Source organism: Enhydra lutris, unplaced genomic scaffold, assembly GCF_002288905.1.
Source record: "Enhydra lutris kenyoni isolate GAN:26980312 unplaced genomic scaffold, ASM228890v2 scaffoldscaffold2, whole genome shotgun sequence".
In the NCBI taxonomy this organism is placed as follows: Eukaryota; Metazoa; Chordata; class Mammalia; order Carnivora; family Mustelidae; genus Enhydra; species Enhydra lutris.
In genome coordinates, this window is record NW_019154086.1 from 56070594 (window position 1) to 56214772 (window position 144179).

The window sequence follows — 144179 nt, forward strand, 5'->3', positions numbered from 1 at the left end:
GGGACAGCTCAAAATATTCTCTACACCCTCCTCACATTCAGTACCCAGGATGAGATGCTCGGGCCTCAGGAATCGAGGCTCAGGAAACACTTACTAAAAGTTCTCAGAATGAGGAGTATAGATGGCCTGGATGGGAGTCACCTCTCTGTGCTCCCAGCATCCTCACAGTGGTAGGACTAGTGTGTGTGTGTGCAATCCTAGGGCAGAACTTCTCAACCTCTCCTCCTGAGATGCCCCAGGCATGAAGAAGAATAAATGCACACTTTCCAGAGCCCCATATGGCCAGCACTGAGCATAGCGTTTCTTTCAAGTGGCATGGTTTTTGTTTTTGTTTTTGTTTTACAAATCCATTCAAATTTTGTTACATATGTATATATAATTTAAATAAAGTTGAGATTCTAGAGGTGCTATGTTTATCTCGTGGCTTTGAGTCCTTCCTGGTGCACATCCATATCCCTGGGCATTCATGTTCCCTAATGTGAAAGTCTCAGGTCTGAGAGAAATGCACCATGAATCCAATTATACACAGTGAAGCTCTCTTGGTTTAGTCTCCAACCTGATTCAGCAAAGTACAAGACTACAGGTGGATTTGAGGCCAAAACTTGAAATAGTGCCCATTTTCCAAACCTTGGGCAAAATGGGGCGACACCTGGTTGCGAATCGGGGACATGGGCCCAATTTTTCTTGCCACGAGAGACTCAATTATCAACTTAAGAAGAGTAGAGGACCAAAGACTTCCCATCTAAGACTTAACTCTCTGCTCTTGATTTGATCAGGAAAAAACTTCACCCATAGAACTGACCCATAGAACTTTGACCCACTGAGATCCATTCTTGTTCTTAAAATTTCAGACCAAAGGAGGGCTCAGTGGGTTAAGCCTCTGCCTTTGGCTCAGGTCATGTTCCCAGGGTTCTGGGATCAAGGTCTGTATCAGGTTCTCTGCTCAGCGGGGAGCCTGCTTCCCCCTCCCCTCTCTCTGCCTGACTCTTTGCCTACTTGTGATCTCTCTCTGTCAAATAAATAAATAAAATCTTAAAAAAAAATTTTCAGACCATGGTTCCTCACTGGGCTAAGTGGGGTTCTTCTTTGTTTTTCAGGTTTACTGAGATATTACTAACACATAACACTGTATAAGTTTAAGGTGTATGATGTAATGATTTGTGAACGTGTATGTCTGGGGAAATGTGGATCACAATAATGTTAGTTAACACACTCTTCACCTCACATAGTTACATTTTTGGTGTTGCTGTGGTGAGAACATTTAAGATCTGTTCTTTCCACAATACAGTATACAATACACCATGCTATTTGCTAGGTCCCCAGAACTTATTTCTCTTACAACAAGAAGTTTGTGCCTTTTGACCAACATCTCCTCATTTCCCCTCACCACCACCCCTGGCCCCAGCTGTGGTGTTTGTGTTTACTTAGTCTTCACATTCCCAGGACCTGGCCTTTTCTCAGCACCCATGGATACAGACATGATTCTACCAATCTGAGAGAAACTTTGACACTGACCCAAAGGCAAGTTCAATCTAAGGCATCTGCCAAACCACCCAGATTTGGGTCCTTACCTGACTGACTTGCCACAATAAGATTTTGAAGAACACAGATGTCAAGGGGATGTATTCATTTATGAAACAGATTGAGTGAAAAAAAAAAAAAATCTCAGCTCACCATGGTGAGTGAGAGACTGTCACCTGTCTCAGCTAAACCCTCTGTTCCACGAGGCATTTTCCCCTCTCCTACGCACTCACTGGCCATCACCAATCATTCACTCACACAGTACTTGAGCGCTAACTTGTCCCAGGCCTCGCCCTCCTCTGAGGGTGCTGAGGTGTACAAAGCTACCTGACACCCTTGAGGACATTCCAGTCCAACAGAGGAGTCCTTGGCCCTCATTTCCTTAATGGCAAATTTTCACTGAAACATTACACTAAAGCAAAACCAGCAAACGAAAAAGTTTGGTCTCAGGAAAATAAGAGAGTATCTTCAAATTCACTGTTTATCGAATTAACACATACCGGTCAAGCTATTTATTGAAAATTTGGGGAGATGGACAAAGTATTCTAGGAGGGGAAGGAGAAGTGATTGCTGAGCCTTCTAGCCCCAGCACCTGATTGGGGAAGCTGACATGGGCTGTCGCCCTGAGTGCTGGATGGGGAGGCAGGGCCTGCTGTAAAGCATACACTATTTCCGTGACTTCCAGTAGGGTGTCGACAAAAACTGCTCCCCGAGAAGCTGTCTCTCTCTTGGGTGATGTCTGGAGGGACACAGCTTAGTCTCCTTTGACATGAAATGGTTTAATGGTGAGAGGAAAAGCTTACCCTGGAGTTCTAGGAAAATCAAAGGGCTCTATTCATTTCCTTAAGAAAGAAAAATTGATTGAAGTTTTGGTGGATCCCAGCCAGTACCCAAGGCAGGAGAAGACCTAGAAATGAAACAAAAACAGCCAGCTTGCATGATGAATCCTCATTTATTTTCTCCTGAACTTTCAGATTAAGTAAGTCCCCAGAGAACAAACAAAACTCCCTTGAACGAACAGATCTTTGCCTCTTTTTTTTTTAAGACTTTATTTATTTGACAGACAGAGATCATAAGTAGGCAGAGAAGCAGAGAGAGAGAGAGGAGGAAGCAGGCACCCTGCGGAGCAGAGAGCCCGATGTGGGCCTCCATCCCAGGACCCTGGGATCATGACCTGAGCCGAAGGCAGAGGCTTTAACCCACTGAGCCACCCAGGCACCCCAGATCTTTGCCTCTTGTCATACCATCTAAGGGTTGCAATGTTTGAAAAAATAGGCTCGTTTGAAAAAAAATAGGCTGGTTTAGAGTCAATTACGCATTACTTACTGGGATCTTACTTAAGCACTTAAAAAAAGTTCTATTTGGAAATAATTTCAAACATTAAAAACGATTGCAAAAATAAGAACAGAAAAAAACCCCACATACTCCTTTCACCTAGATTCATCTGTTGCTAATATCTCCACCATCTGTTTTTCTATGTATTCGTGTATGTGTATGTAATATACGTGTATTGCATATACACTCACACCCATTTGAGAGTAAGTTATATATATCATGGTCATTTACCCCTAAGTACTTCAACCTGTATTTCCCGAGAATAGGAATATTCTTTTACGTATAGCCGAGTTACCAATACTTTTATCTAGTCTTCTGCCCATACAGATCTGATTGGTCAGATTTTCTTTGTAGCTTTTCTTCCCCTGCAGTAAAAAGGATCCAGTCTGGAGTTAGATATTTGCCATTGTCACTTTTAACTTCCTTTAATCTGGAATATTTTTAGAGACTTTCTTTATCTTTAAGACATTTTTTATTTTGTATTTATTCAATGTCTCTTTGTGACTGGATTCAGTTTATTTGTTCTCTGCCTTAATACTGCATGGAGATATTGTGTCCTTCCTGGTAGGACACTGGCGGGGGGTGGGGGAGGGGGTATTCATCTATTCATCTATTCCTCACTGGTGGTGTTCATTTCGACCAATCATTTGGTCAAGTTGTTCTCCACTACATAATTACCGTGTCGTTTCCCTCCCTTGTCACCAAAAAGCATACTTCTGGCCGATCCTTAGAGACCATGAAAATATCCTAACTGTCATCAAAACTTCCTGCTTGATTTAGCTAGCATCTGTTGATGAATCTAGCCAGATCCCATCTTTACTACAATTCCTCCCCCACCTCTGCTTTCTCTTTTTCTCTGTCTCAACTTACCTATATTTTGAGCACCTATTTCTGGTAAGGACTCATAAATTCCTGCTTTTTTTTTTTTTAAGATTTATTTAATTTTGAGAGAGAGAGACAGAGACAGAGAGAGAAAGCATGAGCAGGAAAGGGGGAGGGGCAGAGGGAGAAGCAGACTATCTGCTCAGCAGGGAGCCCCCTGCGACACTGGATCCAGGACCTTGGGATTATCACCTGAGCCTAAGTCAGACCCTTAACCGACTTGAGCCACCCAGGTGCCCAAAATTCCTGCTTTCTTTCAATGGTTTCTAATTCATTAGTGTACTTAATTAGGTTGGTGCTCAAATTATCCCAGATTTAGCCAGTAGGAGTCCCTTCAAGCGGACTCTTGCATCCTCTGATAAACCCCAGCATTTTTGGAATAAGTTATTATTTTCTGACATAACAAAATATTTCGTCTCACACTACATCATATTTGCCCTTAATCAGAGATTTCTTTGAAAAATCCTGCTTCCTTTCCACAGGAAATTATCTTAATGAGCAAGATCTGACCACCAGCTGTGCTCTCTGCTACTGGATTATCTTTGCTCCTTGTTCCTTTCAAAAGACGTATCTGGGAAAGATAGGCATGTATGTATATAGACTTACAGTACAACACTCACATACTTAATCAAAATTAACATCACCAATAAGAGACAGTTGAACATCATATTATATAAATTATATATATTTGTAATTTTTCTTTATTTCTTACACTGGTAGCATATTCTATAGTCTTTGTACTTTGCTTTGCTTTTCCTTCTTAATACTATCTCCTGGAAATCACTCCATACCAGTCAATGGAGACTTTTTTCTTTCCTATTTTGACGGCTGTACAGTCTATTTCCTATTTTGACGGCTGTACTTACTGTAGTTTATTCGACCAATCTCCTATGTTTGGACATCTGGATAGTTCTCAATACTTGGCAATTACAAATTATGCTGCCAAGAATAACTTTGTGCATATAGTGTTGGAGGTAGAGCTTCAGGGTAAGTTCCTGAGGAAAAATTACTAGGTCAAAGGATAATGTAATATGCAGTTTTATTAGATATTGTCAAATTCCTCTTCATAGTGATTGTGTCATCTTGCATTCCTTTCAACAACATATGAGGGTACCTGTTTCCCCATGGCCTTGATAACAGAGCACATTGTCAAAGGTTTGAAATTCTTCACAAGTGGATGAGGAAGAAATGATGTCTTAGTGAAGTTTTTTTTTTTTTTTTTAAGATTTTTATTTATTTATTTGACAAACAGAGATCACAAGTGGGCAGAGAGGCAGGCAGAGAGAGAGAGAGTAGGAAGCAGGCTCCCTGCTGAGCAGAGAGCCCGATGCGGGGCTCGATCCCAGGACGCTGCGATCACGACCTGAGCCAAAGACAGAGGCTTTAACCCACTGAGCCACCCAGGCGCCCCGTCTTAGTGAAGTTTTAATGTGCATTTCTTTTAATATTATTGATTGAATTTTTTTCAAGTGTTTTAAGAGTTATTTTTTTATTTTTATTTTTATTTATTTATTTTTTAAAGATTTTTTATTTATTTATTTGACACAGAGAGAGAGATCACAAGTAGACAGAGAGGCAGGCAGAGAGAGAGAGAGAGAGAGAGGGAAGCAGGCTCCCCGCTGAGCAGAGAGCCCGATGCGGGACTCGATCCCAGGACCCTGAGATCACGACCTGAGCTGAAGGCAGCGGCTTAACCCACTGAGCCACCCAGGCGCCCTTTATTTTTATTTTTTATGAGATTTTGTTTATTTGCCAGAGAGAGAGAGAGTGCGTGCTCACAAGCCGGGGGAGCAGCAGATAGAGGGAGAAGCAGGCTCCCCACTGAGCAGGGAGCGTGAGGTGGGGCTGGATCCTAGGACCCTAGGATTATGACTTGAGCTGAAGGCAGACACTTAACTGACTGAGCCACCCAGGTCCCCCTCCATAGGTTTTGAAAGCTTATTTATCCTCTTTGTAAGTTTATCATTTGCCTTTGACTTTGCTTTCTTGCCATGCAAATTGCTTTTATTTTTAAGTAGTCAAATGTATCCATCTTTGCTTTCATTGTATCTGGACACACACACACTCACACACACACACACACACACACACACACATATATATATATATATAGAGAGAGAGAGAGAGAGATTTTATTTATTTGTCAGAGAGAGAGTGATTGTGCACAAACAGGGGGAGCAGCAGGCAGGGGAAGCTGCAGGCAGAGGGAGAAGCAGGCTCCCTGCTGAGCAAGGAGTCCAAAGCAGGACTTGATCCCAGAGCCCTGAGATCATGATCTGAACTCCTGAGGCGAAGGCAGGTGCTTAACCTACTGAGCCACCCAGGTGTCCCTGGACACATATATTTGTAAAGTTATATTTGTAGGAATAGTTACAGCATGTATGTATGATGACTATAGTGTATATTACAGCACATATATATATGTGTGTGTATGTACTATAGTATATGTATATATATATAACTAGTTATAATATCTGTATACTACACTAGTGTATGTATATGTGTTATATATAAATAGATACATATATGCATACACATATTATGTATAAACATGTAGTTAAGACAATATACCATTTTCTCAAGAGTTTTTATTAGGAATGGGCACTGGATTTTGCCAAAGACCTTTTAAGCATCTTCATCTTTTAAGATTAATCGTATGCTTTCCCTCCTAAGCCCTAATTATATGGCAAAATATTAAGAGATTTTCTGTTATTGAACCCTTCTTGTGTTCTGGGTATGCATAATTCTTAGGTAAGATTTTCAAGTCGGGTTACTATGTCTCAGTGCCTTTGTCTCTTTGACGGCTCCTTTCTGAAGGCTTCTGAAAATATTTCTTACATTCTGTCTCTGAAATGATACCCTTTTCTTTATTCATTCCTCTTCTTTATACATACTTTTATTTTCACATGTATTTATTTGTTTAAATGCTATCTCTCCCATTAAACTCTACACTCACGGAGGGTATGGAGGGTGTGGTTCTTAGATATTTTTTAGATCAGCTTTTTTTTTTTTAAGATTTTATTTATCTATTTGAGAAAGAGTGAGCAGGGGGCTGGGGAGCAGAGGGAGAAGCAGACTCCCCACTGAGCAGGTAGCCCAATGTGGGGCTCCATCCTAGGAGCCTGGGATCATGATCTGAGCTGAAGGCAGCAGCTTAACTGACTGAGTCACCCAGGCACCTCCATGTTCTCTTCTTTATGTTGTGATCTTGGGTATGTTACTCATATCCTTTAATTTCCCCAGTGTGCCACCATATAATCACAATCTCACAGAGCCTTTGAGCAGACATGAGGAATCTGAGTGAGCAGACAAGGCAAAGAATGTAATAGAAGTTAGAAGACTATAGAGATGCCGGTTGGGGAAAAAAATTGTATTCAATCATTTCAAAGGTGTTCTCTGTCCCTGATCTTGCCCAAGGTCATAATCTCCTGCTCTCTCTGGTCATGGCTTCCTGGCTGCAGAATGCCGCCTTGTAAGTAATCACAGAATCCAGGGAAGAAAGCCCCTTTGCAGAAGCTGGGAAATAAAATGCCCTTCTCTCACCATCTCATCTTGTGTTTCTTCTTGCAACATCAGCCCATTTCTCCAGTTAATGTCTTTTTCTCCCACGGGGGTAACTTTCACTCACCATTTCAGCTGTCTCTGCTGGACACTCAAGCTTTGGGCGGTCGACATAGCCATGACTGCTGTTATCAAAACTCAGGGAACAAAATTTCTGTATTTCTGCAGATTCAATCTTCAAGTGCAAGTCAAAGCCAACTCACCTAGAGGGCTGCCTTCAAGAACCTCTTGCTGGCTCTGAGTTTCTGAGACAATGCTCTTTCAGGATCTCTGGCCTTGGTCAGATTCTCTAAACTTCTTTTGGTGTCTGGTCTTGATTACTCTTTTTACTTTTTCTTAGTCTTTTTTTTTTCCCCACACTTTCTTGGCTATTCTACCCTCAGGGGTCAATTATTTCTACTTTTCTTTGTTTTCTGTCAACAATTTGGGCATTAAAAAAAAATCAATATTTACCTAAATGTACACAAAACATCTCTTGTCTATAGTAAAAAGAGACACCAAAGCAATGAAATATTATGATATAATGGAGATTGATCACACCATGGACTGGAAATCAGAGATGGGTTTCCATCATTCTGGCTCTATCCCTTCTGATTATGTGATGTTGGACAACTCACATTCACATAGTGTCTTAATTCCATTTTTGTAATAGGACCTCTAATGCCCATCCTGGCAAAATGTTAATGTTTTTAAAGACCTAATATGCAAAGTTAATTTGGTCAAGCCAACCATATGTTCTTCAGTTAAAATAAAACTTCTGCTGGATCCAAAAAAAAAAAAAAAAAAGCGACTATTCTTGACAAAGGCACATATGAAGCTAGTCTTATTTATTTCTCAAGAATTAATGAGGAATGGAGGGTAATTAAGGCAGGCAAATATTAGTTTATTTTTTCCATTCATTGGGCTGTATTAGTTATCTATTACTGTGTAACATGTTATACCTAAAGATAGTGGTGTTAAATAATGAGTATTTATTATCCCGCACAGTGTCTGTGGGTCCGGAAACCAGAAGAGGTTAGCTGAGTGGTTCTGGCTCTCATGAGGTCCCAGTCAAAAGATCAGCTGAGGTGCAGTTAACCAAAGGCTTGAGTGGGGACTGGAGGACATGCTTCCAAGATGACTCACTCATATGGCTGGCTAGTTGATACTTGTTAGCAATAGGATTTTGTTCCTTGACAAGAGTCCCTCTCCACAGGGCTGCTTGAGTGTCCTCACATCATGGCAACCAGCTTTTTCCAGAGAGACCGATCAAAGAGAGATCAATGCAGAAGCTACCATGTATCCTATGACCTAGCCTTGGAAGTCACACTCTGCTGACTTCTGCATATCTTATTGGTTATACTGGGCCAGCAACCGGTACTCGCAAGATTGTACAAGTACATGACCCTGGTTTTGAATATCTCCTTAAATATTATACCATAGTTGTCTTCTTTGCCTTATCCTAGTCTTGGCCAGCTATACAAGTTAGTTGCATTCGGTATCAGTGGGGACTATATAAGAGGCAAGAATCATGACGGACACATTAGAGGCTGGTCACCACCAAAAATAAGTACCTAACGAAGATTCTGATTAATGAGAAGGGACCTTGACTGGTCAGCAGTTCTCAACTTTGGCTGAACTCTCAAATCACCCGGAAGTGCTAACGCCTCAGCCTCACTCCACAGGGATTCTGATTTTATTGTTTTGGAGTGGGACAGCTCTGGTGTTTAAAAAAAACTCTCCAAGTTATTCTCACATGCGGTCAGGGATAAGTACACTGCAAATGAACTAAATGTTCCTTTTGAGACTAAAGTCCACACAGCATTTGCCTGTCATATCTGATAGCAACATCTGTTGCTCCTTCCGAGGGTAGGGTGTTTGGGTGGTTTAGAAGAACAAGGAGCATCAGTAATTTACTCACTCAGGAACTCTTGTTGAATACAGAACAGGTGTGGCTAACTAGGTTTCTTTTCCATTACCTATATGTTCTATCTGAACTATTTTATAAAAGAGTGGTAGGAACAGGATTAATTCAACAACGCTAGTATGATTTGAGCCTGCATTTATCTCAAGACAGATAAAAACATGCAGACTGGATGAACAGGAGAGTTCCCAGAAGAAAATGAGAATAATAGGATTTGCAGAAATTGGATTGGGGTTAGGGTGCCTGTTTACTCATGTAATAGTTTGACGTACCTATGCACGCACAAACACACGCACGCACACGTGTGCAAGTGCACACACACACACACACACACACACAGGTAAAGCTGAGGATGAGACCAGACCACTCTTAGTTCATATCATTTTAGAGGCCAATGAAGTGTTCCCTATATCTACGAGGCTACTTGGTTGCTGGCCAGGTTTCCTTTTGATCCCTCCTCAATCTATGGGGCAGGAGGCTGGGCAGAACATGGTGGGAGGAAGGGGGACGGGGACTGGCATCTTGTGCAAGGTATTACGATTTCCTCTAGTGAAAATAAACAAAATATTTTCCGTACGAGGACTACTTGCACTTATTTGGAACTCTTTCTAGAACTTTCACATTTTCTTCTTTTTGTAATTTTCCTAGGGAATGCAACAAACCTCAGGGATGATCATACTTTTGGCAAATAGTTCAGAATGTTGGCAGATGCCCAAATGGAAGAGGATCTGGCATGGACATATGCTTGAAACCACTGTCGTCACCTCAGTCAGTGAACTAAAATGAAAAATAAAAACACTGCAAGTACTTTTTTAATAACAGCAGCCTCATTTGCACTTCTTACATAAGCAAGAACATTCCTACAGATCGCATGGGGTATGAGCATGACTTCGCCTCATTCTTGCTCAGTTTCAGGCATGCAGATGAAAGGGGCTGAGTTGCTGGGAAAACAGGTCACTCACTTCTGACATCCACTGCAGCTGCAGTAAAGGCTCGGCTAGAGGACAATTATGTTAATAAAGCACAATATCCAGTTTCTCGCAGGATTCTAGCAGAGTTCTATGTGGCAAGTCTCAAGCGGCTCTTAGAGCGTCTCCATCTCATGACAAGGCAGATCATTTCCCGTGGACTCTTGAATGCAAGTGTACTTGATGGGAGGTGGAGGTGGCTTGAAAGGCGGGGGTCTTTCCATGCTAGGAACAAAACATTGCTCTTTCAACGCTAGGAATGTGAGGTGGTGATTCAAGGATATAGGAAAATAGGACACAGAGAAAGAGACATCCCCACCAGTTCCCTCAGAATTTTTCCTTCTGTTTATTAGCCACGTTAAAATAGCATTAATATTTATAGGTATTATATAGTTTGCGAAGCATTTTTATCATAACATTATTTAATTTGCATCTAGGGATTGGATATTATTGTCATCATTCTACTGAGGAGACTGAGAGGTCTTCAGCAACTTGGTAAAGAGAACCAGACAAGCGATTCTGGTCTTTTGACCAGAACCCATATTCTCCATGGAAACTGTCTCCTAATAGAAGAAGTGTTTCTCTTATGTGGATTAAAATACTCCTCCAGAGACAAAATCTTTAAATTCTGGGACTAACGACTGAAGGTTTTCAAATAATCCCTTTGCCAACCTTACCCCCACCTTCACCCACACAGTCACTGTGCACTGTGAGGATAGGGCTGAGATGGGAAGAAAGGCTCTACGGAATCCTTGTATTGGTTGATAGTGGGCGGTTAATGTCAGAATCCCTTACATTTGAATCAGTGAACATTCTTAAAGTCATCTTTATATCAAAAGTACTGTTGTATGTTAGCACAACTCTTTGTCTGAAATGCATTAGGCATACATCTGAATTTGGGATTTAGCTGTACAAATTCTCCAGCTCTCTTGATAATCAAGACACAGAAATTCATCTGTGGACAGATTTTTGTCCTTGACTCAAATCTGTAACCTCTTGCTGTGGTATAGAGATAGAGATGGACATGGACATGGAGAAGGACAGAGAGAGAGAGAGAGAGAGAGAGAGATTCTCATCTCTATATGACACAAATATTGGATTACAGAATAAAAAGAATCAATTCGAAATTTCAGATTCCCGCTTTCTTCTTTTAATAAAAATATCTAATGCCTATTATCTGTTTTTTCTGATGCTTTGATGCAGATAATATATTTCAACAGGTAGATAAAATTCTAAGAAATTTGCACTTCTGTTGTTTCAGGGAAATTAGGAAGTCCTCAAGGTCATATGGTAGCCAAAGTGTAGTCCTTGGACAAGAGTCCAGAATTTCTGACTACTGGTTTAGTGTTTTGTTTTTCACCAGGAAACTCTTGCCGCACATGGATATAGAGTCTTCAAGGACAGTTTAAGTAGAAGGTACCACACAGTGGTCATTGGCATTTTAGACAGTAGCAGTAGGAGTGGGAGAACATCTCTGTATGTTGTAGGGGTCTCCTCCAATCATGGTCTACTCTGGATCCAAAAGAGCCAAGTCAGAAAAGTGAGGCTTAATCTGACATGTCATTTCAGATGGCAGAGTGGAGGGAAAAGATTCTTGGAAGATATTTCAATAAGACAAAAGAGGGGTAACGCACTGTTTACTTTCTTTTGTCCTTGGGGAAAAAGAAAAAGGATGGTAAAAGCCCATTCTGCTGAAAGCAGCTGGGGTTTCTTAAAATTACGTTTCTCACTCAATTTCACACTTGAGCATCTGGGCCCAGCTGGGCCCAGGCAGCTCAGAGATGCATGAAAATGAAAAAGTAATGAAGATTAAAAGAAAAATCAGTTTTAGTGTTTGAGGTGAGGCAAGGCTCCATTCTCATTTCATGCCCACTGACTTGCTCCATCTGACGAGTGTCACTGACTGAGCAGGGAGAAGGGGACACCAAGGCAGAAGTTGCACAACTCATCCCAGCTAGGTGGTGCTGGGCAAGCTGGGGAGCTTCTCTGAGCTTCTCTGAGACTCTTTTCCTCAATTCTATATGAGAATGCCATATACGAGTGATATTTAAAGTGCTGAGTGAGGGACACCTGGGTGACTCAGTTGATTAAGCGTCTGCCTTCAGCTCAGGTCATGATCCCAGGGTCCTACGATTGCGGGAGGGATTGAGTCCCGCATCGGTCTCCCTGCTCAGCGGGGAGCCTGCTTCTCCCTCTCCCTCTGCCTGCCACTCTGCCTACTTGTGCTCTCTCTCTCTCTGTCAAATAAAGAAATAAAATCTTAAAAAACAAAAACAAAAACAGAGCTGAGCGAATATGTTGTGCTGAAAAACTATCTCTGTTCCTGCAAATTCAGGATTATACTCACATTTCCTTCTGGTATTGGCACCACCTTCTCACTCCGAGACCAAACAGCGCTACGCAAAAAGAGAGCAAAGCTGCTACAATCACTGGCCAGGACATTCCATCTTTAGGTTTATTGACCACAATACCTGCAAAGGACATAACGAGAGATGAACTTTCATGCCAAACTTTGGCAATTTCAAAGCAGCATGACTTGAACCCTCTCTCCTACCTGTTTTCTCCAATGGCCCTCACTGACCACAATCATGCTCTGGGATCATATCTATGCCTTGTTCTCACTTCTGTTTTTGCACATCTGCAGTTACTATTTATGTGAATGTCTTTCTTGTTATAATGTTCCAGAATGAATCTTTTTTTTTTCTTTCTTTTTCCCAAGGCCTTGGACAATTCCTGGCACATGATGGGCAATGAATTTGTAAAAATGAAAAATAAGAGGGATAAGCTCTAAATCTGTATTCCAAATTTACTCCAGTAAAGGAAACTTTATATGTGAAATAATGGCCTAGCTTTGGCTTTGCTTATTCTTTAAGGAGTCATTATATGGTTTATGGAATATTAATGTATTAGGAGGAGGAAAAAAGCATTATAACGTCATAACATTCTGATGCCCCGAAAATCCCAAACTGAGAAGGCCTGGTTAGTACGCATCGAGTTGTAGTGCTCAAAAGATCATCATCCAAGACTTTTCATTTGGATGTCACGCAGGAAACAGTGTCCAGAATAGAGATTTTCTAATCCTTTCTACCACCTCCCTTCTTTTCCTTTCTCTCTCCTTCTATGCATTTTGGCAATAGAAAGGAGAGAAGTGACAAAAGGGGTAAAACTAAAATCAGTTATTTTGCTCTTTCTATGGTCTGCAAAGGGAGGAAGTCCAAAGTAAAGGTCTGGCGGGAATTATATTGGTGGGTGATAAGCAGACTGGTTTTTCTTACCCCTGATTATATCCGCACTCAATTCATTCATTGCATTGCTAGCATTTATACACCAAGTCAGACTGTGTGAATCAAAGACTTTCCAGTATTGTTGATTTAGACCAGAGGTAGTGTAAATATCATATTCTGGATTGTTTTACCTTTTTTCTAACATGAAGGAAGAATTAAGAAAATTAACTCTCTTAGGAAGTAAGATTGATTCTACTACAGAGAATAAAAGGGAATGTTTATAATTACACAGTTACTTAATATTTTCCTTTTTGAAGAGCATTTTACAATCATGTTAAAAATTCAAATAGTACAGAAATATAAAGCTATAATGAAAAAGGAAGTGTCTTTATGACTTCAGATGCCAGTTATCCATATTAGAGGCAGTAACTTTTAATAGTTAACTATGTATCCCACTAGAAATTTTATACACATATATAAACATATACATGTATAATGAATATATATCTCTTTTTCTTAGAAATGAGGGCAATACATATTGTCCTGTCCCTTGTGTCTTTCTTTAAAAAAATGCTCTTGAAAAAAAATAAATAAAAAATTTCAAAAAAACACTCTTGGAATAATTTCCATGAAAGTGCATAAAGGTAAATCTTTACCTTCTTTGATTAAATGAGTGGCTAGTTCCCCAAAATATAGATGTATCATGGTTTATTTACTCAGTCTCTTGATGTTCAAGGGTTAAACTGTTTCCAGGCTTTTGTTATTTCTAACAACACCCCAGTGAAATTCCTTATACAGTATGGATAGATCTTTAGCTCTTCAGATTATGTAGATCATTTGGGCAAAAAGTCGATTTTGTATTAGAATGATTTGGATTCATTTTCTTTTATTGTTTCAACTAGACTGTGAACTGTTTGTGGGTGGAGAATAGGTTTTTAATTTCTCTAACTGCCTCATATTTATTATAGTGCTTTTTATAAAGCAAAGTCTCAAAACACATAGGCCAAAAGAGATGGATTCAAAATATTAGTTACCAAATCTTCTCTATGTTTAACATAGTTTGGACTGCAGCAATATGATGTTGTCATGTTTATGACACACATCCAGAGACCTGGGTTCTTCCTGATGTTCACCCAACCTCAGCCTAGTCTAAGCAGATGCTTAGGTTACTCTGGAAGCCCATGTAGTCCTGCAATACATAACCATATGCTATGTTGTATGTGCAGGTGACTAGTTCACACTACTTCACAGTAGCAGTAGAACTGTGAAAGACTAGAGTATCGTGATCATAAAAGAAACAATCATACAGATGATTAACAAGAATACACAAAGTTCTGTTTTAGTCAAGTCAAAATTTACTAGGCTCTACATTGGTAACATGGTGGGACATAACATTTTACCCCTAAAGTTTCAGAGAAATAAAAGAACAAAAGGTTTTAAACCAATGCTTAAAATTTTTCTCCCTACCACACACAGAAAATGAGACCACTGACTTCAGGAATGTCTCAGTGGAGAAGCAGAGCTCCATCTTGCCCCATCTCTGAACTAGGCAGTTTTTTAAGGCACCAATATCTGAAACGCATGGGTAGGACTTCAGTTTGTTCTACTGGGATGTTGTATGCAGGATGCTCCAATGATCTGAGGACTGGATGACCTCTGATACAGAATAAGCTGAGAATTCAAGTGGAGTGTTCACCAGTCAAGAGAATACCCTCTGAAGTGAGTTGACAATGCCTCTGCACTTACAATCAAGATCTGGGTTGGGAAGATCTTGATATCTTATATATAAAACAAGAAATTATATTCAGTATTGATAAGATTTTATTAGTTTAATTACAGAAATACTCTTTGTTCCAACAATCTTTCTTTTTTTTAAAGATTTTATTTATTTATTTGACAGACAGAGATCACAAGAGATCAGGCAGAGAGGCAGGCAGAGAGAGGGAGGGGGGAAGCAGGCTCCCCGCTGAGCAGAGACCCCCCCAATGTGGGGCTCGATCCCAGGATGCTGGGATCATGACCTGAGCCAAAGCAGAGGCTTTAACCCACTGAGCCACCCAGGAGCCCCCCCAAAATCTTTCTTGTCTCAGATATATTTTCATAGGATAAAATGTTTCTCACTTTTTGCCTGGCCAATTTTTATTCATTTTTCAGATTTTAATTTAAATATATCCTTAGAGGATATATTTATCCTTTCCTGTTGCCAGTTAAAATTACGTATTTCTGTTATGTTCTGACAATACCTTATATTATGTCACAGTATATCTGTCACAAATTTATTTAATTATATGATTTTTTACTTAATGTATATCATCTTCAATAGATTATAATCTTCCGAAGGTCAGTGTTTTCAAGGTCTCTCTGTATACAAGACAAGAAAGATCTACTTCTTTCACAGAGTATACCCAACAACTGGTACAGTGTCTGGCAAATGGTAGGTACCCAACAAATATTTGTTGAGTGAGTAAAACACAAAATTGAGAAAAGAGTAAATGACTCACCAGTGATATGGATGTGAATATTTTTAGTAGATCCATTGGTAGTTGTGGGAACTTCTGAAAATGTCCTGATTGTGCTGGTGAAGACACCACCTAGGGATATACAGGGAATATGTGAACTGATCCTAACAGCCATCTCAACCCAATCAAGTGGTGTAAGATGATGATTGGATCTCACTAGTGAAGGAAGAGCTCAATTTTAATGGCCTAAATGCTCCTAAGTACTATGTATAAAGTTTACTAAGGACCAATTTATATCAAGACTTGGACCTTAGAAACTAACAACTACCAAAAAAGTGAAACTCTCTATAGGTTTAAAGAGGAAAAGAGAAGCTGTACAGCATACATATTTGCTAAAGAATCTCCATGAGAAATTTACATGATTATAGGAAAATGTCTTATGTTGGACCCATAGAAAAATGGGACCTTTCTGTATTCTCCCAATGAAATATCATTTCTCCCACTGTAATGTGTTTGATAAAGTCAATAAAACTCTCTTTGCAACATTCTAGTAGACAATTCCATGTTGACAAATCATCTCAATTTCTAATGGAAAATTAAAATTTAAAATGCAATTTTAATGGATTTAATTAACCAAGAAATGCTATTTTGTAGATTTCATTTTGAAATAAAATAGAGAAAAAAAATCTAAGACTTGGTCTCTGACTAGCTTCTTTGAGTGACTGTGGCAGGGAGAAGTTTTGGTTCTATTCATTGTCATTTTCATCATCAAGTTGCACTTTTTATACCTGTCTGAGATTGGTTTCTTACCAGTTCTTGTTTTTCCACCTCTGCCAACACCTTCCCGACCCTAAATCTAATCACCCCCCGTCACTCACCATGATTTGTTGAATTTGCCCCTGAGGGGGATGAACTATATGTTTCACTGGGCATCCATGAAGCTGTTAAAGGAAGAAGATATTAGAAGAATCAACCTGATGTGCTATGAAGTGTGTAAACCTGGAGATTCACAGACCTGTACCCCTGGGGCTAATAACACATTATATGTTAATAAAAAATTAAAGAAAGAAGAGTCAATCTGTATAAGACTAGTTATTTTATAGCCTCTTCTTGACCTTTAATTGCATCTAATAATTTATAATAAAATAATAAAATGAAAAAAGATTAATGAATATATAAAGAAAAATCACTGAATTATTCTGCAGCACACATTAGAATGTCACAAAATAAAGTGGGAGTTGAGGGAAAACTTGTGATTCTGATGTCTCAAATAGGGAAGGTTTTGATTATAGCTACTTAGAAGCAGGAAGAAGGAACAGAAACATAATACTAGGAGAGGTTTTCCCAGCTACAGAGAATGCGTCGTAACTATTCTTGTGTCCATCCAATACATGGGAGAGAATGAAAGCCCAGGTGTGTTATGGTGGCCTTTAGTCAAGCAAAGGTGCCAAAGGGACTTTGAAGACCTTGGTAGGATATGCATGAGGGAACAAAATAGTGTGTACTTGTGGATAAGTTGATATTCTTGTTTGGCTATGTCAAGTGAACTGTGTCAACAGTGAATTTTCAGACCCTTCTGGTCACAGGCCTCACTAGCTGCTGTGCTGAGTCATCTTGATGGATTCAGAAGCAAACCTTTCCCTTGAGTGGCTGGTAGCAAACTCAGGCAGTACCTATAGCTTTTGGAGTAGATCTATCAACTCATTTTGTCTAGTTCCCCCTCTCTGGCAAGACAGTTCCACTTCTTGGCAGGCTCTGCATTTCTGTATTTGATAACAGGCTTATAATGTAGTATAAAGTAAAATAGATATAGTTACACGCAGTTGCAATCAGTAGAAAAACATTATGCTCCTCTGTTTAAAACATTAGCATGTATGATTTTCCAAGTTAAGTGCTTTCTCGTGAGTCAAGACCAGAACAAATAAGCAAAACCAAACCAAACCAAAACAAACATTAAAAAAAAAAAAACCCAAAAAACCAAAAAACCCTTAGTCTTTTCTTTCCTTGGTTTTTCCCCTAAATGTCAATGGCAGTTGCAGCTACAGACAAAGGTATGTTATCAGGCCCTTCAGGATTGGTATAACTCAATGCTTTCCAGGGCGTGCTCACAGTACAGTTTGTCATAGCTAATTGACTTAGGGTCACCCCAGAGGTAAGGGGAGTTTTACACACAGCAATTTTGATTTGACTAGGTCAGGGAGATGTTCTTATTTTCAGTATAATTATCTGACCCTGAACATGTGATCTTGACCACTTTTTGTTGGTGCTGTTCTAGATAGAATACCAAGGTCAAGAGATGATGGACTAATGTTTTTTCAAAAGCCAATTTTTAAAGGCTAAGCCTTAATGGTGGGGATTTGAATAACAAAGAACAACAACTAATTAAAAAGAAATTGGGACCAGGCCTGGATTTAGATAAAATTACAAAGAAGGCAATTTGTTCTGGATAACCTTATAAGATACTTTGTCCAACATGGTGCCTCTACCTTTATTTTTTTATATTTTCAAAGTCTGTTTGCAAGAAGGGATGTGATAAATTAATTTATGCTAAGATATAAGTAGTTGAACAAATGCTATCCCTTTGCGGGAATTGGGTATTCAATTTTTTTCCATTTCATATTTATCTCATCAGCAGGTAAATACAGAAAATTATTTTTAAAATTTTATTTTTAGATCGTCTCTACACCCAACACAGGGCTCGATCTTCCAAACCCAAGACCAAGAGTTACATGTTTTACCAACTGAGCCAGGCAGGCGCCCAGATACGAAATGATCAGTTACATGTGGGTACCAACAGTTTTTTCACCCAATATAGAATGCCAATCTTTTCTTCTCAATATTAATTTTCCCAGGCAAAATAACCAAGCATAGCACAATTTCAGGAGATGGCATACCATCAGCACGATCCACCCAAATTACAAAAATGGCAGTACCTAAAATTTTGTAAATTAGTTGGCCATTTTTAAAATTTTCCTTTTTAGACTTCTACTCCTCAGAAACTGTGTGATAAAATTAAGCTACAGAATCCACTTTGGAAAAGCAGGGAGTTATTTTTCTAGTTTTGGTTTTAAGATTTGTCTTTATTCTGTTAAAAAAAATATAGTGGGGAGTGTATTGAGAGAGTTGAAGAAAAAGGAGATTCCGGTTGATGGATTCAACATGTCTGAAAATATTTCGGTATTATAAAGAAAAAAAAACTTCAAGAGCAAGAATGTATTATACGTAAGAGTCTTTCAACAAGACAAAGAGATGGGCCATTCTTATATCAATTGCTCCCACAGGAAAGAGGTCTTCCTGAAGAATACTTACTTATAGAATCCTCAGTAAGAAAGACTTTACTACTTCTAAAGATTCTTCTTTCATTAACATAATATTTTTCTAAAAGCCTATCCACTTTATCCAAAGATATCCAATTTTCAGAATGTGCTCCATATTGGCTACTTGATCTGCCATTCTTAAGTCTCCTTGAGAGTCTCTCAGCAGAATTATGTTTTTATGTCTTTTAATTGATTGAAGTATTCTGCGTTCTTCATACCACCATTCTGTTTGTTAAATACATGAGTTAATTCTTTAAATCTTTTGAGACTCCATTTTCATCAAAATCCTTGAATAAACACTACTTTGACATTTGGATGATAAACACCAGCTTGATGGATAACCTCGTTGAATACATCACCATTATCAGCTGAAAATATTAACATCAGGACGCTGTGTTGCTAGAGTTTCTCAAATAAATTTTTATATCCTTCCTGGAGCATAACATTGGATTTTTCTATAATTTATTTAAATTTAGCATTGGGTGAAGCTTATTCAACAAGAAAACTATGTGCTTTAGCACATCTTTCCACCACAAAGGGATATTTTCATCCCATGGTAAAAACAGAATCAATTTTGACAACATAGTGTTTTTCCTTAGTTGGAAAAACTTGACCATCTTTTGTAAACAGTTTACAGTGGTCAGTAACTATTATGATATGTTGGGCATCTTTTCATTTTGTAGGAAAATCTACTTAGTGTCATACCAAAATCCATGGTTATCTGAAGTTTGAAAGCTCCTTTTCTGATAAAACCACAGATAATTTTTGTTATTCTTATAGAGTAAGCTGAACTTCTCTGGAATTTGGGCATCATTTCTACATGTACATTTACGGAGACTTGTCTCAGTTACCCAATCTTCCTTAAGACATTCTGAGTTCTTCTGTCTCTGATTTTGTCCTGGAATAATGGCATGGGTGGCAAGCAGGACTTGGATACAGGAATCTCAGGGATCTTGGCTTTCTGCACCATCCTCCTCTTCAGGGTGAATATGTACTGGGCCAGCACCACCCCTTACACCAAGAACACGCCGGCATCAGCTACCCTGTTTGTTTTTGCCATGACCACCTCATCTATAGATGGGACCCTCATGCTCTTCCTGACCATGAAAAAAAGATGACACTCATGATCTTTGGATATGCAGGTCTTGTGTGCTAGCTGTGGAGAGACCCAGGAAGCCCCCAGAATTTGGTATTTTAACAGAAAATGGAACTTAAAATCAGAGAAAGAAATCTTGAATTTGTGGTTCACCTAATCAGGAACTAGGTAACAGAATTGGAGAATAGTGTTTTAGAGAAGAGGAACATAGAATGAGAAGTGATCTGAGATACATAAGATTTTAGAATTTGAGAGGAAGAGTGGTGAGTTTAGAGATTCAGCATCTTAGCCAACAGGGAGCAGCAGGACTACTGGAAGAGGAGCAGGGCCCAACATTGCCGTAGGTTCTGGCATTGCTATGTCCCTGTAATTGACTCTCAACCCCTCAACTCCAGCCTCTCCATCCCTTCTCCCTATGGAAAGTAGAATGGGTTGCTATGAAATTATTAGGCAGAGCTACCAAGAGCCTGAGAAGATCCAACCAGGACCAAGGACAGGGTAAAAAATACAATTGCAAAATTTATGAAGAAGGGTACATAAATTTTGAAGAATAGGAATGTATGGTCAAAGAATAAAATAGAGACCCTATGTGAGGTTTTTAAGAGGTACTATGAGGTCCCAGGTGTGTGTGTGTGTGTGTGTGTGTGTATGCACGCACACGTGCACGCGCACAGTGCACACGTGCATGGGCACACGTGGTGAGGTAATGATAAGCTTGTTGATTTTGGTAATGGGGCAAATTGGAGGCATAGGGGCCTATGGAGAATCATTTCATTTTTCTGCTCCTCTAACTTAGCCAGACTGACTGATTTCAATGTGGCTTTAGGCTCCAGTGGACCGGATGGATGGCAGGGAAAAACAAAGAGAAAAGTAAATAAGCTTCCCTTTTCTGCTCCATGGCTTGATCACCTGAATGTCAGGATGAGAACATCCAGGATGTTATTAGCCTTATACACTTGAGGTATTTAGATGGTCAGAGTTGATAACCCCATTTCATAGGTGGTTAAAGTAAAATATACATTTCTGTTCCAGGCAGTTGGAAACTTGGAAGCTGAACTAGGATTAGATGCTAATATTCTAAATTTGATAAAATGACAAGAAAAGAATATATTAAAATGCATACTTATAAATTTAATAGAAATGCAATGCACCCAGAATCTTCTAGTGACATCCAAATATATGTGAGCTACACAAAATGCATGTAAAAGCAAATATCCCATTAGAATGTGCTCACAAATAGGAAGAGCTTTAGAAACACTGCTAGTGGGTTTATTTCACCAGAAATCCATCCATTATCATTCTTTTTCTGTCTGTGAACATTTCATAAATCTCTTGAAATGAACATACTGGAAGGAAAAAAAAATCCCATTACCAATGCCTGTCATGAATCTTGCCAAATGCATCACCTAATATTGGATGTCACATTATAGTCCAATCCAACGAGTAGAAACATGTTTCAAAAATAGTTTGGGAGTGAGCAATCAATATTAACTTGTTGAATCCAAATGTGTTTTTGTGAATGATTATAAATAGAGCAACTCACTGCAGGGAATTTTTTCTTTAAGCTTATGGATAAAAAATGGCAACTAGTAAACAAGATATTCTTATTTGCATAAGTAAGAATGTGAGTTTTCATGGTGAGGAAAATTTTGTTTGTTGGGTTTTAGAGTCTCTTCCTAGATTTCACAATTTCTAAATCTATTTCGTGGTAGGAATGATAGAGAGATGTCTGAGGATAAATGAAGTTTTCAAGTGGGGAGGACAGAAGATGTGAGGAATTGCATAGTTCATTTCATTATGAAATCTACTAAAAAGACCAAGAAAATACTTGTGTAAATTATAAAGCACTTTCATGCAAGACCTTTCAGTTTTCCAGTTTCTAGGGCAGAAAATATTTTGGGTAGCCTCTTTGCTTCATAATGACATGATGCGTGGGATAAACAGGATTTCTTTTTTTATTCTGGGCACACATATTATTGTAATAACAATTTAAATAAAGCAAACAAACGGTTCAAAAATTTTATTTAAGCAGATCATTTCTTTTCACTGTGTATGTTTGTGTGTGTTTTCTTCCTTGTCCCTGTCCATATGTACACATATTCTTTCAATTATTCAAGAAATATTTGCTGAGCACCTACTGTATGCCTGCCACTGCTACAGGCATTATGATATTATAGTGAATGAGACAGGAAAAGGTTTAGGGTTCCTTTTCTTATGTATCTTAGATTTCAGTATAATGTCAACAAAAAAAAAATCAAATAAATAAAATAAAGGAAATCATTAGACACCAAGTATTATGCTGAGAATGAAAATATGGGATTATATATAATCATAGCATAAATTTAAATTTCAGTTCCACTTTATCCTATAATATTGTTCAATAATCTTTTATTTTTAAAAGATTTTATTTATGCATTTATTTAGAGAGAGAGAGGTGGGAGAAGCAGAGGGAAAGGGACAAGCAGACTCCACACTGATCACAGAGCCTAACACAGGGCTGGATCTCACAGCCCTGAGATCATGACCTGAGCCAAAATCAAGAGTGAGTCAGTGCTTAACTGACTGAGCCACCTAGGTGCCCCTCCAATAATCTTTTATCACCATTGCTACATAATTTCCCTTCATAACCAACAAGTATTGATTCATTTATCTACTCAGCAATATTTGTGGAGCACCAACTATATGCCAGACATTACCACAGGCACTGGGGATACAGGTAAGCAACAACAAAAAAGATAAGGAACTTAACTTGTGTTATACCATTGAGAATAAAGAATGGTAAACCAGTGTAGGTAAAGGAGAGTTTCAGCAGAGTTCATTACAAACTTAATTTTATGTTAACACCATATAGGATAAATGTTAGTGTATTAAGTATGGACTTTCATCCCCCATCTATATAATATTTTTATTTTCAATTTATATCTGATGGGTGAAAATTTTCTAGCCAGTAACCTTGTCTATACAATAAGACGTACTGGCTAGCTTAGTACATTATGGCTATTGTTTGGATTGACTTCATAATATTGCATTGAATTACTATCTCATCCTATTTTACATTCTCTTGTTATTGGATATATTTTTCTTTAACACCCTCTCACCCCCACTCTTACACACAGACTACTGGATTACTGTAAGTAACATTATGTCTTCTGACATTTTAACTTCTAACACATGGCTCATCCCTTGTATGCCCATTCCAAAGCAAATGCTCTTCTGAATGTGTCTATTATTCCATCATTTATATAGTTTTCTAGTTTCTATCACATATTATGCCTAAGCCATATGGTGTTTGGTTGTACTTGCTTTAATATTTGTTTAAAAATATCATTCCAGGGGTCCCTGTGTGGCTCAGTCAGTTAAGCATCTGGCTCTCAAAGGAGCCCCATGTTGGGGTCCTCTCTCAGTGGAGTCTGCTTGAGATTCTCTCTCCTTCTCCCTCTGGTCCTCCCCCCAAACCTTGTGCTCTCTCTAAATAAATAAATAAAATCTTTAAATATATATATATATATATATATATATATATATATATATATATATAATTTCATATATTGTCACATGGCATTTACTTTTCTGACTCAAGACAATCTTATTAAGATCCATTCATACTGTTGTATATGGCTGTCATTCATTCATTTCTCTTTGCTCTATAATATTATATGACTATGCAATAATTTATTTACCTATTCTCTTGGCTATGATGATTTAGATTATTTAGAGTTTTTACTATTATGAATAGTGTTTTCCCCTGACATTTGTGTGCATATCTCCTGGTTACATATATTATTAGTATATATAGAGCAGTGGAGTATAAATCTAAGAATGGAATTGTTGGGTTGTAGGGTATGAAATTGTTTGGCATTAAAACACCATGTCAAGGGGCGCCTGGGTGGCTCAGTGGGTTAAGCCTCTGCCTTCGGCTCAGGTAGATCTCAGGGTCCTGGGATCGAGCCCCACATGATGCTCTCTCCTCAGCAGGGAGCCTGCTTCCCCCCTCTCTCTCTGCCTGCCTCTCTGCCTACTTGTGATTTCTCTCTGTCAAATAAATAGATAAAATAAAATTTAAAAAACCACACACACAACAACACCATGTCAAAATGGTGGAAAGTGATGGTACTAAATTGTACTTTCACCAGCAACATATAAAACATTATATTGATCTATATCCTATCTAACACTTGACAATTCCAGACTTGTTAATTTTTGCTGATTGATTATATGTGAAACGGTTATCTGATTCTCATCTTCATTTGCATTTCCTGATTGCCAGAAAGACTAAGCATCTCCTTGGATGTTATTACATCTTTTGTGATGTTCTTCTCTGCTCATTTTCTAATGTTTTTATATTTTTAAAAATTGATTTTAGCCACTCTTTATATACCCTTGATATAAAGTTTTGATTCTCTGTCAATTATATATTTGATCATTTTTCAATTACATCTGTTGCAAATATCTTCTACACTATATAGCTTGCCTTTTCTTTTTAACTTCTGCTAAGGTGTCTTTTGATAGAATTTTCTTAACTTCATGGTATTCTACTGTTTCCACCATTTTTATGGTTAGTGCTTTATTTCTCTTCTTTAAACCCTTCCTCACCTCACAGCCAGAAAGAAATTCACCTTTATTTTATTACATACTTTAATGTTTTGCTTTTGACAAAAAGATCTCATACTCTATGAAGCCTATTTTTACGTAATGTGCATGGCAGGCATACATTTTAATACTTTTTTTCTTGTAAATAATCAAGTTTTGCAGATCTATTTGCTGACTGCCTCTTCTTTTCACAGGAATCTGCCATGCCACCTCTGGCATCTCTAGGTTATGCTTATTTGTGGCTCTCTGGGTGTGCTCTCTCTTCTGATACTCCCCTTTTCATCTCTTATATTTGGGCACTGAATTCACAGGTGTCTTTTATATTATTAGCATATTTGTTAAAAGAAATATGTTAAATTAAATTTCAGAGGGTCATACACAAATGGTCAAAGTGTGTCATGAATTAAGGATTATGATTAATCCAGATCTGTGAACTTGAGGTTCATAAAAGAGATAAAATAAATAACTAATGCTACAAAGAGCAATATGATACATGTTCCTCTTTGCTATTTGATTTACTTCCTAAGGACACATTCCCGGAAGTAAGATGACTGAGCCAGCAGGTATAAAAGACTTTCAGAGGTTTTAAATGTACAACTGAAATGCTTTCCTAAAAGAGACACATGGATTTACTCTTCGTGGCTAAGGGCCTAGCAGCTAAGCCCAGAGTTCTGCACTAGCAGCGTCTGGGATCTTAGCGGCAGCCACATCCCTTGCCACTTCCCTACCATGCAGATCTCCGTCTTGTACCACTAAGAGGCAGTAGACTTTCCCTTCAGATGCTGTGGATACCTGCTAATGCGGTATCAGCACACGCAGCTGCAGGGTGGCCGGATTAAATGGCCACCCCAGCTCGGTGCCTCACACGGGGCTCCCTCTTCTCACTTCTTTCAGTGACGTGTGTATTCTGGCTAGCTCACTCTTTCCTCAGTTAGCCCTTCCATCCCCATGAGTTATATCTTTACTCAGATGTCACCTTCCTCAGGAAGGCCTTGCAAAACCCCCTATTGAAAATGGCAACCCACTCTCCCACCAGATCTTCAATGCCTCCCTTCACTGCTTGCTTTATTCCCTATCACTCATCACCATTTGCCTGTCTCTCTTCCCCCAGAATTTGGAACTGTTTTTGGATCTGTTTTTGTTCACAAATGTATCCCCAGCAACTACAACAATGCTTCAAACACAGTAGACATTTTGTAAGTATTTGTTAATATGATTATGAGCAGAGCACGTCGTAGTTGTTCATTACACATGTTGGATGAATTAATGAGGCCCAGAAGACCCCGAGGGACTCATGGTTACACTTACAGTTTTTGGTATCTTGCCCGCTAGGGGTCCAGGAGTAGTTGAAGCCTTGAGTAGTCACACTGGAATTGCTGGCTGAAAGACAAAATTCTCGGAATCCAGCCTTTTTATACAGCTCTAATTTAACTTTACTTTGATGTGCTGAATTTTTAATCTTTGTGACTTTGGGGAAATCTGAAGTTGAAAATATGCTTTCCTACACAGGAACACAGCTGGCATATTAAGCGAAAGCTCTGTAGTTTATGTTTAATGCCAACTTGTCACTGCTTTTCTTTCTTTTTCTGTTCTTGTCGCCAATTCAGATCACTGGGAGTACTGTCAAGACTACTTTCATGTTATCTTAAAATTCCATGAGAAATGAAAAGTATAGTATAATATTTCACCAACCCATATTTTAAAGATTATACTGATTGTCATGTCAATGTATAGCCACCATTTAGATTACAATTTGCCACAGAGCAACACAAAACCAAAATACCAACATCAAATGAAAAATATAGCCTTTTGCCAAAACCTCAGTGTTGTCAGAGCTGTAGTAAAGCTTGTGTTTTGTTTCTTTTCAGTCACTATACTCACTTTGAGGGGTGGTATTTGGAGTTGAGGTATCCACTTCTCCAACGGCTATGGAAGATATAGCTGGATATCCTATTTTGAAAAGAAAATTCCCAAATGAAACACCAAACATGGTGTTTACATTCCCATGTTTAATATGCTGCTGTAACTAACAAGGGTGGCATGTAGAGCATAGAACATTAGAGAAGGAAAGAACGTTGGTGAATACATAGTCTAATGGCTTCATTTTATGAAACTGATTCCAAAAGGCATATGCTTGTGGCACCATAGCCAATATTCAATATCATTTATATGATATTAACTCAGCTCTCCTAATTCCAAGTATATCACATTCACACTTTCAAAATATGTTGTGTTAGTGTCTACTCTGTGCAGGACTCCAGTCTACACACAACAATGAAGACAAGGTCCTCACTCTCATTGAACTTACCTTGCAGTGAGTTTTCACAATTGTACATAACATTTTCATATGTGCAATATGGTTACTTATCTACTGCAGTTCTTAGCTTTCAAAAGCATCTCCATCTTTCTAGTCCATCATTTTCCATTCTTCTCCTCTCTCCCTCTTCCTCCCAAAATGAAGGACTAATTCATATTCCTTTGAAAATATCCCTAGGGTTGAAGCAAGGCAGATTGAAAAAGAAAAATACCCAATACACTCCATTGAAAACATGGTCATATCTCTTGGAAAACAAATATATTTAAGGTCACTTCCATAAATACTCAATTCAAGAAGATAACAGGAGTAGATAGAAAGGGAAACTAAAGGCAAGGAAAATAGAAAAAGTATGTTGATCCCTGTCAAAATCTGGGGGTGGGGATAGTACACAAAATCCATTTCTTGATGTCCTGTACTCTTTTTTTTTTTTAAAGATTTTTATTTATTTATTTATTTGACAGAGAGAGAGAGAGAGAGAGCACAAGTAGGCAGAGAGGCAGGCAGAGAGAGAGGGGGAAGCAGGCTCCCTGCGGAGCAGAGAGCCCAATGTGGGGCTCAATCCCAGGACCCTGAGATCATGACCTGAGCCAAAGGCAGAGGCTTAACCCCCTGAGCCATCCAGGTGCCCCATGTCCTGTACTCTTAACAGATATGGGTCCCACATTTAGTCGGAACTTTCTGGTAACGATGTTAAAAAATGTTAAGCCATTAATGGCTATCATAGGATAAAACCAGCCAATTTTCAAGAGACACACAGCCTTCTTTTTATTGTGATTAACAACAAATTTCTCCTCAGTCTTTTTTAAAAAATATTTTAAAAATATTTTATTTATTTATTTATTTATTTGAGAGAGAGAGAGAGAGAGAGCACAAGAACAAGCAGTAGAGAGGGGCAGAGGGAGAGGGAAAAGCAGGCTTCCCACTGAGCAGGAAGCCCAAGGCAGGGCTCAATCCCAGGACCCTGGGATCATAACCTGAGCTGAAGGAAGACACTTACTGACTAAGCCACCTAGACACCCCTTCTCTCGTCTTTTGAAGAAGAATACTGTATACTGTATCTGATATTCTTAATAATATCCTTATAGTATGATAGTATGCTCACTCCCTGTATGCTTGAGTTAGTAATGAATGGGATCCCACCTTCCCAGGTATCTCAGTTCTGGAAAATGACATGCTTAAATTAAAAAAAAAAAAAAAGGATAATCAAATCTCTGAAAAAAATATATGTAGGATATATAAATAAATTGGCATGATGGTTTATGCCAATCATCTATAAGTGACTTACAGAAATGATCAACAATAATCATTTTGCAATGCAGGCTGCTAATGGGCATCAAAGACACACTTTACCTGAGCTCCCAGAATACAGTCAGACATGGGGAGATGCATTAGAGGCTGCCTCAGATGGTGCTGTATGAGGAACTAAAATGGGCAACCAGCATCAGGATGGCAGATAAAATGTTTTAAATACTGAATATGCACAGCTTCATTTATCCAACAAATACTTATTGAGGCTCAGTGTATTTGAGAATTGGGGATGAAGGAAAGAGAGAAATATTGCTCTTAGCCCCACAATTTAGTGAGAATATAGGTCAGCATGTCAGACTATCAGCTTGTCACCAAACCCAGTCTTCTCTCTGGTACAGATGAACTACATCTCTTAGCCTGGTTAGTGGTTGGGTAGGTGTGGTTGATTAGGTGTGGCCGTGTATGAAGTCTAAGCCAATGGAACATGAGTGGGAGTAATGGTTGTCATTTCAAGACCTGATGTATAAAACCTTCCATGTAAGATCCTCCATGACCTTCCCTCATATGCTATCTGATACTATGAAGCAGGGGGACTTATAAATCACAACCTAAAGGTGACAGACCTGCTAGAAGCCTGGGTTCTTGAATGACCGTGTGGAACAGAACACCGTCACTGGATCACAGAGTGAATCTGAATTTTATTTCTCTTATTGAGATGGCTTTATCTTTGTCCTTATCTGCAGCAATTCCTTCACTAACCTATTTTATTTATTTTTCAAGTTTTATTTAAATTCTAGTTCATTAACATATAGTATAATATTGGTTTCAGGAGTAGAATTTATAGTGATTCATAACTTACATATAACATCCAGTGCTCAACACCAGTGCCCTTCTTAATGCCCATCACCCATTTGGCCCATCCCCCCATCCACATCCCTCCAGCAACCCTCAGTTTGTTATCTATAGTTACGAGTCTCTTATGGTTTATTTTCCTCCTCTCTCTTTTTTCCCCTTTCCATATGTTCATCTGTTTTGTTTCTTAAATTCCACATATGAGTACAAACGTATGGTCTTTCTCTGACTGACTTATTTTGATTAGCATAATACACTCTAGTTCCATTCACATCATTGCAAAATCTACTCTAACCATTGCTATTTAACATAGTATTGGAAGACTTACCCTCACCAATCAGACAACAAAAAGAAATAAAAGGCATCCAAATTGGCAAGAAAGAAGTCAAACTTCCACTATGTGCAGAAATGATACTCTATGTAAAAAACCCAAAAGACTCCACCAAAAAATTGCTAGAACTAATACACGAATTTGGCAATGCTGCAGGATATAAAATCAACCATACAGAAATATGTTGCATTTCTCTATGCCAGTAACGAAGAAGCAGTAACCTATTTTAAAATTTTTGTATTATTATTTTTTTAAAGTTACTTCATATCCTTTTATTTTAGTTTATTTTTTTGTTGTCATTGTTTTATTTTTATTTTTTAAATTCATTTTATTTTTTCAGGGTTCCAAGATTCATTGTTTATGCACAGACAAGTGGGTTAAGAAGATACGGTCCATATATACAATGGAGTATTAAGCGTCCATCAGAAAGGATGAATATCCAACTTTTGTATCAAATGGATGGGACTGGAGGAGATTATGCTGAGTGAAATAAGTCAAGCAGAGAGAGTCAATTATCATATGGTTTCACTTACTTGTGGAGCATAAGGAATAACATGGAGGACATTGGGAGAAGGAGAGGAGAAGTGAGTTGGGAGAAGTCAGAGGGGGAGACAAACCTCATATCCTTTTAAAAATAAGGCAAGACAAAAAATGTACAGAGGGATAGAATGACTAGTCATAAGTAATCTTTGGATATTAAGAGATATTGAGAGATATGTGTTTCTCCTAATTAATACAGTAAGAAGAGGTGAGAGAGCTAGGGAGAAGAGAGAGGAAAGAGAAGAAAGACTCTGTCCAGGTTTTAAGAGATTCTCAGAAGGATGAAAAGAATGATCCCTTTACCCTGGAACTCAATTCCTCATGTAGGAGGGAGTGAAGCTTTCACTGTTGGTCAACAGTCTCTTAGCTTAGCTCCCATGAAGGAGCTTCTTTCCTTCCTTCTTTCCTCCCTCCCTCCCTCTCACCCTGAGAACTGACCTCCATAGAATTCACTGAGTGATTTAGTAGGTGAAAGCAGAAAGGAATGGTTTTAAAGTAATGATGTGATAACAATGGTGAGAATAATGATAAAGAACTAAGAGGTAATTATCAAGAGAACTTTGTATTTATTTGTAGGCAGTATTACTGTTACCTAGAAATCTCAGTCTAATAAGCAACTGCCAGTCACCTATTAAAATATCTCTTACTTGACAAGCAATGGACATCATCCCCAGCCAATCCAATGACCCATACTGACCAATAGCTCCATGTGATTTAATTCTATCAGGAATCAGTGGAACCCTGATGAAGTATGATAACTTTTTTTTTATAGATTTTATTTATTTATTTGACAGAGATCACAAGTAGGCAGAGAAGCAGGCAGAGAGAGAGAGGAGGGGAAGCAGGCTCCCCGCTGAGCAGAGAGCTCTATGCGGGCCTTGATCCCAGGACCCTGAGATCATGACCAGAGCTGAAGGTAGAGGCTTAACCCACTGAGCCACCCAGGCGCCCCCGAAGTATGATAACTTGACAGAGAATTTCATTTGTATTAATAAGACTGATTAAATTTCTTTTCTGGAGAATCAGAAACTAAGGTGACATAAATCCTTGCTTACTGAAACTTTATTGCAGGGAAAGGAAAATTCATTCATTCATGAACATGCTGTTCTTGGACCACATGGGAGAAGGAACAGTGAATGTCCCAGCCTCACACGTTGCCTTGATCTTTGTGTTACTGTGCCTCTTGCTTGTCATAGGTATCAGTGCTGCTCTATGCTTCCTCTCACAGGCCTGTTGAGTATATTGAGGGCTGACTGTGTGCCAATAAGTTTGGAAACAAAAGGATCAATGACACCCCATCAATATCCCCAGGGAACCTAAGCTCATTTCAGTCTTCTCGTTCTGCTGAATTTTGTTTGGGTCGTGGCCTGAGGGTCTGTACCATGTTCCACAGGTTATTGAAAAAAATGATCCCTTTACTATGAAACCTTGTTCCTTACATGCAAGTAGCACTAAAGTCATTTAGAAAACTCTCTACTTCTTCAGGTGAATTAAATCCCACCCACTCCTCTTGGCTCTACACTATGCTTCAAGGTTAAAGTTCCTTGGCATTACATGACCTGACCTCTAACAATCTCCACATTGTTATCTCTTGCTTCTACCTTCTTATGTTCTTTCATTTATTGACCCAGCATTTGGGAGCCTCTATCTTCCAGGCATTGCATTTGGCACTAGGGGCACAATGATCAACTCCCTTGGAATTGGAATTCATAGAGGAGACAGACATCAACCAGAGAATTACAGAAAGCAATCCATGTATGAGAACACGTGAAAGAAGGTATTATGAAAGAAGGCCTTATTCAGAGTTCCAGGAAGGCTCCCCTGTGGAATGGGATGGAAGAGTGGGGGCAGGAGAGGGGAGGTGGGAGCCTCCGGGCAGAGGACACAGGGCAAAGACCCACTGGGTGGTCTCATACACTGTTAGTAACAGCAATGTGTGGTACCTATGTGTCTATTCAGGACTGGGCCTTTGTAAGCCCTCAACGAGGGTTTGTTCTGTGTGTTGAACTGAGTATGAGACTGTAAGGCATTACTTGTCACAGTGCACACATGTTGCCCCAGCAGCAGACAGTGATCAAACTGTGACATATCAGTAGCAGGAACACTGCTTCTTTCTCAGGGGTGTTTTGTGTGCATGTGTGTGTGTTTTTCAAGATTTCATTTATTTGTCAGAGAGACAGAGAGGGAGATGCAGGCTTCCTGCTAAGCAAGAAGCCTGATGTGGAACTCGATTCCAGGACCCTGGGATCATGACCTGAGCCAAAGGCAGATGCTTAACAGACTGAGAGTCTGTTAAGTGTCCCTGTTGTTTTGTTTTGAAAAGTGTCTTCCTAATGCAAGCTGGTGCAACACTCTGGAAAACACTATGGAGGTTCCTCAAAAAGTTGAAAATAGAACTACCTTAGGACCCAGCAATTGCACTACTGGGTATCACAAATGTCGTTATCTGAAGGGGCACGTGCACCCGAATGTTTATAGCAGCAATGTCCACAATAGCTAAACTATGGAAAGAACCTAGATGTCCATCAACAGATGAATGGATAAAGAAGATGTGGTGTATATATAGACAATGGAATACTATGCAGCCATCAAAAGAAATGAAATCCTGCCATTTGTGACTACGTGGATGGAACTAGAGGGTATTATACTTAGCGAAATAAGTCAATCAGAGAAAGACAATTATCATATGATCTCCCTGATCTGAGGAAGTTGAGAGGCAACGTGGGGTTTTGGGGGTAGGAAAAGAATAAATGAAACAAGATGGGATCAGGAGGGAGAAAAACCGTAAGAGACTCCTAATCTCACAACACAAACTGAGGGTTGCCGGGGTGGGGGTAGGGGGGTGGGGGGGTGGGGTTATGGACATTGGGGAGGGTATGTGCTATGGTGAGTGCTGTGAAGTGTGTAAACCTGGCGATTCACAGACCTGTACCCCTGGGGCTAATAATACATTATATGCTAATAAAAAATTTAAAAAAAAAAGTGTCTTCCTAGAGTCTGACCTGGAGATCTGTAACTATAAAAGGACATAATTGGCTCTCTTTTGACATCAAATAGAGCATTTTAAAAGAATTATATTTACACTCCTCTTAGCCAAGTCTTTGAGATTCATACTGATCATCTATTTCAGCATATGAATAAGACAGCTTATTTTTTGTGTTTTCTGTTTCAAGGTTATATTTACATTTACAATACAGCCAAGCCTCCTCAGCACTCAATAGTTAGTTCTGTATCATGACATGCTGTGTAGGCGACTAATATGCCAAACCCAGTGACAAAGAATTGCTTGCTTTGTCTGCTGGTTGTTTATTTGTTCTTCAGTTTGAATGCTTATTGTTATTAAACCTTGCAAACATCCAGAGATACATAATAATGACCCATGTTTCCAGGAAAGAGAAGGGGGTTAGAAGAAAACACTACTTGTACAAAATGTCTTGCTTATATTAATTTGAAAACTGCCATGAGGTTAGATGAGAAGTTTCAAAACTTTCCTAGCCTATTTCTATTTCAACTTAAAAATCTTTTTCCACTAAAATTAAAAATTATCCCTTTATATTATCACTAGAAATTCAATTAAATCAGAAGACAGCTCTGTTCAGTTCTGAGTTAAATGGAAGAGACAGAAACATGTTCTCTAAGAGCTAATTCTGGTTGGCTTCTCATGACATTATGAAATAGAATGGAATCTCTTCACCTGGACTCCTGCCATGTTCCTAGGGACTGTCCTTCTCATCGTCAGAGAAGGGAGACAGAGGGCAATGCTGGAGGTCTCATGGTGGGGCTGGGAAGGTTAATCTGGGAGAAATATTGATATAGTTTTCAAATCAACTTAAATTTTAAAGATCATTTCATATGGACATACTCTGTACCAAATAAAAGAGACAGGTGAGTAGTTGGGAGGTGAGATAAGTAAAAGATAAAGGAGAAAATGGTCATTTAAAAAAAAAAGAAATATTAATTTGGTCATTGGTTCCACCTTTAAGGAATTAAAAAATACAAGTAAAGGTCTTGACTTATTTGGAGATTAGTTTTGTTTGCTGGACTCTTTTGATCATGGCATGCTTTCTCAGACTGTCCTGCATGGGTCTAAGCTTTATACTTGTTCTTTATGCATTTTCATATTTGATACTCATAATCAATGAGTATCTGTTAATCAATTCCTCCTTAACCCCCAGAATATTTTACTAAGCTGTCAATACTTACTGACAAAATACTTACAGAAAAAAATTTTTTTTAAAGATTTTATTTATTATTTGACAGAGAAAGACAACAGCAAGAGAGGGAACACAAGCAGGGGGAGTGGGAGAGGGAGAAGCAGGCTTTCCACTGAGCAGGCAGCTTGATTCGGGGCTCGATCCCGGGACCCTGGGATCATGACCTGAGCAGAAGGCAGACACTTAACGACTGAGCCACCCAGGGGCCCCTACAGAAAAATATTCTTAACCCCCAGAATATTTACTGAGTTATCAATCTTAGGGACAACCATGTGTTATCACTATTCCACGTGATAGAGATACATCCACAGACAAATCAGACAAAACCAAAATGTCCTAATGGGATTCCCTTTCTTGTGGGGAGAAGCCAAACTAGTGCATTATACAGGATGTTAACAAATGCTGTGGGGAAAAATAAAACAAGAAAAAGAGGAAAAATAAAACTTCCTATCGGAAGGGAAACAGAGGACATTACAGCTATAAAACAGTCCCATGGAGAAGATGACATCTGAACAAAGATTCAGAGATGAGAGTGTGAACCATGTGGATTTGGGTGGAAAGAATTTTCCAGGCAGAGGGAAGAAGGAAAAAGGCCCTGAGGTGGAGGCACCTCATGCTGTGGGAACAGAGAGGAGGCCAATTAGCATAAAGCAAAGTGAGTGAAAAAAGAGAGTAATGGAAATATAAGAAACTGGATACAACACGTGAACTTTCAGGCTAACTTTGTAGCTATTTGCCCTTCCTCACTTCTGTTCTTCCTCCACTCAAATGACCATGAACCTGGTGGGTTTTATTTACATCAGTAGTCATTGAAAGTAGAAGTAGACACATAATTCTAGGGCTAGATTATTTGTTTTTATTAAAACACACACATGCGCAACTTATACAGACTGGTTACTTAATCAACCACTCTGTTTTCTACCATAGGTTCCTACCATCTTCCAAAGGGATTTAAGGGGACAAATAGTACAGTGTAACATTTTGACACTTAGGTGTTTTCCATGCCTAATCCCTTCTGTTGCTCATAGTAATTCATTGAGGAAGGAACTACCCATATTAATGTCCTTTCTTTTCTTCTTTCTCTTGTTTTCCCCCATTTTCTTCAAGCATCCTCATCTCTGGCCAATTATTCACCAGTCCATCTCACTATTGCCAAGAACTACAGCTTTCTGTGGATGATCTCAAACGGTAAGCCATCATCTCATCATGGCTATTTATTTTCACAAAATTATTTTATTTAGTAAGTTATTTTAACTTTTTATCATTTTATATTTTTTCATTGTGATAAGTGATGATAAACCCCCTCATCTATTTCACCCATCCCCATCCCCGCCCCTCCCCTCTGGTAATCATCAGTTTGCTCTCTATAGTTAAGAGTCTGTTTCTTGGTCTGCCTCTCTCTCTCTGTTGTTTCCTTTGCTTATGTGTTTTGTTTCTTAAATTCCACACATGAGTGAGATCATGTGGTATTTGTCTTTCTCTGACAGACTTGTTTCACTCAGCATTACACACTCTAGCTCTACCCATGTTGTTGCAGATGGCAAGATTTCATCCTTTCTTATGGCTGAAAGATATTCATCACATCTTCTTTATCCATTCCTCTCTTGATGGACACTTGGGCTGTTTTCATATTTTGGCTATTGTAAATAATGTTGCAATAAACATAGGGATGCATGTATCTCTCTGCATTAGTGTTTTTGTATTTTTTGGCAAATACCTCATAGTGCCATTCCTGGATTGTAGGGTAGTTTGTTTGTTTGTTTTTTAATTTTAGGGAGAATTTCCATAGAGTTTTCCACAATGGCTGTACCAATTTGCATTCTCACCAACAATGTTTCTTGTGTTTTTTATTTTAGCTATTCCAACAAGTGTGAGGTGATATCTCATTGTAGTTCTGATTTAAATTTCCCTCATGATGAGTGGCAATGTTGAGCATCTTTTTATGTGTCTGTTGGCCCTCTATGTCTTCTTGGAGAAATCTCTGTTCATGTCTTCTGCCCATTTTAATTGGATTATTTGTTGTTGGGTTTTTTTTTTGTTTTTTTTTTTTGTATTGAGTTGTATCAGTTCTTTATAGATTTTGGATATTAACCCTTTATCAGATATATCATTTGCAAAACTCTTCTCCCATTCAGTAGGTTGCCTTTTAGTTTTGTTGACTCTTTTCTTGGCTGTGCAGAAGATTTTTATTTTGATGTAGCATCAGTAGTTTATCTTTGCTTTTATGTCCCTTTGTCTCAGGATTTTAGTTCTTAAATAAAAAGTGTCTATATTTTAGGTGTGCAACATGAATCAATATAGACATATATAGTCAAATGATTAGTGCAGTCAGCTAATTAACATATCCCTCCTCACATAGTTAACATTGTTTTTTCGTACAATGAGAGCACCTAAAATCTACTCTTAGAAAATATCCAATATTCAATATAGTATAATATATATTTTAATATATATAATATATATTCAATATAGTATAATATAGTATTATAGTCATCATGCTGTACATTAGATCTTCAGACTTATCAATCTTACATAACTCCATCTTTGTATCCTTTGAACAATATATCTCTGATTTCCCACTTCTCCACCCCAGTAACTAGTGTTCTACTCTTTGCTTTCATGTATTTCACTCTTTTAAATTCTACTTATAAATGAGATGCAGGTTTCCTTTTCTGTGGCTTATTTCACTTAGTATAATGATGTGCAGGTTCATCCATGTTGTTGCAAATGGCAAAATCTGTTTTTTTTTAAGACTGAATTACACACACACACATACACACACACACACACACACACACACACACACACACACACACACACTTTCTTTACCCATTCTTCTGTCAATAGAAGATTAGGTTGTTTCCCTACCTCGTAGATGTAACTGATTTTTCTTCGTGTATATAACCAGAATAGAGATTATTGGATCATACGGTATTCTTTTTTTACCTTTTTGATGAACCTCAAAAACCATTTTACATAATGGTTTTCATAAGGTTTTCCATAATGGCTGCACAAGTTCATATTCCTACCAAGAGTGACAAGAGTTCTCTTTTCTCCATATCCTCACTAACACTTTTTATCTTTTATTTTTTTTGTAAAAGCCATCCTACAAGGTGGGAGGTGATATCTCATTGTTGTTATGATATGCATTTCCCTAATGATTAGTGCTTTTGAGGTTCTTTTCATGTATTTGATGGCTATTTTTTTTTTTTTTTTTGGTTTCTTTTTGTAAAATTTCTTTTTTTGTTTTTTTTCTTTTTTTTGTTGGTTTTTTTTTTTTTTTTTTTTGGTCTCTTTTGGAAAAATGTCTATTTGGGTCCTTTGCCCATTTTTAATGAGTTGTTTCTTGTTTTGCTATTGAGTTGAATGAGTACCTTATATATTTTGGATATTAGCCCCTTATCAGATATACAACTTAAAAATATTTTCTCCCAATGTATAGGTTGCCTTTACATTTTGTTGTTTCTTTCCTTTGCTATACAGAAGTTTTTTGGTTTGATATAGTACACTTGTTTGTTTTTGCTTTTGTTGTCCAAGCTTTGGTGTCATATCTAAAAACAGTGCAAAGGCCAATGTCAAGGAGCTTCTCCCCTATGTGTTCTTCTAGGGGTTTTATACTTTCAGGTCTTGTGTTTAAGTTTTTACCCTATTTTGAGGAGATTTTTGTGTATGCTGTAAGATAATTTCATTCTTCTGCAAATTGATATCTAGTTTTCTAACACCATTTATCGAAGAGTCTATCCTTTTCCATGTGTATTCTTGGGACCCTTGTAAAAACTAGTTGGCCATACATGTTTGAGTTTGTTTCTGGGCTCTCTATTCTGTTCTGTTGATCTATGTGTCTGAATGTATGCCAGTACCATACTGTTTTGATTACTACAGCTTTGTAGTATAGTGAGAAATCAGGAAGTGTGATGCCTCCAACTCTGTTCTCTCTCAAGATTGCTTTGGCTATATGGTATCTTTTGTGACGATACATTTTAGGATTGTTTTTCTATTTTTGTGAAAAATGCCATTGGAATTTTGATAGGGACTATACTAAATCTGCATATCATTTTGAGCAGCATGGAAAATTTAACAATATGAATTTTTCCAATCCATGAGCATCAGATGTCTATTTGTGTCTCCTTCAAATTCTTTCATCAATGTTTTTGGTTTTCAGTGTATGGGTCTTTTACCTCCTCACTTAAATTTATTCTTAAGTATTTTAGTCCTTTTGATGCTATTATAAATGAGACTGTTTTCTTGATTTCCTTTTTGGATAGATCACTGTTATTCTCATTGAATTTCTTTTAAAAGCTGAATTTTAATGGATAATACAGAACAGAATTTTCAAATGGAGCTCTTTGTACTTTTATTTTAGATGAGGTTCCAAAGGCTAAGAATGATATTACAGGGCAAGTCATCCTCACTTCTAAAGCAGAATTCTAGACCACCTATGAAGGGCATGTGGGGTGGGTTCCATTAACTCTGGCCCATCATCACTCACTTCAAGACTATGTAAGGGGCAAGAACCCCAAGTGAGGATTTTTTAAAAGAGAGTTATCAGGGTGCTTTGAGTCAGGTCCCCTCTCATAGAGGGACTTGCCTTAGCCCAAGTGAAGTGTGGTTTCAAGAGAACCACTCAGAGTTATTGGCTTATGTGTCCTGGCATTTGGGATGAAGAGAACTAGTGCCTGACTTAAGCTATGTTGGGAACCTATGCTTGACTAGAAGAGTTGAATGGCCATATTGGAGAAGAAAAGCACTTCCCCCCAAATAGGAGGCCAAGGTGCATGTTTTCACATGCAAAACAGGGTGCCATGAAAAGACATCTCACCCAGGAAGAATATCTATAGGAACAAAAAACTACTAAGAGGACAGAACTCTGGAAGCTTATAAGCTGTAGGGGGATAATAGACAGAAGATTGGAGGAGAGGCATGGCCTGCATCAAGGGGACAATAGCTACAGGCCAGTCACAGACTTCTGAGAAATCTGCCAGAGTGCCTCATGAGGTCAAGATGGCACATTTTTTATTCACCCCATCTAGAGGGCACTTAGGTCAGATTACAGTCAGCCTGATAAGGAAGGTCTTTTCTTACCTACCTCTCTCCTCTCTTCCACATGATATGACCCCAAAAGAGAGGTCCAAACCAATAAGCAGGGGTGCAGGAGAGGATTGAGCCAGGAAATAACAGACATTTCTTCCACCCCAACCCCCACAGACATGAAGCACACAACCTTCCATCCCCAGCTTCTGCAGCTGAGGTACACCCACGTGTGGTTGGTAGGAGAGGGGGGGAAAGTTCTGGATCAAATTAATTTTTTGCAAGTTTTGACATTACATTTGACAAGCCTTTTTAATTATTGACACAAGTCCATTCTTGAATCTGAAAGGGACCAGACAACATTTATTATATGAACATCACCAGGAAAAGCCTATAGAGGCTAAGGAGAAATTACTCAAGAGAGCTCATCTGGAGTTAATAATGGGGAAAAGAAAATTCTTTTTTTTTTTTTTTTTTTTTTGCTAATGTACTCAGTTCAGCTCATTTATTCAACTAAACATAAAGGTAAAAGTTATTTGTATGTTCAGGTTGCTGCTGTCAGAGTGATCTGGTTTGTCAAGCTCAATTGTTCAAGACTTTGCCTTATTTCCATGTAAAACTGAACCTGGAATTTAATTTATTTCTTCAAATAGTAATATTTTTACTTGACCTTCCACCTATTGACATACTGTCTACCCACATAGCCACCCAGCTTCCTTGACAAATGTGTAAATTGTACTCCATCGATTCACGTGCAGCTCAAAGAACCTCTAAACCCATAATGACATTAGCTGGAGCGCCGCACTTAAAAGAATATAGGCCGTCAACTACATCTAAACACATCTGCGCCGGTTCACCAATCCCTGATGTCAGGATTAGAGGGATATTGACCTTCAGACCAGCATAAAGGAAATATATGGTGTGAAATCTTGATCTCTGCCCAAGACTGTTTGCCCAGGGGAGGCAGATTATTTGAGGAACATGTGCTCACTGAATGGCTAAGGCAATGTGTATTGCCGGATTACTGGTCTGGAAAGGATTTTCAGGACCACCCCCACACCCCCGGGGGGAAAGGACAGTAAGCAGGACAGAGTTCATTACATGTTGTGTGGTGTGTTTACAGACACTCAGTACTTTATGAAATGAATGCAAGAATAGGCCGGCCAATAGCTTTTTTTCTACAGCTACCTTGTTCCAAAGAGTGAAGACTGGATAAGCAATACTCGATACTTCTGCTCCCTCCTGTGATTTACATTTAACAATCTTGTCCAATGGGATATCTTCCAGTGTAATCCCCCAGCCATTCTGACATGATTTCTCATAAATCAGTTTTGTTGCTTCCCCTAGGCAGCTGCTTCCTTTAGTCTGTACCCATCAGTGTCTGATCCCCACCTACTGAGCACTAAGTGTCCTTACTTGTAGAGCTAGCCAATGGTTAGGGTCAGACTGGACCTGATATTTTATCTGAAGTGTTCAGGAGTAGAAAGAATCTAGACTGTGGAGATTAGCTAAAGCTTCAGAGAAGGCTAAATATCAAAATCAACACCATCAGGTCCAAGGGTTCATATGCAGACAAAAATCTGAGGCAGAGCCCAAAGGCCTGTGGCCTGGTAGACAGTAAAACGGGAAAGTAGGCAAGTTGGTCGTGCTAGAAATGTGAGCTCTGTGTAACTGGGGTCCTGCTTGTCTTGTTCGTTGTCGTATCCCAGCACCTCTTAAGTTCCTGGCACCTTTTAGGCACTCAATGTGTATTTGTTGAATGAATAAATGTCTTGGATGATTGCCACCATCGGGGCTGGCATTTTTGAGGCCTGTTCTTTTAGTCACACGCCCTGAAGCTAGTTCAAAGCCAGAGTTCGAAGGCATAGGGCCCTACTCAGAGCACCGGGAGCGCCTGAGTTAAGTACTGCCTCACCTGAGACTGGTCAGGTGTCTCCGATTGTTCCACCCCATCAGGTTGCCTTGTCTCCCCATTTAGCTTGTCAGTGTCATGTCTTTTCCTAGGACAGTGCTGCAGATGCAGCTGGGACTCAGAAAACACCCATCCGTTCAGGCTGAATTGTGCTGGGCTCCCTGGGTAACTCCTGCAGTTTGTTACGAGGCTCTCCTTCTCTAGTCAAAGAACATTGTTTGCATTATCTTACATTCATTAAAAAAATATCCTTAAGCTGAGGAAGAAAAAAAAATACAAACTGGATGTTTGCAGCAAGACATGTAGCTTAATAATTAGGACTGAATTATACAGTGCATTCCATAGTAGAATTTGGAATGAAACCACAGCCTTTTGAAGCTGGTCTCCATGACATGTTCCATCGTGTTTCCTTTCTTAAAAGAACACAAAGGGTGAATCCTTTTAGCTTCTGAGACATAAGGCAGCCAGTCATCATGTGATTTCACAATGACCCTCCAGATTACCAAGACAAAATTTGGATTTTTCAGTTGTAATTCAGTGTTTCTTCTAAGAAAATAAGTTTTGTTTAGCCTAAAAGAGCCACTGATTTAACATTTTTTGACATTTTAGACTGAAAATTGTTCCAAACATAATTTGTTACTCTTTTGACAGAGGTCCAGATTTTATAAAGTGAGAAACAGCTATTCTCATACCTGAGCCTTGATCCTAAAATGGTTTCTCAATCTCAGCACCACTGACATTTTGGACCAGATAATTCTTTGCTGTGGAGGCCGTCCTATCCTGTGCTATATAACATGTGGCATTCTTGGCTTTGGCAGGTGGCACCCTCCCCGCCAATTGTGGCAAACAAAAATGTCCCCAGACACTGCCAAATGTCCCTGGGAGAGGGGGTGGCCAAGTTTCCCTGCTGAGAACCACTGATCTACAAAAGTCCTGTGGTTCAGTGTGGTAGGATCTTATTTTAAGGAGCTCTTGTGACTCTCCAGAAATTTCCCAACCATATCACTTTAGCATGAGAATAGATCAGATTTTCTTCCTGCTTTTTAATGAGTATGTTCATTTGACTGTTTTCTCTTTCCCTGTCTAATACTAGAGCTATTTTATATTGCAGCCTCCTTAAGGTAACAAATGTTCTTTTTCTTTCCTTGAATTTCTTCACAGAAATAAGAATGGTATTTGGTCTGATGGATGCATTTAATGTATATCAACTAACCCTGTGGAAAACTCAGTATGAGAAACTCATTTCTGCTTTCAGCTGGTAGAAGGTTAGTATCATAAGGGGCATAATTGTTTTCTTTTTTGGTCGCTGTCGGATTCTCAGTACCTGGAAGAATATCTGGTATGTAGTCATGGCTTAATAAATATTTGGTAAATTAATTATGTCACTTCTTTTCTAAAAAATATTTACAGGGCTCCCAGTCCCATTTTCTAAGGGATAACACTGAGAATTCTTGGGCTGGGGCTTAACACTTTCTTTATTCTGCATTTTCTAATCTTCTTCTCTGCTTCTCTGCTACATAATCCCATCCTCTGACCCAAACTTATCTCCTAATATTTTCTCAAATTCCCACAAACATTCTTGCCAATGCACAAATTACTCACTTTGTTCTCTTTGCTTAGAATTTTTTTCAAGCTCTCAACTGAGTCAAGTAAATGCAACACATACTTAAAAGGTCAGTCATCTTATTTCCTCTCTTTGGTAACATTTCCTGGCTCCAAGAACCCACAGGGACATCTTCTTATTCAAAGTATAAAATTTGCTGGTCTGTACCTCTCCCTGAGTATTTTAATTCTATAAGATGCAGCACCTTTCACTATATTATTTTTGAATTATCATTTTTGTGGGCAGATATAATCTCTTTCCAAGTACACTGCAACCATTTTGAAGGCAGAAATAAATTATCATCTCTTGTTAAAGACATCATAAAGTATATTAAATGACGCTTATATAGTGAAGGAGCAGTATTCTCCTTAATTCTTTTATTCAACTAGTACTTTTTTTCCCTCATTTTTAAAATTTAATTTCTTTTCAGTGTAACAGAATTCATTGTTTATGCACGACACCCAGTGCTCCATTCAACTAGTGCTTTTGTGCATCTGCTCCATGCTGGGTATATGTCCCCTGTCCTCACAAAGTGTTCAGGCCAATTGGAGAAACCCTGGTATCGAATGTGGCAAGAACTAGATTTGAGTCCAAAGACTCTGGTGTGAATACTAACTTTGCCACTTACTAGTGGTGTGGTCGTCTCAGTGACTTCATCTCAATGACTTCATCTGGAAAATGGGGATGATAATGCTTGCTCTGTCTACCTCCCATAATAAAGATCAAGCTGTATTGCATTTTATGTGCAAATATTTTCTAAATGACAGGATATGGTGGTTTTAATTCATCCACAGTTTCTTTAATACTCTTCCCTTCAAGAAGTGGAACCTAATTCTCCTCTTGAGTCTGAGCTGGACTTAGTGACTCGCTTCTAATAAAGCAAAATGATGCGTGCAATAAAACGGCAGTGCAACTTCTGTCTTGGTTACTCTGTTTCTTGAATTCCTTGGTCTGAGCAAAGGCAGCTGTTCCAATGTAAGAAGCTTTCTGGAGAGGCCCATATGGTGAGGGACAAAGGCCTCCTGACAACATGCTCAAACTTGGAAGCAGAACTCTCAGCCCCAGTCAAGCCTTCAGATAACTGAAGCCACAACCAACCCCATTTGACTCTAACCTCATGAAAAGACCTGAAACATACCATCCAGCTCAGCTGTTCCTGGCTTTCTGACCCCAAAATCATGTAAGACAATATATGTTTTAAAAGTTGCTAATGTCGGAGATAATTGATTAGGGAGAGCTGGGTAACTGGATAATATGTAGAGTACTAAAGAAATTTAAGGTATTGTTTTTGACTATGCAAATATTTGTTGAATGAAGGATAACATAATCTACTGAGGTTTATTGCTGAATGATGAGTTAGGAATGGAAGAAAAAGCAGCTTCCAATAAAAATTGCAAAACATTAAGAACTAGGAGAAATCAGATGAATGTAAAATTTCTGCTGGGTGATCTGCAGACATTTCCCACCCGGCCACATACTTCATTTTCTAAGAGGTATCAACCTGTGACAGTGACTGCAGGCTATGTGCCAAAGGGTACAGGCTGAAAGAATTGTTCGTTTCTCCTGACTGCTTTTGTTTTATTTCATTTCCCATTCTCATTTTGAGCTAAAATTGATAGTTTTAATTAAATAAGAAACGAGAACTGTACTTCTCCTTTGTACAGGATACATATATATACTAAAGAAAGTAACCATGGTTCTTTGTTAAACACAAAGGCTATAGGCGTGGGAATTTATGATTTGTTTGCATCCGTGCGACCTTCTGAAAGTCACTGCTCTCCCTTTGCCAGAGTAACACTGACCCAGCCTGGCCCCCATTATTAATAATGCCATTGGGAGACTGAATTCACAGTCCTCACCAGTCAACTTTGTCAAAATTAATATGAACTAGAACAAATTTAAATTTAAAACTATCTAGCTACATCTGGTCCACAGGATGCCCATTTATAACCAATTTCTTAAACACCCCACTGAGAACACAATTGTGGAGAAGACTGTCAATTTATTAACCTATTTAATAATAAATACAGAATTTAAATTTCTCACTGCATATTTATTGACCCTAATTTTGCCAGGGTTTCAAGTGAAGGGCTTTGGAAGCTATGTTAACTCTTTAAAGCTGTAAGAATAGTACTTAATATATTTGCCTAAAATCTTATAGGTGATAAAAGACTGTGAACCATACAAATTTTCTGAAAATGTTTTCTTTATCAATCTGTTTGGTTAAAAGATTGATAGCTCATGGAAAATAAAACAGGGTAGTCACTCGTTGAAGATGATATGCTACTATATATAAAAAATCCTAAAGACACTACCAAAAAACCACTAGAAGTAATAAATGAATTCAATAAAGTTGCAGGATACTGAATTAATACCCAGAAATCAGAAGCTTTTCTATATACTAATAAGGAAGTCTCAAAAAGAGGGATTAAGAAACAATTCTGTTTATAATTGCACCAGAAATAAAAAACAAAAACAGAAAAACCTTAAGAATAAACTTAACCTAAGAGGTGAAAGACCTGTATTCTGAAAACTATAAAATACTGATGGAACAAACTGAAGATGACACAAATAAATGGAAAGCATCCTACGCTCACTGATCAGAAGAATTAATAGTGTTAAAATATCCATACTACTCAATTCAGTTTATAGATTCAGTACAATACCTATCAAAATACCAACATAATTTTTCACAGAATTAAAAGAAATAATACTAAAATTTGCATGCAACCACAAAAGACCCCAAAATAGCCAAAAACAATCTTAAGAACAAAGCTGGAAGTATCACAATTCCAGATTTTAAGATATACTACAAAGCTATAGTATTCAAAACAGTATGATACTGACACAAAAACAGACACACAGGGATGCTTGGGTGGCTCAGTGTGTTAAGCCTCTGCCTTCAGCTCAGGTCCTGATCCCAGGGTCCTGAGATCTAGCCCCACATGGGGCTCTCTGCTCAGCAGGGAACCTGCTTCTCCCTCTTTCTCTGCCTGACTCTCTGCCTACTTGTGATCTCTCTCTGTCAAACAAATAAATAAAATCTTAAAAAAAAAAAACACCAACACACAGATTGTGGAACAAAATAGAAAGCTCAGAAATAAATCCATGCTTATATGGTCAATTAATCTATGACAAAGAAGGCAAGAATATACAATGGGAAAAAAAACCTCTTCAACAAATAGTGCTGGGAAAACTGGAGAGCTACATGTGAAAGAGTGAACGTGAACTATTTTCAAACACCATACACAAAAATAAACTCAAAATGAATTGAAGACCTAAATGTGAGACCTAAAACCATAAAAATCCTAGAAGACTACATGAAAATAAAAAGCTTTTGCACAACAAAGGAAACTATCAATAAAACAAAAAGTCAACCTACCAAAAGGGAGAAGATATCTGCAGAAGATATATATGCAAATGATATATCCAATAAGAGGCTAATAGCCAAAATATTTAAAGAACTTATAAAATTCAACACCCCAAAAATAAAAATCCAATAAAAAAATCAGCAGAAGACATGAACAGACATTTCTCCAAAGAAGGCATCCAGGTGGCTAAGAGATGTATGGAAAGATGCTCAACACCTTACACTCAACAGAATAGCTAAAATCAAAAAACACAAGAAGCAGTAAATGTTGGCAAGGATGTGGAGCAAAAGGAACCCTCATGTACTGTTGGTGGGAACGCAACTGGTACAGCCGCCTTGGAAAACAGTATGGAGGTTCCTCAGAAATTTAAAAAGAGAACCACCCTATGATCCAATAATTGTGCTACTGGGTATTTACCAAAAAACCCCACAAAAAACACTAATTCAAAGGGATACATGTTGGCAGTGTTATTTATAATAGTCAAACTATGGAAGCAGCCAAATTTCCATTTATCCAGATGAATGGATAAAGAAGATGTGATATCTATTACTATATCTATATCTATATCTATACAATGGAATGTTATTCAGTCATAACAAAGAATGAAATCTTGCCATTTGCAACAACATGGACACAGCTAAAGAGTACAATGCTGAGCACAATAAGTCAGAGAAAGACAAATACTATATGATCTCACTCATGTGGAATTTAAGAGACAAAACAAATAAGCAGAGAGAAAAAGAGAGAGAGAGAAACTAAGAAACAGACCTTTAATTATAGAGAAAAACTAATGTTACCAGAGGGGCGGGGGTGGGGGTATGGGTGAAATAGGTGATGAGGGTTAAGGAGTGCACTTGTCATGATGAGATGATGAGCACCAGATTATGTATGGAATTGTTGAATGACTGTATTGTACACCTAAAATTAATATAACATTATATGTTAACTAACTGGAACTAAAATAAAACATAAAAAATAAAATAAAGAACTTATACAATTCAATACCAAAAAACTAAACAATCCAATTTAAAAAAATGGGCAGAGAACCTGCAAATATGAAAATTTCATATTTTTTTCTACAGAAGACATACAGGAAAATGCAAATCAAAACCACACTGAGGGGTGCCTGGGTGGCTCAGTGGGTCATGATCTCAGGGTCCTGGGATCGAGCCCCACATTGGGCTCTCTGCTCAGCAGGGATCCTGCTTCCCTCTTTTTCTCTTCCTGCCTCTCTGCCTCCTTGTGATCTCTCTTTGTCAAATAAATAAATAAAGTCTTAAAAAAAAACACACACAGTGAGATATCACCTTATCCCTGTCAGAATGGCAAAATCAAAAAGACAAGAAATAACAAATGCCAGAGAAGATATGGAGAAAAAAGAACCTTTGTGAGAATACAGCTACTATGGAAAAATAGGATGAAGAAAAAAATAAAAAGTGAAGTACCATATAATGAATTCATGAAAACATGAATTTGAAAAGATATATGATAGGCACCCGTATGTTTATTACAACATTATTTACAATAGCCAAGATATGGAAGCCACCCAAGAGTCTACTCAATAGAGGAGTGGATAAGAAAGATGGACTATTATGTATCCTTAAAAAAGGACGAGTTTGTGCTATTTGCGACAACATGGATAGAGCTTGCGGCTATTATGCTACATGAAATGAGTCAGACAGGGAAAGATAAATACCATATGATTTCACTTATATGTGGACTCTAAAAATAAACACAAATAAATAAACAACCAGGACAAATCAGACCTATAAATACAGAGAACAAACTTATGGTTGCCAAAGGTGGAGGGGGTGGGAATGGGCAGAACTGGTGAAGGTGAGTAGGAGATACAGGGTTCTAGTTATAGAAGAAGTAGGTCATGGGATGAAGGGCACAGCATAGGGAATATAGTCAGTGTTGTATTTTAACAGTGTTGTATGGTGACAAACAAGTGGCTACCATTGTGCTGAGCACATCATAACAGGAGCTGAATCACTATGTTGTACACCTGAAACTAATATACATTGTGTGTCAACTACACTCAAATAAAAAAAAAAAAAAGAATTAAAAAAAAAAAGAAAGTAAGACTGAAAACATTCTTACTTGTAGGAGACATGCTGTTGACTGGAGAAGGTTGGGTGCCAACGGTTGATGTGACAACATCAAGCAGAGGGCCTACGGAAGGGTTCACTGAGCCTGAAAGGATGAAATGAATAATGATGATGAACAAAATATTGTAATAGAAAGATGATGTGTTGACCTAATTTTCCCCACAACTTTATCCATTTATCTCAGAAATTGTTACTGAAGGTCTGTTACATTAAGGCTGTGGGACATGGTGGTGGAGGACACCAGACCCTAGGTAACAGGCAGGGAGCCAGGCATTGTGTTGAGTGTAGGGCACCACAGGGTTGCAAAGAAAGGGCACTGGCTGAGATTGGGAAGTCAGGAGAAGCTTCCTGGAGAAAATAACATTTAACCAAGCACTGGTAGAACAACTATAGCAGCTAATATTTCAAAGTATTTGCAAAGTAATCATACAATCTACAAATCTGCAAGACTGTAAAATTTTATTGGCAAGAGTAGAAACAATGATGTAACTATCCAACCGGAAGTAACATCAATGAGCCTAAGATTAATGGTATTATTACTGCCATTACTAAAATGCCTGTTTTTGTCAGAAAAATTTTATTTGGTTATAACTTTTCTCTGTGTGTGTGGGGGGGCAGGTAGGGATGAAAGGGAGGCTAGAATATATTGTTTTATCATATAATACATTTATATCGGTTCCTTAAAGCTCCCACTATTCAACTGTAAAATAGTCCTACTAGCAGTATAAAACAATCTACAAATGCCAGAAGGATCTATTGACTTTAGGAAGGTCAAGGTTAAATATGGTTAAATGATTTTGAGGCAAGGGAATTTTGCAACTTTCTAGATATAATGACATTGGGTAGCGTGTCACACATCTGATGAGCTGTGTCAATAACTTGGACATTTAATTATAAATTATACTATTGGTTCTGTTCTATAATTTATTTTAAGAGAAAAGAATATATTCTATAAATTGTGTCACCTGATAGCACATAGTACATTAGAAGGGATCTGTGTTTTGTAATCAAGATGTATCTGTGTTTTATTTTCAGTGTTGGTAGTGTTGTTGCTGTTGGCTGTAGGTGATGCTTACAGCTGGCTCTGACTTGTTATCATATAAATGATCCCTTGCTATTAAGCTCTGAGGAGGTAGGTATGGGATGGGTACAAAGTTACCTGAGAGCATACAAATAGGCTAGTGGAATCTTCTTCCACCCATCCCATCTGAAACATATTTGAACACTTCAGCATGACATTCAAATCTGATCATTATTTTCCTCCCCCCATTCCATTCCCCACTTCATTTCCCGATGCTGCCTATCATCTTTTACATCTCAAATCATCCGCTCAATCCAAAGGGTGATATTTCAACCTGATCTCCATGGATTCTTGCTTTGTGTGCATGCTGTTTCCTTATACTTTCCCATTGCAAACAGCCTGGTATGCACCATCTGAAACTTGAAGAATCCCAGGGATCTTTGTGATGTGCTCAGAGTCCTAATATTTAACTTAGCAGGGACCTTAGTACTCTACATCATCAGTATACCCCTCAAGAGAAGTGACTGTGTTGCTCCTCATGGTATTTCTGGTTCCCGGCAAATGCAAGTGGATGAATGAATGCATATGGATTCCTTCTAAACGTTGAAAGAGAGAAGACCAACTTTAAGTGCCTATCTGAAGGCTGGTGCATAATAAGCGTATCTGCCAAAGCGGTGACCTTAATAAGCATGGGCCTGGAAAAAGAATGCCTTGGTATTTTGCTCTGTAGACTGACTGGAACAGAGGGTGGCAAACTATGGCCCACAAATCAAATTCCACCCATCACCTGTGTTTGTAAATAAAGTTTCATGGAAACATAGCCATGTCCATTTGTTTATGTAATGTCTATGGCTGTTTTTGTACTACAATGGCAGAGCTGAGTAACTGCGATAGAGACCCTATGGTCCACAAAGCATAAAATATTTACTATCAGGCAGATAAAAACAGAACATGTTTGCTGATTTCTGGAAAAGAAGATGTTGATAGGTTATGCTTAATCCTAGATTTCTGCAAAGGGAAACATTTATTTTTCATTTACTGACTATTTCTATTTTAAGATATTATTCTGCCATATTTAACACCACATGGCTTTGTAATCGGAGGGGTTCTCAGCACACATATCCTTACAGTGTATTAGGAAGTTGCCACTGCAAGATTTGTATTTAAAGATGAACTCTTTGCCCTGTAACAAAAATGATGCATGGCTTTCAACATGAAACCTGCAGCCAGAAAAAAAAAACAACAACAACAAAAAAAACAGTCCTTCTGGTTTCAGATTGTCTTGTAAAGTAGAAACTCTGCCTTGGTCAAAACAAAACTCAGAGGGTGTAGAAAGAAGTGGCTAAAACCTAACAGGAAATAAAAAAACGAAACAAAAAACAACAAAACTATTTCCCAAAAGTCAAAAGCAGAATTTAGCAGAAGCATGTCAGTCAGTTTTCAGACCATCACATTTGGCATCCGGTTCTAAGGGATTAAGCTGCTGGCCTAAAGCAACTTCATCTGCTCCTGAGTGTGTCTCCTCTGCAGCAGGCCTGGCAGGATGCTCAAGATCACCCTCATGGGTAGCAGTGGCCAGGTGTCTGTCTGTCCCACAGGGCAGCTGGTCAGTTCTAGGGCTTCCTCAGAGCTTGGATCAGCCCTTAGCTGGTCCACCTAGAAATGAACCAAACTTCAGATCTTGCTAGATCCTTGCTTGTCAAAATGTAGTCCATGGCTTCTCTTAGGAGCGTGTTTAGAAACGTAGAATCTCAGGCCCTCCCCCTCCAGCTCAACTTAGTGAATCAGAATCTTCTTTTTAACAAGATTCTTGGGTGATTTCTGTGTATATTAAAGTCCTTAACTGATACCCTTAGGATCCCTAGGATCAGACAGGGTATGAGAAAAATCATGAAATAGGAAGGATTTGGCATATTCTGCCTCAATATTCAGTTGTTCTCTTGCCCCACTATTGAGATATCCCTTTCTGATCCTTTCTCCATATTCCAAAATACACATGCACCCTCAAACACACATGACTCATCAACCCCTAACTCTCTCTCTATCCCAAATGGAAAGCCATTTAATGATGAATAACAGCTGATGACAGCGAGGACATTACCCACCCCAGGGGGTATTTGCACTCAACTTTTGTTTTAAAATTAAAAAAAAAAAATCACCTCCACCTCAAAACAAAACAAAATAAGACAAGGCAACTCTGTATATGCCAAAAAAGTTGACCCAACAGTGCTACAACTTTAGACACTCTGGTAAGCCAGGATAGCAGTGAAGCAAGCTACCTTGGCCCCTCCTGTTAACCTAGTAGTCTTTGAACTTCAGCAAATGCCCTTAGGCCACGTGATCGATTAACTTTCCTTTGAATAGCTATAGATCTTGCATTCATTCTTTCCTAGAAAGAACAGAGCACTCCTACACCTCCTGAAACAGGAAGCAGACCCCCTTGCACAACCCTCCAGCACTGAGATAAGGTCTCTAGCTGGGACCACCAAGTCTGCATATCATCAAGAAATGTTACAGAGCACTACATTCCCTTACCAACTAACTGCCCTGAACCCCTTTAAAAACTCCCGGGCTAGGGAGAAAGCCTTTGGACAAGAGTCCACCTTCTCCTCAGGTGGCCAGTCTCTTGAATAAAGCTCATATTCCTTTCTAGTCAAAACTCCTTTTTTTTTTTTTTTTTTTTTTTAAGATTTTATGTATTTGTTAGAGCCCACAGGCCAGGGGAGTGGCATGCAGAGAAGGCAGAGGGAGAAGCAGGCTCCCTGCTGAGCAAGGAGCCTGATGCTGGACTCCATAGAGCACCCGGGGATTGATTATGACTTGAGCCAAAGGCAACCGCTTAATGGACTGAGCCACCCAGACAACCCCAAACTCTCTTTTGAGTATTGTCCTATTGAGCAAGGGGCAGCCAAACTGGGGTTTGGTAACAGCAGGGTAGGATATTTTGGAAAGAATCTTAAAAAAAAAAAAATGTATTTATTGTTGAGTCACAGGAATCTGCAAGCCCTGGTATTCCATGTCTGCTTGATGAGCCACTGATCACCTGACCCTGACCCCTCCCCTTTTCCGAGTTTACTAGAATAAGAATCACTGAGCATTTGAACTTCCTGGGAGACCGTGAGGTAGGTGGGGAAGGGACTGTCTCTGGGGACTGTTAGCTTGCAGGCTTCCAACTCTTCTTTGGGAACAAAGGGCAGCAAAAGCTCCTCTTCCCTTACTAAATCTCCTTTTTGCTCTGTAATATTCTCAGAATTTCTCCACTTTAGATTTTTGTCCTGTATTTTCATATCAGTATCTGACAACAGTAATGGCTTGATAAAGCAATAACTCTTGCACAAGGCATCAGAAGTTTTCCCAGTGTTCATAAAGCACCCAGCAGTACTACCATGAGCAAAAGTACGTTTGGAAGAAAGTGTTTCAGAACTTACAACAAGTAAGGGAGTGTGATCCAGTGATGATACTGCTTTACAGAGTCTCCACTACATCTTCTAAATCATTCCCAAAGATCCATGCTAGAATGTGACTAGAATGTAAGCTATAATTTTGGGAAACTGCACTCTTCAAGATTTATTGGCTTTAATATTTGATCATAAGGGCTAAAAATTCATTTGACAATTTAAAAATAACCATTTGCTCAGAACCTAAAATTATACTAGATCAAGGGCTGTCCTGTAAAACTGGAATTGTGGTATGTTTTGGGTATCAGGATCAGTGCCCTTCCTTATTATCCTAAAATTAGTCATTATTTTCTGATCTTAGGACTTAGCATACTTCAAGAAAATGCGACGACAAGCCACAGATTGGGAGGAAAATATTTGCAAAAGATTCAACTGGTAAAGGACTATTATTCGAAAAATACAAAGAACTCTTGAGACTCAACAGTAAGATAACAACCTACCTGATTTTAAAATGGGCCAAAGACTTTAATAGACACCTCAGTAAAGAAGATAAATGGATGGCAAATAAACATATGAAAAGATGATTCGCATAATATGTCATCAGAGAAATGCAAATTCAAACAACAATGAGATATCATTGCACAGCTATTAGAATGGCCCAAATCCATAACACTGACGGTATGAAATGCTGGTGAGGATGTGGAGCAACAGGAACTCTCATTCGCTGCTGGCAGGAATGCAAGATAGTACTGTCACCTTGGAAGAGAGTGAAGTGTTTTCTTACAAACCTAAACATACTCTTACCTGCAGTCCAGCAATCTTACTCCTTTGTATTCACTCAAAGGAGCTGAAAACTCGTGCCCACACAAAAACCTCCACATGGATCTTCACAGCAGCTTTATTCATAATTGCCCAAACTTGGAAGCAACCAAAATGTTTTTCAGTAGGTGAACAGATATATAAACTGCGCCATGTATAAAATTGAATAGTATTCAGTACTATTAAAAATCAGGCTGCCAAGCCATAAGACAACACTGAAGAACCCTAAATGCACATTATGAAATGAAAGAAGCCAATCTGAGAACGCTACATATGGTATGATTCCAACTATATGACATTTGGAAAAGGCAAAATTGTAAAGACTAAAAAAAAAAAAATTAAAAAAAATCAGTGGTTGCCAGGGATTGGAGTTGGGGGTAAAGGATGGATAGGAGGAGCAAAAAGGATTTTTAGGGCAGAGAAAATTAAAGGCTGTTTGAAACCACCAGCAGGTACATGTCGTAATACATTTGTCCAAACCCATAGAATATACAATACCAAGTGTGAATCCCAAAGTAAATTATGGACTTTGGGTGATTATGATGTGTCAGTGCAGGTTCATCAGTTGTAACAAACGAACCATTGTGTTGAGTCAAGCTGATAGCGAGGGAGAATGTACATGTGTGGGGGAGGGTATATAGGAAATCTCTGCACCTTCCTCTTTTGCTGTCAACCCAAAACTTCTCTAAGAAAATAAAATAAAATAAAACCTTTAAACCAAGAAAAACTCAGTTTTAATGTCAGGAAAGATTGGAATTTTCAACATGGTTCTGTGATGGGATTTAGGAATTTAATGTTGTTTGGGTGTTAGCTCATGTTCTTAGAGTCTGCCAAAGTTACTGGCAAATCTACGTGAGAACCAGTTACCTTTACCCTATTCTAAGACTGTAGCCCTTAACTGTGTCCAGCCTTCTAGAAAGGACGTGCATTTATCTCTGAAGGAACTAGACAAAACTGAGTATGGATGTTCCAGTGTAAATCCATGACCACTTCTGAATGATTAACTCAGAGTTCATAGGGAGACATGTGTGCAGCATTATAAGCACGATGCCACTGTCCCAGATTCAGAACGGCACCTGCCCCTCAATGGTGGATTTGCATTGAGCCATGTACCCTTCCCATCCAAGGCTCCCAGGAACCAACTGCCTGCATTTATGAAAGGGCTGGGTAGGACCCAAGACACAGACAGTGGCCTTGAAGCGAAGGGAAACTTTTCCTTATAAGCTATCCTGGATTTTACTAGTATGTTACAGACTACAGTATCTCTGAAAATAGGAAAGTGGTAAAAGATGTTAATGGTCTTGCAGGGTTGTGATAATGGCTAACAAATCTGCTTAAGTTTTACTTTACTGTTATCTGTGCATGTTTGATAGTTGTCGTTACAAACTTCTATTTTTTATAGGCAATCTGTTGTCGCTGTATTTGTTGAGACATTTGTTCACATCTTTTAGGTAGAAAAATCTCCATTATTTGGTGAGGTATAGAGTAGTGAATATTCTGGTTAAGCAAATGTTGTGATAAGTAGAATGATCCTGCATATCAATTTTCAAGTCATAAAAATCTTCAGTGTGTCAGATTCTATGCTTCAACCTAGGGGCATGAAAATCATTAGGATAGAGTCCTTATCCTCAAGCTATTTATATCTCATACATGGCTTAAGTATTAAAATTATAAATCCTATATATAATTTAATACTTAAGTATTAAAATTGTAAGTTCTATATATATAATTGAAGGTTTTTAGTGACTCAGAAGGGATTGTAGGATTTTAAGAATCTCTCTTGATCATCAATATATTAGTGTTAATTTTCATTATATGGCATGTTAGCAAAAAGCTATTATTAAAGAAAGTTGAAAAAAATTTGCCATATTCACCAGAAATTCTCAGAAACAGGAATCAGCTACTTTTTATTTGAAGAAATTCTTTTAAGCACAGTCCCATTGTTTTGTCAAAAAAGTTTTGATAGTATGAAATTTAATAATTTTGAGTGGTGTAAAGAGTTTTCCAAGATTAAACTACCATGGAAATAATGAGTGTTCTATTTATTCTAATTAGAAGGGTTCTGAGTTTATGGCAGTCTTGATCACCCCTGGTTGACCTTATTAAATAGACAACTCACCCAAGGAAAAAGTGATCTTTTCAGATGAGATATTCCACACTTCATTTCCGGGGACTGGAGACAGAGCCATACACCAGATGGTCAGGTTGTTTGATTCGGCTGGTTTATTACCATACACCCTTGTCAAAACAGACTTCAGCTCCAAAAATCCACCTTTGTCTTTTCTCTCTTCATTAGTAATGTATATTCCTACAAGACAGATCCGGGACAAGATCAGTCACCAGTGTTTTCTGTATGAGCCATAAAACGATGTCGAGGCATGGCTGGGGATGGCCCAGTTTACAGTAACAGTCTAAAATGGTCAAGTCACAGCTTCTGCACATTGAGGGTTTATTCCAGCAGGTCTAAACTGTTAACCTAAACTGTTTTGCTCAAGCTCCTGCATGGTATTGATCCATGGTCAAGGCACAAAATGTATCGATTAATAGTGTTGCTTTATTTGTGACCATGGGTCTGAGGGGGTTGGGGGCCAGCTGTCCTAGCTCACCAGCATTGTTTATTGGAAACAGTGAGATTGATCATTTGCACGTGACCTGGGCTAGAACCTGGGAAGGCTTTATTGTCGAGTCTGGTTACATAGCAGGAATATGTCTAAGTAAAATACAAAACAACCTCAGCCAAGATTCATTTTGGGTTCCCATTTCTGAGGTATTCTCTGCCATATTGGTCATTCCCCCCCCCCTTTAAAAAGAACTCCATGCCTGATTTCACTGGCCCCCTTGCTGTAAATCTAGACACGTGATATGTACCCTTACTTTAATGGTGTTTTTATATTGTATCTTTTTTCCTGAAATAAGCTATAGATTTATAACCATTGTCATTTTGGGTCTTGTGAGTCTCCTTTAGAAAAAGAAACTATTTAACTGCCACTGTTAGTCCAGCCTCCAAATAGCACACATGGCAGCAGGAAATTAATGTAAAACCATCTGTCACTGTAGGCCAGAACTTTCTGGACTCTCCATAGCTTTTTTACATGATGGGCTCTAAATGCTAGTTTTGAAGTTGTTGCTTGCCAAAATAATAACTAAACGCAGTTTTACCACACTGCCTGGCCTCATGGTTAGGAGGGTAACCCAGCATATCAAGCCAGGGCTTACTTAACAGGAGAACATATGTTTAATGACCTTTAAGAGGTATTTTCAGGATTGCATCCATTGTTATTAAGGGTGAATTATTTTCAAGTGAGTAACAAACCCAGTAAGAGTCTAAAAATGAATCAAGTGGATTGATACAATCGTTCATCAACATGAACTTTTTATTTTATCAGTTAAAAGTAATAATGTAGCAAGAGCTATGGGACTCAGTTACTGTTGAAAACATATTGAGCTTGGAGCAAAAGAATGACTCAAGAGAAAGGGGAAGGGCTGTTGTCCCAGGCAGGGAATGGCTGGGATCGTTCTGCCTGTTTACTACCTCTGAAAAATAAGGCTTTGTACGTTCTCACCTGAGCTTGCCTCTATGTGTGTTCCAGCTCCAAGACTTTTTAATCCTCCTGGAGGAGTTCCTTGTCATAAAGCCCAGTCCTTTATGTATACTTCCTCTAGTCTTCCACACCCCACCCCACTCAGAGCCTTACAAGAGAAAGTAGAAAGTATTTGTTTATTGATTTAAAGCAGTGGTGCTAAGTTATCTGATAAATGAAATTATTAATAAATGTATGTTGAATTAAACTTTTTTTGCCCTCCTATAAGACATCTGCTTTTACTAACAGTTAAATAAAACATGAGCATTTATATGTGAGTTAAAGAAATCAGGTGTGGGGCTCCTGGGTGGCTCAGCTGGTCACTTGATTTTGGCTCAGGTCATGATCTCAGGGTCCTGGCATCGAGCGAGGAATCTGCTTCTCCTCTTCCTTCCCCTCTGCCCTCCCCCTGCTCGTGCACACTCTCTCTAAGAAATCTTAGGAAAAAAAAAAAAAAAGAAAAAGAAGAAGTCAAGTGTATTTTTTAATTTTGGGAAATGTGACCCACTCCGGTCCTCTTAGAGGCACTAGATACGGTATCAGAAAATAGCACCTGGTAGGCAAGATGATGTTTGTTTTGGAATGAGAGTCGTTTTTAAATGCCAAGATCAACCTGGTCAATGGTAATTTCTATTCTTCTTTGTTTTCTTTCTTTTTTTTGCCAAACCCATTTCCACTGACTGATTTCCTTACCTTCTTTTTCACCTTGAGGAAAGTCTCCTCCTATAAACCATGTGAGATTTGCTGTGGGAAATACATTCCTCAGGGAGCAGGTAAATGTTCTCTGGGGGTAAAGGCAGAACATAGAAAGGGTTATTTGCAAATTCAGAAGAAACTGGTACCCCTTACAACCCCACCAACTCTTACATGCCGCAAATTGGCAGGAAAGGATTTTCTCCACTTTCGACAAAGCTGTGTTTACCTTTCAGAGGTTATGTGAAAATGTGAGCTACAAATTGGCTGTCTCCTATAGAGATATCATGAATTCAGAGCTGGAATCATAGGTTAACTTATGAAGAATCTAGGACTAGACTAATGTTGCAAGTCTGGATTCTGGGTTCTGGAGAAGGCAGATCACAACTGCATACAGGAAGAATAAAATAATACTAGATGGAAGCCAAAGACTAGAAAAATGGAGAAGCTCTAACAGGCAGAAGCCAGAAAAGAATATTCTGTTACACTAAAAGCTAAAAGATATCCATATTTTGGTTGTTTCCACTCCCAAAATAATGTAAAGTACTACTTATAGTCATAACCACAGACACCGTTATTATAAACATCTCACTTTTGACTTGTAGAGAATTTATGTAATTGGTTTTTCATTTTATCATCTTAACAATCCTAGAGGGCAGGTAGGACATGCCTTATCATTGCCATTTGACAGATGGGGAAAGCAAGGCCCCGAATCACAGAATAGTGAAAGGGAGTGGAATGTAGTCAATGGCACAATTGGGAACTCTGCCACTCCAGTCCCAGTCCAAGATATTTCCTGGTAAGACACATTGTACTGAAAAAGCTTATGTTACAAAACCAGAAAGCTTAGAGGTAGGGTCAGTTATGTTTTACTTCCAACACTGTATTTGCTCTTTGTGAGATGATAGTTTATTTCAACAGCCTGGTGAAAATATCCAATAAGACTTTATAGGACCCTCATTATTTTATTGGAGACACTGCAAAATTATAATCCCATTTATAGTTTTTTGTTTTCTCATCAAGAGATATATGTATTTCACACACAGCCAGCCCTGGTTCTTGTTCTCAAATAATTTCCACAATGGATGGATTCACTAGTTAACTAGTAAAGAACAATGAACTATACGTAATACTTGGGGTGCCAATTTCCCCACAGACTAATAATACCCAGAGAGTCTGGTCCTGAGCAGAGTTGAGACACCAAATTTAAGGATACTAGAGTAGCATTTTCTGGTGAGGTCCTACCGAGGTACAGTTTAGCACCCTCCCCATACATCCCTACAAAAAGCCCAAGGAAATCACCAGACTTTCAGAGGGGACTGTCTGTGAAATGCAGAATGGCACATAGAGAACACGGCAGCTGCCAGTGTTTCCACTCATTCTGCACTTGACAATGGGGACATGTGCGTGGATCAGCCACACAGACCCATGACATAATGTCACTTTTTGTCCTGGAAAATCAAATGTAAAACCAGGTCCCCTAAAATATAATTTATTTAATAAAGAAAAGAGGGTTCAATTTCTTTAATTCAGTAAAATGCCAAAGATTGATGTTCATCTTCAGATGGTCCAGGAAGGGATGTAAGAGTTACAGGAAATGAATTTTTTTTTTTTTTAAAGTGGTAAAGGTTTTTATTAACGGCAATACTTTAAACCACTCTCATGACTCATTTTCTCCATGCTCGGTTAACCCACCATAAAATGATGATACGGTAATATCAGGAACAAGTACGGGTTCCATTATTTTATAAAGACAACAGGCTTACTGAAGAAATCTCTTGTCAACATAATAAAAGTATTAAAAAACTTTAACTCTTGTGGATTCTCTGAATTCAGATTTTATGGAGTGAGTCACATTTCAAATACTCTCTTACCACCTCCAAACTGTGTTCCAAGATTTTTGTTTCAGAATGTGGTTCTTGTCCTGAACTCCTCCTTCCCAGTCTCTCTAAATTCGAAAAGCCACAGACTTAACCAGCTCAAACTGAAGTCAAACCTCTTATGAAACATCAAGTTTAGAGGGTTTTGCTGAGCAAGCAGAATTACCGTTGTTTGGGAACTTCCAAATGAGTCAGAAGAAAAACATGTTAAATTAAAAAAATATATATGAAGTAAATATGGACAAGAGTTTGTGTGTATACACCCATGAGTGTACACACACAATTTCCTCATTGAGAAATCACAATCACTCACTCACTTAACGTGCGGCTGTTGCATTCAGGAGACAAGCCAAAAAATTGGTTTCTCTAACACATTATTCTAAGTATACACAGAATATCTACGCAATTGCACAAAGAATGATGTAGTAAGTGGCAGAAAATATTTGGGCAGCTCTGTAGGACAGCAGAGAAGGGTGAACTCTGGGAATCGGAGAACAGAGTTGTATTTTGCAGACAGGAAGAGAGGGGCCTGGACTCCACAGGTGGGCTGTTGCGGAAACTAGTGGGGAATTCACAAAGATGGAGAGATGGAAAGGGTTCCTGTGAGTTGGGGCATTTTCCTGGCAGCAGAGGGAAGCCGGCGGGAGATTGGAGCATGAGACTGAAGAGTCAGGAAAAGTGAATTCACATCTGGCTGTAAGAATGATCATTTCCTTTTTTTCTGTAGATGAAATACTGAAATGCTGACCATTTGTAAATTAGCTCAGATTCAGTTTGCCTAAATTTGGGCAGAAACTTTTCAGAAGGGCTTTCTGCAGAATCATTAAAAAAATAATTTTTTAGTTTAGAAAGAAGAATCTTTTTTTTTTTTTTTTTTAAAGTTCTCCTATTTGTTTACCAACTCTTCATTTCTCTTTGGAGTCTTTTCTCCCCTCAACCTTCTTTCTTCACTTGAAATTCATCTTTCAGTCTCTGTTTTCTAGTCTGCCATTTCCATCTTTTCTATAACTCAAGAATTTTCCTTCTACAGACACCTTCTTCAAAATGTTCCTGTCTCCTCTTGGTAGGTTCTCCCTCCTAAATATACATATACATAAATATAGCATTTATGTGACTATTATGTGACTATTCTTTTATTTCCCTCCAACTGAGAATACAAGCCAATAGCAATTCAACCTTGCCAATTCCAGTTACATAATATAATAAAAAGCAACCTCAAATCTGTCTCTCAACTTCTCAGATTTCTTTAAACTTGGGAGGTTTCCTTTCACTTAATCTTCCCTTTTCTGCAAGTTCTTTTCCACTGACTGTATTTACAGTTGTAAATACATAGTTTCCAAACCCAACGTTGAGACTCATGGTCTAACAACTGGACAAAATATTTGAAAGCACAGATGTCGTTGAGGCCTGTGGTTTCTCTGCTGAAATCTCATCCTTTTCCCCCCTTCAGTATTTTCCTTTGCTTAAGAGGCCAGATGATCGAGTTATCTGGAAACAGAGCTAAGACTTGTAGGTGCTTGACTTACTGTTTTATTACCAGCCTTGTTCCAGGAACCTCTTTTTTGGGGTGGGGGGACAGAGACAAAGTTTGCCTCAGTGTGTGGGCAGGCTTGGACACACCCACCTGGAAAGAAGGCTTCTCTGGATGTGGGAGGGAACAGGAACTGCAGGTGCCCTCCCCCTGGAGGCAGGAGTCAGCTAATAGCTACCCACAGCATGCAGGAGTGCTCACCCCACACCAGAGCCCTCAGAGACATGTTCAGAGCCTTGCTTGACTGTAAGTACCCACTTGTAGGGTTGGGGAGGTGGGAGTGTTTCCTGACTCTTTGGGGTTGCAAAGCTTGACAAAGAAGGCTCTCCATTACTTAAGAAATGACCCCCAAAAGGAGAGAGATGTCAGGCTATTTTTTACAATGTAATTTAATTATCCATCTATTTATTTCGGTGGGGGTGAATCAGGCAAACATCTGGAGCAAGCTGCCATCGGGAAGGTCTTCTCAGCTATTGGCTTTGCAGGTGATGGTGCCAGGGAAGGCGCAGTGTAAGCTACTTGCTGAAGACCGTCGGGCGACAGGTGTGTGGAGATGTGATCCACCTCCTTCTCCTCTGTCCATGCCAGCTTGTCCTGCTGAAAACAGCTAAGCCTGCTGTTTGGAATTCTTAGAATCTCATTCCCGAGGGACCTACCTCTCTAGGGGCAAACTGACATCACACTGGGAACTTTCTTACCCAGTGTTTGGACTGCCTGTTGCACCAGTTCTCAGGATGTGTGAGTGTCTCCCACATCAGCATCTCTCTGGGTGTGCTTCTCCCTCCTCTGAGGAAGGCCAGTGACGCCCCAGCCCTGGACGTCGTGAGCAGCCTGAGGGTTCAGAGCCTCCAAAACCCATTTATAGGCATCCACGAGCACAGAAACAGTGGAAGCGGCCAGGAGGGAATCAAGAGAAAACCCGACATTGCCAATGTTCAGAAACGTGTGGGATGGTGCTTGATCTGTAGAGGACCCTGAATTCACTGAAGAACTTTGTGATTTCTGGGCTTTGCCTTTCTGGTCTAGACAAGGAGGGATCAATACGCATCTGGGGCCTGGAGATAATGTACATGGGAGCCTCAGAGGGCTTTTCATGTGGCTCTGAATCACCCTGACTCTCCTGTGAAGTGGAAAGGAGGAAACACCACACCACTCAGGTGTGGTCAGCCTTTGACCACTGTTGTGAATGCCCAAAAGTTACCACAGTCCCTTCCCAATTACTCATTTTGCTTTAGCTGTGGTTGAGCTAAGACTTCTGGCTCAAGGAAAGCTGCAGAAGAGGAGATAGGATGAGGCGGGAAGAGGAGGAAGAGGAGGGAACCAGGATGAAAGCAAAAGGACACCTAGAGATGAAGGAGGAAGAGGCAGTGAGTGAGAAGGGAGAACTGGTTGGCCCTTTCATGAGAGCCATGCCCACCCCTCTGCCGCACAACAAGGGGACCCGGTTTTCAGAGGTATGGGAGTACTTCCACCTGGCCCCTGTTCGTGCCGGCCACCACCCCAACCAATACGCCACCTGCCGCCTGTGCGGCAGGCAGGTGAGCCGTGGCCCCGGGGTTAACGTGGGCACCACAGCCTTGTGGAAACATCTGAAGAGCATGCATAGAGAGGAGCTGGAGAGGACTGGCCATGGTCAGGTGGGGCAGCGCAAGGACCCGAGGCCCCAGGGGCCCCAGCTCCCCATAGGGATCGAGGGCGACTGGGCCCGGCTCCTGGAGCAGGTGGGGGCCCTGGCGTTGTGGGCCAGCCAAAGGGAAAAGGAGGTGCTTAGGAGGGAGAGGGCCGTGGAATGGCGGGAGAGGGCAGTGGAAAGGCGAGAGCGAGCCCTGGAGGAGGTAGAGAAGGCCATCCTGGAGATGAAGTGGAAGGTAAGGGCCGAGAAGGAAGCCTGTCAGAGGGAGCAGGAGCAGCCTGCCTTGGCTCATCCCTTCCATTTTGTGTAATCAGCCTGGGAGGTATCTGTTCGGAAAACACAGACTTGAGGCTCACAGCAAAGAGCCACGTTAGTGTAAATAGATAGTATTTTGTTTTTAAGAGACAGAGTGCACAGTAGGTTAATCTCAGCAGGGGTGAGCTGACCAAACACTTATGTACAGGGTTCCTAAAGCTGTCCTGATCAAAACTTCAAAATGCATTAACTGGAGATAAATGCTGTTTTGCCATCATGGGTCTGTGAGTTTGGGTAGGGAATGAACCACCCTGCTGTGTTGCTGAGTGAAAATAATGGGATTTATGCTTTGTACTCGGTTTTGGTGGAGCTGAGGGTTTGGACAGGTGGGGCTGGACAGGTGGCTGGAATGTCCCTATGTAACCAGCTCACTCTAAGAGACCCCACCAGGAGCCGAGCTCAGGGTTCCTGGGGCCCAGGCCTTTGCACACATCCCGGTGGTCAGCTGAGAACTGGGGACGGAGCTTGTTCTGTGTGGCCCAGCTGTGGATGGACATAGAAGTCTGCTCCTGAGATCTCGGACCCCATCTGGTGCAGGTCTTTCTCCCACTGGTGCTGTGTTGTACTACCTGCTCATATTAAAGCTGTGTCACCAGCACAACCTGTCTGAATCCTGTAAGTCTTTCCAACAACCTAACACATACGTCATTCATGTGTGATCGGCACAGAGAGAACTGAACTTTTCAGCTCACTCAGATGAAACAGTAAGAACAGAAGATATAGAAACTTATTCATAAATATTTTAAAATATAATCCAATTTCATATTGTCTGTTGAAGAGGGGTTTCATGAGGAAGAGATGAGAGAAACTCAGAAAGGAAAAGGGAAAGGTGGAGAGATGGGGTGAGGAAGGAGAAATAAGGAACAGAGGCAGCAAACCAGAAAAGAAAGAAAAAGGGATAGAGAAGACGTGTGAACACAGAAGAGAGACGGATCCCGTCTCTTTTTCACCTTGAGAAGATGAGAGACTTGGGAGACTGAGGGACAGAGAACATTTTCCTAGGTTCTGAGGTCAATTTTTAACACTTAGGTTGCATTTGTTTTGTCCCCACAGACCCCTCATTCACTTGAGCTATAGGTTTGAGATTTTATCCCTGTCTTTGAGATGCTGGCTGCATGCCAACTGTTCCCTGATTTTTTGAAAAAAATGTTCATTTTTAAATACTCAGAGATGCTTTGAAAAAATGGAAGCTAATAGTCTATAGGGAGAGAACAATTCCCTGGGCTGTTGAGAATACGCCGAATATGTTGTTCACTCAGGAATAGAATAAAGCCAACAGGCAAGGAGTGTGGCCTTTGTGCTGGAGCTGACTTTTATTTTGAATGATTCCTCTAGAACCTTTTTTTTTTTTTTTTTTAAACTGGGTTGGGGGTGGGTGAGGGGTGGTGGGAGCTGGGAGACAACAGCTAATAAACACAGTCTTTCATTGTCTCATAAATAAGCCCAAGCCCTTTACGGGCAGGCAACAACCTTCTAGAAAGCAGACTAGATCCTGGTATAATGATGGCTTCTTGCCTGGCTCTGTCCTTACCTGTGTGTGGCTCCCTCTTAGTGCTTGTTCTTAGACTGTCTGCAGTTCTAACAGCCACATCTGTCTTCTCTGCGAGCTGTTTGTAGAACAAGCACAAGTCCAAACACAAGCTTGTGAAAAACCCAGACTGTACTGCAGACTTTTAATCTCCCTTTTTTCTAGAAACCAACCTGATATTAGAGATTTCACTTCCCATATGGATTCCCAAAGGAGTATGGTGCCATTTTAGGGCCCTCTCCAGCCAGGGTGCGAGCTCAGGGACTCACCACTGCAAATGATGAGGGCCGCTGGGAGTCCTGTGGCTGGACACTGGAAATCAGAGCCTTATTGTGTCATAAGACAGAGAAAGAAAGAAAGAAAGAAAGAAAGAAAGAAAGAAAGAAAGAAAGAGAAAAGAAGGAAGGAAGGAGAAAGGGAGGAAGGAAGAAAGGGAGGGAGGGAGAAAGGGAGGGAGGGAGAAGGAGAGGGAGAAGGGAGAGAGGGATGAGGAGAGGGAGAGCAGAGGGAGAGAGGGAGGGAAAGGAAGGAAGGAAGGAAGGATGGGAAGTTGGAAGGATGGATGGATGGAAGGAGAAGAAAAGCTCTAACACCTAATCTTAAACCCATACACACGTATACACACGTACACTTGAAATGGAGTTTAAGAAGGACAAAGAACCCACAAAGTTTCAGGCTTTGCAAAATCACAATTAAATAAAGGGCAGCAGTGAAAATCTTCAAAGAGCCACCAGAGTCATACTGCTGAATGGTAATATGTGTTTTTAGAGTCTGGCATCTACTTCACATGTCTCCTATGATTTTAGCTTCTCTTCATTTTCAGGCATTTTTTTTTTTTTTTAACGATTTACTTATTTATTTTTGAGAGAGCATGCACAAGCGTGGGGGAGGGGCAGAGGGAGAGGGAGAGAAGCAGAGCTGAGCTTGGAGCCTGACACAGGCTCCCATAACCCTTAGATCATGACCTGAGTGGAAATCAAGTCTGATGCTTAATCTACTGAGCTACCCAGGTGCCCCATTTTCAGGCATTTTAACCCCAACTACCTTTGTTTCCTGTTTCATGTTAGGTAGCTCTTCTTATATATATTTTTTTCACCTAACTTTTGTCAAACATAATAAAGGTAGAGAATAACAAGGACAAGATCCACAGAGATGATGGCATTAAAGCAGAAAGCACAGGAATGAAATAGAGACACATGTGGCTCGTGGAAAGTCCGAACTATTGCATAAACTCTGGAGTTTTCATGCATCTCTCTTGTGCCTTCGTTTGCTGCATCATCAGAGTACGGTATACAGGGCCGGGGCTGTGAGCTGATGGCTCTCTAGGCCAGCATCTTTTATTGGAATACAAAGTCTGGTACAGGAAGGGGCCCTGTGGTTTCAGTAAAGACTCCCTTTCCAGGTCAGCTGCAGGGCCGAGGCTGTGTGCCACGCTGGGGCCCTGGTTAAGCCTTGCCATGGAACTCACAAGAATATGACAACCACAGGTGTGACACTCTGCTTGGACAAACCTGGCATGTCAAAGCCTGAGAAGCATCATTGTTAGGATAATCTGGGGGCTTTTCTATTTTGCAGGAAAAACGAATTAACCATAAACATAACTCATAACTGACCAAATCCCTATTACTTTAACACCAAGGGCTGCTGGTGTAGTGAATACATAGCACATAGTAGGCATCTCTTAGGAACATGTTGGATTAATTTCTCAGGAATGAAGAGGGGGTTGGAAATTACCATGAACCAACCCTATGGTTGCCAGATGGTAGATACTTTGCATATGTTCTCTCACTTAATCTTTATATCACTCTTAATGGGTTGGAATCATTGTTCCTGCTCACTGATGAGGAAGCTAAGGAATCAAGGTTCCAGGGGCCAGAGTTAACAAATGATGGAGAATTCAGACCCAGGCCTGTCGGATTCCACAGTCTATGTTCTGTTTTTTTCATTATCCCACACTGCCTCCTAAAATCAATCACATGGGAGATTTATGAACATATATTCAGATGAAGGGATGGGTGAAAGAGAATAGGTGAATGATAAATAATGGGAGGAGGGAAATGCTCCCGAGACATCTATCATGGGCGAGGTACTCCATTGCTGTGCATACATTTAATTCACCCAAGAACCCTGTGAAATATTAATCTTAATCCCAGTTTTAGATGACTTAGCTGAGACTTGTGGAGGTTAACTATTGGATGAAGATATGTAGCCAGGAAGTGGTCAGATTAGGATTCGACATAAGTTCTCTGTGCCCCTGAACCACAGGCTCCTCTCCTTACATTGCCCTGCCTGGAATCAGGGATGCCAAATGCTCATCCTGGCTCTGCCTTTTATCAGCAACTTAGTCAGTTGTGTAGACTCTCCGGGCCCCAATTTCTCATCAGTAAGATGACTCATGCTCTACCTTTTTCAGAGGCTCACTGAAAGCATGACTCGATAAAAGCATGTGAAAGCACTTTGAAGAGTTAAGAAGCTATTAAAAATACAATAGGGACTCTAAGAATATTAGGATAAATAATTACTAATGTTTGGCAGAAGCCTAAAAGATCCACAGACATGCTCTGTCCTGTCTCTGGTTATAAAGAGTCGGTGAGAGATTACTCACTAATTCCCCAGGAAGGAAGGTTCTGAGTTGTCTAGTCAGAACCCAGGTAAGCATGGGTACAGAAGAGGAAATCTGATAACATGTAAGAGAAAGTCTTTTTTCTCTTTAACCAAAATTCTTGGGTCCAATCTTATGGTTCCATATCTGGATTGAGTCCTTAGTACCTGTAAACATTGGCATAAAGGGCCTTCAAGAAACCCTTATAAGAAACAAAAATACCTATCAAACATTGTGCCATGAGTTTGTTTTAGTCAAACTATTGAAATGAAATCCACTAATAAAGTTGGGATTAATTGTGGAAGAAAAAAATTTTAATCTTTTTTACATACTCAGGATTATAACACCAATTATCTAAGAGACTAACACATAAAATCAACAGCAGACACAAGTATATTCTCATCTAAAACCATCCCACAGAGTCTGAGCTATGATTCGTATGCAGTTGTCAAATTAAATGACTGATATTCAGCAGGACCAGAAATCATAAGTTATTTAGTGTTCGAAGGACTAGAAGAAACTAGAATATGAGTGTAATTTTCTCTCATCCCATGTAGCAAGAAATGTTTGAGAATTTGTGGGAATATTTATTTTACAACTTGGGATTTTGAAAAGCTTGAATTAAGTCGAAGTGTCCCAAGACAGCTGATAGTAATAACAATATAGCAACAATCATAATGTTCACTGATGCTTAGTACCTGCCATATTTATACTAAGAGCCTTCCACACATTATTTCATTTAATTCTTAAAAACAACAAGATGCAGATACCCTTCTTATCCTCTTCATAGAGATAGAAAAACTGACTAAAAAGATTGAAGTTTTTTGTCCAAGGTCACAGCCAGCAAGAAGAGCTGGCAAGTGAGCCCAGAACCCAGTGACTTGAGGCTAGGAATTACCTACAAGCAACTGAAGTCAGATGGCCCTACCCGACTTCCCTTTTCCACCCACCCTTTTTCCTACTGCCTGAGGAATAGCCAGGATTCTGAAGGAGTTACAGAAGGGCATCTTTCCTCTTGTTACTTCCAAATAAAAACTACAGGAAAGATGCTATAGGAAATGGATTAGAACAAATTAAATGCAGCTGAGCAAAGGTCTCATTCTTATACCAGGATTCACACTGCTTTCTGTCCTACATTTCTTTCACTATCTTCTCCAGTTTTTATTAAGGAGAAATTTAAACTATTGAGACAATTTTTCCAGAAAATTTAAGGATTAATAAGGATTACAGATCACATGTTCTAAGAGCCCGAAGTCAGAAAGTAAGATTCCCATTTGGTTTCTAGGTTCAACTCAGTTTCCCTTCTTCCTCACCAGAAATTAATTGGCTGAGAGCCAAGGATTAAGGTGCTTTGAGAAAACATTCTGGACAATGATGCGACAAAACACACCTTGTTATATTATACTACAGATTTTCAAAATCTTCAATGTGACTCACCTCTCTCAAGACATCTGTAGAGTTATTTTCCACAATCATGGGAATTTCTGGCTTCGCTTAAAGGCAAACAAAACACAGTTAATGGCACTGACTGTCATCTGACCTGGCCATGAGTGTGTGTGTGTGTGTGTGTGTGTGTGTGTGTGTGTGCGCGTGTGTATGCGTGCACATGTGCACGTGCATGGGTGTGTAAGATTCATCATCAGATATTTATTAAACACCCACCACATGCCCAGCAATATGCTAGATGCCTAGGAAACAAAGGTGGACAGATCAACTCTACTGTCCTTAAGAAATTTACATTTTCAGGGAAAATATAGATCTTAGAAAGCACCAGAGAATATCTCAGTGATTCTGATGTGCTGCTAGATCGTAAGTGCCTAGAAGCCAGGCTGTTTCATTCATGTGTCCATCTCTAGCACTTAACAGTGCCCAGCACAAAACAGGCACTGGGTACATTATGTTGAACTGAAGTGACTTTAAGACAGTTCTTGATGGCAGACAGTAAGCCTGTCACAGGTGCTGTCAGTGTCTGGTACAGCCATGTGGCACTTTCTTCTACGTGTTGAAGGCCTTTCATTGGGCATACCTCATGAGTCCCTCCTAAGGATTTATGGGAGCACACTTAGTCCACAAGTAGGGCAAACTGTAAGTCTAGAGAGTTAATGGTGATAACAGATGGGGAGTGGGCGAATAATACTCCAACTTCCTTGACTTTATTTGGGAGAGAACTCTGATGTGTGTTCTTCCAGAGTTCCCCTGTGGGAGTGAGTTCTAAGCCCACACTGGTAACCGGCGTGGTCATGTACATTTCATTATCTTCCTTCCGTTCCTTGGCTTTTCCACTCGTCTCCTGATGTTTCCGTCCATAAATTCCCTCAATATGTAAATCTCAAATAAATTAATTTAACTCAAATCCTGTCTCCGTGGTTTTTTTCAGCGGAACCCAAACCAAAATACACCCTACAACACTAACGGGATGAGGGGGATTCTGACTTCATATTAGCAACAAATACCATCGAAATGAAGGACCTGAAAGGAAGAATAGGTACTGAAAGCTGCAAGGGTGCTAGAGAGACATTTCTTTTGAGGCTCAGGACAATTGGGTTTAGGGGTCAGGTGTTAGGAGGGGGCAAACCTGTGATGGCAGGTTCCCTGCTAAGGAAAGTAAAGTCAGAGGAGATTAGTGAGAGAGGGGCAAGAAGTAGCAAGGATGCTGGGGAAGCTTCTGGTCCCTGGATTGTTAGAGAATGGAGGCATTATTAAGGAAGAAGAAATAAGTTGGATTTAGGGCATCCAAGCTGGAGTGGGTCTGTGCTACACGTGGGTATTTATGTCAAGGTTTTCAAGTTTTAATTTTTGGCTTGTTCTATTTGAGGAATCACTGAGGGATGCTGAATGGGTTCTGAATAAGACATGTATTTTCCTTCCATGCCAGGGCCACTGTAATATGCACTTGGTGGCACACACACACTGTCTAAGGACTGGATGAGACCAGCCAAGCATAGCCTGGATAGCCCATTCGCTAAAGGGGGAAAGCCAGGAAGCAGGGAAGAGCTCATGAACGAGCAGGCAGAACCTCTTATTTTTAAGCATCTACTGAAAGGAGATCAAAGACGAAACTGAGAGAGAGCTGTAGACACCAACAGGGCCAGAAGAGCGAGACGTGAAACAGTGAAAAGCATTCGAGAAGAAGATGGAAGTATCTGTCGCAGAGAGATACGGGGTGCAGTTTAAGTGTTGACAAGGCAGTTAGATCACGTTGAGGAGCAAAAACCCTTGGTCCAATGGGACATAGTTCGTCTAACTTAGAATCGACATTTCTTTTCACATCCTGGATATCTGCCTTCATCGATTTGCCGAAAGTCAGGCCAGATGAGTCCATTTCATGTTGGGTCGAAGACAGTCACACCCCAGTAAGTGAGTGGAGGGTAAAACTGATGAGAGATGAACAGTCTCTCCCACCACTTCACAGAGCACTGTTCAGGCTCCATAAGCAACCTGATCATCAGGGGTGATTGATTATCTCTTAGCCCATCCCCCAAGGAGAGACAGAAGGAGAGGGAGGGAAGGAGGGTGAGCCAGAGAGCAATATAGGAAGGGCTATAAGCATAAGACTTCAAACTACAGAAATCTTGGCTGCAGCTGCTTCTGTCTTTATACACCACAGGGTCTGCATTTCCCTCAACATCCTGAACTCTCTGATCTTTAAAAATAATGCAGTAAGATTCTAAGTAAAAACAAAGATGATTCACTCTTCCAGTCATTCAGAGAACTGAAGGAAAATCTAGTAGCTCATGCCCTTAGATTCTGTGAAGTTATCTTCTTTGTTTACCTCATTTGCAAAAATAATTAATTGCTCTTCCACATCACTGCTTTTCTCTTTGCCTTCATTTAAAAATGATTTTTTAAAAAAACACAGTTCTTGGAGACAACAACAACAACAAAGGGGTTTGTATTTATTAATATTGCCATGTATCACTGAGCAAAGTAGGATTTTCACATTTCCCCCAAATTTCCTCCCTGCAGAGTCTGTGCAGTTTGAGTGAGGCCACGGTGGATATCTCAGCTCCGCTCCACACTTCTGTGAATGCAGGGACAGAGGGCCATCCCCACAGGCTCCTTTGCTGAGGCCCTGGCCCTGCGGGGGGTGGAGGAACTGCAGTTTCTTTGGAGCTGTGTTTATCATTTTCCTTTTCTCGTACTGGTCCTATTTCACCTTCCTCCCACAAGCAACCAAGACAATTAGACAACTAAGTAATCAGACTTTGGTAGTTATAATTAAAGAGATTTCTAGTATTCACAGGAAACATTAAAGTTGTAAATAAGGAGTGGTCACCAGGAAATTGGTCAATCTAGGGCCAATCACTCTCTGTGTGATTTTATTCTATCAACTCAATCATTGTTCTTTAACTTCTCTCCTTATCCCACCCTTAACGTGAATGACAGTCTCAAGGGCAACAGTTACCCTGGGGAGCTGCTCTCCAGTTAACAGGGCACTTTCTTTCCAGAGTGGAGCAAGGCAGGAGAAATGGACAGGAAGATGGCAGGGAGCCCAGAGAACAAAATCTCTTACCAAAAACCTTGACTGTGGTGGAACGCCTCAAGATTTTGCCAGATCTGACCACAACATGGCAGGAGAACTTCCGGTCATCATCATGGATTTGGACTGGAGAGAGGTAGAGTTTATAGTCTGTGCCTAGCTTGACTCTGTCTTTAAACAATGTGGAATTGCTGATGGAGTGTCCTTGGGTGATGAGTGTTTCCCAAGTTCCATTATTCTCCTGCTGAAAGAAACAGTCACTAGTTACTGAACACTCAATCATGTCAGCTCTGGGCTAGATGTTCCATATGCATGAATTCATTTATATCTGTAAAAACAGAGATGATGAATGAAGAAGTGAAATTAAGAGATATTTATCATCGCTTGGGGCACCTGGGTGGCTCAGTGGGTTAAAGCCTCTGCCTTCAGCTCAGGTCATGATCCCAGGGTCCTGGGATGGAGCCCTGCATCGGGACTCTCTGCTCAGCAGGGAGCCTGCTTCCCCCTCTTTCTCTCTGCCTGCCTCTCTGGGTACTTCTGATCTCTGTCAAATAAATAAATAAAATCTTAAAAAAAAGAGAGAGAGATTTAGTATATTACTAGAGAAAAGATCTTTACACTTGTCAGTTCACAACTACAGTCACCCTCTCCTAAAGTGAGTAGAAACTTGATGATGTTCTGACTAGAACTTTCTTTTCACAATTTTCCATAAGCTGCGATTTGGAGGGCACAGCACTGGGGGCTAATGAAAGACCGTAGTTCTTATTTTAAGTTCAAGAATCTTAATGCTAAGATGTCCTGTACTATTTTGTTTTAAATCTTCACTTAAACTGGATTATAGTTGTCCTCCCTTCTATCTTCCCTTTAGAAAAGGGCTCCTTTAGCTTCCCTTGGGGCCAGGACTAGGATGAGGTGAAGAGACTCCCAGGGCATAACATTTAAGGAGGTATTCAGTCTCAGGATCCTGTAAGTACAGGGTGGGCGTCTGAGAGTAAGTGCTCCTTAAATTTTGTGCCCTAGGTGCCTCCTAGTCTTGGTCCTTGCCCTTCTGTCTTTATTTCTGTTACCTTCAAGGAGGACACATAAAGGGTAGACTATAAATGTTAATCTGAGTTCCACAAATCAGAATTTATTTGAAGTATTTGGTTCTTCTATTCCATATCCTTTCCTGGGTCTGTGAAGAAATGCTCCTATTATTCTTGCCATACCCAGAATTTCCATGGACAAGATCCCTGGGATATCACCATGCTGGTCAGTGTCAGTATATGTGCTAAGGGCCAGTGAGGAGGGGACTCTTGAGGGGCACAAGGGTAGAGGAGGGGTTATGCCCTCATTCTTCTTTAGTATAACTTAATATTCTCAATTGAGTTGCTTTGAAAACATTCTGATGCCCAAAGTCTGTCCTCTGGAGATTCGACCTCAGTTGTTCTGGGATGAGACTCAGGCTGGGGCATTTTTTTTTAAAAGGTCCTCAAAGGATCCGGGTTTGAGAACCACTGGTCTAACTCTAAACAACAGATGAATCATGACATGCAGAGATCAGTGGGAAATGAAGGGAACTAAGATGAAAAAGGTTGAACAGCAAGTAGTACATTTGATGGGGAAGGACACACACACACACACACACACACACACACACTCAAATGAAAAGAAAGATCTGTCGCTTGGAATCTCTGGCTTAAATCTGATAAAAGGCCGGATGATTCAGAGTAGTAGAAATGGAAGCTAAGTGAGTAAGAGAATTCAAGTATGAGTGAGGAGCAGAAATGGTGGAAATATGAAGGCAGACTTCTTAAATAGTTCATACAGGTATTTCCAGAGTATATTTCATAGAACGTCTTCTGTAAGACACCATTCTTTAGGGTCATATGGCTAGGACTGGTATCAGCTTTACATACCCATACGTAGTTAGTGCCCCTTGCAAAGAATGATACCCTGCTCAAGATATTCCTCCTGAAACAATGTACATACCTTTGTCCCCCCAAAAAGAGGGACCCAGGTGTCAATGCTGCTATCTTCCTCATGAAGATGTGCACAGAAAATTAAAGGCAGAGAGCTTGTATCCTGGAGACAGGGCCTCTGAAAGGAGTCCTGAGTATTGGGTGGTGTCAGAAGACCGTGGAAGGCCCTTCAGTCCATGGCTGCTGATCTGGAGGCCAATCATTAAGGAAGCAGGCTCCCCCTGCAGGTCTCCACAACCCGCTCACTGACACAGCTCTTGCTTCATGCACAGGTTCTGTTTTTGTGAGGATCTTAAGAGTTCAAAAGGCTTCTTGGTCACTGAGTAAATGACTCCCCACGTGGAACATTTCCACCTGCTACTTTGAGTGGGAAGAAAGGCAGTCAGAAGCTGAGCTTGCAGACTAGGAAGACAAAAGCTGCCTTTCCTTTCTTGTGTAGCTCCGTGTGGCTGGCTGGCATAGTTTAATTGATGTAGGAGTTAAATAGGGGGCTGAGGCAAGAACCTGCGTGTGAATGGCCGCCTTCACAGAGCAAAGGGGAGAAGAGGTGGGGAGAAAACGAGCTCAGGCGAACAATGAAACGTCTGGAGCTGGAGAGGGGAAAATAATACTAATATTATGTTACCACCACTACTAAAATTTTATATTCTTACTAATCATAGTTTAATTTTATTTAGCACCTACTATGTTTTAGACACTCTGAAAAGTCCTTTTAAGTCTCATTTATTCCTTATGACAATCTGGAATAAACTAAAACTAAGTAATTTGTGCAAAGGTCAAACAGCGCAAGGTATTTGAGTCACAGCATCGAAAAGCAGAGACGCCCAGGTCCAGGGACAATTAAGCCTCAGAGACAACATGTACTAATAAAAACCAAACCATCACAAAATAATAAAAGGAATTTTTTTTTTTTGAGTATCCAGAATGAGAAATTTAAAAGAAATTCCAGGAACCCGAAGGCCTTTATACAAATTGCTGATTGCAGAGGTGTGGGCAATTTGTTGATTGAAGGAGCTCTTTTATGATATACTGATCCACTTTGGTGATAGGGGTCAGCCTCAACTCTACCTGATAATAATGATCTTAGGTAACCTGGTCTGCTGGAAACAGACCGGTAATTGGTCTCGTACCGAGTCTTTACTCTTCCCTGTTTGTGTTTTTTTCTTGTTCTTCAAAGAAAAAAAAATGACAACTTTTTAAAATGTTAATAAATATTCCTAAAACTTAATGGGATTCTCAAATTGGAGGACCCATATGATTTAATGAGGAATGCAGCCTGAACTGGCTAATATATATGGTACACGTGTGTTGGTCCCGACACTCAGTAGATACCCAAGTAAGACAAACTCGCTGTCCTCCAGCCTCACTGATGATCGTCTCTATTTCATGAGAATTCACCATCTGCAAGGCTAAACTGAAGAATCACAGAGAGTCATAAAATGGATCCTTTAAATATGAACTTTAAATATGTGCTGAGTACAGGTACTATGCTAAGTTATTTAGTCTGTGTTACCTTCTTTATACATCACAATACCACCATCAGGTCCATACTATAATCATCCCCTTTTACACAGGAGGGATCTAAAACTTTGTTAGGCAACATGTACTAAGTCATACTGAATTCTGAGACAAAAGGAAAAATGTACACCTCTATATACTCTTCGTAAAATATTCTCCCGTGTTTTGACCAGGTGGAAAAAATTAATAAAAAATCTACAATTAGGAAATTTTTATGACTGTGTAAAGTTGTGCCCATGGGGGACACGATACCATGAAGTCCCAGAAACCACAGGCTAATTGGAAAATACTTCGTGAATAGCATAACTGGGTCTCAAAGCAGACAAAAACAACAGCTTACTTTTGTTTAAAATTTTGATATTTTGTTCATCATGCATTTTCCCTAAATTTTGGTTTTAAAAAAGTTCATTAAAATATGTATCTTAATTACTATTTTGGGGGCAGTCCCTTAAATTTTGTACCTAAGGAGAGGATCTTGCTCACCTCACCCTAATCCTAGTTCCGAGGTCACACAGTAAACAGAGGAACCAGAATTTGAAAACAACAATTTCCTTCCCAAAACTCATGCCATTAATGATTTTGCTATACTCAGCCTCATAAAAGTAGTAGAACAAACAGTCCTTGCTTTTCCTGCTTCTAGTCTATTTGAGGAGAAGAATAAATTCACAAAAAATCCCTCAAAATCAGGACCCATAGAAGAGAAATAAATGTATAATTTAATTTTGGGCAGGATTTGGATAAAATATTTGGCATGATGAGGGTTGGGCAGGGTCATAATGAATCATGAAAAGCTCTTCTTATATGTTGCTCAATGACCTTAATGACAAACCTTAAAATAATTTGTGAAGGCTTTCCTGTTTTTGCTCTAGAACCAGAATTTCCAATACAGAAAAGAGACCTTGGTACTATCTGATTTAGTGATGTTATCTCATCTCCAGGCTGGCCTGAGCACCATGTCAGACCTGGCTGTGTTGACCACAGCCCATGTCAGGTGTTGAGTGTATAGAGCACATTCAATAAATTCTGTTAATTGTATCAGCTATTACTTCTTTATCTCCAAACTGCTTCCTATCTTCACATTTCTCCTATTTATTTTCCATCCAGTCAGTGCTGTCAAGGAGGGCTGCTTACAAAACTCCCCAAGTCTCCTTTGTAGAGCACCAGAACAGTATTTTTCCAATTATCACAATGGGTTGTTAGTCCTTTGTGGGTTGGCTACTACTCTATTTCTGATTGCAGTGAGGACAATTAGGGTCAGCTGCCATCAGGTAGAAGGTGAGTCTTGCTTTCTGAATAGCTAGGCTTCCCAAAGGCATGGGAAGCCAACATTGATTATAATTCCCGTTTACTTTTTCTTTAAATATAAAAGATTACAAATATTGAAGAAGAGTATATAGAAAAGATTTATTTATAGACAGAAATGTAAGGAAATACAAGCATATAGGTTTTAGTTATGTGCCCTTATCACAAATATTGCACTGTCTGAGTCTGATATAGACTTCTTTTCATGATTTTAAGGAAAAAAATCGTGGGTTTCTCTTTATCCACCAACTTTGGAATCAAACATTTCTTTGATATCTCTCTCTTCATCTCCATTTCCAACTTGTACTCACAGTCCCAGGGTCTTGGTGTAGTACATGTCTGATGTTTGCTGGCCAGCTGTTCTTTAATTATCCAGCTCAAACATAAGCTAAGAAGCTTTTCCAGGTCCATTTATGCAGAACCAAACGATTTTCCCTTTCGGCTGCCATTTCTTATGTTTTTATTAAAGCTGTATTTCATGGCAGGAAATATATGCGATGTAGTTTTGTATCCCCACAGGACCTAACACTCAAAACAGAGTCATGTATGTTTGTTGGACTGAACTTAAATTTATGCTGTAGGAAATCAGGGTGATACCCTGGAATGAAAACAGAATATCAGACGGTATTTAGAAGCTCCCAGGATAAGTCTGCAGAATTTCCCGGATGACTCTATACTTGTGCGCCAGAACATAAACTGGGAGAAGTATTGTTTGTCCTTTACCCACCAACTGCATACCATCTAAACACAAACATCCTATGACTTCTTAATTCATTATCCCATCATGTACATAAACCCTCAGTGTCCACTGAAGGATTAACCTTTCGTGTTTATTTAATTACCTCTCACACTAGATCAATGTAGGATACACTATTTGCATCTGATGACTTTTACTTCAATGTAGTTGCCATCCTGGAATGTAACTTCCCCAATGCAAAGAAACCACCCCATGAACACATTTAACACAGCCTTTGCATGGGGTCAGGTACAAATACTTTTTTATAACTGAGGGATCTCAAAGACCATCTTTCCCATGAGTGTCATAACAGAATTAATTAGAACTTAAAAAATCCCACATACAAGAAGACATGCCTTTTGTTTTTCAATGACCTAGATTAAAATAATTTTAGCTTATAAAATTGTTTCCAGGGATGCCCGGGTGGCTCAGTTGATTAGGCGTCTGCCTTTGGCTCAGGTCAGGATCCCAGGGTCCTGGGATTGAGTCCTGCATCTGGCTCCCTGCTCAGTGGGAAGCCTGCTTCTCCTTCTCTCACTGCCCCTGCTTGTGTTCCTGCTCTCGCTATTTCTCTCAATGTCAAATAAACACACAAAATCTTAAAAAAAAAATTGCTTCCAGGTTTTAGTGCGGCATTGAAGGGGAGGGGGGCACTTTGCAGCTTTTGAGCTCAGTCCAGCAGGCTCCTGCCCTCCTCAGCTCATCTTCACCACCTCCGCTCTTTAACCTTTTTCTAAAAGCCACATTGTGTCACGTTTTTAAAAAACAACTGGCTTGATCAAAAGAAATGAAATCTTGCCATTTGCGACGACGTGGATGGAACTAGAGGGTATCATGCTTAGCAAAATAAGTCAATCGGAGAAAGACAACTATCATATGATCTCCCTGATATGAGGGAGAGGAGATGCAACATGGGGGGTTAAGGGGGTAGGAGAAGAATAAATGAAACAAGATGGGATTGGGAGGGAGAGAAACCATAAGTGACTCTTAATCTCACAAAACAAACTGAGGGTTAATGGGGGGAGGGGGTTGGGGGGGTGGGATTATGGACATTGGGGAGGGTATGTGCTATGATGAGTGCTGTGAAGTGTGTAAACCTGGCGATTCACAGACCTGTACCCCTGGGGATAAAAATATATTATATGTTTATAAAAAATAAAATTAAAAAAAAAACAACTGGCTTGTTATGATTACTACTACCAGTTTAACAAGAGATAAAAGAACGAAAATATGGACTGAGGGGTATTTGTGTCCAGCTGCGGTGGATTCCCTAATACGAGCACATCAGCGGATTTCCTCTCAGACCTGCAGAATCCCACAGCTGCCAACCGTGCGGAGCACAGATGTAAATCGGAGGAGCAAATAGATTTTGACATTTAAAAGGGAATGTGCAGTAGGAATTTCCTCGGCACATTTGCCAATACGATGTTCCCTTTGAAGAGAAGTTTCTTTCAAAAAGATTCCTCAAGTCATCTGTATCATGGTACATCCTTCAAAGTGACAGCGTGGCTGGAGGTTCTTGAAGTTTAGGATTGCCTCACTGTGTGACCTTAGGTGCACTCTTTCCATCCCTTATTTATCTTACATGCCCTGGCAAGATCCACAGGTAATGTCTGCATAGCCTTCTTCGTTTCTTTGAAGACAACCACTGCATAGAAGACGCCTTATCAGTTATCTAGTCGTTGATACCTAATGAGATGCTCATTAACCAGTTAAACAGGCAGCATGAATTTAGTGACCACCATTTAATATGAGGCCAATGAATAGGACTGTGGGGGAGAGGGACAAAGAGAAACAGATCCATTCAATTATTTATTGAGTCTCTGTTGAGCGCCTATGTTCTAGGTACTAAACGAGAGGCTAGGGATTTTTGAAATGAGTGGCATAGTTTTTTGCCCTGGAGAAGCTCATAGTCACACAAAAGACACAGGCTGGCTGAAGTATCGACCTGTGCTTGGAAAAACAGATAACCCAGCCTTTAGATAAGGTAAGAACATTATAGATCAATTTACTAGCCACTATCAATCCCTACAGTCAAGCTTTATTAAACTGTATTATTGTTACTATTAAACTTGATGATTCCCCTTGATAGTGAAATTGTGGTATTAGAGGGGAAATGTTTGCCCTGGGGTGGAAGCTATGAATAACGCAAGCAAGGTGCAGTGACCTTCCATTGCTGTCATGTCTAGGACAGCCAGTTCCTGCCCTCTTGAGATCATGTCCTCTTTTCAACTTTTTTCTGAGAGCCACTTTGTATCATGTTTGTTAAGAACAACTGACTTATACTAATGATAGATGTAATGATAGGAAGATCTACGTTTTGGAAACCAAACCGTACAAAGGGGAGAGAAGGTGTTTTTTGACAGAAGACAAAAAGACACTGTAGATTTTAGGACAGTCTGAGAAAGTTATTTTAGAACATTTTTTTTTCTTTTCATCCTACTGACTATCCAAAAAAAATATATCTAGACACTGAAAACTCATCAGTAGGTTGTGTTCTGAGGCCTCCTTGCAAGTCCATTATTTTGGATTTGGCACATTGTCAGACAGATCTTTGTATATGAAGGGTCTAGTTTCTAAGCCGGTCCACAAAAATTTAGGTAACTCATAATATGAGTGATCATTTATGTGGATACAACATTTTGCAAGTGTATCAGCCACTGTATTCATGGAGATCTAGGAGTTCGGCAAGAATTTTTAAATCTTGTGTTTTCATTTTGATGACAATCTAAAAATAATCAAAATCATGTTCTGGATCATCTAAATCAACACCCCATTATGTGATTCTCAAAACAGCGCTTATGGTTATCTTTGTGTTAGTCTTGTGTCATCAACCAATTTAACAATATTAGAGGTTTACTATAGATTTAGATTAAAGCTAGCTGCCATTTGGTTGGATTGCCTTGGGAAGTTTTTCATAGAAATCTAGGTTTCTGGCTTCTTTTTCTTTTTTTTCCTTCCTTTTCTTCCTTCTCTTCCCCTTCCCTCCTTCCCTTCCTCCCTTCCCTCTTTTCCCTCCCTCCCTCCCTCTCTTCCTCCCTCCCTTCCCATGTCAGAAAACATGGCAGCTATGGGCCTGCCCCAACCTGTGGTGATAATACAACTGAGCTGGCTGCTTCTCATACAGTCCTGCTTCTCTTGTGTATGTTTCCTCCTGTATCTTGTAAGCATTAGAGTTTGTGTGTCCCCATCTAAAGGAATGTTGCGTATTCCCTAGGATGTAGCAGCAAGCATTCTAGGAAAAGGGGTCTCTCCCTCTGCATATGTTGTTTATAAGACAATTATTTGTATGTAGGGGTTTCTGCTGCATGTGGCTCCTCTCCAGGACACCATCACACTCTTTTCTCTCTGTAACCAGGGTTTGGTATATGGCTTGATATAGAAACTAACCTTTAGGAACTAAGTTTTAAATTACTGTATTCATAGACCCAGAGGCTTGCTGAGTTGGAAGGAATCTTAGTACTCACCCTTCCTTCCCCTGCCAGTCCCCAACCTTCTACCTGTGTGCTTCCTTCCCTATTATTACTTGTTATTCGTTTCTATCTCATTAATATTTAAAGATCATTGTAGTTATTCACTGAAAAGGGCAACACTTACCACCAACCATGCAAAGGTGAACTCAGACGAAATTTCTGAGGAGGTGTTTTGAAAGCATGGTATTTCCAGAGTCTGATTTATCTGTACTTCTATTATATGGCTGCTTCTCAATTCATCCTGTGTGACTATAACAAAATATAGGTGAAAGAGACATGAATATGTGATCGGTCTATAAAATGCTTTTTGTGAAAGAAACAAGAACAGTTTTAGTGGAGAGCTTCATCTGCTCTCAGGAGACACCTAGGACAAGGCAAAACCCCACTATACTCCTCATTGTATAAATGGCAAAAAGGAACCACTGAGAATCAGAGAGCTGCTTATCACTGAAAAATTACAAGGAAACTCCCCTAAAAGAGTCCAACTCACAATCTGGTATGATCCTCTGCTTTGACCCCAAAACGGTGCTTTAGGCTTCAGATCATATCTTTTTGATCAGTTGGAATATAAAACTTTATAGCCTGGCCTCTAATTGTCTTATGAAAAATCCTAATAGGTTTAAAGTTTTTTTAAGAGACATTTTAGGTTCATAGCAAAATTGAATGGAAAGTACGAGAGTTCCCATACCTCCCTTGTCTCCCTTGCATGCACAAGCCACCCCTCCCCCCTTAACATTCCTAATCACAGTGGTGATTGTATCGTTAAAATTGATAAAGCTACATTGACACATCATTGTCATCCCAAGCCCATAGCTTGTTTACATTAGAGTTCCTTCTTGGCCCTGAACATTCCATGGGTGTTGAGGGCTGTATAATGACCTGTATTTACCATTGCAGTGTCACACAGAATAGTGTCGCTGCCCTAAAAGTCTTGTGTGCTCCACCTATTCATCCCTCCCTCCTGCCAGACTCTGCTGTTCGCTGATCTTTTTACTGCCTTATTGCCCCTCTGAGCTGTCTTTTTAGAACTTACAAATATTCCTCCAAAGAGGGAATGATATGGAAAGATACATAAGGAAACTCTGAAGAAGGCACTGATGCTAATGGATTATTTATTTATTTATTTATTCTTCATTTTAAAGGTCATATGAGACAAATATCAGTTTCCCAGGCTCTCCTTGCAAAGTCATACACACACACATACGCATTTGTGACTAAACTACAATAACATCAAAGAATAGTTTACAAATGAACTCTATCATCTTAATATTCTGAAAATCTGATTTTCTTTTTTCCATGTCTATACAACTCTTGTTTGTATGCATATGTTTTCTCATGCTTTGCAGTCTTTTTAACCAACAAATGTTACCCGTATTTTTGCTCGATTTTTTTTGCTGTCATATATATACATCATCATTTGGTTTGTCATTTCCAATTACTGAATCATACGTTCTTTCAGTTTGGGTTTTTAGTTTATTTAAACTACTATAACCTATATAGCAAGGATTATCCTTATACTAACAGCTTTCTTCTGACCATTCAGCTACTTATTCTGTGAATTTTGGGGGCACCTGGGTGGCTCAGTGGGTTAAGTCTCTGCCTTCGGCTCAGGTCATGATCTCAGGGTCCTGGGATTGAGCCCCACATCGGGCTCTCTGCTCAGCAGGGAGTCTGCTTCCCTTCCTCCCTCTCTGCCTGCCTCTCTGCCTACTTGTGATTTCTCTCTCTGTCAAATAAATAAATAAATTTTTAAAAAAAGTCTATGAATTTAATGGGTATGAGTATCCTCATTATTATCAACGGCATTTATTTTTAAGTGAAATATTTCTCAGTTTGTTATATGCACCCTGTAGGACTTCATTATATTCCAATGTCTTAGCAATAGAAGCTTTACTGAAAATTCGTTCCTCCTGCCTTCCTTAATTGAAACCAGGCCTCTCCATTAGGCACATCTTTCCTACATCATTCTCAAATAGTGGCTGTTTATTTTCTTATGCCCTTATTTCCTCAAAATGAGGAGGTGGGACCAGTGCCTTTCTTGCTCCTCATTACCACTTCCAAATATTATTCCAATCCCATCATTAAAAGAAAAAAAAATCCTGTCTTTTATGGTTAAGACAATTTAGCTATAACAGTACTTCCAAATAGAGTTATTTGTATACTACCACTGAAACTGCTTTCCAGGACTGCTTACCATCATTACTATCATAACTACCATTTAATTTTATTCCTGATATTACTGTAATTGTTTTTATAATTGTTTTACTTACATAAGTTTATTTTAAACAAAGGATGGTCTAGGCACTAATATTTGAGAAGTGCATGAAATCCACTTGATATGTTAATTATATTTTAATATGTATTACCCAAATATGTAAGTATTAAATTTTTGTAAAGTTGATCCAGATTCTGGGAAGTTGGGAATGCAACCAACCTGACTTTTTAAATATTCCTGAAACTCCCTATAAAAACAGACAAAGTAACTAGAGCAGCAAACCTAAAAACACATAGGAAATATGTGTAGGAACACTCATTAACAGTACGTCCCCATTAATAGATGGGGACAAATCACTGGACCACTGCAGTATCAGCAACTGAGCAGAAATCAACAAGGAAAATCGACTGGGCTTCTTATTTCCCTCAGAACTATAGAACTTCTCCTCTACCCCCTCCCTCACCCCCCAACAAAAGCAACTGGAAAGACATGCAGACTAATCTGAGAACAGCAGCAGAAAAGTAGAAAGGAGTTTGCAGGCATCAGATTTTTTACCAGTACCTTCAAGGGAAACAAGAAGAGGCTTGTCAGTGCTGGGACAGCGAGTGCTTTTTAGACAGATCCCGTACTGGGAAGAAAACCCTGGGAGTAGAATCCAAATTAAACAGGACAGGTCCAAAAGGAGAAAGCAAACAAGCAATTTAGGTAAAAGTGAGGGATAGAAGGAAAAGAAGTGTATCTCAGAAAGTACAATAGCATATTATTTACCTTGAAAATAACAGAAGAGAGGGCTCTAGAGACGCTGAAGACTTTAAAAAAGCTAGCCTGGTCCACTCTTCCATAGCAAAAATCAACGTGCATTTACCTTAAGCGTGAGCAATAGAAAAGGAATGGGGTAAAATCACACATAAAGAGACCATGAGAAGAAAGAGAAGAGAGAACAAAAGAATATCCCCTCAACAATGGCAGCATATTAGAAAAAGATAATTTCACAGTAAATAAAAACTGTAGACTAATAACTCAAAACGAGGTGAAAGAAATAAGGGAAATGATATGAGCTGCAAAAAATTTTAACAAGACTCCTAAATGAGTCAACTGGAAAGAAGGAAGCTCAGCAGAGACAGGTGAGAGAATCCAGGAATGGTTGGAAATAACAACTCATTGTAGAAATTAAGAGCAAACTAGAAGAAAAACAAGAACATATTGGCCCAAAAGTTAATGAACTAAAAGAAATTTTAAAATCGAATAAAAGGGAATTTTTAAATAAATTAATAAATAATAGATTTTAAAAGAAAAAGTATCACTTTCAAAGAAAATGATAAGCAAAGAAGATTGAAAGTGTGTATAATAGAAGGCACTGAAGTAAATAAGCGGTAGACAGAAAAAAAGGCTAAAAATTGTAACTCAAGTACAGTTTCTTAAAGTAGAAAATGATTAGCAAATACATATTAAAAGAGTATACTGAAAAAGTAGGAAAATAGGCTCAGAATAGACATTAAGCAAATTACTATAATGGCATTTTTAAAAAGTCAGTTATGGAAAAATAGGATTATTATTAACTTTTTGACAGCAACTCTTTATGCCAAAAAATAATGTAGCAACATATTTAATGTACTCAAGGAAAGAAAATGTGAGCTAATGATTTTATATTCAGCAAAATTAGCTTTTTGATATGAAGACTACATAAAACCTGTTAGAGCCATGTGTAAGAAGTCAGGGAATGTTGCTCCCATGAGCACTTCCTGAGGATTCTCCAACAGAATACACTTTAGACTGGGGAGAGATTTATGTAAAGTCTGGGGTGAGTGTTGAATCTATGTTCACCTTTAGCACTAAAAATAAATCATTGTTATAAGGAAGAGAGTAGTAATAAATACATATTTTAAAATAATGCAAAAAGGGCACCTAGTGGCTCGGTCATTAAGCTTCTCCCTTCGGCTTAGTCATGATCCTAGGGCCCTGGGATTAATTCCCACATTGGGCTCCATACTCAGCGGGAAGCCTGCTTCTCCCTCTCCCACTTCCCCTGCTTGCATTCCCTCTCTCACTGTCTGACTCTCTCAAATAAATAAATAAATAAATAAACTTAAAAAAATAAAATAAAGAGAAAATATAAGGATCACAAATGGGGCAGGGCGAGGGTTGAGGTGCTTGTGGCTATGGGGCCACGAAAAGGTCAGTGAAAAAAGCCATGTATGAAACTGAGCAAATTATAAAAACTATCATTTCAAGACCAAAGGCAAACATGTAATTGAGAAACATCTCTTCTTAGAAAAACGCTAGAACTTCAGTAGAATAGCAGGAGACTTTACTCTGCTTGCCTAGGAATCCTTCCATTCCCCTTCCCCAGTGTTGTCATTGAGAAAGGTAGCTTTACCATCTTGGAGATGGCTGCAAGAAACAGCAGCTTTTCTTCCAGAAGAAGCAGACTTAAATTAGATCTGAGTGTGTAGATCCTTCACTTTGTTAGCCAACAGGCACAAACTTGGTAGGAAAACAGAGAAAAACTGAAGCTTGGTTAGCATGGGTTTGCAAATCCTATTTGGGGTGAGTAGCAGACCAGATGGACATTTAACATGGAGAGTCTGGAAATTAGAGAGTCATGGAATAGCTAAGATAAGTTGTCTACCCATCCCAGGCTGACCAGGAAAATACAGAGGTGAGTGGGGAGACCTCGGGGAGCTTATTGAAAAGCAAAAGCCAAGGGAGATCGTGTTACGGTCTGCAACTTTGAACGCACCCTCTAACCACCCCCTCAACCCAGCACACACACATCTATATGTAGGGGGTGGAAACCTAACAGGCTTGAGGAATTTGAGCACAACTTTTGTCAAATTCATTGGTGGACCAATAAAGGGGCTTTGCCAATGCAGGGGCAATTCGTTGGAAACTAAACTAAAGACATAACAAGTATAATAAAAAGCTGAGCAGAAAAATCTTCACACACTGACGAGGAAACAGATTTTATAATTTAGGTATGGTTAGTTACCAAAATTTAAAAAAAAAAAAGGAAACTTAAAAAACTCCACTGGATTTAGAGTTGTCACATTATTATTATTATTTTTATGCCTAGTTTTCAACAAGAACAACAACAAAAAGATGATACATGAAGAAAAGAGGAAAGCATGTCCATGCTCAGGAAAAAAACAGTTAGTTGAAACTGATTCCTACATTGGCTTTAACAGACATTAAAGCGGTTCTTATAAGAATATTCATGGGATGAAAACAAAAGATGATGAAATGACTCAAAAAATAGGGAATCTTAGTGGAGAAATAGAAAACTATCAAACGAGCCAAATAATTATTCTAGAGTTGAAAAGTCAGTAACAAAAAATAATAAAAAATTTACTAGGGATGGTCAACAGCCAATCTGAGAGGGCAGAAGCTAAAGAATCAGTATATTTGAATATTGATTAATATAAATGACCTAGGGGCACCTGGATGGTGCAGTTGGTTAAGCATCTGACACTTGGTTTTGGCTTAGGTCATGATCTCAGGGTCATGAGACCGAGCCCCACATCAGGCTCTGCACTCAGCGTGGAGTCTGCTTAGGACTCTCTCTCTCCCTCTCGGGCTGCCCCTCCCACCTGTGTTGTCTCTCTCTCTTTTTCTCCCAGATAAATAATCTAAATATATATATATATATATATATATATATATATAATCTGAAGAAAAGGGTGAAAGAAGATTGAAGGAAAACAGAGCTTCAAGGCCATACAGGACAATATCAAGTGTCCTTACATGTAGGCAATGGGAGTCAATAGCAGGAGAGATGAAAGAGAGTGGGACAGAACAAACGCTTGAAGAAATAATGGCCCAAAACTTCATATTTGATTTTTAGAAACTTTCTGTGAAGTTAGTCTACCTCCAGGGTAATCTAACCTCCAGGAATCTTAAAACTCAAAAAAGTTAAACACAAGGAGAAACCCACCCAGGCATATTATACCTGCTGGAAGCCAAAAGCAAAGAGGGAATTATGGAAGCAGTGAGTGAAATAAGCAAGAAAAACAAAACAAAAAAGAACAATCACATGCAGAGACCAATAATACAATTAATGGCTCACTTCTCACCAGAAAAAATGGAGATCAGAAGATATATTCAAAATGAATGCTGAAAGAAAAAGCAGCCCACTTAAGAATGCTGCATTCAGTGAAACTATCCTTCAAAAGTAAAAATGAAAAAGCAGGATTCATTGCAAGTAGATTTGTCTTATATGAAATTCTAAAGTCCTTTATGCTGAAAGGAAATGATACCAACTAGTAACTTCATGAGGTGGAATGAAGTGCACAGGAAAGGGTAAATATAAGGGTAAATATAAAAGATTACATATATAGTTCTTTCTTTTTTCTCTTAATTTGAGAACAGAAAATTTTTAAACCATTAATTTTAGCACTGTTCTGTTGGGTTTATTTTATTAATATATAATATATATAATATGTACATTATATATATGCTGACAGTAATAATGAAAGGAAAATATATGCTGGAAGAAGTTGCAAAAAGAGAAAAAGAGAGAGAGAGAGAGAGAAAATAAACATAGAAACAGACATAAGAATGATCCTGACATTGAAGTTATCCAACAAGAATATTAAAATAGCTTTTTTAAAAATTAACATATAATGTATTATTAGCCCCAGGGGTACAGGTCTGTGAAATCGCCAGGTTTAAAATAGCTCTTTTTAATATACTCAAGAATAGAGATAAAGATAAGTAAATGAAAGAACGGACAATTTCATCAAAGAATTAAAAATCTACCAAAAACAGTAACTTAAAAATATTAGATCAGAAATTAAGAACTAATTTGATTGGGTTGAAAACTTAATTGGACATCACAATAAATACGATTTGTGAATTGGAAGTATAAATCAAAAGAAAATTTCTAAACTATAGAAAGGAAAAACAGAAAATATAGAAAGTATTAGAGATATACAAAAGTAGAAACTTAGGCACATTTTTAAATACTTGAAATCTGGCATCACAAATGTAAATGCTAATAAAAATCCATGCAAGTGTTAGAAATAACGTTGAGTCAATTTCTATATAATCTGAGAATGGGGAAAACTTTTTCCATAAAAGTAAGAATTACACTGCATTGGAAACAGTATCACAAGCAAGTAAGGACAGATGACAAACTTGGAAAATATCTGCAACTTATATCACAGAGGACTAATAGATTTTACACACATGACATTTTCAGCATAACAAGGATAATAACCATAATGAACTGAAATTCATCAATATGTTCAAATTCATATGAATTCATAATACGTTTTAAAAAATATTTTATTTATTTATTTATAAATAAAGTAGATCATAAGTAGGCAGAGAGACAGGCAAAGAGAGAGGGGGAAGCAGGCTCCCTGCTGAGCAGAGAGCCCGATGCAGGGCTCGATCCCAGGACCCTGAGATCATGACCTGAGCCGGAGGCAGAGACTTTAACCCACAGAGCCACCCAGGTGCCCCTGAATTCATAATACTTAATACAAAATACTTTTTGGTCACCTTATAGGAGTGCTAGTGAGCCAACTCATTTTTTTTTTTAATATTGTATTTATTTATTTGACAGAGAGACACAGCGAGAGAGGGAACACAAGCAGGGGGAGTGAGAGAGGGAGAAGCAGGCTTCCCACCAAGCCAGGAGCCTGATGCGGGGCTCGATCCCAGAATCCTGGGATCATGACCTGAGCCGAAGGCAGACGCTTAACGACTGAGCCACCCAGGTGCCCCCCAACTCATTTTTAAAACTGATAAATAAAGGGAAAGATCTAGCATCTGTTTGTTTTTCTTATACCAACTGTACATCTATTAAATAATTGTCTCCTGAAAGGAAATTTCTCCATAAGAAGACTTCAGGTAATAAATACAAGAATGATAGAATTTGAGCAACACTCTTTGTCAACCCACAATGAATTAATGGATCTAGGCAATACTTATCAATGGCGCTTAACATCACATACCCAGACATTATGTGCGTCTGATATAACTATGCAATATCATCTATGAAGTACTTGTGCCAAAAAACACAAAAAATAAAAACAAAAAGTTAATGTGATCAAATCTCTATATTCGACAAAATAGTAAACAAGGAACATAGAGATACCAAGGGATACAGGAGCAAAATCCAGGCTGTGGCTAATTTTACAGGATAAAGAGCCAAATTTACTTAGCAAATATTTTGGAGAAGAAAAATAAGAAATATAAAATAATCTTCAGATTAAAAGGGAGTTTTGGGGTGTCCTGCTCTCCACTTAGCAGGGAGTCTGCTTCTCCCTCTCCCTCTGCCTCCTACCCCCTACGCACATGCTCTCTATCTTTCTCAAATAAATAAATAAAATCTTTGAAAAAAAAAATACAAGAGGGGTGCATGGGTGGCTCAGGTGGCTTGGAGGCTGCCTTGGGCTCAGGTCATGATCCCAAGACCCTGGGGTTGAGCCCCGCATCAGGCTTCCTGCTCAGCAGGAACCCTGCTTCTCCTTCTCCCACTCCCCCTGCTTGTGTTTCCTCTCTCACTGTGTCTCTCTCTGTCAAATAAATAAATAAAATCTTTAAAAAATAAATTAAAAAATAAAATTAAAATAAAAAAATAAAAGCGAGTTTTCAAATTATCACAGTACTTTGAATTGATGTGAATCCAATTTAAATAACCAAAATATAAAAATAACAACTATGAGGTCAACTGGATATTTCACGGTATTAAGAATTTACTAGTTATTTTTAGTTCTGGTAGTGGTATCATGGTTATATATATATACATCATCTTTAGCTTTCAAAGAATCATTCTAAAATAAATAAGATATTTTAGAACAGTTTAATCTGGGAGGTGGTAGTTGCTAAGGGTAAATGAAACAAGACTGTGAGTTAATAATGACTGAAGTTGCATGTTTACTCTGTGGGAGCTCATTATACTATAATATATAATTTTGCATGTTTGAAACTTTCCACAATTAGAGGTTTTAAAATCTTTTCATGAATCATCTGAATTCATCTTGAGTATTGCCAGCTATATGTAACATACTTTGAGAAAAACTAATCCTTCTCTCTCCAGATTCACTGCTATTATCCTCTTACTTGGTGACTCTAAAAAACTATGGCCTGTGGGTCAAATCTGGTGGCTGCTTTGGTAAATCAAGTTCTGCAGCAACACAGCCAGTCCCCTTAGCTTACATATTGACTGTAAGTACTTTCATGGTACAGCAGAGTTGAACAGTTTTGACAGAGGTTGTACAGGCTGTATGGACAAAGCCTGAACTATTTGCTATGTGGTCCTTCAAGTTTGTCAGCTCCCACTCTGATGTCCCAGTCCTCATCCATTATTCTTTGAAGATCTCCGTTATCCAGATTGCAACCCTGATACAATCCCAAGTGATTTCAGTTACCGTGCCATTGCCCATCGACCACCTGGCCCCTCAGTCTGCCACTGTTATCCCCACTGTCTCCACTCCATTTCTGCTGTCCACTGTCACGATCCCGTTTGGAATCTCTGTGCCACACCTAACTGCTCCACCTACAAAATCACTACAAACACTCCTGCTGGTTGTTTTGTGCTACTAATTTTGTCTCAACTGTTCTTTGTCCTCATTCAGTCTTTAAATGAGTTGATTTCTACTTTCTCCCAATCCATGAGCTTTCTTTGCTTTACCTCCCTCATTATCTAGAAAAGATCCACAGTCCATCATTACAGTAACATTCTTGCTAATATCCCAAATCCCTTGGCTCTTTCCCCTCACCCCTCGCTAATATATAGGAAATCCAATAGTTAACTACAGCTATCTACTTTTTAATGCCCAGACCCAAGCAGCCAAGTACTACCGGTGAAAGGAAATTGTCTTCACTACAATTTCTTACCATACTCACACGTATAGTCTACACTAACTGAAAATTCAAATACATTTACCTAGTTACCTTATTTTCCCTCTATTCATAGAGGTTATTTCAAACTTTGGCCAATCTCTTTTCTGAAGATTCCTCCCCTCTCTCTACCTGAAGATAACTTTGTATCCTATTTCATTTCATTTAATTAATTTATTTTTGAAGATTTATTTATGAGAGAGAGAGAGAGAGAGAAGAAAAGGAGAACAACCAGGAGGGGCAATGGGAGAGGGAGAGAGTATCCGCAGTGGACTCCACAGTGGACTCCACACCAACCCGAACCTGATGCAGGTTTGTGATGCAGGGCCTCCATTTCATGACCCTGAGATCACAATCTGAGCCGAAACCAAGAGTTGGATGTTTAACCAACTGTGCCACCCAGGTGCCCCATGTTTCCCATTTTAGAGAAAATAGAAGAGGGTACCGCCTTCATCATATGCACTTATTCCAATTTCCTTCTTCCTGTTATATAATTTTAAAAAACTGTCTTTTTGTCCAATTTCAGGATACCTGTAGTACTGATGTTATAGATCTCATTGCCCCTATATTCTCAGAAACCTTAGGTTATTTATTGTAGTTTTTCTATGGTTTATTTAAACACTCTCTTTCAACTCTGACTTGGTTTTGAAGCTTAGCCAGTCATCTTGCATTAATTAAAACCAACCCACTACCGCACAACGCTGACGCAAACCCTCATTTGAGCACTCATACCGTTCCCCTTACTCCTGACAGGTTTCTTAGAAGTTGTGTCGACATTCATTGTCTCCATTTCCTTGCCTCCTACTCACTCCTGTGCTCCCCTGAGTCTGACTTCCATCTCTCTTCCGTGCCACAGAAACAGCCTCTGTTAAGGTGATCAATAACATCCTTGTTCCTAAATATAATCCAATAACCATGCTATCCTTTCAGAAACATCAGAATTGATAGTTACTCCTTTCAGGAAATATTATCATTCTAGTTTTTTTGTGAGCCAAATTCTCTCCTGGTTTTACTGCTGCCTCTTGAGTCTCTCTTCTAATCCTTTGAAGATTTATCTTTCTCCATCTATCTCAGCTGAAGGGCTACATTGCTTTTCTCACTTGATTTTCTCTGCCTACATGAGCTCTTTCACTCCCCAAACCTCAGTTAGCATATACTCATATAGTTCACCAATTGGTATCTTCGGCTTAAACCTCTCTTCTAGAACAGGAGTTGTATATCTCTTTCCTTATCTCCTCAATGTGTCAACTTCCCGTGTAACTCAACATGTACAAAATAAAATTCAGTCAAACTCCAAACAACCCCTGCATGATTGGGTTGTCCTCCAGGTTTTCCTAACATAAGGGGTCATCCCCCCATTTTTTCCTGTTCCACACATTCAAAACCAAAGCGTCATTCTTGATACTGCCTTTTGTTCCTCATTCCACGCAAGCAATCCAACACCACATCCTGTAGGGTGAATCTCTTAAATATACTTCTAATTTGAACACTTCTCCCCAGGTACCTCACTGCCACTCTACTCAGTGTTATCTTGCTTAGATTTCTGTCCTGTCTTAACTTACCTACATTATCCTATCTTTTCTCAATCAATTCTCTATAATCTTGCAATAAAGATCTTTTTGAAATGCAAAATTCAAAAAAAATCAACAACCACCTTCCAATTAGTTTCCATAGCTCCTAGGATAAAGGTAAAAGTTAAGTTTCTAACTAGCCTCTTCTTCAAAGGCTTCCCTTTTAATCCTTCTGCTCAAGCCATACCTTTGAAAACACCCCATACTTGCAATATCTCCAACCACCACAGAGCCTTTACACATCCTGTTTTATGTAAAACTGTCTTCACCATATTTATCTAGTTAATTCCTGCTCAAGCATCACTTCTCCAGGAAACCATTCCTGATTTTCCTATTACATCTTCTCAAAACACCACTTTCTGACTGCAAGAGCCTTTTCACTGTTGCAATTTGGCCTTTGTTTGTTTGTTTTTTTGGTTATTTTGTCTCTTCCCATTGAACTTCATGATTCCTGACGACAGAGTCATGTCTGGATTGTGTCCCTGTATTTTAAGCACTCAAAAATATTTGTTGGATAAAGATTGAATATAAGAATTTAAGAAGAGCCAGCATTCCAGCTCAAGAACAAACCATGCTATAAAAATAGACACATACATCAGTGAAAGAGAGCGCCCAGAAATAAACCCACATGTAGGATCAATTAATGTATAACAATATTATTATGAAAGGAGCCAAGAAGACACAATGGGGAAAGCGTAGTTTCTTTGAACAACGATGTTGGGGAAATGGGAGCTGCATGCAAAAGAATGAAACTGGACTCCTGTCTTCCACCTTACATAAAGCCCAAATCAAAATGGATTAAAAACTTGAACGTAAAACTCCAAACATAAGACTTGTAGAAGAAAACATAGGAGCAATGATTTTTTTGGCCTTGGCAATGATTTTTTGGATTTGACACCAAAACCAAAGGCGAAAAAAGCAAAAATAAGCAACGGGACTGTATCAAACTACAAAGCTTCTTCCCAGCAGAGGAAAGCATCAATAAAGTGAAAAGGCAACCTATGGAATGGAAGAAAATATTTATAAATCACATATCTGATAAGGGGTTAATATCCAAAATATATAAACAAGTCATACAACCCAAAAGTAACAAAACAAACAATCCAAATTAAAAATGGCCAGAGAAACTGATCAGACACTTTTCCAAATAAGATATCCAACCAAGTATCCAGGGGCGCCTGGGTGGCTTAGCAGGTTAAAGCCTCTGCCTTTGGCTCAGGTCATGATCCCAGGGTCCTGGGATTGAGCCCCACATCGGGTTCTCTGCTTGGCGGGGAGCCTGCCTCCCCCTCTCTCTGTGCCTGCCTCTCTGCCTACTTGTGATTTCTGCCAGTCAAATAAATAAATAAAATCTTTAAAAAAAAGTTAAAAAAAAAAAAGATATCCAAGTATCCAATAGGCAAGGAAAAGGCCTCCCCATCACTAAACAGAGAAATGCAAATCAAAACAACAATATCACCTCACACCCGTTAAAATGAATATTGTCAAAAAGGTAAGTTAACAAATACTGGAAAAGATATGGAGAAGAGGCAGCACTTGTGCATTGTTGGTGGAAATGCAAACTGGTGCAGCCACTCTGGAAAACAGTATGGAGGCTCCTCAGAAAATTACAAATAGAATTATCAGGGCACCTGGGTGGCTCAGTCAATTAAGCTTCTAGCTCTTGGTTTTGGCTCAGGTCATGATCTCAAGGGTGGTAGGATCGAGCCCAGCCTTGGGCTCCTCACTCAGTGGGGAGTCTGCTTGAAGATTCTCTCTTTCCCTCAAACAAATAAATAAAATCTTAAAAAAAGAATAAATAAAATCAGGACTACCATATGATCCAGCATTTCTACTTCTAGGTATATATCTAAAGAAAATAAAATCACCACCTTGAAAAGATATATGCATCCCCATGTTCATTGCAGCACTATTTACAAGTGCCCACTCAAGTGTCCACCAGTGAATGAATGGGTAAAGAAAATATTCTAATATAAAAAAAAAGAAAATATTCTAATATATAAGTAAATAGTATTCATTCATTAAAAAAAATGGAAATCCTACCATTTGTGACAACATGGATCTTGAAGGCATTATACTACATGAACAAAAGAAAGACAAATACTCTGATTTCATTTCTATGTGGAACTTTAAAAACAAAACAAAATAATTCATTGGTACAGAGAATAGGTTGGCAGTTGCCAGAGGTGGGTGTGGGGGTGAAATGGGTGAAGAGGGTCAAGAGGTACAAACTTCCAATTATGAGATATATAAATTCTGGAAGTAAAACATACAGCTTGGTAATTAAAGTTAACAATACTGTATCATATATTTGAAAGTTGCTAAGAGAGTAAATCTTAAAAGTTCTCATCACAAGAAAAAAAATTAACTCTGTGAGGTGATGGATATTAACTAAACTTATTGTGGTGATCATTTCACGAGATGTATATAAGTATCAAATCATCTGTTGCACACCTAAAACAAATACAATGTCATATGTCAATTATATTCTCAATAAAACTGGAAGAGAGTCAAAGAGCACATTATGCTTCTAGACAGGGTAGTCAAATTACCAAGATTATATTATCAAGATAGTATATTCCATTACTAGTAATATAATAGTTCTTTTATCATATTCTATACTACTTCTATTATCTACCTCCTCCTCCTTGATTACTATTACTTCTTCCCCTCCTACTGCTTCCAGTCACAACGTTAATGGCCCTCTAAGGCTTTTTCATGATCTGGGAAATTAGAGTCACGTTGCACTTTAATAACAGAAACTAGTAACTTCAAATTTTAAAATACATCAAAAATCCTACAATCTCAGGCACTTATATAAGAAAACAAAATCCAGGAAACCTGGATTCATTATAGCAACTAAGGGTTTAGCTCAGAAAACTGCATGTCTCGGGGTAACTCGAAAGCTAACCCAGGAGGAAACGCTGTCAGGTGAAAATGAAAAAGAAGCAAAGCCCAAGTGTTCATTATAATTTCTCATCTGCAGCCTCAGAGCACCAGCTCACACAAAGGAACAAAATACTGTGAAAAGAGAACAGAATCCCTTCTCAGGCCTTCCGGAACATGGGGACAGACACTGTTTTATGAACAGACGGGGAGGAGAATGGCTCAGAGGACAAGAGAAAGGAGACAAGAGGTACCAAGCGCCTGCGGTCCTCCAGATTTTCATATTTAGATTCTTATACACCATCTCAATTTGCCTCCATTTATGTGCTTTGTAAGTGTTTACACTTCATGTGTGCTTTGCTTACCCACCTAGCTCGTGAACCTGAAGATCTCCCAGGGGTATACAAGGGAAATGGCACGAGTGAGAGGAGAGGGAAGATCAAAGGAATAATGGGGGACTAGATGTGTCATTGGGGTGGGGACTTGACAGGGCTTTTGAATGGCACTGCCTCATCTGAGTTCAGTATCTACCCTTTCACTCTCCACCAGGCTTACACTTTTGGTCACTCTGTAATGAAGGATGTTTTGTCCCTTTCTGTTTTGGTCTTTCGTATGTTGCTCTCTTTGTACTCGGTACCCAATATCAGAACTATTTCTTTAATATTGAGGCCATTTCTTTTTTTCAATCTGGTGCAGCTGACAAGCAGCAAAGTTACAATCAGAAGACTGGGAAATTTCTAACCACAAAGTGTGTAGATATGGCTTCTGCCTCTCCAGAGATTTGCAGTTTTTAAAAGCTAAACTTGGCTTCTTTGAGTTGCCCGTTATTTTAAGAAATATGCCTTCCTTAAAGGCAATGCCACTCTCCTTTCCGGGTAACGTACTACCTCTTCTCCAGTGCTGTCCATGTGTTGAGCTGTCCCCTCTCCCTTATTTACTAGAGGGAACATCAATCCATCTTGCCAGTTCTCAGGGGAGGCTTTAGATCCTCAGAGGTGCGATAGTATATTTTACAGATTTAGACAAAAGGTACAAAAACTTTATCTAAAACCAAGGTCACTGTGTACCTGTGCTAATGTATGTTCAATGTTCCACTGGGTTCTGTAGTAGGCAAATATTAAAAAAAAGAGGGAGGAGGACCCATTTTAAATAAGAACTGATAAATAGAGTTCACACATTATCATTATTACTCTTCTTAATGAAAACTACCCTTTTCCAAACTCTGACTCTCCGGCAGGAACTATGCTAAGTGCTTTACACAAATTATCCCATTTAATCATCAAAATAATGGTACCTATAAAGGAGGTACTATAATTATCCATATTTGTTATATAAGAAAACAAAAGCATAGAGACTTGAAATAACTTGACAAAGATGATATGGATATATAGTAGACGACAGAGCCAACACTCAGGTCGCTGTCTCCAAAGTATGTGTAACGAAGCACTGTTCTACACAGGTCTTCTTATTTTTCTTTGTTCAACCCCACCCCATGCCCCCTCCAATTTGAACTCAAGTGTTTCTTTTTTCCTGGAAAACAGCAATGGGAATGGGGCATCGTAAAGTAGTGGTGGAGGACCTCCCAGTCTCCAGATGGACTGTTCCAACACCTTGGTCTTATCTCTTGATAAGAGATGGAGAGGAGGTAATAAATCCATCCCTGTTGCCTGATCTGGGCAGTCCTGTACCTCTTTTAGCACAGCCTTCATGAGTTAATTTTTGTTGTTTTTCTCTTACATTACCAGGCCACTTTTCCCCTGACTTAAAAACATTTCATTTCCAGTGCATTTTCCATTTGTTGGCCTTCATTTTCATTCTTTTCCATTAGTATAAATGGAAATCATTTACTGTAGGACCAACTAATTTAGGGTAGGCATTATTATCATCATTTTCCAGATGGGCTCGGAGAATGTACGTGACAGTCCCCGGGTAAAATTTATTTCTGTCCAGAAAGGAGCTAGAACTTAAGCCTAGGATTCCTGCCTCCAAATGCAGCCTTCCAAGGCACATATGTGTGAATGCTACCTATCCAGCAGCCTCCTTGGTGCCTTTGCCTGCCCAATACTAAATAGGCCATATACCCAAAGCCACTTGCATACATCCCCCCACAAACATGCTCTGCTCCCTATGCCTTCAATGAATGGCACCTCCTCCCATGTCACCTTAAATTTTTCTCTCCCCTTCCTTCATACTACCATTGTCCTATATCCACTCTATTAGCTAGTCACACCTATTTTACGCCCAAAGCATTCAATTTGTTGTTTCTTTCTATGTCTACCCAAACTATCACTCTGTCTCCTCTGGGCTACTGGAACTGTCTCCTAGCTCAATCCCATCATTCCCTTCTTGCCCATTTTTGTTCTATTCTCCTACTGAAGCCGGCACGATCTTTTTCTGACACAAGTACAGCCAGGCTATAAATGTCATGCCATCCTTTTGTTGTGAACACTTCAATGTCTTCCTATGGCTCTTAGATAAAAATCAAAACTTCAAATATGGCTGACAAGATCTGACATGATCTGGTCCTTGCCGTGTCTCTCACCTCATTCCTTAACCTCTGCGCTGCAGCCCCGCTGGCATTTTCTCATGTCCTCAAACACTACAAAGCCCTCTCACAAGCTGTTCCCTCCCCCTGGATCACTCACAAACTTCCCACCTCCTAATGGTGTTCATGTCTACCCTTTCTTCAGACTTCTGCTCCTGTGTTGCTTTCTCAGGGTCAATTTCCCTGGCCCTTATTACATGCTCTTTCACAAGACCTTTATCACTTATCCTTAACACTTGTCACTGTTCCAATTTTACATTTATTTGTGGAATTATGTGATGAATTTCTGTCTTCCTTTCTGGGCAATACCTCTTTCTGCCCAACCTCTGTGTACTTAGCACCGTGTCTCGCACACGCTTGGCACATAAGACACATCTGTCGAATGAGTGAGAGCTGAGTGAAAGTGTGTGCTCCTTTCCCTCTACAGTTATGCTTACCACTTGTCTGAAGGATTAAGTTGTAGATTTTAGTCCGAAAACCCTCTGGATACAGAGTAAAGCTACACTCATACTTCCCAGTGAGCGAGGATGACATGTTCTTTAAGTGCAGAGTCCACGTGGACACATTTCTGGGAGTTTCTGTGAAAGTCACCAGTGACTCACAGGGACCGCCATTACTACAGTGAAAGCCATACTGAGGATGATAAAGGGCAATCAGATCCAACTTATCAGTGACCTTGGACCACTGCATCTGCACCAAGAAGCCTTTCTTCCACGTTTGACAGGTCAGGTTGACATCAGAGCCAGGGGAAGCATAGATGTCTTCTGTATTGGTTGCTTTTTCCCATACTCCTGAAAAGGAAGGACATGAGCCATTCGCTTACATGATTCATGTGGGATGACTCTTATTTAATTAAATCTTGGTCACTTTGGTGAGGTGAGAGAGCAACTAAGAAACTTTCTCTCTGGCTGCCTTACACATAGGAGGGAGCCAGTGCATGATCCCCATAAAGGAGCAGAGACTCAGTACAAATGAGGAGGCATTTGCTTAAGGACTCTAGAGAGATAGTCTTCTCTTTTGTCTGCTGGGCTGTCCAAAGGATAATTTAAGTTCTCTTACCACCTGTGAATAAAATTAAGCCTACTAGAAATTGAAGTCCACCAGCAAACTTACTATGACAACTACTTTTACAATGAGTATTATTGATTTTTTTAAGAGCTGCATATAACACACCAATAATATTTTCTGAAACTGAAAAAATAACTGATATGTGTAGGGCTGTTTTTAAAAATCTATGTTCACAAGATGCTTTTCCATAGGCTATTTCATTTAATCCTCCTCAGTTACCACAGAATGATGTTAAAACTCTATCAAAGAGGAAACTGAGGCACAGGGTGACTAAGTGACTAGCTTCAAGTCACACCTCAGTAAAAGAACATGCATTTGGTTGCCTAAAGTCCGTGCTCTTTCTCTAACCTTCATAACAACCCAACTGCCTCCCAAATTGGTTGAGAAGAGTAAGAAATTTGACGTTCACTATGAACATCAAAAAGACCTCCATGTCCATGCAGTTAGGGCTCCTGAGGGGAGGAAGGGAGAAAATACCTCAGGTAGTTTCCACTGAAGATAAACTATGGTCAGCATCATCTGTCATCAACACTTTGAAATACTAGACATAAAAGAAGAAGATCCTCTCCCATCAGCTCTCTGACCACATAGTACAAGGCACTTAAAATATGTTAAGCATTGAGCCTTTGACATGCCTTCTCTAGTGGAGGCCTCCATTTTAGCATTAATGGAACACTGTTCCAGGAATGATATATTATTATGACAAGTACCACTGAAGCTCACAAAGGAAAAAGATAAAAAGATGACAAGCAACAGAGAAGAAACAAGGCTCTCTAAGGTACTTGACAAATGGGAATTATTACACTTTCATGGATTCAAAAGTTTGGGTAGGCAGAGGTTAGTACAGTTTAATGTCGCTCCCTGTAAGCTCTCCTCTGCCTGATAATATGCCTCTGATTCTATCCACAGCATTGTATTCCCAAGTCTCCTTTGATTTAGAAATTCTCCTTAAGATCTTTGTAGCTCTATCTGTAAAGCATAGTTAATTGTTAAGACACTCAGGATCTCAATAATTCCCTCATGCTATGGAATGCACAACTAATCTTTCCTCCTGCTATTTTTAAATAGACCCTAAAGGCACCGGTTCCCAGTGTTGTAAGGACCCTACTTTGTCTTCCAGGTCCATATCTACACATGCCTCATTAAAATTCAACATATGTTTAAATCCCAAAGACATTCATATTTGGAGGAGTAATACTTGTTATATACAAAAGAAAAAGGATCCTCGAGAGAGAGAAAAAGTTGAGCAGGGTTCCCACAGCACTGGTGGCTTTGTGATTTTTTTTAGAATTCGGGAGTTGTTCTGACGACCATGTGGAGAGCATTTCATTTCCAAGAAGCATAATTTCCAGTTACTCCAGAGATCCTCTTAGGAAGGAAATGGGTGAAAATGTCTCAGAGCAGTGGCACAAACCACTCATTCCCTTCTTGTTTTTAGTGCTCATTAGTAATCATTTCTAGACTCTAACATCTCTCCGATAGCTGCCACTTAAATTTGTAACTGAAAACCTTAGCAATGATCTGCCTTTGGTGATCAATGTCAGCAGTAGTCACAAGCTTTTTAAATGAACAGAGGCCCCACACCCCAAAGCAGCCGGTCTGACAAGACAGGACAACTGGAAGGCTTACCCCTGACGAAATGTATCTGGATGATGGAACAGACAGCACAGTAGGTCCATTTTTTCTCCATCATCTCCTGAAGGCCTTACGCCAGCATTTCCACGATCATGGACGTCAACTGATGCCTTGAAGCAAACTCTAGCTCCCCTATTTGTGCAGAAAAACCCCAAACCTACTGCACGCCTGGGTCTGTTTATCACTTGGCAAGACCCCAGGAAATGAAACGTAGACAGGAAAGTAATGTGGTTCAGAGCTAAGTATAACCTTCACCAGAACAATGTTGAAACTGTTCTCTGAAATTTTGTGTATCACCTTCATTAAAAGACTTCTCAGGATCCAAAGATTCTCTCCTTCAGGATCTCTGTGTCAGTCATGCTGCTTCTAAAATCCAAACAAAGGAAATCCATGCAGAGCGATTCATAATGTGCTTTTTATACATTTCTTTTCAAGAACACAAAGTCATTTAATAAATGTGAGCTTCGTGTCTTTCTCAACAGTTTTTCTGTTCACTTTTAAAATATGTTTTCTTTCCAGAATGGCTCCTGGGTGAAAGAACAAAGAATTAACACACTTAATTTTAATACAATCTGAAAAGTAACGGAGGGTAACATCAGCTGTCAAGCCGAATTTTATTGTCACGCCTAATGCAGGAAAGTCCACATTTCCTGGGTGGGGGGGAGGGGTGTTGAGAAGGGAGGGCTCCTTTTCCAACCCCCATCTGGGTTAGGCTGGAGGTGAGACAGGGGAATCTCTCACCCCGGCAGCTGGAGGATTTTTTTGTTTTTTCTTCTGACAGCAGAAGAACTTGTCTGTGTCCCAGCCAAAAACCAGAGAGAGTAAGGCCGAAACAACCTGAATCCAAAGGCAGAGAACCTCCTACCTCAGCCAGCTACTAGGCCTGGGATATCTGCCCCGTCACTTCCATTTACAGAGGACTGAGACTGGGGTTTAGGGAGGCAACTCCTCATATATGATGGCTTCCTCACCAGGTAAGATACCACATACTGGTTTTTCTAGCTTGAAACAAAATAACCTTCCAACCTTAAGAGAAGAAGCATTGGGCTGAGGACTACAGCATAGGGTTGATGGACAAAGAATAAGACCAAAGAAATACATGTGTTTACACGCAACCATATGAACCATTGGTGAAATATTCTGTGACCCTGATTTCACTACCACAATAGGGCGGCAGCCAGCAAGCCTGAAGACAACATGAGATGGCGGAGCTGTGTTCCTAAGGTCATTGTTTTATGGGGGTCTTGGGGAGAGAGAATTCTGGTCACGTTGTTGTCATGTATATTGTCATCGTGTATCACGACATCATGATACACTGATCTATCTTGTACATACTGATCTGTCCCTGCAGGAGGACTTGGGAGGAATATGGACGATGCTAAGACATAAGGCATTACCTCTGCCATTTAGAAGACCAGAATTTAACTGGGAGAACAGAGATTTGCATGTGGTGAAACAGGGGTTCTGTCCTGGATGTCCAGACTACCCTCCACCCTCTACACCAGGCTACCCTCTGTACCACTACTGGGAACACTCGCCATGACAACTATCATTGCAATTTCTCACCACAAAGCTAATGATGTTTCTTGCAAAGGCCAGAAGATGGAGTTACTTATTTCCTAGCTCAGGGCTCCTCAGACCTTTATTCTCACCCCCATGCCCACCTCCACACTTAGTTTCAGATCCCTAGAGGTGTTGGGCCAGGTGGTCTTGACAGGGATGCTTTCACGGAGGCTGGGGAGTGCAAAGACTTTGACTGAAAGTCAGGAGATGTCCCTGTTCTGACTGCCTTCATCTCTTTCCCTTAACCCGCAGAAATTCTAGTAAATCACAGTGATGACGTATAGTGGCAAACATAGGCTAGGAGATCCTGATATGCAGGTTCGTGTTCCCATTCCGTTGGGACACATGACAACCCCAGGGAAGGACTTCGGTCACCTCACTCCACCAGTCCTATTAAGAGGATTTACCAACATGAAATCCATAAAAATCTAAACTTACTGAATTCTCTAAGAATACGTCCTCTTGAAGCAGTTATGCTCCTAGTGCTTTAAACTAAAACACCTCTTAAAAAAAAAAATCCCTCAAATTCAGAAAAAGGGAAAACATCACTTATTTTCCAGAGCTACAGACACTTGGAATCCTTGCCTTCCACTGGGGTTGGGCAGCTGGGCAAATCTGTCCTCTCAGGGTGTGCCTTAGAGAGCTTGGTCTGTGGGTTTTGGAGCTAGAAACCTCTGTGGCCTGGAGTCATCAGATTTGACTAGCTCTCCATTGGAGTTCACCCAGGCTCTAAGAGAAGAAAAAATTGCAGATGCCCACAGAATATTAATGGAAGACACCTGGTGTCCTCCAGCTACAAGCCCCATGCGACAGCCCCTCCATGCCCATGTGCATGCAGCAGAGGGCAGCAACGGCCTGCGGACTGGCACCGTTCGCCCAGGTGATGGGAACTGCCCCCGCGGCTTTTCAATTCCAGTAACATTTTCTAAAGGCCCTTTCAGCATGGGGATAGACATTCTCTGTACTTAAAAATAACTCCTCTATGGAAGTCTTGAAAATCTCTGTTATCCTCCCTGCTCACCAAATCCCAATTGCACAGCATTTCTTCTGCCTCAGATTAGAGTCGGCTGCATATAAAGAGAAAACAGAAGCCGTCCGTTTCACACACACAAAGAAATCTTGAACTTCTTGAACTTCAGAGGCAAATTCAATTATTTACAAAGAGAACCAGGGGCACGCATTATTTCTGCTGGAGGCAAGCCATGATTGTGTGTTTTGAGCAAACTTTTTAAATGCTTCATCTAAACACTGACACTCAATGAGAAAAGGACATTTTCAGAAGTAGGAAGTTGGGCAAAAGGTAAACTTACATTTGTGGTTTGCACAGAGGTTAACTCATCATCACTGATTTGTATTACTGATTTGTCTTGGATTTTTATTCTTTCATTATTATATATAAAAATTCGAAAGTGTAGTGTTACACCCTTGTACATGCAGCATGCTTAGAAAACATGCTGCTTAATGTTTCAATTAATCAAGAGATATTTATTGAGTGCCAACTCTTAAGGGATTACTGAAGAGGCATAATTATAGGTGATTTTATGTAATTATTTATTTATTTATTTATTTTTGAGCAAGAGAGCTGGCAGGTGTACAAGCAGAGAGAGGGCTGGAAGAAGAGACAGAGAATCTCAAGCAGACCAGAGCTCAGAACAGAGTCCTGTGCAGGGCTCAGGACCCTGAGATCATGACCTGCGCTGAAATCAAGAGTCAGACGTTTAACACTGAGCCACTCAAGTGCACCAGTTTTATCTGATTTGAAAATGTAAATGATGAAACACAACTCTTGCTCTTACTGCATTTATTATTTTGCTGAAGAGAAACATCCCTGCACACCATAAAGGAGTCAAGAAACCTAAGGCACAGAACTGAATGAGTAGGTAGCCCAGGATTTTAGGAGAGGAAAGGTATAAGGATCAAGTCAGTAGGGAACCTAAACCTGGCTTCTTACTGTAAAGAAAAGTCTGGTGGAAACCACAAGGTAAGTCATTTCAACCACAGGAAACACTAAGAGCCATCAGTTGGAACTGCTTAAGTTCAAGGCCAACTCTGTGAGTCAGTTGTTATCATGGAACAGAGGCTTTATTGAGGGGCTTGGGCCCAAACAAAGCTGTCCAAGGGGTGAGATTAGATGATGGAGGGCTTTGAATTCTGAGCTGTATTTTTTCTTCATGTTATAGGTCTTTCAACAAAAGAGTAACATATATAAAATAACATTTTAAAAATATGAATTGAGTGGAGTTGTGGATAAAATAAGGGGGGAAGAGAGAGGAGGAAGACCTGTTGGGGGTCTTGCATTTCTTTAAGCATCGGAGGACAAGAGTCTACTGATTCGTTATGGCAGAGTGTGATGGGGGTGCAGACATTACAAGGAAAGAGGAGGTAAGCCTTGGTGTCCAATTGGACAGGGAATCAAAATCTGCTGGGAAGTTTCATGCATCAGACTGAGGAGAAATGAAAAACTGTAGAAGATGTAAGGGCTGTAAAACCATGGAGAAGGGTCATGGATTAAATGTCACGGGTCGCTGCTGGAAGAGCCGCCTCCCCAAGGAGCAAGGGATCACTGGACTTTGATGGAAAGTGAGGGACAGCCCATTAGGTAGAGGCCCCGCCTTCATGAGAAGCAAGTTCCCCCTTTTGGTTTTCACTCAGATTTTATGAGATTTAAGAAGTGCCCTCTAATGGGAGAGAAAGAATTTCATGACACTTTCAGCAGATGGCAATCTATTTAATCACCATCATTTCCACCATGCTCAATGCCATCCATTAAAGACTGATTTTAATGTAATATGCTTTTTCAATGACAACATCAATATCTGTTCATAACCACAATGCATTTTAAAAGGGTTAACAAAGAAAATAAAAATCAGCTGGAATTCTAACCACCCACAGACAACCAGGATTTCTATTTTTGTCCTACATCTCCCTGGATTTTACATAAATATGAATGTATGTATGTATGAAGAAAATTGATTTTTACTATGTTTACCACATGCACTCCAGCCTGTCCCTTTTGTTTTACTTCATAATATATTGCAGACATATACATGTTATAAAACAAAGATAAACCTCCTTCTTTTGAAATTGTTGCATGGGATTCTATTGTACAGATGTTCAAAACAGAATTTTTAAGTAAGATAAATATAAAATTTCTACCTATTGTTTTACATTAGGAAATAGAATTTAAAAATTCAATTGAATAATTATAGTTAGTAACCTTTAAATGATTTTCAGTGGCAAGCTAAAATAAGGAAAGAGAGAAAGGGCCACTAACAGAAAGGAGAGAGAGCTTGGTTTTGCCAAAGACCTGGGAAGCTAATGCTAGCTCACTCATAATTCATTAATGTTGACTTTTGCAGGAATATATTTTACAAACTATTAATATTACTAGGATTAACGCACAATAAAAGAAATCTTATAGATTCTATGTCCTACCCAGTTTCAAAACATTGAAATTTTCTTAAAACGTCTCTTCCAAATGCAATGAGAAGAAAAAAGTACCACCTGAAAAACTGAGAAGTGTTCCAATTGATTTCAGAGCTTAAAAAAAGATAGTTAAGGAGCCAAGTCACATACTGTGATGCAAATATATTCTTAACCACATTGTGTTTTTACAACTATGGATTCACATACAGATACTGCGTTTCTATACTTGGTGAAAACGACAGACTAAGTCAAGTCAACCATGGACTGCATCTGATCTTTTGGAAGTAATCTGTCCCACCAATGATTTCCTTTTTCAAATTTATTTATTTACTTATTTATTTAGTCACTTAAAACAACATAAATTTATTATTTTACTGTTCTGTAGGTAAATCTGACATGGTCTCACTACTCTAAAACAAGGTGTTGGCAGAGTTCTGTTTCTTTCTGGAAACTTTAGGGAGAGATGACTTTTCTGGCCTTTTGCAGCTTCCAGAAGCTGCCCGCATTCCCTGGCTCAGGAGTTCTGAGTTTGAGAGTGAGAGCCAGAGCCAGAGCCAGCGAGTGAGAGGAAGACAGAGGACAGAGGCCACTTTGGTATTTGCTGTTTTTTGTAATGCTGTGGCTCAATACAACTTCAGTTAGGTAATGTTATCAGAAATAGGAGATTGTAATTAATAGCATTTCCTGGGTAACTGAGAGCTAAATCAAATACTTTTCATAGGGGAAGAATTGTGATGGGAAGGTTAAGTAAGTGAGGAAAAAGTTCTCACTGCTGAACGTCTCTTAAAAATGTATTATTTCGGGACGCCTGGGTGGCTCAGTTGGTTAAGCAGCTGCCTTCGGCTCAGGTCATGATCCCAGCGTCCTGGGATCGAGTCCCACATCGGGCTCCTTGCTCATCAGGGAGCCTGCTTCTCCCTCTGCCTCTGCCTGCCATTCTGTCTGCCTGTGCTTGCTCTCTCTCCCTCTCTGACAAATAAATAAATAAAATCTTTAAAAAAAATGTATTATTTCACCTTTCTGGCTCAATGAAAACCTTGCAATAAACATCACTCCACTTTATTTGGTGACTGAGGATCTTACAGAGACCACAGACATTCTTTTGAACCTCAGACCCCAGAGTGGTCTAAGAACATAGAGGATTTTTGTGAATAAAAACATGCTCCCCTTCTCCAAAAAAAGAAGTCTAACTTTTGAAAAATTTGCCTTCTTTATGAAGAGTCAAAAACAGAGGCATGAGCATGCCTCGACACAAAGGTTGTCTGTTTTCTGCCACAATCTTTAGAATGTTGGAGCTAGAAGGAGCTGTACCAACGATCTAGCAGAGCCAGAGCTCTTCATATCACAGATGAAGAAACTGAGGCTCCGAGGTGTCTTGGTCAAGGTCAAAGAGTTTGTTGTAGAAAACCCTGTACTACATCGTACACTGAGACGCAGAGTCTCCTCTTACACTATTCAACTATTCAGTGCAGTATGCTCAACAGCTGAAGGCAACCATTCCTCAAAGTAAAATGCCTCCGATATCTTAAGAAGTAAGAAACAATCTAGAAATCATTTGGTTTTGTTTGTTCCCATTACATTTCTCTCTACTGAACTGCGGTAGTATGTCACAGAGGAAACAATAGTGAGCAATTTCTGTCTGAATGTATAGATGTACACACACATATTCATTTGAGAAGTTTCTGTTTGTGTATCTGTTTGTTCGCTTGCTTGCTTTTCAATTTAATTTCCGGGAGGAATTCTGACCAGCTCTCTGGGTGATACCACAGGGGCCATTTTTAAATCGAAGGTATTGAGTTAACTTTGCCTGGTATTATGTAACTCAGCATCGATTTTATTTTATTGCCACTGTTCTTTCACTATTTATTATGTATTTTTCTCTTTCATTTTGCTCAGAGAAGGCACTATAGATCTCTTATTTATTTCTCCAAATACTTTGCTTTCTCTTTGTGGCCTCTCCTCTCTCCTCAGTGCACACAGCCGGCCTATGGGGAAGCTGCTCTAATTACCCAGCGCCCAGCTGGGAAGGCCACATTTCTAGAACTGGATGACGAGGCAAACAAATGAACAACAGAAAACACTGTGTATGGAGAGTCCTCTGAAGCAAGCAGAACATCCTCAAAGCTTTATTTTCTAAAACAAAATCATGACTTGTCCCTTTTGAGAAAGTTGGAAAAAGTTTTTCTTTTCTTTCTTTCTTCTTCTTTTTCCCTAAAACCAAATCATGCCTTATTGTATTTGAGAATGTTAGAATCTACTTGGAATTACCAGCATTTGTATCAGTTTCACACTCTAAGCACAGTTATAGACCCTGGAACTTTAGAATCATCAACCCCTTATTTTATAAACAAGGCACCTGGTGCCCAGTGAAGGGAAATGATGAACCTGAAGTCACAGAGCTATGCATACCATAAATATTGAACTCAAAGGCATGGCTTTAACGTAGGCCACTTTTTCATACAGAAACAAAGGCTAATCATACCACAAATACTGCTATTTACATGACCCTGAGAAAAGAACCACAAAACCAGACTGCACTGTCAACTGGGCTCAAGTCCCAGCAAAGCCATTCACCCCCACATACCAGCCTCACAGGTCGTGTGACTCAAATGTGTGCCTTTGGGACATAAAATTGCATAGAACAATGTGTCAGAGATCTGGCAGTTACTTGTAAGAGGTACAAACCTTAAATGCCAGCTTTGTAAATGTCTAAGCTCCTCTTTCCATACATCTCTAAGGCATACAGGTGCTTGAGAAGAACTCAACACCTCACTGTGGTTGGCCAGACTCTGCACAACCTACCACTAAGCCCCTACTCCACTGTCTCCTCCCTTCCAGCCCCAGAGGCCCTCATTCACCACAGTCCGCCCCCTCTTTCCTTTCTGTCCCTCAGGCTCTCTCTGTTCTTTAAACCCCAGGGTCTCTGCGTGAGCCATGTGCTCTGTTTAGTACTCTTCCACAGCCTTATTACATGACTGGATTCTGTCATTCTGGGGTCACCCCTTCCTCTTCAAGGACGTTTCTGACCCCCATGAGTGTACACAGGAGCACGCCCCCTCTCCCCACCCATGGGTCTCATTCACAACAACAGCAATTATTCCCTCCATGGTGCTTATCGATCGACTAAGAGAAGTTAGGTTGCTGTCTTTCATGTTGGTGTATTGTCACTTTACTTTCTTTTAGAATGTAAGCTCTGCAGGGACAGGAATTTTGTGTATTAATCATCTCTTACACCTCACCAAACATCCTCTCGACTCACCTTTTCATTCCAGCTGTTGTGGAAGCAACCAGCTGCTTACATATACAACCTGAAAGTGCCTCTCCTCCGCTGCCTGGAATGACCCTCACTTTCTGACCTGGGTGTCTCTGGAGCAGAGACACAGGGATCTATTCTGACACATGAACAACCCTGAAAGGTAGTTAACACCCCATGGGGCAACACGTGGCCCATGAGGAGCAAGCATCTTCTGATGATCAGGTGAGTGATTCTAAGGTGTGTTCTACAGGACTCTTTAGAAGGTGCCCGGAGGGACCCAGCCACATCTGTCCATAGTGCAAGCTGCTTAAAAATATGCCCTTAGATTGGTTGTTCTTCCTTCCCTGCTTTACTCTTCTCCATCCCCCATTTCTGTTCCAGAGATTGACATTTTAAGGTAGCTGTAAACAGGCTCTTATCTCATGCTGTGCCTTTGGGAGGAATGCATGTCAAAGCTGTCTTCTTATTTACTGCTCTATCTCCAGCCCCCAGAATGGTCTTGGCCACATAACAGATACTATGTTAATTTCCTTTTTTTTTTTTTTTTTTGTAAAACTCTCTTTACTAAGTAACATCATTTCCCATCAATGGGAACAAATTAGCACACTCCTCTCACAATGTCCACAAAATTGCAATAAGCTAATCAGATAGTCTTAAAAATAATATATATCCTTTTTTCTGATGAGTTTCTCAAAAAATATCGGGCTCCAACTACATGCCAGGCACTAGGACCGATCTACAAAGATAAAGAACCTCCCCACTGACATCGTTTTAACATTATCAAGGAGAGGGATGACCACTGTAAGTATGAGCAGTCCAAGGACCCCCCCATAGGTCCCCCACCAATTATGACCTTTAGGTCCACTTTAAAGTATATAAGGAAATCAGTAGCTCATAAAAGGGCAGACAATATACACCTTGACAATGTCGATATAAATTTAAAGATATTTCATGGCTGACCTGCCAAATGCTCAAATGAACTATAGAAAATAAAGAAATCCTTGTCACATGAGGCATGGAATTCAACAGCAGTACTTAAGATAGAAGTGACAAACCTACCTCTACCAATGACAAGATTCTTTTCTCTGATAGCCAGAAAGCTAAGGAGTATGATGCTATAACTCTGGGGAAATGAATATGATAAAATCTAGGTCTCCTACATAGAGGCAGGTGATATTTTAAGTATCAGAGAAGACACAGTACAACTTCTGGTACTAGTGGTTTAGCTCTCACTGAATTTCTTGTTTCTTGGGAGCTGCATTACCCCAGAGTTGGTAAGCCAGTCTCAACCCATCAGAAAACAAAAGGCATATCCAAAAGTGATAGTTGAGTTTAATGTAGGGTTTACATATAAGGCACGGTAGGGTTGTAAAGGCCTATTTAGCCAGAGCAATTCCACCCGGTTGAACAGCCATTTTGTTGTTTATGCAATAAAACTTAAACTGACCCTGCCCCCACCCCCCCCGTCCAGGGGACTTACATAAAAGTAAGTCTGGGAAACCAGTAAAATATGGTCGACCAGTCCCAGGTAACAGAGCCCAAATACAAGGGCTGGTCAGGCCAGGTGGAGACATCTAATCAGTGAAGTGCGCATACTGTCTCCCTAGCTACCAAGGAGTGTGGGCTCCGCCTTTTGAGTGCCAATTCTGACCAAGGTGATAGGCTAGTTCAAATATCTACTATACGGTAAATTGTAATTCAATTGGCCACCCGTGTGTGACCTAGCATGACTGTGCAGCTTTCTCTGCGTGTTGCAATCTCATTGGCCACCTGTGTGTGGCCAGGCTCAACCACATGGCCTTTGCTCTATAAAAGTTAGTCTGTAAGGCAGGGAGGGGTCACCCTCTCTGTAAGAGGCGGCCCAACCTGTCGGTTTGACTCTCGATGCTTAGCGCGAAATAAAGCTTTGCTTGACCTTCGCTTTGTATCAGTCTCGCTCCTTTGATTACAGACCCACCAGGGTATAGGGGAAATAAGAAGGGATGGCATAGTTCTCAGGGCTAGCAACACTGGGGAGCCACTTCCTTTCCCAGGACTGAGGGGAACTGGGAGAGGGTCACGGGAGAGAATAACTATAGGGAGAGGGCCTCCTGACAGGAACTGTGGCCTTTTCAGTATAGAAATGCAGGCAAGCCACAGCAACTCTTCACACAGGGAGCTGGGGACATGAATATCTCAACCTCATTTTCCATAGAGGGAGGAAGGAGAGTAAGGTTGAGACATTTGCAGAACCAGAGGTCAAGAGAGCTCATTACAGTCCAGACAGCTTTACCTCCTGGGCCAATAAACATGATAGATCTGGAGAGACCAAAAAAAAAAAAAAAAAAAAAAAGTAGTATCCAGCATACCAGCCAATGTGGTCCTCAGTTATTGTAACAGAAAAGGCTGTAGGCTTTCTTTGATGCTCACTGTTGAGTGCCCAGTCTCACAAGAGTCACCTCAGAAGCCACCAGTCAGAGAATTTTCAGCATGGTGGTGGATGAGAGCTTGAGTTGAGGATCCTCTCCCTTCCAAGAAAGGCTTCAAAAGATGTCACTTCCTTCAGTCCTGTGCAATAGGAGGTTAAGTCCTCTTGTGAGAAAAAGCTCCCCCTATTGGCAATGTCTGTAAGATCTCAGATCTCTCGGAAGAAACAGTTGAAATCAGAAGAATGTGTCATTATGTTCTGCATATAGAGTGACTAAGACATTGTTTGAGGCTCTGACCATTGTACAGTAGGATTTAGCTCTTGATTTTAAAGACAAACAAATGATCAGCACCTTTAAACTTCAGCTTCACCACCTCTTGTCACCTTCTTGTATGTTAAGAGCATTCCCTGGGGAGATCAAATGCTACCACTTAATAGACCTCCTCTTTTCCTTTGGTCTCAACATTCCAGGTAGGACCAAGGTTTCCCTGGAGTAAAAGCGTGTGCACAGGTAACAATTTGAAATCTTTATCTAAGGAAAACTCTTGGATTTTTCCAAGGAATTTTCTACCTCTGTTATGTGGAAAAGAAGCCTGTTGTGGGGCATGAAATATTACAGATCAGGAAAATACCCCCATGACCTATTAGGAGGGGAAATAAATACTTGAGAATAAGCAAACCAAAAATGGAGAGTTCAAAGTGGGTAACAGGACCCAGCCACAAACTATGAACTAAGACTTATAACTTTCTTATAATTGTCAAGGTATTCTGCAGCACCATGTAATGTCTGTGCTGTCCTGGATCCTGACACACTGTTGTCATGGTTTGCACTAAATCCATTGGACAGAGACATTGGAGATTATGGATTTTAAATATATAATTTCTTATGTAGGGATAAAATGGTTTAATATATTTGTTTTCTTAGGGCTGCATAAATTACTGCAAAATTGGTGGCGAAAACAACAGAAATTCATTCTCTCACAATTCTAGAAACCAGAAGTCCAGAGCAGGTGTCAGGAGGGTTGCTCTGCATCTGAAGGCTCTACAAGACAATCTGTTCATTAATTCTTCAGCTTCTGGGGACTGTTAGCATCACCCAGTCTGTTTCAGTCTTTACTCGGCCTTCTCCCCCTTTCCTTGTGTCATCTCCTCTTCTGTTTCTTATAAAGACATTAGTCACTCGATTTAGGGCCCAAACTGTTAATCCAGGATGATCTCATCTTGAGATTTTTAACTTAATTACATCTGCAAGGACTCTTTTTTTGAATTAGGTCTCATTTATGGGTATTGGAGGTTAAGACTTGCACATTTCTTTTCAGTGGGTCACCTTTCAAACCACTAAAGATATCTTGAAGCAAAATCATCTCAGATAATCAAGCATGCTCTCAGCACTGAGGAAACAGGCATCTTTTGGTATTAGATCCTGTAGTGTGCTGACAAACTCTCTCTTCCAAGACTGAATCACGCATTTCCCCTGCTGCTGAAAGTGTTGCCTGCTAATGGCTCATAACTGAGTCACTCTCCAAGAATTTTCTTCATCTGAACAGAGCTGCCTCTGCCAAGCTTATGCTTCCTTCCTGGGAAAAGCCCACATGTAATGAGAAGATAATGAGGGGCAGGTACAAAGGCCTGGTCTTTGCCTCAATTCTCTGAAGGGTCATCCCAGCTCTAGAGATCCCTTGTAGGACCGGCTGAGTCCTGTGCTTTAACTTTATCACAAATCAACTTCTTCTGCCCTGTCTTGCTTTCTCACTCTCTGGTAGGTGTTGTTCCCAAGAGCAGCCCCCATTACACCTCCTGCAGACAAATCTCACCACATATGTTTCCCAAAGACCCTGACCTAAGACACATCCTGACATGAGATAAACCATAGATATTCTAAGTAGCTCAGAAGGAGTCTTTTTGGAGAACCATCTGCTCAAGGGGCTGGGAGAGCCATTTGCATGATCAAAGGAGAACTTGGGTAAAAGAAGTCCTTATCCTCCATTGTGTGAGCTCTTTGCTCTATTATCATTCCTGTGATTAGAAACATGAAGTATGAAGTTACACACAAAATGAAAAGGACAAAACATTTTAAAAAATATAACTAATATTTTTCAAAAATTATGAGGCTAAATAGATGATTACCAGGTACAGAATATTAGCAAGACAAAGCAAACCAAAATCTTACCACGTTAATAAAAATTAGAGAATATATTTCTCAAACAGAGAAGGAAAGCAAAAGGTCCTGGATGTTGAGAAGAGAGAATAAGCCTTAGTCTTCTTACATACGAGGGTAATTACAATACCTAGTTTCCAGGGCTGCTGTGAGAAAGCACATGTGAAAGCACTTGGTACAGAGCTTGGCCAACAATATAGCTAATGAAGCCACAATAATGGTAATAACAATAAGATGCAAAGGAAGGGAGTCAGGAAAGACTTTCTAGCCACAGCTCTTCCTCAATTCAGTGATGTTGGATAGATAGGTCATTTAACCTTTCTGTGCTTGCGTTTCCTCATTAGTAAAATAGTAAACTGCTAAAGATTACAGAAATGAAAATGGCCTTCTAGTTCACTGATTCAAGATGAGTCTAATGGTCATCATTAAATGACTTTTAGAGATCTCAACATTACAGCAGTCTGCTAGGCGTGCTATTAAGCTACAAAACATAAGATTTCCATGAACTATTCAGAAGATGATAGACCATATAAAAAATAGAAAATTGCAATAAATTATATGGATGAATATCTAAATTCTAAATCCTATAATCCCTTAATGTTTCCCCCCTCCCCACCGAGTAAGGAGGCTTTTTCTCTAATCCTTAAAAATCAATGCTATAGTAAATTAATCATAGCCTGCTGTAGAGATTGGATTAATGGAAAGATCTTGCCAGGGCTTACATGAAAGCCTAAAGTAAACAGCCACCCAATATACAGATGTTCTGGGTAGGGCATAGAGACACTATAAAATCCAGTTAAAATTGAATTAATATATCTATCTACTTACAAAGAAACCTTCTAAACTGGAAGAGGCTGGGATCTCAGATTCTTTACCTTTTTGCTTCCTTAGCAATTTTGCTCAAATAAAATTTAGGTTATATTAAAACCACGGATTCCTTGAAAGTCTTCGGCAAGTTAGCCAATGCACCTGCCCTAATTGCTTCCTGGAGTGGTCTTGGTTCTGGGCCACTCCAGGAAGATGAATCTAGATCAGAGGAATGTCTCCGTCAGATTCATTTGGGAATTTAAATCAGTCCCAGATCATTCAACAACTGAGGGTTTAAAGCTAACCCTGCGGAAATCTTTAAGCTTCCTTAGCAGGGGACGACTGTAACACCGTGATAGAAGACAGCCGAGAAATTCAGTCTCCACGAATCTACATCGTTCAAAATGTTTGGCATAAAAGTTCAAGGAATGATGAGTCAATATGTACTCAGAAGTGGCCATAATGTTCTGATTTATCATGTTTCACTTTTCCCACAAAGCAGGTGACAAAATGGGAATAAAATAAAATGAATCTATTCTTATTAGATTGGGGCCACAATCTCATAAGGGTTTAGATATTGGATTTCCTGACTGCTTCCTGTGTTGTCGGCTTATTGCTTTCAAGGGAGCCAGCAATGGCCCGGGATAACAGAGTGTCTAGGATGTGAGACATCTTAAATGGATGACACAATTTCCCTGGGCTCCGCTGCCAGCGGAGTTCCCTAAGCAAGTTAGTGTTTATGTGTTGGTGATGTTTGGGGGCTCAGTGGAAACTAGACAGGAATGATCCTTGCCTAGAATAATGATACCATAAAAGAAAGTGGGAACACAAAGATGAATACTCTTACTGATGATATTTACTCAGGTTCAGTATTGTCTGAGTCAGGAGCTGTGTTTCTTTGGGCTGAGAAAGACTCAAGGATTCTTTCTGCACTAGTCCCTGTTCCTTTCAGGGTGCTTCTGAGTACACTTTGCCTTGACTCAGTTATGGCATTCCTCTCTTACCCATATCAAATGTGACACATGCCCTAAATCCGTATGTTGTAGAGTTGGTCTTTAATATCTTCTGACACAAGCTTGATCTGTCTGGCTCAAGGCCTCAGTGTGACAAAACAATAAAGAACTTTCTTCTCTATGAGTTTTACAGGAGCCTTGGTCTGGCTTTGCTTCTTAAAAATATAAGTTTGATGATAGGTCCTGAAGTTTGCTGATAGGTCAAAGATCAAGAATATTTTCATTAATTCAGAGAAAAAAGACATTATCTGAGACAGGCACTGAGAAAAGAGCAGACAAACTTAGATGAGAGCAAAACCTAGAAACTGATAATGCTCTGTTAAAAGTGAACCACCTGGGGCTAGAAGGTGTGGGTGAATGGGGGATTGCGGGAGAGGTGAGAGGAGACCATACTACCTAACCAGAAGGTTCCTTCACCCCTTGGTAGCTCCATCCAGGATTTCTAGACCTGCTGGTATCAGCAGCTGACTGGTCCCTCTGCCCAGCAGTATATGGCAGGAGGACCAATGTCATCCCCGTACCTGCTGCACTAGGATTCCACTGTTCAGTCCCACCAATTTGCCCATTAACTGGCTCTGTTAAGGGTCCACCTGGTTGGAATGGAACATTGGCTCTTTTCTGTCCTGATTCTCCTGGCTCAGAGGGTGGGACTGCTGGGAAACTTTTCTGGCTTCCATGGGCAAATCCAGGGCGGCGGTCTTCTGCTCCCATCCCCCACCCCACGCACACTTCTGTGGCTAGCCCTTCTCTATTTTTGCAAGCCATTCAACCTTCAACTCCATGATATGGGTCTTCCTAAAGTTCTGTTTTCTTTCTTCTTTTCTTCTCTGTCTACCCTCCCTTGCTCTTTTTCTCACTAGTAGTTTAAGCAGGTGGTGGAAGAATGATAGCATACTCAGAGGCTGAGCTACATTTTAGGAGGCAGAAAGAGTAGAGGATTCTTTTGAGAAAAAAGGGACAGTAGCACGAGTGGGGGCAGAGGGGAAACAGAGTGAAGAGAAAGAGATGACTAATGCGAAGAAAAAAAAAAAGGGAAAAGTCACAGAAAAGTGTCTGGGAAACAATGAGGAGAGCTGAGATCACAACATAGAGTGACCACACTGCAAAGGAAAACGAAAGTGCTTCCGGTCTGATGGGGAGGAGAAGAAAAATTGTTGTAGGATTGGTATGTGGAGAGTAAGAAAGTTGGAGGAGTTCAGATCTGAGCCCCCAGCCTTGTATATAAATAGAAAAGCAGGTGGGTAACTTGCAGAAAATTAGTGGTGGGGGGAGCCCTGAGGAAAGTGGAGCAGGGAGCTTTGGAAAACTTATCAGAAGGATGGTGACAGGAAGGCAAGAGAAATAAAGAAAAGGATTCCTGAGCGGAGATGAGACTGTGGTTGAAGATGGTATGTTGACTTTGAACTGAAATCAACAATACTTGAAGTCAGGGACTAGGAGAGGAGAATGCATGACAGGGGGTTCCAGCTCAGCAAGGCAGGGTTGTCAGGGGGCTGAGAGGCCCACGAACAAAGAGAAGATAGAGGACAACTAAATTTGCTGATTATGGGGTATCTTGGGACAAATGGAAACTGGAAAGTGCCTGAAGAATGCGGACAACAGGAGTGTTGGAGGGAGAAGGGAGGTAAAGAAGAGGAAGTTCAACTCTCTCTCTGTGCTTGCCCATTGTTCTCCATTCCTATCGTTTTATAGTTTTGACCCAATTTCAATAGCATTTTTTTTAAAAAAAGGACTCATGTGATTAATATCCAATTTAAGATTTGGCTACTCCTGATCCCAACAGCTCATTGTTGTAGCAGCTAACACAAATATATGTGGAAAAATGGCATCTGTTAGAAGGAGACTATATGATGTAACTTTTTAGTGGGCTGAAGAGAAAACAGGTAGTGCCTGCAGCCTAAGGTCAGCACACAGGGAATCACAAACCTTGGACTGGGGGGCAAGAGAGTGAGGGGTGATCCTTAGAGGAAGCAGAATGCCAAAGAATAAGCTTTGCTTACACCATTCTGGCTGTGATTTGTCTTAGGTATATCTGGCATTACGTGAAGTAAAGAAATGGTTATGCAATTCTGTCCAGTTCTGACCCAGGATCATGCTAGTGCTCAATTAGGGATGAAAAAAACCAAGATTGTGTGGAGATGTGGGAGGGAAATCACCTGATTAGATCAAGATAGTTCTTCACATCCAAATACAAATGGTGCCAACCCTCAATTGTCTGATTGTCCTTGGGCAGCTGCCAACTTTCATCCCAGGAGGTCTTTCTTTCAAGAGACCCAAAATCAATCACTTAATTCTTGGTGAGGTTAAGGTGGAAGATTAGAGTGGATTAGAGTCAATTATAAACACAGTCCCTTCTGCCATGCTTCCTGGGGACCAACAGAAGCTCAGCAGACCCCTCATTAAAGCGATTACTCTCACAAGCCAAAGATAATGTATCTACTTTATCTATTGGCCATACCTGAGCTTATGCTGAAACCAAACCAGAAAAATTAAGGGAATTAATAGGAAAAAAGCAGGAATAAAATAGAAAATAGGAAATAAAATACTTGAAAAACCTCATAGCCTCAGACTAGAAAGACCCTGCTTAGAATCTAGACAGACAGACAGATAAATGAGTTATGTTTCTCTTTCTCTTTTTAAAGATTTTATTTATTTGTCAGAGAGAGTGTAAAGGGCAGGCAGAGGAAGAAGCAGGCTCCCCTCTGAGCAAGGAGCCCGATGTGGGACTCGATCCCAAGACCCAGGGATCATGACCTGAGCCAAAGGCGGATGCTTAACCGACTGAGCCACCCAGGTGTCCCAAGATACGTTTCTTTTAGCTCAAGACTGGTAAGATCCATTAGCTTCTGGAATTGGCCAATGTATATATTAATATTAGAGCAACATTTTCTGAGCTAAAAGAAATTGAAACGATGGTGGTGGTGATTGTAGAGGGAAAACTGAACACTAAGTAAATGACAGAACGTCAGGGGCCAAGGAGAGAGCTGAGACCGGAACACACTACTGCTGCTCCCCCACACCACATGAAAATGCTCAGACTTGATGTTGCGGTAAATGGCACGTCTGCTCAGTGGCTCCTCTGCCAGAGTAGATTCCACATGAAGAATGCCTGTTATGCAAAAGAATAGCTAAATGATTCACAGATGTGTTGTTTTAATGTTTGCCAGCTGTCAGCTATGAATTGGGGTTTGACAACCTAAAGTCCCTACTGTGTGACCTCAGAGTCATTTCAAGCTATTTCCTCATTTTTTAAATGAATATTAATTCAGCCAATAACACCCTTATGTATTTCTTTTTAACATTTCAGGTCTTATAATAATGCTTCATTTGAATGTTTCATAAAATGGGAAAGAATTATGGCTAAAATTAATGCAGTCTCAAAATTGGTATTTTAATCATACAGAAAGGCAGAAAACATTAAGTTTTGACTCCCTGTTCTACTACATCCAATGTCCTAGCAGTACTTAGAATTTTTTCATTAGCTGGTATGGTATTAATTCCTTCTTCTGCTAGTACAATGGGCTCGGCTATGCTTGCCTTGGGATTTTAAACCTGGGATTTTTACTGGCATTTACATGATTAAAAACACAGCATTAATTTTGTCTTAATACTTAACTATGCTTTATTTTTATTTTTCCTTTTTAAGGAAGAAAACTTGGTGAACAGAAAGAGGAGACAGACATTCATTTGGTAACTCAGTCAGAGACTAATGTGAGCCTCATGGAGGACCCTGAAGGGAAGCATGAAATGAAGGGCAAATAGCAAAACCTCTCACAGGCTGTTATCTGCAGTCATTCTCTACCAAAGTGGACCAGTCAGTTAATTTACAGGGAAGGACCTCTTCCACCTGCAGGATTATAACAGAATTTGAGCTATCAACAGCACTGGGTTTAGCATCACAAAACCTTAACCTGAGCCCTACTTCTATCATTTACTAGCTCGGTGAGCTTAGACAAGTTATTTTACCGTCTGAGTCTTCTTTTTGTTTCTGAAATGAGAATTTTCCAGGGTCTTCCAACTAGAAGAGGAATTCCCCCTGGAATTTTAGAGGGATTAGATGAATTCACAGAAAAAGAAACACCCGACACAATGCCTGGGGCATGATAGTCACCGAATAAATACTAGGTGATTTTCTTCTTTCCCTTTTTAATTAAGAAAGGATGGCTTTTGAAAAATTGTTTCTAGGATTCACACTTCTAACTAAGAACATTAGCAGAGACAACATCGCTGTAAGTAATTTTGTAGCAATCTTCAAAGGACAATCCAGCATACACTACCCCAGTGAAAACGGGTCTGACCTTAACAATCTTGCAGTCCAATTCCCTCATTTTATAGACAAGGAAATTGACCCAGAGAGCTTAAATGAGACAATCAAGGTCACAGATATACATGGTGGTACAATCAGGACTTGAAGCCAGCTCTCTTGCCTTGATCCTAGACCTCCCGATTACCATGTTGATACTGCTGTAGCTTGGCAAAAGAAGTGTGAATGGTCAGGGTGTCCATGAAGTCTGAAGGTTTAGGGACATTTGCAAGTTTTCAGTTAGCTTATTGGTCTCAGCAAGAGGCTGAACAGTTTTTACTCATATCAAACAGAAAAATGAGCATTCATTCTGACTGACAAATAAATACTTCCAGAAATTTATGGAAGGGCTAAGACTAACCTTGAAACTAACCTCGAGCTGGCCTCAAACACATATCCCCATGGCCCACAGTGGTATCTGTCCTAAATAGCCCTACCCAATGGTGGCAAAATGAGAGTCTAGACATAATGGATGGGATTGAAAAGGACTTGGGGGACTTCCAAGTTTAACATATATCATATTTCCCCCAGGTACCTCTTCAGGTTTGGCTTGCAGCAGAATTTTTAAAAGCAGGTAACATCAGGTGGCACATGTCAGGGAACACTTATCCAGCCCCACTGACAAACTGTATGGGATTTTGGTTGAGGCCATTTGGGGAGAACTCTCAGAGCAATGGTTTTCAAAAAGCCAGTATGAAAGCTTGTGTCAAGCTGGCTAGCTGTACTACTAGGGAATCCTCTGGAGAGAAAGCTTTAAGAAGCGGAGATCTTCTCCTGGAGATCCTCTTTCAGTCAGTCTGTGGTGGGGCTTGGGCATCTCCATTTTTCAGAAGTGCCTCAGATGCTTTCATATTTAGCCATCACATTAACTCAAGGTGGGAGCATTTGGGGGGAGATAGTAAGAACTTTACAAATGGCAGATATGATGTCTTCCAAGTCAAGTGCCTCCCCTCATGGCATGGATGTGGTCACGTGCAAGAAATGACTAAGTGTCCTCACCTGTTTTGCTCTACCATTAACTGTTCCTCCCTCCATAGTCAAACTTAACTGCCCATCTACCAGAATGCAGGCATATACCTTGAGTACACCCCTACTTAGTATTTCTCTCTGCCTTGTGGGAGTACTATCTGTTCCCCTAATAGCCAGTGACCTTCTTGAGATAAGAATGGAGACTATATATATGCTCCAGTCATCTCTGTACGTAGTGCTGGCCCTGGCCCATGGCAGGAACACTATAAATACTGGAAACATGAATCAAATACAGCCTCCTTGTTATTGGGATATGGCATCACCTCTTCCTTGGCTTTAGGAGAAAAGAATATTGATATCCTCGGGGAAAACTTTAGGTCACTGAGAATTCTGAGATTTATTTTTCTGGGAAACTGATAGACTCAACCTTTGAGCTCAATTTCCATGAGACAAATCCTAACCCAATGAGTGATATAAACACCCACAGTGTCACTTCAGGAGATGAGCCATGTGACCCCTGGGGCTTCCACATGCTCCCATGATTCTGAGTGATTCAGCCAGTGGCTGTTAAACAAACACAGATGCTGATCTGGGAAGCAAAATGAGGTTAAAAGCTGGTGAGCCCACAAGTCTACAATAAATTTGCCCTTGAATCAACTGGGATACCTTGGGCAGCATGTAGTTTTCTGATGCAGATTCATCTTCAGCTGTTCTGAATTAATTTGGGGATTATAAAATTGGAGTATATGAATGCAAAAACAATGGAAGTGTCAGTTTACGCTGGCACCCAAAGAACTTAACTGCATGAGCAAGAATAGCTTACCATGATCCAAGAGACAATTCTATTTTTTACTGAAAGTGAGGATAGCTGAACCTAAATTCTTTTTGGCTGTGGCTAAGGCAAAGCTGGATAACTCTGGCCAACTTAAGAGTAAATCTACAATAAGTTTATGGGACTCTGAATAATCTCAGTGAGAATTTATCTCAGGAGAGCAGAGAGATCATCAGGCTCCACTTTGTAGTGAAGCGTCAGCCTCAAGAGGCAGCAGGAATTCTGTACACATCTTGGTGTCTCTCCTTCACAATTGACTCCTGACCTAGTCCTTTTGAACTCATGTCTATGGAAGGGGGAGAAATCGGGAGGGGATAGGATGGTGTGCAGTACATAACTATGGAAATAACTACACAGTGTGTGTAAAGCTGCACCTAGTCCAGACTGAAATTTAAGACTTCTTTATCTTTCCAGCATCATGTGAGTAGAAAAACTTAGTCCACAGCCACTCTAACGAAAACTTCCTGATTCTTGAGCATCTCCAGATTCCTGGAAATTTCTCATTCTTGTATCTTAATAGAATTCTCTCATCTGCATAGTCTTGTCCTCACCATCCTGATCTATCAAGCTCCCCATCCTCTGCATAGAGCATTCACGTTATGCATCTGACATGGGAAATCCCTCTACCATATGCCCTATCTCCTAATTAAATTTGTAGTTCTATTTCCTTGATTGCTTTTCTCAAACAATACACTTAAATTTTGTCCTTTATCTCTTCAGAGAGGAGGGAGGCAAAGAAGCTATGAACATCTATATGTTAGGTTTATTTTACCATAGCTGTTTGAATAAAAACACTGTAGTTTGGTACAGTCTCTTTTTTAATATGCCGCTAAAAGAAACAACGCAGGTTGTAAAGAAGAGATCTTAACAGTTTTTCCCAGATCCCAAATGGCTTTGGCCAGGGTTCCTTGAGGGTTCATATGCAAAAGCAGCTCCTAATGCAGGTGATGGTAGTCAGAGTAAGTGACAGAGTGCATTGAGACATTAGTAGTATATTGTAGCAGCAGCAGCAACTGACAGCACTCTTTGAAAGAAGAGTACCAGGGACAGGTAGTAGCCATGCCTAGTGGCAACATCAGGGCCCTCTGGAGGTGATGGTGACATCCATGAAAGCAGGTGCACCCTGTAAGAGAGAATTACTGTGGGCTCTGCCAGCTGAAGCAAAGCAACTTCACACAGATCCACATGGACTGGAGGCCTTGGAAGCATACATCTCTGAGTGAGTCTGGAGCAGAAGAATAAGAAAAGGGCACATGACTTTTGGTTAAAAGTTCCCTTTTTTAATATGAATTATTTTTGGAAGTTCCCAGGAATCTTTGATCAAAATCTCATATGTATGTCCACTATCTGATTCAGTGTTCTCTTAGATAAAGGATCTGGAATACATGCCTTCCATATAGATTTTATTTTTAATTTTTTTTCAGTGTTCCAAAATTCATTGTTTGTGCACCACAACCAATGCTCCATGCAATAGGTACCCTCCACAACACCCATCACCAGGCTCACAGATCCACACGGATTGGCTATGAACATCTATATATTAGGTTATATGAACACCCCTCCAAACCCTTATGTTAAAGATAAGCTTTTAGTCTTTAAACTTTGAGTGCTTGAGAATTTGGTGTATTTATTACAGTATTTCTGCTATAAAAAATATAATCAGGAATAGCCTTCTAGTATTAACCTATATTTCTTTGGTCAAGGCTGGGTAGATGGATGGATGGGTAGATAGAAAGATGAGTGAATGGGGGCTAATCTGTTTTAATATTTCATAGGATCTCTAACGTAGCTAACAACATCATGGAGTTTAGTTAGCTACTAGAAATGTTTCCTCACTTTCCATTCCTTAAATGTCGCTGACATTATAAAACAAGAAAGGAAGAATATTGGACTACAAATCAACAGATCTATGTCTGCAAATCACCATGAGCCCTCAAACATGTTTCTTCACTTCTTCCCAACTCAATTTTCTCATCCATAAAACCAAAGAATTGGACTACATTGTCTCTTAAATCTCTTTTTGCTCTAAATTTCTATGATTCTGCTTTTCTTCAGTTGTTCTAAATTGGGTAGAGCAATGGTTTTCCAACTTTTTAAACAAGTGGTATCCTTAGTTCATATGGTATATAATAAATCTTAACATTAAAAAAAAAGGCAGATGTTCTGTGGATGAACTGTAGGTATGAGGCAGATTTTACATTTTCTTGGTACTCTCTTCAACCCTCCTCTGGCTCCTCTAGTGTTCTATAGACACCAATTTATAAACTGTTATACTATGGAAGTAGGAGATAAAGCACTTGAAACTAACTAAATACATTTGAAATGATGGAATAGAAGCCAAATCTTGAATACAGCTAGAGATTGGGGTGTCTGTGGTTCTGGTGAGTTCCAGAGTCAGTTAGGAAAAGCATAAAGGTTTCAGAGATATGCCCCATAAAAGAGGGGACTGATTTCTTTCCTCTATGACCAATTTTCTTTCCTCAATGACTTCAAGACCAAATTCTCTAAGTTTTGTGTCAACTTCACATTCCTTGAAAAATGAAGACACAAAATGGGGAGTGCCCCTAGAGGAGTTTTGGGCAGACAACCTTAAATCAAACTCAAGGAAAGAAAAATGCATTTTAAATTGTATCAAATAGCAGGATGCAATGACACATCAATAACAACTGCCTGTGGCCACATTTTTAAATGATGGCTTGAAATTTATCCCCATTTCCCTCCTCCATCTCTCTTAAAATAAATCGCAAATAAGGTTGAGTGAGGAATGTCATCTATGCTTTTCCCATTCTTCTTCCATCCAATTCAGAAATGAAAATGATGTTGATGTTTTATTTTGGTCATCTTTTGTTAGAATTCTCACTGTAATCCATCATGTTCTCTAAAAATATTAGCAATTCCTTTTGACCTAGTAAAAGACGATGAGCTTCAAATTGACTTGTTGATGGGGGTAAGTGATAGACTATGGTACTTTTCAGTTATTTTAGGTAAAGCCTGTTCTTGACATAACTCTGATGGATGGTAGTAAAACACACAATGGACAAGAATTAAAAGGGGCAATGAAAAAAAGTTATCATGGTATTTCCGCCCCCTTTCTCTCTTGTCTACCTCTCCACAAGAGAATGGTATGTCAGAGAGACCTTCACTATGAAATTTATAATTGTTCCTTTATTTAGCACAGCTCAAGGCTGTAACTGACTGTATCATCAGAGACTCAGGAAAACTTGAAATAGTCATGGAAAATGAAGCATAAAGAAAGAAAAAACAGAACTCCTAAGTGATGTCATTTCCTGCAAACAAGAATTACCATTCCTTTATGCCTTATCTACTCTTAATTTATCCCATCTCATCTTCAGCTTTGTTTAAATAAAGTAAGACTGTACTTATTTATGTTTTAGGCATATATTTCTCCTTAGTGAAAAATAAAAATCAAAGATTTCATTGCATAATTTGCCACAGTATTTTTTTTCTTCTATTTACTTATCTAAACATTAAGAATTTATGGGTTTTGTATATGTTAAGCACTATTAATTGATGGAAAGGAAAAAACGGAGTAAGACATGATTCTTCCCCTCAGGAAACTCATGGTTTGATTTTTCTGCATTGAAATCATAGCCTGGGTATCAACAGAGAAGTCTCTGAGCTCTTAATAGGAAGCTTAAAATAACACCAGAATAAATTGGGAATACTAACAGGAATACAGGGAGAGAATAATCAGCTAATTTTTCATTTTCGATTATAGCTTACTTATTTACGATGTATTCTCTCATTCTCTCCAGTCTTGTCTAGTTGGAGGTGCAATGCTGCCCTACCAGGCCAGAGACTCCGTTCTCATACTAATGAAAAACAGGAGCAACACCTTGAGGAGAAGCAGCTTACTGGTCCTTCCTTTCTTGAACTAAATGTGTGTAAGGTTTTAATGTGAAATTTGAAGGGAAAACAAACTCTAAGAAGAAAACTGTACTTTTAAGTCCCTTGTAATTTTTCTCTCTATTCCACTTTTACATAAGATTATGACTTTTGGTTTTAGCTCAGGTCATGATCTTGGGGTCCTGAGATCAAGACCCGAGGTGGCCTCTGCCCTCAGTGAGGAGTCTGCTTAAGATCCTCTCTCCCTCTTCCTCTTCCCCTCCCCTCTGCTCTCTCCCTCTCTCTGAAGTAAACAAATATATCTTAAAAAAAAAAAGATTATGTAAGGGGATCATTTTTACATGTACCTGATTTAATCCTGTCAATGTCACTGTGAAGGAGACATTATTAATATTGAGATTCAAAAATTTGGATACTTAAAACATTTTTTAAACTCTGAAAAATCCCTTTTCGTATTGAATAGTGCCTTGAACTTTGTTTTATTTTATTGTGTCAGGGAAACAAACATAACATGAGATCTACCCTCTTCACAAATTTTTAACTGTACAATATGGTAGAGTTGATTATAGGTACAGTGTGGTATCGTAGATCTCTAGAAATTATTCATTTTGCTTAACTGAAGTTTTCTGTCTGTTGATTAGTAATCCCATTTTTCCTCTCTTCTAGACCATGGCAGTCACTATTCTACTCTTTGATTCTATGAATTGGATCATTTCAGATACTTTGAATAAGTGCAATCATGTAGTATTTTCTTTCTGTGACTGGCTTATTTCACCTAGCATAATGTTCTCAAGATTCTTCTATGTTGTGAAATATTGCAGAATCTCTACTTTCTTAAGGCTGAATGATATGCGATTGTGTTTATAAAATACATTTTTATCCATTCACCTGTCGATGGACAGGTTGTTTCCATGCACTGGCTATTATGAATGGTGCTGAAATGAACATGGGAGTACTAATATCACTTTGAGATCTTGATTTCAATTCCTTTGGATAAATATACAGAAGTGGATTTCTGGATAATTTGGTAGTCTATTCTTAATTTTTTGAGTAACCTCTATACTGTTTTCCACAGCAGGTACACCATTTTGCATCCCCACCAACAATGCATAAAGATTCTCTTTTTTTCCACATCCTCACCAACACTCATTACTTCTTGTCTTTTTGATAACAGACATCCTAACAGGTGTGAGAGGATATCTCAATGTAGTTTTGATTTACATTTTCATGATGATTAGTGACATTGAGGGGTTTTCATACGCCTATTGGTCATTTGCATGTCTTCTTTTGAGAAATGTCTATTCAAGTCTTTAACCCATTTTAGTTTTCTATTTTGGCCCCCTTAACTTATTTCTTCCCCACCCCCACCCCTCTCCTCTGGCAACTACCAATCTGTTCTCTGAATCTATGGACAATTTTTTGTTGCTGTTGTTGCTGTTTTGTTTTGTTTTAGATTTTATATCTAAGAGAGCTTATATGGTATTTGTCTTTCTCTTTCTGACTTGTATCACTTAGCAAAATGCCTTCAATGTCCATAATGCCTTCAAGGTCCATCCATTTGTTGCAAATGGCAACACTCCATTCCTTTTTATGGTTGAATAATATTCCATTGTGTATATATACCACAATATATCTGTTGATGGTTCATATCTTAACAATTATAAATAATTCTGCAATGGACATGAAAGTGCATACATCTTTTCAAGTCAGTGTTTTCATTTTTCTTCAGATAAATACTGAGAAGTGGAACTGCTGGATCATATGGTAGTTACATTTTTAATTTTTTGAGAAATCTCCATATTGTTTTCCATAGCAGTTACACCAAATTACATTCCCTTCAACAGCAAACAAGGGCTCCCTTTCCTTCACACCCTCACCAACACTTGTTATTTCTTGTCTTGTTTTTAATTTTTTTTTCAGTGTTCCAAGATTCATTGTTTATGCACCACACCCAGTGCTCCATGCAATACGTGCCCTCCTTAATATTGCTTGTCTTTTTGATAAAAGTCTACCAGTTGTTAGGTGAAATCTCATCGTGGGTCTGATTTGCATTTCCCTCATGATTAATGATGCTGAGCATCTTTTCATGTACCTGTTGGTCATCTGTACCTCTTCTTTGGAAAATGTATACTCAGATTTTCTGTCCATGTTTTAACTGGATATGTGGGTTGTTTGTGTGTGTGTGTGTGTGTGTGTGTGAGATTGGGTTGTAGGAGTTCTTCATATATTTTGGGTATTAATTCTTTATCAGATATATGAGTTGCAAATGTTTTTTTCCATTTAGTAGGTTGCCTTTTCACTTTTTTGATGGTTTCCTTTGCTGTGAAGAAGCTTTTTATTATTATGTAGTCCCATTATTCATTTTTGCTTTTGTTGCTTTTGCTTTTGTTGCTCAATTAAAAAAAAAAAACCCACCAGCAAGACCTGTGTTAAGGCATTTACCACCTGTGTTTTCTTTTAGAAGTTCTATGGTTTCAAGTCTTATGTTTAAGTCTTTAATTCATTTTAAGTTAATTTTTGTGTGTGGTGTAAGACAGTGGTATAGTTTCATTCTTTTCATGTGGTGATCCAGTTTTTCCAACACCAATTATTGAAGGAACTATTTTCAATAAATGGTTCAATAAACACCATTTATTAAAGAAACTATTTTCAATAAATGGTTCAATAAACACCATTTATTGAAGAAACTATTTTCCCCATTGTATACTCCTGGCACCTTTGTCATAAATTAATTGATCATATAGGCATAGGTTTATTTCTGGGCTCTCATTTCTATTCCATTGAATATATGTATCTATTTTTATGCCAATACCATAGTGTTTTAATTACTATAGTTTTATAGTATGGCTTGAAATCAGGAAGAATGATGTTTCCAGTTTTGTTTTTCAAGATTGCTTTGGCTAGTCAATGATTTTTGTGGTTCCATACAAACTTTACAGTTATTTGTTCTATTTCTTTGAAAACTGCCATTGGAATTTTGATAGGGATTGCACTGAATATGCAGATTTATTTGGGTAGTATGAACATTTTAACATTAGCTGGTCCAATCCATGAGCAAGGAATATCTTTCCATTTATGTTTGTCCTCTTCAATATCCAAATTTCTTCAATTTAATCAGGTTATTAGTTTTTACACTATTGAGTTGTAGGAGTTCCTTTGATATTTTGAAGATTAATTCCCTACGGGATACACGTCTTGAAAATACTTTCTCCCATTCTCTAGGTTGCCTTTTCACTCTCTTCATTTTTTCCTTTGTTGAGCAGAATCTTTTTAGTTTGATGTAATCCCATTTGTTTATTTTTTGATTCCATTGACTATGGTTTTGGTTGTCATATCTATGAAATCATTGCCATAACCAATAACCAGTGTGAAAAAGTTTTTCCCCTGTTTTCTTCTAGGGGTTTTATAGTTTCAGGTTTAATGTTGAAGTATTTAATCCATATGAAGTTGATTTTGTGGATGGTGTAAGTTTTCAATTTCATTCTTTTGCATGTAGATATGCAGTTCTCACAGCACCATTTTTTTGAAGAAATCATCCTTTCCCTATTGTGTATTCTTGACACCTTTACTGAAGATCAATTTACTGCATATGTGAGGGTTTACTTCTGGATTTTCTATTCTGTTCTATTGGTTTGCATGCCAATCTTTATGCTAGCACCATACTGTTTTGATTATTGTAACTTTGAAATAAATTTTGAAATCAGAAAGTGTGATGCCTCCAAATTCATTGTTCTTCTCAAAACTTACTTGGCTATTCATAGTTCCACATGAATTTTTCTTCTGTTTTATAAAAAGTGGCATTAGGATTTTTATAGGACTAGAATTAATCTGTAGATAGCTTTGGGTAATAAGGATACTTTATGATATTAAGTCTTTCCATCCATGAACACTGGAAATCATTCCATTTGTTTGTGTCTTCTTCAATTTCTATCATCAGTGTTTTTGTAGTTTCCAGTATACAAGTATTTCCTCTTCTTAGTTAAGTTGATTCCCAAGTATTTTATTCCTTTAGATGCTTTTGTAAATGAGACTGTTTTTCTAATTTCGTTTTCAGGTAGTTTATTTTTAGTGTATAGATGTGACTCGTTTTTGTATTTTAAATGATCATACACCATCATCAAATGGGATTTATCTCTGGGATGCACCTAGGAGTTTTTATCTGATCCTAGTCTATACTCAGTCTCCAGCAATTAGTCAATTACCTTTTAACTGTTTCTAACAAGCTCCAGCAGTAGTTCTGTTCCCACTAAGCTGTGATTTCCTATATTCTGATTCCAGTTTTCAAGGCAGTGGTTTGCATTGTGAAGTCAATAGTTCAATAAATCTAAGAAGAGTTATTGGTTTTTAGTTTGTTTAGCTTTTTCTTTATTGTAAATGGGATGACAACTTCCAAACTCTTTACATGCTAGAACAGACATTGTAAGTCTCCAAATTTTCAATTCTATCTATATGGTATGTACTTTTTTGGGGGTGTGAGTGGCCTCTTTCATGTAATTTTGAGATTCGCTCATATTGTTGTATGTATCAACAGTTCGTTATTTTTTATAACAGGGTAGAATTCCATTGCTAAATATACCAAAATTTGTTTATCCACTCATTTGTTGATCAAAATTTGGGTTTTCAGTTATTGACTATTACAAATAAAGCTGCTATAAACAAAAGTATGTAAGACTTCGGATGAACAGATTTTCCTCTTTTTTCTCCTTGAGCCAATTCCTAGGAGAAGAATGGCTGGGTAATTTGCTAGGTGTGTGTGTTTAACTTTTTCCTAAATTGCCAAAACATTTTCCAAAATGGTTTTACTATTTTACACTGTCACCAGCAGTGCGTGAAAGTTCTACTTTCTTCCCATCCTCACCAACTCCTGACCTGGTTAAATTTTGTTAATTTTCATCATTCTAATGGATATGTAGTAGAATCATAGTTTTAATTTGCATTTTCTTTCTTTTTTTTTTAAGATTTTATTTTTTCATTTGACACAGAGGGAGAGAGCGAGATCACAAGCAGACAGAAGAGCAGACTGAGAGAGAAGGAGAAGCAAGCTCCCTGCTGAGCAGATAGCCCCATAATGGGGCTTGATCCCAGGACCCTGGAATCATGACCGGAGCTGAAGGCAGACACTTAATAACTGAGCCACCCAGGAGCCCTTTAATTTGCATTTTAATTATGACTAATGATGATCATCTTTTCACGTCCCTTTGTCCTTATCTGCTTTTGGTCTATTTTCATTTGTGGTGTCTATTCAAACCTTTTGCCCATTTGGTGATGATGAGGGTCCTTTGTCTTTCTGTTAAGTTATGTGTTTTTTAATGTAATCTGGATACGAGTCTTATGTCTGATATATGTATTCTAAATATATCCTCTCATGTTTGGCCTGCCTTTTTTCCCCTCTTAATTATAATTTTCCATGTACAGAGGCTTTTAACTGTAGAGATGTCCCAATTATTTTTTTATGGTTTTTTTTTTTTTTTTACGGGATTTCTCTTGTGTTTTCTTCTAAGGTTTTATAATTTTAATTTGTATGTTTAGGTATACAATCCAGTTTTAGTTATTTTTGCATATGGAAAGCAGTAAAAGTCAATGTAATGTGTCATTTCATAGCTGCTTTCAAAACTGTTTATATGTCTTACATTCTTTGTTTTTCAGCAGTTTAATTATGCTATGTCTAGGCATGCTATTTTTCTCTTTTATTTTTATATCCTCTTGGGGGTTCAATGAACTTCTTTCCATTGTTTTCAAGTGCATTTTCCATGGCCTCATGGAGTATAGTTATAATAGCTATTTTAAAATCTTTTTTCTCATATTTTAAACTCCAAGTCATTTTGTGGTTAGCATTTATTTGTTGTCTTCTCTCTTGAGAATTGCTCACATTTTCTAGGCGATTTATGATTGTATTTTATAAACTGTGGAATGTTATGTTGCGCGGACCCTGAAATATGTTATAATCCTTTTGTCAATGTAATGATTTAAGAACCATATATGTTCTTAACCTTACAGGTTCAGACCCAAGTAATGTTTCACTTTTCCATGGTTATGGCTTATATGAAGTTGGGTTCTCTAAGGCACTGCTATGCTGGTTTAGGTTTTTCCCACACATGCACAACTCAAGAACCAGCCTAAAATATTCAGGTTTATATGCATAATTAGGGATTCCTTTCTGATATGGGATTTTCCTTCCTCAAGTTCCAACGCTCAGGATGGCTTTTCCCTGGTTCCTCTTACCAGAAAGATAAATTTTCCTCCACATTCTCTTTGCTGTTGTTTAATTTTAGAGGTGTTTTTGTATTTTATCTAGGGTTTTTAGTTACAATCAGCTAGAAAGGTAGACCATAGTGGACGTACGCCACCATGATAGAACTGGAACCAATATGCATATTTCTTTTAAAGGTTATTCTTAAATATTTCATTTTTGAATTTTTAATATAAAATGTTTTCTTGTCCATTATATATCTTCTAACAATTATTGCTTATATATCTGAAAGCTATTTAATTGCATATATTAATTTTTATCTTTCTACATTATTATTATTACTTCTGTTTTATCATTTATTCCTTTGAGTTTCATAGGTATTTTATTGTAGTCTCTCAAGAAAGATGTAGCTTTGCTTCTTCCTTTTCAAATTTTCATGTTGGAAATCATCTTCTCTTGTCTAATTATATTGGCTAACACCTGGAATATGTTGTTAATGGAATAAAGAGTGGGCATCTTTAACTTTATTCTGAGCCTAGTGGGAGTACTTCTAAAGTTTCCCTGTTAAGTAAAAATATGGCTCTAGAAATGAGTTACACATAGTTACTATTAAAGAAAAAGTAATACTTATTTTATTGAGTGTATACTTTTTTAATCAGAAATGGGTGTTGAATTTGTCAAAGGCCTTTTCAGTTATCTATAATAAATAATCATTTATTATTTCTCCTTAGCTATTAATGGTAATGAACTATATTAGATTTCCTAATATTAAAATACTTGGGAATAAATCACTTGATCACGGTGTATTTTATTTATATACCATTGGAATCTGTTTGCTGGTGTTTAACTTTGAATTTTGGCACCCATATTTAAAACTGAGACTGGTTCTTAGTTTTCTTTTTATATTTTATGTGATTTGTGCATCAATGTCATACTTGTTTAATTAAAGAAATTTGGAAGTTTCCCTACTTTTTCTATGCTCTGGAGCAATGATGATGGAATATCTTTGAGAAAAATAAATGAATCCGGGGCTTCTTGTAGGATAATTCTGTCATATCTCACTGTTTTTTCCTATGAAAATTATTTGCTTAAAACTTTTATCTCTATTGAGGTCAATTTTGGCATATTGTATTTTTGTGGGAAACTATCCATTTCATTTCACTTTTCAAATAAATTGCATAGAGCTATACAAAACATTATGACTTTTATAATTACTTTTTCAAAAGTTATTTCCCCCACATCATTTCTTATTTTATGTATCTACACCTTCTCCTCTTTTTCTGGGTAAGATTAACTAGTGGTTTGTCTATTTTGTTAATTTTTCAACGAGAACCAGTATTTTGATTTATTTAGTTTTAAGATTTTCTAATTCCTATTTATATTTCTATTCCTTATTTTAAAATATTCTTTCTTCTTTTTCTCCCCTATCTTTCTGAGTTAGGGATTTAATTGGTTTAATTTTTAATTTTTTATTTATCTAAGTATCATAACTGTTCAGAGCTCTGCATTTTCCTCTAACCACTGCTTTAAAATGTATCTCATAAATTTCTTAGGAAGAGTTCATGTGTAGAGTATTTACTGATTGTTTTGTCTATATCAGACTATTTTTCTATAGGACCAATATTTAAAAGATAGCTTACCTACAAATAAAATCGTTGGCTCACATTTTCTTCAGTTTCTAAAAATTCTTCTTCCACTATTTTCTTACTTTATGAAGTTATTTTGTTTGTCAGTGACTTGGCCTTTTTGCATGGATACACAGACGACTGCTTTTGTATATTTGATGTCTAATAGGTTTATTAGATTATATCATAGAGTTGACCATGATAGGCCATTTTTTCCATGTACACAGTGAGCTCTTCCAGTTCATGGATCCAAGTTTTCCTTTTTCCTTCCTCCTTCCATCCTTCCTTCCTTCCTTTCTTTCCTTTTCTTTTCTTTCTTATTTTGTGCAAAAAGTGGTTTTATTAAAGCATGGCAATAGGACCTATGGGCAGAAAGAGCTGCAATGGGGTCATGAGGAGTGGCCCATTATATACTTTCAAGCTGGGAGGTTAGGGATAGCACAAGCCTCCCAGGTATTCTGGAATCAAGGTTTCCAGGATCCTGATGGGGTTAACTATTGTTAGGAAAGTTCATTTATTATTGTTTACTAAAAACTCAGTCATGAGACTCTTCAGATGTATATCAGTAGGTCATATGCTTGAGGGATAAAGGCCAACATGTATCTGGAGTGGGTAGAGATAAAGGAGGTTTCCCAAGGAATTTTTATATGTTAAAGTAGATTTACAGGGTCCTGGGGGTTGGGCTAAGATTTCCTTTTGCCCTCAGCAAAGTATCAACATTGAAGTAGCTGAGTCCCTAGAGGAATGTCATTCTGCCCATTTCAAGGACTTGTCAATGGACAGTATGTCGTAAGAAAATTTAATAATTTTTCTTCTGCCTTTGTTTACCACATCATTCTCCCCCTGAACAATTTTGACCCTTAAATCTTTAAGGTTACTGAGGGTGGAAGGTCTCATCTTCCGTAACTTCTTCCTGCTGGGAGTAGAGATGTCTCTACCTATGGGTCAACATTGTCATCTGGGACTTATAGATATAGGAGTTATGAAAGGCTGAAGCAGTTGAATCCAAAGGAGACCAAATGTGTGGATCTTCCCAAGTGGAAAGGATCATGTATCAGGTGGAAGTTACAGCAGTGAGGAAGTCTCACCACCAAGTGGAGAGATATGGGAGAAAACAGCAAAACATGGTTAGAATAACAAAAAGAAAATCAGCCCAAATAAGAGTCCTTTGATAGTTGACAAAAATCCTTTTCCAGTCCAGGAGTTTAACCAATCATTAAAGGAAAGAGGAATTGTTTAAAGCACCAAGTTAGGTATACATGTCAGTTAGAAACCTAGAAATATATTTGTGGTCATCTGGAACATAGACACAGCATTTTGTTTTGTGAAGCACACGTTCCACCTTGTACAGCAGTTAAAACATCTACTGCCATTCTATTTGTAAAACTGCTTAACACATTTGTGTCACTTCAGTATTTAGTAGAGAAATGTTATTCTGAGTATCACTTAGGGCTTTGACCATATGTTATTAAGAGCTCCCATGTGGCAAACAACATCTTCCAGTCCCAAAGAGGGGAAAAAAAATGGATGTTAGGTAGTCATACCAATGAGACATAGAACATGTCTACCATTGTTTTAAATTTGTAAGTTTGGCTGGATTGGTTATAGTTTTATAATGTGTCTGTGCATCCAGGCAAAACCCAGAGTACAGTAGCCTATCCAGTCTGGGGGAAGCCATGGACACAAATTAGCCATTGGGTCCCATTAGGAGTCAGCCATCTAATTTTGGGCCTCTTTGAACTGCAGTCAGGATATCAAGGGCTACTCGCTTTTGGAGAGCCACCTTTTGAATTTGTGGGTGAGTACACATTAAGCTTAGTTAAAGTTAGTTGTATGCTTGAGTAAAGCCTCTACTTGTAATGTTACATCAATAGGGGTAGTTCCTCAGACAAATAAGACTAAGGAATAAAACCATCAAGGAACCCTCTTTGTTTAAGGTCTACCCCTAACACTATTCTAATTGTAAGGAATTACTGGCAAGTGGGAGAAGACTTGTCTCAGAAATAAAGGCATCCCCTAGTGCATCATCCAATCCCATTATAGAGAAAGTGGGTTCGTCCATTATCTCCACAAGTCCATAGTTAACCCCATGGAGTGGGTTATGCTCTGGCTTTTAAGGAGCAATTTTGTTTTCCCAGCCACACAGAATTGGTCTGGTTGCTAGTTTTTTTGGCAGTTCAAGTAATCATATGCCTTTGGGGTCCTGTTATTATCCTCACAGAGTAACAAGCAAGGAGATGGTCTATACATGAGCCACTGTGGCAATTTCTCTGAAGTTTACCCCAAGTTGTCTAGCATAGGTAAACAACAAATATTCAAAGACAATCACAACTAGAATTTAACATCTGCAAAGATTTGTTATTTTTCACAATTTTTCTCTATAAAATCACACTTCATTTTCAGAGATAGCCAAATCAAGGCTAATTTGTTTGCAAAACAAGTCCAATATTAACAAACTTGGCCTAATTATTTATATAAGCTCAGCAAGAATAGTGATCGATTATAGATTTTTTTTAAAAAGATTTTATTTATTTATTTGACAGACAGAGATCACAAGCAGGCAGAGAGGCAGGCAGAGAGAGAGGAGAGAGCAAGCTCCCTGCTGAGCAGAGAGCCCAATGCTGGGCTTGATCCCAGGACCCTGGGATCATGACCTGAGCCGAAGGCAGAGGCTTTTTTTTTTTTTTTATTATTTTTTATTAATTTCTTTTCAGCGTAACAGAATTCATTGTTTATGCACCACACCCAGTGCTCCATGCCATATGTGCCCTCCATAATACCCACCACCTGGCTCCCCAACCTCCCACCCCCCTCCCCTTCAGAACCCTCAGATTATTTTTCAGAGTCCATAGTCTCTCATGGTTCATCTCCCCTTCCAATTTCCCTCAACTCCCTTCTCCTCTCCATCTCCCTCTGTCCTCCATGTTATTTGTTATGCTCCACAAATAAGTGAGACCATATGATAATTGACTCTCTCTGCTTGACTTATTTCACTCAGCATAATCTCTTCCAGTCCCATCCATGTTGCTACAAAAGTTGGGTATTCATCCTTTCTGATGGAGGCATAATACTCCATAGTGTGTATGGACCACCTTCCTTACCCATTCGTTCGTTGAGGGGCATCTTGGTTCTTTCCACAGTTTGGCAACTGTGGCCATTGCTGCTATAAACATTGGGGTACAGATGGCCCTTCTTTTCACTACATCTGTATCTTTGGGGTAAATACCCAGTAGTGCAATTGCAGGGTCATAGGGAAGCTCTATTTTTAATTTCTTAAGGAATCTCCACACTGTTCTCCAAAATGGCTGCACCAATTTGCATTCCTACCAACAGTGTAGAAGGCAGAGGCTTTAACCCACTGAGCCACCCAGGTGCCCCTGATTATAGATTTTTTAAAAATCTGCTTTGTTGCAACTTTTATAAGGAATCTCTGGGTTGAACCCTTAGTAGCCTCTACAGGCCAGAAGCCAAGCCAAGTACTTGCCAACGGACATGCCTGCAATATCTGTAGATTTGGAAGATTTTTCTCAAGGTCCCCAGTATATCTTGAGGTTGCTGCACTTGCCAGGAAGTGACATTCTTTACTCACCTGTTGAGGCTTCTGGGAACTCTGTAAACAAGGTATCAGGCCAACATTTCTAAGGGGCTTTATGACTTTCATAAATTCAACCCTAGTTCCTTAAAGCTGTTTGGTCCTATCTGAGTCTATGCATGTCTCTCTCAAGTATGACTTCCAGTCACACCTTGGTAAAATAACAGAGGGCTCAGGTAGAGAGAAATGTTAAATGCTTCAATTTGTTCACAAATGAGTACTTTATTTATCACATTTCTGTAAGTCATAGATATTTTAAGACAAAGTTTCCTTAATCTGGAAGAGCAAACATTAGAGAATCAGCAATGTTTCAAACAAAAGTCACAAAATTATAATCAGCTTGTTAGTTCATTTAGTCCCATGTCACTAATTCTTGTTCAGTTTGAATGCAACTTTTTAGTCAATTCTGAAGATTCTTATCCATTTCAGGTTTTATCTTAAAGGTATTGAGTACTTGTACTTGCCCTAATAGTCCTTTATATGAACCTCCTTGGATGAAATTCATTTTGCAAGACAACAGGAACAATTAGAAATGACAAAAACTGGGGCTCTTGGATGGCTCAGTCATTAAGTGTCTGCCTTCAGCTCAGGTCATGATCCCGGTGTCCTGGGATCAAGTCCCACATAGGGCTCCCTGCTTAGTGGGGAGTCTGCTTCTCTCTCTAACCCCTACCCCTGCTCATGATCTCTCTATCACTCTCTCTGTCAAATATTTAAATAAAATCTTAAAAAGAAAAAGAAATGACAAAAACTCAGAAATGGACATTATTAATGGTCTGATATGAAAGTTAATTATGATGCAATTGACAAAGAAATTCAGTTATTTCTGTGACACATAACACTTCAATAACCAGAATATCGAGTGATGACCTAATACCAGAAGGTAAGATACCAAATAAACAAGCCTAATAAGTCAATGAGACTTCCATTTATAATTTAAATCTTGGGGAAGTTTGTTAAAACCTTAGAAAGTTCTAAAGCACATGCCTAAATAGGATTAGGGTCATCAAAGACCTGATAAAGGCAAAATACAGAAACTGTGTTTTCTGGGCAGGCAAAAAGAAAGCAACTATTTATAGTTTCTTATTAAGAACAGACCAACAATTCCAGAAAACTTTCTTTTTAACAGAGAGAAAGCAGACTTTTCAATTTTATACCAGTATACTTTAAAATCCATTCATGGAGTGTCTGGGTGGCTCAGTTGGTTAAATGAATGCCTTCAGTTCAAGTCGTGATCCTGGAGTCCCCCTGGATCCCTCATCAGGCTCCCAGCTCCGCAGGGAGTCTGCTTCTCCCTCTGACCTTCTCCCCTCTCATGCTCTCTCTCTCTCTCTCTCTCTCTCATTCAAGTAAATAAATAAAATCTTTAAAAAAATAAAATAAAATCCATTCATTTCAATCCTAGTCTATCCTGACCACACCAAGAATTCCTTTCTGAAGATTTCCCTTCACAAACCTTCTACAATTTTCCTTTGCATTCAGATTTTGTCCCAAACCATTTCTCTCCAAACAACCAGTATCATTTAGGACAAAACTGCTTTATTTTACCTTAAAGAAAAATACATTCCTATTCCTTATATGTTTCTCACATATTTCCTACTTTTTCACACACAGAGTTGCTTCCCTATTCCCATCAATTTTAACTACAGTTAGCAGAATTCTGAACTCTTAGAAACCTCAGTATCCAGTGAAGACCAAGTAACAACCAATTGTGAACTGTTACACTAGAATTTCTTAGACAGCAAATTTATGAGCCTATTAAATACAAAGCATGTTTACCAACAGACTTAAATATCTTTAGTTTCTTTGCAATAAGAAGTCAAAAGCACAAACCTATGTCCAGTAATCAATGTTTTAGCACTTTATGCTATTTGGAAAAGACCTAGACATCCAATGATTTTAATTCCACTTATCATCCAAGCAAAACTTTAAAGTTTCAGGTTACCAAAGATTTTGAAAGCTATCTTAACAATTACTCATAACACTTTGAGACAGAACAGATTACCCATGTTTTAAGTCATCTTATTGCTAACAAACTGCAACAGAGGTAACACGAGCTTATTTGAGATTCAGCAAACCTTGGTAGAGTAAGTTTCACATTTAATGCTGATAATATTAAAGACATGTCTATCTTAATTAAACCAACAAACTTAAATTAGTTTAAATAATGAATATGTTCCACCTGAGTTCACTTAAAAGTCAGTCAATTTGTTCCCCATTGTCAATTTTTTTTTTTTTTAACTTGAGACACTGGTGGGGAAATCTGAAGTGGATGGTGTTAAACCCAGGTGGTGCTCTTCTTGCTCTTTTACAGTGAGGGGAGAAGGAGCCATGGTGCCTGAGGCATGGAGGATGGTACAGAAGCCAGTTACACAGGCCACACCCAAGGTGGTACAGAAACAGGAGAAGGGTGAGGAGGAGTCAGAAGAGGCAAAGTGCTGTCAGAAGGCAGAAAAAAAAGGGTTCCTGTTCTAAACATCCTCAGCTCAGACAGATGAGCAGACGCCATGTTTCTGTCCACCACCAAGTAGAATTAGGCAGTCCATGTCAGGCTGGAGAAGACAGGGAGGGAATTTCCCTGAAACAAAGAGAGTTCTGGCAGCGGCTTGGGAATACTCCTTAAGGTACCTGTACTGAGGTAGACTAATCACAACTGGGTCCAGTTATAGCCATGAACCCAGGAAATGAATGAGCCATTAACCCTGGAGTCAAGGTGATAAGAGGGGCTCCCACATCTATGAGGAGGAGGAATAGCGAGAGAGTGTGTGTGTCAAAGTCCCCTTTGCGAGAGATGGCCTATCTTTTCTCCAGCAACCTGGGTTTATTTGGAGGAGTCCTTTTTAGATAATTATCATCCAGCATACCAGGAGGGAGTTTACTAACCCACACATCTGGGTAAACACATTCTGCAAGAGGTCCTTATTTGGGTCCTAGTGTAGAGCAAAGAAGGTCTAGGGAAGAGCAATGACGGTACCCTAGGTGCATTTGCCCTATTTCCTGCAGAAGAGATCTACCTAACTGATAGATCCCACTGAGGCCATACAGTGTATTACAGGAGATCAGTCCTTTCCCAAGTTTTATAATCCTAACTGTTTCTAGTGGGCTAAAAGGCACTCCAAGGAAAAGGCCCTGGGAAATGAAGAAGAAGAAGAAAAGTGGAGAAGGCCCATTACCTAGAAATCCGCCCCCCCCCCCCACCATTCCCTGGTAGTGTCCCACATGAAGGATATCTCAGAAGCTCCTGGTGTCAAAGTGACAAGAGGGGGTCCCTCAAACAAAAATTGCTATGACCACCACCACCAATAAAGGCCCCTTGTAGGGTGAGCCACACCCCTACCACTGCTTCCCATTGCATCCTAGGCTACAGATGGGTGCCTGGTGTATGGACCAATACACCGTGTCCTGAAGCACCTGTCATCTTCAACCCATGAAGAACACTAGGCTAAAAAGGTTTTACAAGGTGAAATTACCAAACTTTGTAATTTAAGTATTAGTAGAGGACATTGATGGAAAATAGTAAAGATTGAAATTCATCATGGTCTAAGCAATATTCTAACACATGTGGTCCTTACAGTCCTAGGAAATTGTCCTTTTTGGATTTAATTTCAGTCAGGTACTGGTTTCTGCTGGCTCCCAGTGGAAGTCCCATGGCCAGAAGCAGCTAGACCAGGGACTTGAAGGTTATCACATTAGACCAATTAGGAGGAAACCTCACAGGTGTGTCTTAAGATTGGTAGCCGTCCTGGTAACTTAGGTGGCTGTCCTGTGTCCAAGACAGAAAACTTTGTATAAGGACAGGAATAAAGAGAGGGCATCAAGTTTCTGGGTCTTATTACCATGCAGCGAGGGTACTGACTTCCAGCCAAAAGGCATGCTTTCTCCTCCCCATAGAGTAGCCACAGTCTAGAGGATAGCAACCTGAACAACTCACATGAAAGTGTTCCAATAAGACTGTACCCCTTGAAGAGCTCCTGACATGAGAGTAAAGGAAGAGGAGAGAAAGTATTAACCAATTTTGTACCACGGCTCAGAGTCCAGATGAAAAAAACTGAAAGCCCCATGCTAGGTGCCATAGGATGTAGCAAAGATGTTAGGGTTTGAAGCTGACCGCCAAGAAAGAATACTTGAGACATCTTTGGTGCAAAAGGTTGTTTAATTAAAGCACAAGGACAGGACCTGTGGGCAGAAAGAACTTCCCCAAGTTTTCTTTTATTTACACAAAATGTTCTTGGATTACAGTTTAAATATTATTTCTTTTGTCCATTTTTCTCTTTTTTTTAGGAATCTGATTATGTATACAGTTGACCTGTGGACTATATGGGGATTAAGGGCGCTGACCTTCCATGCAGTTGAAAATCCACGTGTAAGTTTTGACTCCCCCCCAATTTAATTACTAACAGCCTGTTGATTGAAAGCCTTTATGATAACATAAAGTCCATTAACACATATTTCTATGTTATATGTATTATATATTATACTCTTAAAATAAAGTAAGCTAGAGAAAAAAATGTTAAGAAAATCAAAATGAATAGAAAATACATTTATAGTACTATACCATATGTATTGAAAACAATCTGTGTATAAGTGGCTTCCTTCTTTCCTTTTATCTCCAAGCATTGAAAGAATGCCTCTCCTTTCCAAGTTGGCTCTTCTCCCATAGAAATTATATGTCACCAAGACTGCCAAAATTTCTTCTTCATCCTTTAAGCTACTTCCTTTTGATCCTTCTGTAGTTGCGTTCTGATCCATCTGGCCTCAGATCTGTTCTAAATATTTTCACATTTGGGATGGGACTCTCTATTGTGGGTGTGATTTTATCTGTGTACTGCCATGCTGGTTTCTCACTTGCATACTGGTTTTCCATGCACTTTGTTATGGCATGGCTCTAGAGCAGGCTTTGGAATATTCTGGAATATTTATTCCACATACACATAGGTAATTTAATGTATTGCATACTGTCTTCTAGTTTTGCTTCAAGAATGAATGGTGGGTAGTTTTATTTACTCTCCATTTCGATCTGCATACTTTTGTTGACAATGTGTGGGGAGATTTGAATTAGGAAACTGCGACTGACATACTAGAACCCAAAAGTCTGTAACTGTATTCTTGCTATCCTCTTCAATCCAGTGGTTTAACACATTTTTTTGTCCATTTCCAGTTGGTAGGAAATATCTCTTTAAATTTTTATTTGTTGCCATAAGATATTTTTAAAATTCATAGATGAACATTTATATCTATAGATCTATATACATTTTGTATATAAAATCATATATATGTATATTTTACACATACACACACATAAATAAATTACATATTATATATATATGTATATATATATATATAAATTGGTTTTAGTGTTAATGATAATCTTCTTATATATTTTCCCCATTCCTTAATTCTTTATTTCATTTACTTCAGTTGGTTAAAATATCTTGAAATAGGTTGTTAAAGCATAATAGATAAATGGTATATTTTCTGAGCCACTGAATATCTAAAAGATTGTTTTTCTATTGCCTTCACACCTAAGTGACCACATTTTCTGACTCAAATTCTTGGGTAATGACATTTTCCACTGTTTTGTGGTTGCCTGGTGTTCAGTGTCAAAAAAATTTAAGGTTTATCTGGTTGTTTTCCTTTGTAAATAAATTTTTGTTTTCATTTTGTTGCCTGGGGTTTAGGTATCAATGTTATAATCACTTGGTAAAAAGAATTTGGTAGATGTTCTTTTTATTCGACCTCAGTGAACATTTTAAACAGTTTTGAAGTTATCCTCTCCTTAGTAGAATTTCATTTAGTAGAATTCCCTCTTGATACCATCTGGGGACTGGTGCATTTTTTTTTTTAAGATTATCTCTTGATATTATTCTCTGTTTCCTGTATGGTACTTGATCTGTTCATATTTTCTCTTTTTTAGGTCAATGTTGGGTATTTGTAATTCCCTAGAAAATCAACCATTTCATCTGAATCCTAAAATAAATTCTCTTTGAGCTGATAATATCATCCTTGTAATTACTATAATTAATTTGTACAATCCCCATTTTCCTATTTTAGTTTTCTATCAATTTATCTATTTTTTATTGTTGTTTTTACTCTTATCAAAAAATCAGCTCTTAGATTTATGCTACCAATATATGATTTTTAACTCATTAATTCCTACTCATTCATTCAGAGTTTTTATTACTATTTGTAATTCTTTTTACTGATGTATTTATTAGATTCTTAATTTCTACAGCAGCTTATAAACTCTATATTCTACTCTGTAATCCTTATCCTCATATTTGCATTAGTTTTAGATTTATAGCTAAATTAAGCAAATGCTCACTTTCAGACCTTTTCCTGTAAGGTCTGCATTTATATCTTGGTTGACAAAAGTTTTCTTTTACGTCTTCAAGTGTCTTCAAAACAGGCTCAAGGGACCTTGGACTTGGCATGTTTCAAGCTATTTGTCTGTCAGCCTTATACCTTAATAACATATTAGCTAGGTATAAAATACTTGGATCACATTTTCTTCCCTTGAGAATTTTATAACACTTAGATTTAAAAGTTGTTGTACAGAAGTCCAAAATGAATCTTATTTTTCCCCCATAACAGATGACTACCTTTCACAGTCAGTCTTATTTTCTTATCTTTGAAACTGATCATTTTATTAGAATATTATTTCTGAGTGCTGATGATTATGTAAACATTTTTCCCATGGCATGGCGCACTCTTAAGTCCACAGACAAAAGGGTTATTTTTAGCAACCTTATAAATATCTTTATATATTTTCTGTCTCATTATGTGGGCACAGAGGGAGATATATATTATACTTGTGCTGCATTTCCCATGTCTGTTTTCCATATAGATAGTCTTCTTTCTAGTACTTTTCATTTTACTCATTTTCATTTCATTTTGCTCTTTTCCTCAAGCCTGTCATTTGCCTCATTTATTTAAAAATGTTTTCAACAGTTTCTGATATTCTGCTCTTGATGTATCCTTTACTTATGTTATGGTTTTAAACATTTTTTTTTGTTTACTACTTACCTGGTGAAAGTTCAAATTTTATCTCCTTCTGTTGCCTTGTCAGATCTTCCCTCTTATTTTAGAGACATATTCTTTAAAAACAATTTAGAGACAAGTAAGCTTCTGATTTTTAATTCTTATTTTTATGGGAGTGCATTTACCAACAATTGGTGTTTGCCCCATCACAACTTTTTAGAATGAGTATATATTATCTATAAGTTCTTTCCATATTCCTTTCCTCTGTTTATTTGTAATATTTCTATAATGATCCTGTGTTAATTCTTTTGATTTTCTTACTATTCATAAAATTTATATTATAACTTCCTAGCCTTTGAAGCTTCCTATGGTTTAAGGACTAAGACTATGTTCCAAGCTTCTATTAATTCTCCTGTGTATGTGTGTGTGTGTGTGTGTGAGAGAGAGAGAGAGAGAGAGAGAGAGACTTCTTTTGCCTTTACTTTCTTCAACCTACTGGAATCAACCTGGTTGGGTAACTCACCATATGCAAAGTCTCTCTTCCCCTACCTACCAACAGACACCTTCTAAG

The 144179-nt window shown here is 39.1% G+C and overlaps 2 protein-coding genes and 1 pseudogene across 5 annotated transcripts; 1 reads left to right on the forward strand and 2 right to left on the reverse strand.

The window, feature by feature from the left end:
- Nucleotides 1–10010: 10010 nt before the first annotated feature.
- On the reverse strand, nucleotides 10011–100775 carry LOC111149337 (CD96 molecule). 4 transcript variants are annotated; one of them, XM_022506336.1, is made up of 15 exons: nucleotides 100617–100775; nucleotides 98357–98710; nucleotides 80979–81103; nucleotides 73836–73883; nucleotides 71898–72105; nucleotides 68822–68877; nucleotides 57896–57986; nucleotides 55741–55929; nucleotides 48376–48468; nucleotides 26738–26806; nucleotides 26165–26236; nucleotides 16732–16794; nucleotides 15896–15985; nucleotides 12518–12641; nucleotides 10011–10395 (listed from the first exon to the last, which is right to left on the reverse strand). In XM_022506336.1, exons 1-15 carry the CDS (start codon nucleotides 100678–100680, stop codon nucleotides 10287–10289), a joined length of 1755 nt encoding a protein of 584 aa, XP_022362044.1. In that variant the 5' UTR covers nucleotides 100681–100775; the 3' UTR covers nucleotides 10011–10286. The 4 variants fall into 4 exon arrangements, with proteins under 4 accessions (XP_022362044.1, XP_022362057.1, XP_022362050.1 ...); XM_022506349.1 differs by lacking the exon at nucleotides 73836–73883; XM_022506342.1 differs by lacking the exon at nucleotides 73836–73883 and having other exon boundaries at nucleotides 71898–72108.
- On the reverse strand, nucleotides 19163–20260 carry LOC111149359 (annotated as a pseudogene).
- Nucleotides 62596–63249, forward strand: LOC111149366 (zinc finger BED-type containing 2). Its single transcript, XM_022506383.1, has one exon. It carries the CDS (start codon nucleotides 62596–62598, stop codon nucleotides 63247–63249), a length of 654 nt encoding a protein of 217 aa, XP_022362091.1.
- Nucleotides 100776–144179: the final 43404 nt, after the last annotated feature.

Bases quoted from the DNA above. Each gene is read 5' to 3' on its own strand.
- LOC111149366 (XM_022506383.1), top strand. From the start codon at position 62,596: ATGAGGCGGGAAGAGGAGGAAGAGGAGGGAACCAGGATGAAAGCAAAA.
- LOC111149337 (XM_022506336.1), bottom strand. From the start codon at position 100,680: ATGATGGAGAAAAAATGGACCTACTGTGCTGTCTGTTCCATCATCCAG. The intron at 81,104-98,356 runs GTAAGCATAACT...ATTTTGTTATAG, and splicing joins CTTAATCCTTCAGACAAGTG to TCACACAGGATGAATTGAGA. The intron at 15,986-16,731 runs GTGAGTGACGGG...GTATATCCCTAG, and splicing joins GGCAAATTCAACAAATCATG to GTGGTGTCTTCACCAGCACA.